The sequence below is a fragment of the Crinia signifera genome, chromosome 5, assembly GCF_055691185.1.
Source record: "Crinia signifera chromosome 5, ASM5569118v1, whole genome shotgun sequence".
NCBI lineage: Eukaryota > Metazoa > Chordata > Amphibia > Anura > Myobatrachidae > Crinia > Crinia signifera.
The window spans coordinates 256,451,140-256,595,318 of record NC_139221.1 but is presented as its reverse complement, the minus strand read 5'-3'; the positions used below and the strand labels follow the sequence as shown (position 1 = coordinate 256,595,318).

The following is a 144,179-nucleotide window of genomic DNA, read 5'->3' as shown; positions in this document are numbered from 1 at the left end:
GTCCCCATTTCCCCTTGGAGATATCCTGTGGCTGAGAGTGCTCCCTTGTCTCCTCCTTTCACCAAGCCCAAGATGAAGGCTTCTGTATACCATATTTTACAAGCTATTGCCTCCTCTGCTGACAGGCTTTTAGCTAAACTTACTGATCTGCAGCAGGATATAACTTTTTCTTCTTGCATCGATGCCGCACATGCTGCAGTGCCTGATGGCACTACATATAGGTGTACTGTCTCCGCAACTTACATGGTCTCTGCCTCTCCGGATATCCGGGACAATTACCCACAGAGTCCTATCTCAATACTTGAAAATATGCCTATTGCCCGGCCTTGGGGTCTCATTTATGCTGCCACATGCTACATTCAGCCTCATATACATAGAATGCATTCTACCTATACTTGGATCTGGTCATATCCGTATTATGGAACTCATCCTGCCTTTCCCTTTGATGAAGACGGAAAACCTGGCCTTTTCTCCTTCTATTTTCCTCGGTTTGAAAAGTGGCCGGACTAACACTACACATCATATTGTGGTTTGGATATTCCCCTATGTCTAACCCATTCTTTGTTTCTAATTTTGTCTCCTAGAAAGATGTTTCGTTTTTTCTTTTTCTTTTTTTTCAGCTTATTGTTTTACATGCAGCAGCTCAGAATTTCATGTGTGCCCCATGACAATAGTCCTTGGTACTTATGTAATATCTGGATTCCCGTTTTTCTTATGAGACCGCGTCCCCTCGCCACGCTTCGGGCACGGTGGCTCGCTGCGCTCGCCACACTATATAAAATCAACTCCATGCGTAGTTGGATAGTAGGGGTATGAAAAAATGGGGTGCATTTAACATGGGAGTCCAGATAATACATAAGTACCTAGTCCTTATATATCCTGTTGAACATGTATAGTATATTGTACTTGCATAGGCGAATCTAAGCGGTGGTCCGGGGGTGCACCATTAGCCCATTTTGTAGCTGAGGGATGGGGCTTTCCAACGAGCCCAGCCCCGTGTCTCTAGCCCCCTGGGAACCAGAGATAATGCCAGGCAAAGCTGGAAAGTTTTCCCTATAGGATAACATGGGACCCGTTAATTCCGACCCCCACCCAGTTCAACGGCTGCCAGTTCCCCCTTCGGCATCACTGAAGCTCGGGGTTGATCTCAGTCGAACCCAAATCCCTGGGCCTTCAATCTGATACCAGGCTGGATCCATATGGGTTAATTGGTTCCAGGGATATTGAGGTTAAACCGTTTTTTTTTTTTCATTTCTTAAATGTAATTTCATGACTATTTATAAACAAAAAATGAAAAATACACTTCAGCGCTATCCAACAATAAGGTGAAATCCTTTTTTTGATATTGATTGTAGTCGCAATGGACCTGATATTTTCACGGTGGAACGTAAGGACTCCTACTGACTTCTATAGGGGTCCCTATGTTCACATAAAGGTATCTTTATGTATATCACCCGGGAAAATTCTTACTCACTACACAAGTTCCTGAGGTATGGAATCACTCTGCTACTGACCTATATATAAGGCCCTATTTGCACATAAAGGTATCTTTATGGTGGAGTCCCCAACTTCTGTATCACTCGGTAATCAATTTCCATAAACCATATGCACACCAGAAGCCACGTGGATCAACACTCACCCCAATAAGAGGCCCTATTTTCACCAAAAGGTTTCTTTGGTCTTTTTTTCTTTCTCCAGTAATAGAGGATGTCATCAACCAAGATGCTCCGTACAAAAGATATTTTATTCTAAATATGTACCTGGAATAAAATATCTTTTGTACAGAGCACCTTTATGTGAACATAGGGACCCCTATAGAGGTCAGTAGGAGTCCTTACGTTCCACCATGAAAATATCAGGTCCATTGCGACTACAATCAATATCAAAAAAAGGATTTCACCTTATTGTTGGATAGCGCTGAAGTGTATTTGTCATTTTTTGTTTGTATATGGTATTGGTGGGAGTGTAGTAACCCACAGAGATATACATATAGCAGCAATCCAGGGCGCTTTAAGCTTTCTGTTGAAAACTGTTTTTCATGACTATTTATGTTCTTTGAGGGCAGATTTCTCTGGAACCAAACAGCCCAGTTTCACGGGACCAAAATCATTTGAAACCAACTCAAAAGTTCTTCAATATGATACTGGTCTCATGTAAATGGGTCAGTTGGTTCCGAAGATATAGCTGGTTGGTTAAAGGGGTAGTGTTTGTCTCTCCCCCTCACACCAGAAAATGCAGAAACGTAGGCTGGTGTATAAGGGGTCATCCTGGGAATGTCCCTGCATGATCCTGGGACCATATTCCTGGGTACATCCCTACATTTTCTGTTGTTAAAGGGGTATTATTTCAAATAGCCATGACCTGCAGTGCTCTGAATACAGCCGGGCAGCCCCCTGCTCTGTCCAGCTGTCAATGACTGTCACCCCTGCAGCTTCCGCTCCAATTCTTCGCCCCATTTTCACCTCAGCCCCCCCCCCCTTTAATCATGTGGTGCTGGCCCCCGGTGTACTCCCCCAACGTCATGCACAACAACAGCGCGCACAATATTTCACATGTCCACTCGGCTAGAGGGGACACCAGGAGGGGAGTGGGAGCATGCTCTGCGCTGCCCTGCGCTCCTCTCCCCATAGAAACAGCTGCACCGCTCTCCATCTCTCCCTGCAGCAGCAGCAGCGAAGGCTCATATAAAAATTTACACTTTTGGGGGCATTGCTTAAGGGACGCTACAAGTGGCGGTATGTGGGTGCATTACGCATAATGTGTGGCTTAATGTGTAAGGGGCATTATGGTGTGCAGCATCATGTGTAAGGGGCATTATGTGTGCTGCATCATGTGTAAGGGGCATTATGTGTGCGGCATCATGTGTAAGGGACATTATGTGTGTAGCATCATGTGTAATGGGTACTATGGTGCACGGCATCATGTGTAATGGGTACTATGGTGTGCGGCATCATGTGTAATGGGTACTATGGTGTGCGGCATCATGTGTAATGGGTACTTTGGTGCCATCAAGCAAGAACCCCCTAGTAATGAGCACGTAGGTAAGCAGCACTTATGTGGCAAATATGTAATGGTCATTACGGTTTGTTATACAGTATGTAATAGGCATCATGATGTGTGGCACAATGTGTAATAGGCATTATGGTGTGTGGCCTTATGTGTAATTGGCATTACGACGTGTGGCTTTATGTGTAATGCGTATTACGGCGTTTGCTAAAATGTGTAATGGGCATTACTGTGTATGGTCTAAAGCAGTGTTTTTCAACCACTGTGCCGTGGCACAATAGTGTGCCTTGAGCTGTTCTCCAGTGTGCCTCCAGATCTAGAGATGCCCAAACCAGTTTACAGCCACCACCAGTTCAACTGTTATTTACTGGTCTCTTCTTTTCATTTAAAGGGCCAATGTATTTTATTTGTGTTACCTGTGGGGACCAGTGTGATTGTTTTTTATATGGGGGGCAATCAGGGCCGGATTTGTCACTAGGCCAGTGAGGCACTGGCCTAGGGGCGGCACCTATTATGGGCGGCAGGCCGGCAGCTGTCAGATGGGACAGATCCCATGCAGTACACTCCTGCAGCTGCTTAGCGGATGGTGCTGGAGAGTGGCAGCCTCAGGCAGCAGGGAGCACAGGATGATCTGCTCTCATTTATTAGAAGTCGCAGCGATCAGCCTGACATTAGTGCTGCACTGCCCTCCCCATCTGCTGCGGCTGCCCCAGTCTGACAGTCAGCAGCGTGATGCGACTCCAGCTCCGGCTCGTGAGGCAATCAGAGCTCTCAGTCCTGCAGCAGTGGTGATTGGCTGCCAGGACGTAAGCTCTGATTCGCCTATGAGATGGTACTACATTTGAAATTACAGAGGGCCACCTGTATTACGCCAGCTGACTCGCGGTAGCTACTGGGGGAGAACGACTCAGGTGGAGTGTGAACTCCAGAAGCCATGAAGATTAGATAGGCGCGCTACTGGCCTCCTCAATTGTCTGTCCAATGGCGGGCTGGGCTGGCAGGGAGGCAGGCCTGAGGTGCTCTAATCGCCCGTCAGGCAGCTGCACTGTCCGCTCGTATTCTGAAGTTGCTGCTTTGTGCGCACCCCTGTTGTGTTTGGAGACAGCGCTGCTGTACCGGACAGGTAGGAGGTGGGCACTGGTCGGGGACACGTAATTCCCGGGAGCCTATGGAGTGAGCGCGCAGATGAGGGATCCGCCTGGTCAGGCAGACGTGACGCGCCGGCCCGGGGCTGCTGAGGATGGGGAGACCTGTTCTGCTTGATGCTGCAGCATAGCGCATTTTCAGTGACGCCGTCCCCGACCTTCCACAGGTAACTAGCTGCACTACCTCCCACCATTGCCTCCTGCCCACTGCTTGCAGGGAGGAGTGGAATAACACTTAGAACAGCCACAATCAGCACAAAAAGTAATTAAAACAGTGTGGATTGAAATACATAGTGGGTGATAGGTATAATGTATATACCGGGGGGGGGGGGGCGGCAAAAAGTATTGTGCCTAGGTGCGGCCTGACCCTTAAATCCGCCCCTGGGGGCAATAGGTTTGTTTTTTTTTCCTGTGGAGGCCAATGTGTTTTGCCCTGTGGGGATCTCATGGTGTGCCTTGGCAATTTTAAAATCTTATTTAGTGTGCCGCAAGGTAAAAAGGTTGAAAATCACTGGTCTAAAGTGTAATACCACACCCCTTTTTGTGATGCCACGCCTCCTTCCCATGAGACCACGCCCCCTTTTGCTGCACGGCATAGCCGCGCAAAGGTCCCCCTGCTATTATGTCTGGATCTGGGACCATCCATTACCATAATTCTAGATTTGCCTATGTGTACTTGGGCATCCGGGAGGGGGAAATGCACACATTTCACCTGATTCAGGGTCCTAAGTGTAAAGCCCTCTACATATTTACTTCTTAATATCCTGCGCTCTCTTTACTTATTGGGGGGTTGGGGGAGGGGGGTTTATATGTTTAGTTTAGTGTAGGGTAGGTTTAGTGGGATACCCTAGGGTGGGTATAGGATTGTTACTGGGATCCAGGTACGCCTTAGTTGGGGTTGGGTTGTACAGGGTGGGGGGTTATCTGGGAGGTTTGCTTGGGGTTTTAGGGGAGGTTTATTTTATTTTAATAGAAATAGTAGGGTAGGATAGAGTCTCCGACAGATAAATATTCTCCGTTATTTTTCTTCTATATGGGACTGAGGTATCATTCAAATATTTGCCCTGTGATTGTGTTCTATTATCTCCTGCTATATATGCCCGGATGGTGCATTCGGTTTGCATGATTCAACTACAGTGGTAAAAAGTGTCAGTGTTGCCTTAATCCTAATTATGTACACATTCTCCTTTGTATACCCAAGATATTGCCTACGTCCACACGCTACTTGCCTATTTTGCTTCTGTCGGAGTACGCGGTTTCAAAAATATAATAAAAATTACTGAATATAGATATTTGTAGGCCGCATAGCAAAAGTTTGTAAGGGCCCCCTATTTATCAACTGATGATGATAAATGTATGTAAAACAAATTACTTAGACGGTAAAGATGGGCCCCCTTCAGCTTTGGGCCCCATAGCAGCTGCACCCCTTGCACCTATGGTAGTTACACCCTTGCATAGATTGTTATCTTTATAAGTGACTAATAAAAGATGACACATGTTTAAAATATAAACAAATACTGCTGCAATCGCAGGTATATTACGCTATATTATAAATATCCATAAAAATGATATCAATAGTAACAAGCAGAAGTATAAAGTTTTATGATAATTGTTTAAAAACTGTGGCTTTTTTGTTGTTGAATTCAGTAATGAAATACATTAAGTATAATGTAATAATCCAAGTATTTTACGAACACAGACATGTAGAAAAGCAGATGTGTCCGGTATGTAGCGCAGTATAACATTTCTCTTTTTCTTGGCTTAATTGTTCATGTTTGAGTATTAGATTTTTCTTCCAGATTTGGAGATGATAAACTGTATTGTCTGTCGAACAAGGCAAAGATGGCCAACATTTTTCTTAGTTAAAAAAAGAAGTGATGTTACTATTTGGCAAAGTGTCTTCTCAGCATTTCCATCTGTGTACAAGATTATCCTTTTTTAGTTATTCCACCGAAAATAAAATCTTTACATGTGTCCGTCCATCAGCAATTATAATGTACAATACAGTGCTAACCCCAGCTGTGGCGTGATACTTTTGTAATAATTTATTTTACAGACGTTGATGACTGAGGATTCTAACGCATGCTCTCCGATACCACTCTTTGTATTTCTCTCTGCAGCCCCCACGCTCATCATCTGTACATGGTTCAAGTCTTTTCACAGATGGGTTTATGTTTTATGTTGTGTTGGTGCACTGTTTAGCTACAATAATGACAATAGGGCCGTATCATATCTTATCGGTCTGAATTCGGCCCCATGTCCGATGGTAGGGGGTTTGCGTATCCGAGTTTATGTGCATGTGCAAGCCCCAGGAGGGAACCGCTTCAGCTTCAGCTGGGCCATTAGCTCCAGAGGGGTGGGCGGAGCAGATGGGGCTAGAGCAGAGGAACACCCAGATATTTATGGGCATCCCCATAAAAACTTTGGACGTTCCCCTGGGAATGCAGACGTGGCGTTGCCTGCTCGGGGTATATGCAGCCTAACTAACAGGTCTGATTTTGACCCCATGTTGTATACTGTATAGTTGCACTCTTTTAATATTTTGCAGACTGGATTATTCCACTGCTGACTTTATTTTTGAGGGTTTCACATTTTGACGAAATGGCAACAATGTATTTTTGCAGAAAACTGCTCCACTATACACAGTACCTCACACTTGTATGCAGATACTATGGCAGCTGTTAAGGTGCCGCTATTCACAGAACTGCCACTAGGAATTTTGGGTCCGGGACTGATTTCCAGCCTGGGTCCCCCCTCCTCATCTCCCCTCCCTTCACTTACCACCCGACTCCTGCTCCGAGTCCCTCATCCCCTCCTGCTGAACACAGTAGATCCCGATACACAGGCTTCTTCAATGCAAGACACCGGCGGCCAATTAAAATGCAGCATCGGCTGATGAGCCAATCATAGCTTGTGTAACGGCAGCCGCTCTGATTGGCTAACAGTACACAAGCTCTAATTGGCTCAAAAGCTGGTGCAGCATTTTAATTGTCTGCAGGTGCCCTGCATTGAAGAGGCCTGTGCTTCGGGACCTGTACCGAGCGCAGCGCAGGCAGCATAGTGGAGGCAGTCTGTGGGGGAGTTGCGGTGGGCAAACTGAGCTGCCCAGGCCCTACCAGAGGCCGTAACCGCGACAGCTGTACCCATAGCACCCCCCTATCGACGGCCCTGGCTATTCGCAATGTTGATGGCAGAAGGTTGACATTAATAATGTTGACATGGTTAAAATTATATTGGAAATGTCAACATTTTCAGGAGGATGATGGTTAAGGTTGCCTTTAGAGTTAGAATTAGGTTTAGAGTTAGGCTTAGAGACAGAGGGACACATGTATTGAGCCTTAACAAGCGATAAAGTGGATGGTGATAAAGTACCAGGTAATCAGCTCCTATTTGTCATTTATCAAACCCAGCCTGTAAGATGACAGCTAGGAGCTTTTTGGCTGGTCCTTTATCACTCTGTATTACACTCCACATTTGGTTAGGCTTCATACATCTGGCCCAGAATGATAAGACAACCTGCATGTTGACATAACATAATTTGCAATGTGGATATTTATGAACATGTTGGAATGATGAATATACTGAACCCCTCACAGAGACTATAGGGTGGTGGCAAAAATAACTGGGTGCAATCTAATTTGCCTAATTCATTGCACAATTTATTTTATTTTTTTAATAATTGAATGGGGAGTTACAAACTGCATAATTGCTGGTAAAAGGCATTCCTCTTTATATCGCAGTCAGCAAGACCGACCTAGAGGTGGGATCCTGGTCATTTGGGCTTGCCTATACATAGGGAACATACTGGTAATTTGGGCTTGTCTACACATAGGGAGTTGTCCTGGTAATTTGGGTTTGTCTATACAGAGGGACCATCCTGGTAATTTGGGTTTGTCTATACAGAGGGACCATCCTGGTAATTTTTGGCTTGTCTATACATAGTGAACATCCTGGTAGTTCGGGCTTGTCTATGCATAGGAAGTTATCCTGGTAATTTGGAAATGTCTAGGCAGAAGGAGCAAATAAGTCTTTTTACTGAAGAAAAAACATTAACGTTTATGATTTCATTTGCACTGGCCAGTTACAATTAAAGTATTAAACTACTTCATAATGAACCTGAATTAGCTTTCTACAGTTTTCACCTGTGCAACACATTAATAAGATTTGTTTGTAATAAAATACAATCTTCTCATGGCAATGTTGATATTCAGTTCTATCTCCAAGAGGATATGATTTACTACTACTACTACTGATTCAGTTTTACCCAGTAGCTGTTAAACAATGGCTCTCAATAAGGGAATAAAAGTGGGCACCTAGATTCCAAGGTAAATGCACCGTTATTAACATCTGTCAAGTGCAGGGATTCCATCATTTTGCTACTTTCTCAAAAATTACTAGAAAAATACCAATTTCTGCTGGTTACAATAAAATAATTACAACTGTCCTCAATTTATATCTTGGTACGGTGAGAATTCCTAAACGCGCTCCAAAAGGGACATTGGCCTAAGGTACAATATCTTTACAGGTTAGCCCTTAAAACCGTGTGGAAAGTTTATGGATAAAGAGAGGCGGTATGTACATATGGTGCTGTCCTTATGGATGATAAGAAAAATAGGTACTTGTGTATTATCAGGGCGCCCATTATGTAGTTTACGTAGTGGTGTATTGAGAATACCAATACAGCACTATGCTGGCTATGTAAACTATGTAAGTGGATCTAGAGCCCTAAAAATACACAATGCTTAATATCCCCACTATCCATGTCATACCCACAGTATCCACGTCGGCGTGGAGTTGATTTTATAAAGTGTGGCGAGTGCCATTGGGGGGTGGCTGGTACACACAGGAGACAGGAAGGGGGGTTGTGCAGACTGTCACCTGCAAGAGGGGATTACAGGCACAAGCATTTCATGAGGTGGGGGGGAAGAAGGATATGTACCTAAGTCCAGTGCCCATGATCCCCCATAAAAGCAGTTATCTGCTATTATCTGGGCCATCCAGCAATGCTCCAGGTGTGCGCAGTGATGCCTCAGCTGCTCGGCCATCCCACTATGTTGTGTTGCTGCTTCTCCATCCATGGATGGTAGTAGGGAGGAACTCTATTGCTCGCCCTCCCTCTGACATACCACTCACAGGGAGCTGCTCCTCATGTAAAGGATCCGCCCGGCAAATTCAGAAATAAGCTGCAGCACCCTCTACTGTGGCGCTCTACGCAGCTGGCCCTGCCTGCATGCCGGCTCCTGCTTTCCTTACATTAAAGAAGTTGAAAGGCCACTCCTCTTTGTACAGAACTACTAATTAAAAAATAAATTAGAAGGGTGCAGGGCAATGGCATAATTATACAGGGTGCAAGTGAATAGAAACTGCAAACAGTGGGTGGAACTAGAAGGGGAATGTATGCAACAATATCCCAACATTTTTCCCTGGCTCCCCTTAATCCACCCAACTATTTCCCCAAAACTCTTTGACTTTTGGCCCCTTGACCTCATTCCTTGGCAATCCTGACTTTCTCCCGGGAATGGTCCTTGCACACTACAGACAATGGGGCTCTGGACGGTCTTTTTAGGGTAGGTCAGTTAGTTCAACCCTCTGGTGTCAAACAATTTTCCAATATTCATTTGCGACACTTCTTGAATTCGAAAGGCAGGGCCAAATTAGCTGCTAGGGAACCCATCATTCGAAATGCTACAGTATGTGTAGCCCCTATTGACCCTAGTCATATGATCTCCTCTCTATACAAACTACTCCAACTCCCTGATAGCCAGAGCCTCCCTCCTTTCACCCAGATGTGAGAATGAGACTTGGGCCTATCCTTAACCCCAAAAGATTGGGAGACGATTTTTCTTAAATCCCATAGAAGCACTATATGCACTCAAGTAAGTGAAACACAATATAAAGTGTTAATGAGATGGTATATGTGCCCTTCTGTGCTCCATGCTATTCTGCCCTCTATATCCCCCTCTTGTTGGAGATGCAGAAAGGCTACAGGCTCTATGCTCCACATCTGGTGGCACTGCCCATGATTAAAATTTATTGGGCAGAAATAATAACAACCCCACAAGAGATTCTCAATGCCCCAGTACTTACTGACCCAGCCTTTTGGTTGATCAACTATTCGACTATGTCAGTGTCGACCTATAAGACCTCGTTGATAAGACACTTAGCTAATGCAGCTCGGGCATTGATCCCCACTTTGTGGAAGTCCACCAGCCTACACCCAAGGAGATTGTGGTTCTCTAGAATAGACTATTACCAGAATATGGAAGATATACTCCTCTCTTCAAAAGATAAAATACCAGAATTTATGATGGTCTGGCTTCACTGGCTGGAGTATAAATCCTCTGAGGTCTACAAAAACTATATGCACACAGATAATGGGGTTGTCGTAGTCTCATCATAAAGGCACTGCCACTCTTAGTTATCTTGCTCTCGGATGCTGGTCAGCCCTCCCCACCTTTCTCTCTCTCCTATCCTTTCTTACCTCTCATACTCCCTCTTTACTTTTCTCACTACCTTTTAGTTTTACATATTGATACTTATTTGTATGCTCAGTAATTGTTTATGCATTTATCCAGTCCTCCAAGACCATTTGTACTTTAATCTAAACCAGACTGGTTTTTTATTTTAATAATGTACACTCTTTACTGTTCGGACATTTTGCAATGTTTTATTTGATTTCATTTAATAAAAACAGAATACACAAAAAAAACTATGCAGGGTGCAGGGCTTGCCTGCTGGATCTTTGGGCCCCCCAAACGCCAGTGCCCAATGGTTACACCACTAGTCACTGGCACTGTGATCAAAAGTTAGACTGCAGGGCGGCCGAGGGTGATTGCCCATGCGGCCGGGAGTCCCTGGTTCATTTCCCGCCGTAAGTTCGGGTGTTGCGGTTGCCGCCAAAGATAGATGAAAATCATGGAAACTGATGGTATTTTAGCTGGAAAAACAGCTGGTATCTGGAGGTCTATCTTTTTAGATGTCATTGAATAGCGGCCATCTTGCTTGAGTCTTTATTTGCTATGGGGCAAATAGGTAGTTAGTGTTCCACCAGGAAAATATAGAGACTATAGTTGAATATAAAAATATATACATATATCGACATAAAAGCAGTTTTTATGGATATATGCTAAATAAAGAGAAAATAAATAAAAAGCATAAAAATAAAAGTAAATCTTAAAATAAAAATGAATATAGATGCTTCCATGTGTGTTTCTATTTGTCACAACTCTAGTGTTTGATGGAATCGGTGGTGTAGCATGAGTAATGGAGATTGATGACTTAGGGTTAAAGCTTTTAGGTTTTGTGTCATTCTGGTTCATAAAAATTACAAGCCCACTTAGAAAATACAAAACAAGACCTCTTTGAAAATAATAACAGTCTCTATAACGTCGGGACTGAGAATAATGATAAACACAATCTTCTTAGACTTCAAATAATATAAACTAAGACATCTTTGAAGAATAATGACAACAACAATAACTTCTAAGAAACATGAGCAACGACTTCTTAGACTTTGAATAATATAGTGTTCTGCAAAATACTTAGAACTACAACCATGATTGCTTGGACTTAAACAAAATAATGTCAGCCTCTGAAATACTTGAACTTTGAAACAACAATGATATCTTGGACTTCGCTGAATCCTGATGGCTTGAAGAATGACACAGGGTGAGAAGCCAAAAAGGACAGAGGTAGCACTGCGTTGTCTACTTGGGCAGATGGTACTAACACCGACAGGAGTCAAGATGTCATCAGCAGGTTTGCCAGAATTGGACCTCAGGAAAGAAACTGTAGCAGGCTGAGCAGAGTGATCAGCATAGGCCCAGGAAAATCTGCAGGCTCCAGGTAGTGCACAGATGAAGAGACACTTTGGACTGACAGCTCTCTGGTCAGAAAAGCCAGGCTATATACCTAGCACTAACCTTCCATAGGCTGAGAGTCAGGAAGCACAGGAAAGGAGTGCAGACTGGCCAATGGCACTTTTGCCCATATCCGGCACCAACCAGAAACCAAACTACAAAACTCCTGCAGGCCGGTGCAACTGCACCTCTGCTGAGACCACCAACCTCCAGCATGCTGTCAGATCCATCCAGTGCAAGGAGAGATGCCTCTGAGCGGGTGAGTAGTGCACCTGTCGGCAGCAGTGTCAAGTGACCATGACACTATTATGTTCTTAATTTCTGTTTTTCTTAAATGTTTTCAACATTCCTATATTTCCAGTTTGCAGTTATATTTTTAATGACTATGACATTTTTGATGTGTGAAATGGTGTATGAATGTTTTTCCTTGAAGTGCTGAGATAGATTATGAGTGTGTAATTATGAGTGTGTAATCCTTTTTAATATTTCAGAGGTGTTCTGATATTTGGGTCTTTAAAGGATGTGAAGTTCTGCGGATGTAACATAGTCCACATGAGCATTCTATCAAAAAGATTACATTTGCTGTGTTGCATGTGATGAAATCTTTTATTCTTAGTAAGATGATGTTGACTTCCACAGTTGTTGTTTTGGATATCCCAGTTTGAATATTTCTGCAGCCAATAGACTCCACAGCGATGGAAGCCTTGAGTCTTTGTAATAAAATGCCTTTCTTCGGGTAATGCACTGCGAACAAGGTGATTTTTTGCCAATTCTCTGTAGATGAATCTTGGGTGTTTCGATATGAGATATTTTAGGATTGGATCTCTTTGTAAGAGATGCCAAGATTTTCTTGAAGATTTTTTCTACTTCTCCATGATTTTGATCAAATTTGCTGATGAATGCGAATTGGAATTCGGTGTATTTTCTCATTGATGTTATATTGGATGGATCACCGCATTCTATCAGAAGTTCTGCTCGATCTTTTGTTTCCACTTCTTCTATCGTTCTCGTCAGAGATGTGTTGCCGTAGCCTCTCTCTAGAAAATTTATTTTCATTGTATTTTGATGTTTATTTTTTGCTACAATTTCTTTTAACTCTGAGAAATGGACCTTTCGGTATCCCTTTGGATTGTTTGTGATGTTGGCTACATCAGGGGGAATGTATGTGTTGACATCTGTTGGTTTATGGAATATTTTTATATGTACGTAGTTTTCCTCAATATAGATCATCAAGTCCAGGAAATTGATTTCCTTATTGCTGGTATGAAGAGTTTGAAAGATATTTCTTTCGTTAGCGTTGAGGTAAGTCATGAACTCGTTTAATGATCATTTGTCCCCTTTCCATATTAATAGGCCATCGTCAATCTATATTTTCCATTTAATTAGATTGATGTTCCATCTGTAGTTGGAATATATACATTGCTCTTCCCAGTACACCATGAATAAATTCGTGTAGCATGGGGTGAATTTTGTCCCCATTGCTGTCCCTTTGATTTGTAAAAAATATTTTCCATCAATAACCAATAACTTTTTTTATTTTTCAAGTAAGATGGCGCTAATCAAGGACATCTAAAAATATTTTCAGACATCAGCCGTTTTTCCTTTTCTGGCTAAAACTCCATCAGTCTCCCTGATTGTATTCTTTTTTGGTGGCAACCGCAACACTCAAACTTCTGGTGGGAGATGGACCAGAGACTTCCGGCACCATGGACAATCACCCTCAGCTGCCCCACAGTCTAACTTTCTATCACGATGCCAGAGGCCTCCGGCAGCAGCCACGAGACCTAAACTGCCGGTAGGAGATGAACCAGAGACTTCTGGCTGCATGGACAGACACTCCCGGCCACCCACAGTCCAACTTCCTGTCATGATGCCGGCGACTTCCAGCCACGCTCCACGCAGCACTCAATCATGGGATTATACAGTTCATTTCAGTTAATTTTCGTGAATGGGGGATATAACATATACTAGATAAGCCACCACCTATTTAAATTATAAATCATTATAAAAAATCAGGAGCCAATCATTGGAAACAGGAAGTGACATCAGAAGTTATCTGCATAATTATTCCTACCAAGTCACCAGCCACTCCATACAAACCCTGAGGAAGGAAATCTATACCCGAAACATGTTGGTTTTATGAGGGGGGCTTTTTGACCAAGACAAACACTGAGGAAGTATAAGGCAAGGTCCATGAGCTATGTTTCAACATTGACCTGACCCGGAAGGATCCTCACTTGTTATTTGGCCAAAGTGTGCCTCCTTACCTCCCAGTGTTGTATTCTTGGATCACCCCATTTTTATTGTTGATAAAATACATAATCTTTTATTCTCCAATTTGAGTGGCTACATTTAAAGATACCCTGAAAGGAGTTGCCGAAAACCTTACATCGTGAGTACAGGGACGCCCCATTGAGTCTACAAAGATATGCAAAGATAACATGATGTGTTTATCATTTATGATCTAGATGCATGTGAGTTGGGTACGCAGCCATCATTACCTTTTGACCGAGCGACACCACCCACAGATTGTTTCTCAAAATACAGACCTACTCAATTCCTTATTCTTTATTTTTCTTCTTCTCTCCACTTCGATATATGTACCCTTATTGCTGGAATATCTGGAGGAAACACCATTAAAACAAACCAAACAGACTACCATTCCAAAAAGGAAGTAACACCCTTTTTATTATTTATTATGTTTTAATAATTTTTTTATTATTTATTTTTTACTCATTCTTTATTTTTTAATTTATTTTAATGTTTTTTTTTGGTACTGTTTCCTAGCACGGTGCCACAGATTTTAATTGTATGCAATCGGGTTTCAAAAATCGGGCCAATCGCATCGTATGCAACCAAATCACATGCGATGGACCCGATTTTTTACATTGGCCCCAATGTTAAATGCTCCCCAGACCCCATTTTTCATTGTATGCCCCCCCCCCCCCATTGTTAACGCCACGCCACGATCAACGCGATGGACCCGGTTTTACATTTGTCGGGAAACCTAAAAAAAAAAGCCCGAAATCGGGTCGGTCGTGTCCCATCGCATACCTTAAGTTAAGGTATGCGATGGGACCTGATGGGACCCGTGCTAGGAAACAAGTACCGTTTTTTTTATTATATACAGTGTGTATATTTATAATCATCCATAAGGATAGTGCCATATGTACATACCACCTTTCTTTATGCATAGACTGTCCTCAATTTATATCTTTAATTTAATAGGTATGATTAAATGTAATTTCAGAATCACTAAAGAGAGAACAACAAAAATAGTTTGAGCGCTCCTTAACCAGCAATTACAAAACATTTATAGGTAGGAGAGGCCAGTTAAAACTGCAAACTTTGAGAAGAATGTCAGGGAAACTCCTTAAATAGGGGGTTATTTCCCAGACTTCCAGGAGAGTCCATCAATCCATCTGAGGCTGGGCCAGGTGATCCTAACACTATGATAATATCCAGGGTTGGATTAACAAAGGAGAGGATGGGACTACATCACATGTACTGTAAATAGGCCCTTCATTATAAATACCCCTTTCATACCAGAAAATGCAGGGACATTCCCGGGAATATTGGGGCAGATGTACGAAGCAGCGTTAAGTGCTTAAGTAGCACTTAACGCCACAAAATGGACTTTTTAACGTTTTGGGGAAATGTATGAAAGGGGCTTTTAACGTCCCCCTGAGGCAGCCCTGAACTTAACGTTCAGGTGCTGTCCTCCTGCCTTAAGTTATGAGCTTTAACGTTGCAGGCAATGTATTATTGCCTTCCCCGACGTTAAGCCCACTGTTTCTCTTCGCCAGCCTCAGGCGTTAGGTGGTTTTTTTACCCCCCCCCCCCCCCGCTATAGCTTCCGGAGCTCTCCGGCCACCGCCGCTGCTGCATCTCCTCCCATGCCGCCAGCATGCCGACAACACCAGTAGACAGCATGTTGCTGCTGCCGGCTTCCCTGCACCTCTCCCCCCTTCCATTTGTTTAGTTTTTCTGTTTTTTTTTTTGTTGCTTCTCTCCCCCCCTTCGATCCGCCAGCATGCCGACAATTGTCTCCTGTCAGCATGCTGGCACCGGCGGCTGTCCCGTTCCAGTCCCCCCCCCACGGCTCTCCGATCGCGCACTGTAGGGACCCCGCTGTTTTAATATACTGTGCCGCAGGGTCCCCAAGAGAGCGGGGACGCGGTGGGAGGGTTGTTAGAAATAATATTTAAAAGACCGGGCGGGCAGATGCTGTCTCTACTTGGTAGCGGAGAGCCGGAGACGCGGCGGGAGAGCTGTGAGAAATCACATTCAAAAGACCGGGTGGCCGATGATTGGCTGAGCTCTCAGCCAATCATCGGCCGCCCGGTCTTTTGAATGTGATTTACTAGTTATTTCCAATGCAGTGCAGGGACCCCGCCGAGTTAATCCACATCACCACAGGGACCCCTCTCTGATCGTGGCTTCCACATTGCCGCACGGATTCCCTGCCAGCTTCAATAGCTGGTGGGGTGATTTTTACCTTTAAGTTTTTTTCTTTTTAATTAAAGATTAATACACCTGCCCCTATATGCTGCCTACCAGGGGGACAGGGGAAGCTGCTGCGGGCAGGAGGGGGAGATGCGGCCAGAGAGAGGCGTTATCTTGGAGACGAAAAAAAAACCTGACAGAAAAAAAGGTGAGTTAACGATAAGCGTTACTCACTAACTTAAAGATAATACATTAGGTTGAAAACTGTCCCTTCTCCTGAGCGTTATGCCAGGAGAAGTGGGAAACGTTGGATTACAGACGTTAAGGGGAGATTGATACATCTGCCCCATGGTCCCTGGATGTTGCAGGGACATTCCCGGGTTGGCCCCTTTCCCACCGGGCTAGTCCCTGCATTTTCTGGTGTGTGGGAGCAGCGAGTGGTGGGGTCTGGGGTCCAGACTGCAGGATTCTGTCAGCGGCAGCTGAGCGCTTATAGCGCTATTTGCTGGGAAGCGGGGCCAGAGAATTTGAAAGCATTTTGAAAAGACTGGCCGGACGCTGTTTGGCTGAGAGTGTCTGGCCAGTCTTTTCAAGTCCAGCAGCGCTTCCTGCCCCACTGCCTGGCAAATAGCACTACAAGCGCACAACCGCCTCTGCCGGATCCCCGCACTGGCCGGACTCAGACAGCGTGGCCAGCACAACAAAGCCCCTTGCGGGCTCGCTGCTCTTGCCATGCTGCGGGGTCACGATGGCTCGCTGTGCTCGCCACCTATTCTATTCTCCGAAGGCCGATGGGAACCTGTCCGTAGGTGTTTTTGAACAGTCGGGTTAATGACTGTCGAGATCCTGACTGTCGCGACCCCGTCCGGCACCCACTGTGGCCCAGATCCCTGGACCCCGGACTCCACCGCCTGGACCCTGGAACCCGCTTTACAGATGGAAGCAAGCCGGGATGCCGGGTAAGTACCTTTCACACTGGCCTGTTTCCCAGGCTGGTCCCGGGAGCAACCCTGCTATCTAGCAGGGTTGAATTCCCAGGAATTTAGCCTGGGAACCTTACACACCAGCGCTAGTCGTGGGTATTTCCCTGGGCCAACCCGGGAATTCAGGCTGGTGTGAAAGGGGTAATAACATGATTATGACCATTCATCCAGGTGACCACACAGCTTACTGTCAAGGCAAAGATTTCTGCATCCTACAAGGCACAGCTTGCTGGTTTGGCCATAGTGATTGACCTGCACAATTTGCTGCATGCGTGTTCTCATACACAGGGAGTATTCATCCATTGTGTTTGCAGGGGTACAGAGTACAGTACAGATGTAGCCACACCATGTGCAACTCTCGTGGCGATTGGAGCTATCCCATCTAATTCACTCCCGTGGTTCATAGAAAAAGCATTTAGTAGCAATATTGCAGCATAGCAATCCCACACCATGCGTGCAAATTTGCCAAGCAAGTACAAGCGGCCGGATCGCCGCAAAGATCACAGTGGCTCATCTGTATGTGCATGGGGGTGGGCAGGACAAAGTAAGAGTTTGGGAAGCTTACAGATGAGAGAGCAGGGGGAGTGGATTCAAGAACATGTGACAGCTACCTCTGATCATAAAGGAACTCTTGGTGGTGACCTGCTTCCTGAGTGTCGGTGATCTTTGCCATAGATAAAAATTGGGTATTTGTTTTTTAAGTTACATATTTTTTTAGCAACTTATTTATTTTTCAATACTGCAGCGGAGCACCAACAGTTCCTTTATCAGTAGTGCCCAGCAGTCCCTCTGCTCTGCTGTAGGTGAGGAGTGGCAGCAGAGACACAAAGGAGGAGGCACTACACAAAGGATGAGGCGCTGCAGAAGATATATTACATACCTCCCAACATGACGCATTCCAGGAGGGACAAATGCTCCGTTCCTAGACTTTTCCCTTAATATATGATTGCAGGTACTGTATAAGATGTATAAGATGTATATGGAGACACAAACACAAGAGCATCAGTGATTTAAGACATTCATTTATACCCTGGTTGAAATATTATTAGCATTCAGTAGTTTTATTGCAAAGATTACAAGATAAATATGAAAAACATTTGCATATGAAAATGTAACACCGAGTTGCTAAGAAACATCCTTTAAAAGGACTTAGTTAAACTAATTATTTTGTTGATTAAACCCCTTATTTTGCTGTCTGGCTAAGATCTCTTGCAATTTAAACTCCCACATACACTCCTACATTGAGTTTGTGCAATTCAAAGCTGTTATGAAAATCCAAGATGAAAATACTTTATAATAGTTCAATGCCAAAAGCAGAAACACAGTCCAAAACCAACTTGTTTACAAACATATACACAGAGGCGCAGTGTGGAGCAATGAAACCTGGAGCAAGGTCATGTTACGCCCCCCCCCCCCCCCCCCCCCCCCATCCCCTTCCCGTATACATACAAACACACACGTATTATTCCCAAAAGGGGGAAAAAAACACAATAGCCCTTACAGAAGACTGACCTCACCTGCTGGTCTATCAGAGGCGACCAGCCTCCACTTGTTCCAGAAAGTCCAGACCAATGAATGCTTTTTTCCTGAGAGTCCAGACCAGGCCATTGGGTTGAGATTTGGTCCCATGCCCTCCACTGAGCCCTCAGCATCTCATCACCTTCCTCACCCTGTCATCACCATCCTTAGTCCTTCATCACTGCACCTTCTTCAGCCAGAGCCACCATCACTATGCTCAGCCACATCACCTTCCTCAGCCACATCAACTTTCTCATCCATATCACCTTCCTCAGCCACAGCCCCATCACCTTCCTCAGCCACAGCCCCATCACCTTTCACATCCACATCACCTTCCCCAGCCAAAGTGCCATCACCCTCCTAATCCACAGTCTCATTACCTTCCTCAGCCACAGCCCCCATTCACTATGCTCAGCCACTTCACATTCCTCAGCCACATCATCTTCCTCAGCGAAAGCTCCCATGATCTTGCTCAGCCACAGCCCCCAACACCTTCCTCATCCAAAGCCCCATAACCTTCATAATCCACAGTCCCCTCAAATCCCACAGCCCTATCACAGCTCCCAGGGACACCGACTTCCTCAGCCACAGCTCCCATGTTTTCCTCAGCCACAGCCATCACCACCTTCCTCAGAACTAAGCCACATCACAATCCTCAGCCACTTCCCCCATGCCATCCCCTTCCTCAGCCCCCAGTCACATCACCTTCCACTACAGCCTGCCTCACTGCCAGATGTACAAAGCTTGAAAAGTGAAAAAATGGAGTGATAAACCACCTACCAATCACCTCCTACCTGTCATTTCTCAAACTCAGCCTGTGACATGGAAGCTAGGAGCTGATTAGCTGCCACTTAACACTCTCCATTGTATCACTTTTCAAGCTTAGTACATCTGGCCCTCAGAGGACAGGGACACTGTGTAGCAATGTGACTTATGATGTCACACCACTGTGCTGCCAACCTTAGGTATGCACCTAGCTTGGGTTTCATCTGGAAAGAGCCTAGCACTGGCTGGTACCAGCTGCAAATGAGCTGTGCCATGAATAAGGGTCCCGGCAGTAGCTCCAAGGGAACACTTTCCCTACACCCTTGCATATACAATACCAGTAGGTGTTTAATACTGACTAAGAATATGTCTATTGTTCGGCATAAACATTAATACATGTACACGTCCATGATTATAAACCTTCTTTTCTACTAATGCACACAGACACACCACCTGGCAGGCTGCTGGGTAACACCCTGCACAAACAGCTCTTCCATGGTAGAATAACTGATTCTGGCACCTGACACATGATACCTTCTTTATATGGTAATCACTGCAAAAGTCCCAGCATCATATGTTGGGTATTACAAATGCACCCTGCATTATGTGGATGTCACTGTGACATGCTCAAATAATATGGCAGGCATTGCAACGCTCTCTTCTACACCCATCAATGGGCTAGCCACACCTCTTCAGCTTTGCATACGCTGGCGCCCAGCTTCTATGAGGTGCTCCAGCAGCCCGTAAAAGCTAAATCCCGGTCCCAGCGCCTGTACACTGCAGATGACTGGCACCAGGACGGTGCATGCACATTATTGGTCTTGGTACTGTGCATGTGCAATCCCCAAATTCTATGGGCTGCAGATGAAGCAGCCCATAGAGGTATCCGGGAGGGAGGGAATACCTCCCAATGGGACTTCCTTGGTTGACTGGCAGGTAGCCGAGAAGCCAGGGCAGTCTCCCATACTGTATGTGGCTTCACTTAGCAGAGCACAGTTGAGGAATATACCTGGAGGTCTGCAGTCCCTGAGCTCATAGGTAAAAACTGACACTGGCAGAGAGCATTGCAAAGAGAGTTTGGCTTATTGAGACTCGATGTATGTAGGGCTGGCAACAGAAATTGATATCTCCGAGGGTCCCCACAAACACTATCACACCCCTTTGCTGGGGCATAAACTAGAAAAGCATGCCCATTACCAGTGTCCTGGGGAATCATTCCAGCCTCAGCTCGTCTTTTGTCTTCAAGTCCAGTCCAGTCTCCTGGTGAATCATTCTGGTCTCAGCTCATCTTATCGTCTTCTTCAAAGTCCCGTCCAGTCTCCTGGAGGATCGTCCAGTCCTCGTCCTGTTCTAGTCATTTAAATCATCTTTGATAATTCCCTGTCTTCATTAAGACTTGCACTAGTGTACCTGCATCCTGTGCTTTCCTAAGTCATCCTGAAACCTTCTCCCTTCTTATGCGAAAGACTTACATTTGAACTGTCTCCTTCCTGCCACCAACTGACCAACTGACCGGTCTGCTAGATCCCGGCTCACAGACGGACTCACAAAATACTCCAGGCCTGACATTTATTAGGTCCACTTTAGACTGAAAATACAGTACTTGCTTGTCCAGTGTTCTCTCAAATTTAAAATGAAAATCAATACTTGGGGCTAAATGTAATAGCCTCTGAGTCTGGGAGAAGCCTGGAGAGGCAACATGTCAGTGGGGGGCGCTTGGTCCTGCCGCAATCACTACTGTATCATTTTAGACCTTCCCCCTCTCTACGAACCCATGATTTTGCAGTAATGGACTCAGCATGGAACGGGGATGCTGGGTCTCGGTCCAGCATGTGGAAGACTTGTCCTACTTTCGAGGGGCCGGGAAGCAGACCCGATTTTCGGTAGCAGCAAGTGCTGGCGGCTAATTAAAATGCTGCACCGGCTTTTGAGCCAATCACAGCTTGTGTACCGTTAGCCAATCAGAGCGGCTGCTGGTACACAAGCTCTGATTGGCTCACCAGCCGGTTCTGTATTTGAATTGACTGCGGGCATCCTGCATTTTAAGAAGCCTGTGCTATGGGACCTGCTCATTAGTCCTGGGCCCCAAAATTCCTAGTGGCAGCCCTGATACGGTGTATAGTTTAAGTGTGGCTTATATTTATTAGCTCTATCACTGCTCACATACAGTCACCTATACCCAGCTTCATACACTGACATTTTTGCTTGCTGTGAATAATCACTGCGATATGCTATGACTAAGAACATAGTTGCCTACAGCTACTGTATAAAATAGCATATTAGATGTGCTCACACCTGCCTTTGTACAGAATGGCAACAGGACAAGTGTTTTGGAGACGGAGGTGGTCTGTGTAACATTTTCCGTTTATACCCATTGAAGCATAAAGAGAAAATCCTGATTGGCTCCTACAAGTGAAGAATTACACATGTATATTTAATGAAATTGCTGAACTTATTCACGCTGGAAATGCTTGAATTATAGCTAGGCTTTCTGATGTTCCCCCGCTGTGTCTCTTTGTCAGATAGAAATATGGCACATCTTTGAAGATGGAATTCAGGTTGCCAGCTATTTTGTGGGGGTGGATGATTCTTTTCCCCAAAGCCCCCACTAATGAGAGTCTCCCTTAAATTTGGTCTTTTTATTTGGAGACAGATTTACTACTCCTTAATTTGTTCTAAGAGAAAACAATAGCCTGCGGGCATGATTCCGTTCTCCTTAATTATTTTTTGATCCTGTGGTGAGCTGACATTCTGGCTATACCCTGGGGCCATAATTTCCTTTGAATCCAACATACTTATTCCATTCTCTTGAGTAAAAAAAAAAAAGCAATAATTAATACTGAGTACTCTCCAGAGCAATGTATATGACAAATTCATAACTGCATAATAAAATAGGCTACATTTAAAGCTACAGTGTCTATATCATAAAAAAAGTGTTATTATATTATTATTTTTTTTGGGGGGGGGGGGGGGGGGGTTCATTTGAATACATTTTTGTACACATGTATAAAGTAATGGTGCCCATATATCAGCAATTGGGCTGACTCCTAATTCTGCCTTTGACTATGTCGGGTGATCAGCAAAATCCAGCATGCTGCACAGTGTCGATTTGACGAACCCGACTTACAATGATCTCAATCAGCAAGTCCGGGAGTTTTTTTTATCATTTTGTACTTTATTTTGCTAATCATTAGAGTCCACAGATTAGCTAATTGGATTGCAAATAGGGGAATCAGATCAGCAATGTGGATTCGCCCAATAAATGTACAGTATGGCCCAGCATAGATGGATGACAAAACCACCCTGTAACATGAATTACTCTACAATCTGGGGTGTTTTATTTTTCTTAAAACAAGAAAAATAAATACGTGCTGTCTTATAAAAAAAAAAAAAAAAAAATGAGTTGGGGTAACCAGTGTTGCCCAGGTTTTCCGATGTCCTCACCTTTAACCTCCAACATGGCAAGTTTGGTGAGATAGGTACAAAAGGAAAAACAGAAATATACCAAATACGGTGTGTGTGTGTGTATTATGCATTTGAGCATGTGTATATAATATATGAATGTGTGTGTATTATATGAGTGTGACGGCATGTTTATATTATGTATGAAAGTATGACGGCATGTTTATATTATGGGCCCCATTTATCAATTATCACATTTACAATGCGAATTGGGCGGAATATTACTGCCCAGGATCGCAATGTAAAATGCGCTCATAACGGCGGCATATATCATCCTCTGCTGGCAGGAACAGGGCTCCAAAAGGAGCCCATCCCCCCCCCCCCCCCCCCCCCCCCCGCTGACCCCACTGTGCTGGTAGCAATGTGGTGTGTAGCTCATAGGCTACAATGGGCTACCACCATCTCACCATAGAAACCTATGAGGGTGGCGGTGCAGGAGGGATCACAGCAGGGATCGGAGATTCCTGCTGTGGTCCCTCCTGATACATTCGGGGATACTTAATATTTGCAGCTAACCCCTGAAAACACCCGTTTTTAGATTTAGCCGCAAATATTGATTGATATTTCGGCCCTTAATATGAAGGTGTGATGGTATTTGTATATTATGCATGAGCATGTAACTGTGTGTGTGTGTGTGTGTGTGTGTGTGGTATGCATGAACGTGTGGCAGTGTCTGTGTCTGTGTGTGTGTGTGGTATGCATGAACATATGGCAGTGTCTGTGTGTGTGTGTGTGTGGTATGCATGAATGTGTGGTTGTGTGTGTGTGTGTGTGTGGTATGCATGAACGTGTCGCAGTGTGTGTGTGGTATGCATGAACATATGGCAGTGTCTGTGTGTGTGTGTGGGGTATGTATGAATGTGTGGCAGTATGTGTGTGGATGTGTGGATGTCACATGTTTATGCATAGCATACATGAACAAATGATTTCTGCAGCCTCCGGTCAATACTTTTCAGATGGCTGCTGCATTCCGAATTCAGGGCTGGCGCAGACGTCAGCCACCCACCCCACTGAGGGGAAGCGACATGCCTGCATTCCCAGTGTTTTTATGGGGATGCCCATAAAATGTTGCGCGTTTCCCTACTGCCGCCCACGGATCTCCTACTGAGCAAACACTTCAGCGATTGTGATGTTGACGAAGGAGTTCGCACAGGGGGTTTGCAAATGAGCATATTCACGCATGCGCAGACCCCCACCAACAAAAATGGGTCAGAATCTGCACTGTATCCAACCCTCACCGTATCCCGCAATGTATCCAACCTGCTCTGTATCCTGCATTGTATCCAACCTGCACTGTATTCAACCTGCTCTATATCCCACACTGTATGCAACCTGCACTGTATTCCTAACTATATCTAATCTGCACTGTATCCAACCCTCACCGTATCCCGCAATGTATCCAACCTGCTCTGTATCCTGCATTGTATCCAACCCGCACTGTATTTAACCAATACTGTTTCTAGCCTGCACTATTTCCAAACTACACTATGGACCTTATTAAAGTCCATTCGCAAGGTCGCCTTGTTCGCACAGGGACCGATGTTTTTTTCATTGCGCATGCTTGTGTCAACCTTCGACCCCGTCGATCTTAACAATGTCGACCTATGTCATGTGTCAAACTAAGCTCTTATCATGTGTCAAACTAAGGCCTGTCGACATTTGGTGCTTGACCTAATGTATGTCGACCTTCAGACCTAACGACCGTGTCCACATAGTTCTGCAGGCCTTACAAACTGTTATTTTTATCTATAAAACATAAAACTAATTTACTCGGATTTTAAGCACAGCTTGTCTCCTCTTATCTGCTGTACATTATATCAGTGCACATTGCTGCCCACGACAGGCGATGCTCTGAGTACAGAGACTGCTATGATGACTCAGTTAACAAAAAAATAAGAGAAAAGTAGTAGACTCTATGGGAATTTTAATATAAAGGATTATATAAAATGGAGCGCTTGTGATATGAACTATGAATGTGTGGGAATATGTAATTGATGCTGAAAAACTCCTGCAAACTATAAAATTGTGCCCTTCCATACAGTACTTTACAAAGGGACGGCGCCCACCAAAAACGTGTGGTCTCACAAGTAAGGGGTATGGCCACACAATAGTACTCCCATTCCAAATTACACCACAGAGTAGCACAATATTATTCCCCTTATACAGCACCAGTACTGTAACAAGACGTTTTGGTGCCGTGTGACAGAAAGGGAATTGGTGACTGCCCCACTACAATAGTCAAAACAGGCAAAAATGTAGGAGGTGGCTTCATGGTGAAGGGCATGTCCATATAAAAGTACCAATAATACTGTATTGCCCATAACACATTATGCTGCACATCGTAATGCCCATTACAGATTATACCATACACAGTGATGCCCATTATACATTATGCTATATATCATGATGCCCAATACACAATATGCAGTACACCATAATGCCCATTACACATTATAACACACACAGTAATGCCCATTAGTACTCGTGCATATGCCCACAGTAGTAGCGCTGCTTACACATAACACTCACACCAGTTGCTGACAACAGTAGTGCTGCTTTTATACAGTTGTGCTCATAAATTTACATACCACTTCAGTCAGGCTTTCATCCCAACACTCCACTGAGACAGCACTGACTAAAGTGGTGAATGATCTGGTAAATGCTAAGTCTAAAGGCCATTACTCACTACTTATTCTTCTAGATCTTTCTGCTGCGTTTGACACTGTGGATCACACTCTTCTCTTACAAACGCTACACTCCCTAGGTCTTAATGATACAGCCCTTTCCTGGTTCTCATCTTACCTATCTGATTGCTCTTTCAGTGTTCTCTTCTCTGACTCTACTTCCTCTTCACTACCTCTGTCAGTTGGAGTTCCGCAAGGCTCAGTCTTAGGTCCTCTGCTTTTCTCAATTTATACTTCCTCTCTTGGCAAACTAATCAGCTCTTTCGGATTTCAGTATCACTTATATACGGATGATACTCAAATCTATCTATCAACCTGTCTGTCACTAGTGGTTTGAGCTGAGTGTCTGAGTGTCTCTCTTCCATCTCATCTTGGATGTCTTCTCACCGACTCAAACTCAATATTTCCTCCAAAACGGAATTACTTATAGCCCACAAACCAAGAACAGTTACCATCCTGATATCTCCATAACTGTTGACAACTCGACAATCTACCCCACCCCACAAGCTCCTTGCCTAGGGGGAACTGTCCTTTCTTGCCCACATTCAATCTGTCTCCAAATCATGTTACATGCATCTAAAAAACATATCCAAAATACGACCGTATCTCACACAAGACACTACTAAATCTCCTATCCATGCACTCATTATATGCCGCATTGATTATTGCAATAGTCTCCTAACTGGTCTTCCCAAGAACAGACTCTCGCCACTGTAATCCATTTTAAATGCTGCTGCTAGGCTGATCTTCCTTGCAAGATGCTCATCATCTGCTGATCCGCTCTGCCAATCCCTCCATTGGTTGCCTGTATCTTACGTCATTCAATATAAAAGACTTCTACTCGCATATAAAGCTATTAACCATACTGCACCAGCTTATATCTCTTTACTTATCACAAAATATCTCCCATCTCGACCACTCAGCTCTGCAAAAGATCTGCGTCTCTCTTCTGCACGGATCACTAGCTCCCATTCACTATTACTGGACTTTTCACCAGCTCCAACCCTATGGAATGCCCTATCACGCACAATAAGACTCTCCACTAGCCTCCAAACTTTCAAGCGTTCCCTGAAAACTCACTTCTTCAGGCAAGCCTATCATATTTTAGTTCCATACGCATAACCCTCTGAGGCACTTATGTATTAAATAGCTTCCCTTCTGGACCTACAAGCTATGCTATTTCTGGTGTCTGGTCCTTGTGTTTCCCACCTATATACCTATAGAGTGTAAGCATGCAGCAGGGCCCTCTTACCTCCAAGTCTGTCTGTTGTTACCCAGTTTGTTTTATCTCTGTTTACAGTTGTAAAGCGCAAGCGAATCTGCTGCACTATATAAGAAACTTTAAATAAAATAATAAATAACTAATTTATGTATTGATTTTTCTATTTCTATAATTTTTGTATGATTAATTTCTGAATTTTTATTCAGTTAGAATTAAAATGTATTTTCTATTTTAGCGCAGTCAATTGCTTATACATAATGCCCACACCAGTTAACGCCCACACCAATAACACCTAGGTTGAACTAGATGGACGCAAGTCTTTTTTCAGCCTTACCAACTATGTAGTAGCGCTGCTTATACATAATGCCCACACCAGTTGCCGACAGTAATAGTGCTGCCTATACATATGCCCACACCAGTTGCCAACAGTAGTATTAAACCAACAGTCTCAGGTTTAACCCTTTGAGTGGTGGGTTTTTCTGGGGCAGGACATACCTGTCAGGGCAGGTTAATACCCACCACATACAGGGCAGACCCCCCCCCCCCCTTTCCATCCCTCCTGTCACTGCTTTCCTCGCCCCTCCGCTCCAATGATCGTACGCCGGAGTTTCCCTGCCCCCACCAGCATTTACAGCAGTGACCAGGCTCAGGGATGTTAGGGGTGGTTCGGGGGGACTTGGGCGCCAGAACTCTCCAGCAGCCCCGAACTTTCCCGAGCAGAGCCTACCGCCAGTGCATGCTCAATACAGAAAATGGCGGTGGGGGCAGCGGTAGGGGAGCTCAGGCGTATGATCGCCGGAGCAGAGGGGCAACAGGAGGGGAGGGGGGGAGCGACCACTAGGGGTGGGGGCGGGGGTGCCTCGGGAGGTGATGCGCCAGTTGTGCACAGCTGGAGGCACCACTGGAGCACACATGCTTATTTGTAGTATGCCCAGAATTTTTCTGGGACAGCTCACTGTGGCAGCGCGGCTGAGCCTGGAAAATTTCCGGGCATTCCACTCAAAAGGTGAAAGTATTACTTTCTTTTATTACAATAGCAACACTTGTATCCGTAAAATTTCAGAAAAATAGCATTTAACACAATAATGAAATTAGCAACACTGTATCAACACAAGAGCCTCTATCAAGCACTAAATCCTTTTGAAAACTTGCATACTGTAAATGCAAAAGGGTTTAGTGTACTTGTATGTAATTAGAATGCAATAATTAGATCAGTTATATATACACAACATGAACATTTGGAGAAGCAATTCACTTTCTCCTAGTAATTTGCATTTTTGTTATAGCATGAAAAAATCCATGGTTACATATAGTCTGCAGACATAAATTGTGATTGATCTTTAAAAACTGTAAAGACATGAGGAAAATACATGAAAAACACAATAATTATTTTTTCCTTTTTCTCCATGAGTGGAGAGGCGCTCCATCTGTCTGAGACACTTGTGCGTCTCAGTAATTATTGCGGCAGGGTACGGCAACCCTGCCTGTGTCCGCACCAGGGAGACAGGGTTAGGGGTTCGGTAGCGCGTGCGTCTCCTGCACAAAGAGGTGCAGTGCACAAGTGTGTCTGATGCATAATGAAGGACAAATTTGCCAGTGCTCCATGTTACACACTGGCAAATGCCTCCATTTCGAATCCCCACTATCCACACCGGCCCGACCCGTCGGCGTGGAGTTTATTGTATAAAGTGTGGTGAGCCTGAAGCGTGGCGAGCCCTGCGAGGGGACACGGATTACTTGACGTGTATTCCGCATCCGCTCGCCACGCTTCGGGCTCGGTGGCTCACTGCGATTGCCACACTTTGTAAAATCAACTCCACGCTGACGTGTGTAGTGAGGGTATGAACAAGTCGAGAGGACGTGTACTCAGTACGCTCGCCACGCTTTGGGCTGGTGTGGATAGTGGGGGTGTTTCAGGAACACAGTCACACCTGTCATGTCAGGCAGGTTAAAATGGTCAATGGTTCCCACACAATGTAATAAGCGCTGACTGACTACGCCAACTGCGTAACGCTGACTGACTACGCTAACTACGTAAGCTCTGGCTAGCCGTGAATGGGCGGGAACACTATGCTGATTCTGACAGGGACTCTGACTACGCTGGCCAAAGGAACACTATGCTGACTACGTAACTGCCACCGTGAAACTACACAAGTACTGATTCTTGGTATTGATAATTATTTAATGACTGTCATGCAAAATCCTTCTGTAAAAAAATATATTCTTTACTGAATTCCAGCTGATTAAATAAATAAATAAATTCTGAAGTTTGGACCGAATGGACAAAGTGTTCTGAATGAGTCTAAATACTAAAATGCCCCATGCTTAAAGTCATATGTAGCATATTTACCAGCTTTAATCATAACCAACACTCTTCGCATTAAACCACAAACAAACCTAGTCTGTGTGTGGGAAAAAAAATATTTTCAACACTTAAAATCTGAAGGCTGAAATGATAATATGTTGGGAGCAAAGCAAATAAGCCTGTCACTTCGCACTTGGAACAAGACGTGTCTCAATGGCCCTTATTCTGGTTGGTGCGTATATTTCCGAATTATTTCGGAGCGGTCCGCACGCCACGCTGTGCGGACATCGTACGAAGAAACGCCCACCGGTCCTCCGCATTCGGACGGACTCACTCTTTAAGAAGAGGGCGTGTATACGGACGACATCCAAACCTTTGCGTGTGCGGTGGACACACACATATTCTACACGGTCTTACAGCGTATGCACGGTCTTACCGCGTCAGAACGGACGGGAACCTGCCCGTACGCACCGATGCGGTGTATTTACGCACAATTCAACACTATTATCTGAACACCGAAATCTGTTACATGACCCACTTATGCAATTAGGCAACCTCATTAAAAAGGGATTGTTTTTAATGGTCATCTATTATTTCTCTAATTGATAATTAAACACTTTACTACCACTTTAGATTAACCCTTACATCATGCTAAGTTCAAAACATTCTTTCTCACCCCTTTACGCCCATGTGTTATGTATGCATATTACATCATAAATTATTCTTCACATGCAAACACACACATACACATCAACACACTATGTATATCTTTACATTACCCTTCACTTTCAACCACTTGTATGCAATAAACCCATCTATATACTGTATATACCTTTTGCACCTTACATAAATAAACAGCACTATTTATACTTATACTGTAAAATAATACAATAACACACAGACCACTTCTAACTTTCAAGAATAAATTTATTTCAATACAAAAAAAAAAAGTGAAACAATTTACAGCAGCAGGTCGCAGAGGTCCTGCACATCTGCAGCCATGATCAACAGGTGCTGCCGCAGCCTTAGGAGGGCCCCTCTGACACCCTCGCCTTCTTCCCTCTGGTCATCTGTGGGCATGTTAAAGGGGGTTCAACATTAATTATGCTATTCAGGTAGACCTTGTACAGTACCTACAGCATGATAAATCATACATACAAACAATTACATAGGCAATAGTGTTTCTAATGGAAAAAAATATATGATGGTGCCACACACACACACACACACACACACACACACACACACACACACACACAGTGGCTTACACTACAGAATATGTGACTGATAAAATTGCCAATGTATGTATCAAAATCACAACAACACTTGAGCCTCACTCACACTTGTCCTGCCTTAACACTCACCAATCTACTAGAAAGCTACATCCACTAGAACATGCCACATTTTGCCATACATATATACCTGCATGTCACTGCTTAATAGCTAAACTGCATGATAGATAGATAGATAGATAGATAGATAGATACCACATTAAAAGGCTAGGCTAGTCCCTCTACCCCTTACTTCATGATTCCTTGTCACATTGCCAGATAGGTGAAAGTGCAGCACTAATCCGCTTCCATACACCAAACAATTTCTAAGGTAAATCCATCCTACATAATAGCTTTCAAAAATACATGGCAACAACACGGGCCCACTGGCTAGAGGGGGGCCCAGGGGAACTGCCCACTTGTGACTCCATTATAAATCACGCCTGGCCATACTCCATTGATGTTTTATTTGTGCTTCTATACAAAGACCCTCCATAAATAAACACTCATCACCTACATGAGCCTCCAGATTCCATGTTTGCAGCATGGCCCTATAACCCCAAAGTGTGTCTGTTGTTATCCATTTGTTTGGACTAGTCTTTACTATATTAAAGCAAAATGTAATCAGCTGTGCGACATAACAAACTGTACCTAAATAAGTCAGTAATGAGGCATTACGTCTACTTACCACTGCCTGCCAGCTCCACACCCATTTCCTGCTCCACGTTGCTGGGTGGTGGGTAGTTGGGTAGGGGTAGGGCTGGGTCATCCTGACCAGGGTAGCTGGGTGGGGAAGGAAGGGGGAATGAGGAGGTTGGTGAGTGGCTAGGGGGAGGGGTGTGTGTAGGGGGAGTGGAGGTGAAGTATTCCACCTCATGGCGGCCCTCATCCTCCTCCTCCTCCATCTCCACCTGTCCCGCCTCCTCCTCCTCTACCTCCACCTGGCCCTCCACTTCTACCTCCACCTCCGGGGCCACCTCCTGGCCCTCCTCACGGGCTTCCTCCTGGGCCTGTCTGGCTCTCTCCCGCTCTGTGGGTTAAACAAACAAAATGGTTGAGTGTCATTTGACATTCTAATTACTATAACAAGTACATATCATATCCACATTAATGCATGTGTTATATATCACACATATAGTATATGCCATTTCTATATCATCAACACCCAATTGACCTCATGTAATATAAATATTTAATAATGTGAAAATGCAAACATTCACTGTTAATTATGTGTATTTTGCGTCAATACTTACAGCGTTGAAGACGCCGCCTCAAACGCTGGAGTAAATCCGGCTGGCGCCGACGCAGGTCGGACCATCGCCTCTCCAGCTGGGCGATGGTCCTCCGCACATTCACTCCATATCCTATTTGTTATCTATGATCTGCATTGTGTTTTATTGTTCATAAGAGTGAACTATATTGTTTGTATTGTTTACAGTGTTAATACATCTTGCCGACTAAATGTCCGCTAAGCCCCTGATGAAGTCAATTCGTTGACGAAACGCGTTGGGCCTGCAACATCATCTGTACCAATAACAGACCTATTATGTTTTAAAGATTGAAGGCTTTTTGAAGACTACTTATTAAATGTTCAATTTTAAATTGTTGTGTTTTCCTTAGCGCACTCTAAACCATTTCTGTATCTCTATTTGTCATTTTGGACTCGGCTAACAGGGGTCCATTAGAGTTGCTGCTATTTTCTTACCTTGGGCGCGGTTTAGGTATTCCCCTGTGTGTTCATATATATATATATATATATATATATATATATATATATATATATATTTTTTTTTTTTTTTTTTATATAAATATTACATCTACAAATAAAATAATCACGAACACATACCACACATACATGGTGAAGAAAGTATGAAAATCAATCTACTGACCAGACATGGATGATAAGCTCAGCTACAATATTGGAAACATAAAAAACATTTTCAAATCTATGTACAAGGTATAAGTGTGACCTGCAATATTGGTCTTAAACCAATACACCTCAAACATAATACGTAGTGCTATTGATATTGGCATTAAGAGGCCATGCTGGCTAATTTTAAATTTGGAGGACACAAAATTAACATAATTTTCCACCTTGATGGGTGTAATTGATCAGAAATTGGGTTGGTCTGTGCAACATTCAAAAATGTACCTGAAGAATCTTTGGGCAACAGAGTCCCGCAGCTGGTATCCCCGACGGCTTTCCGGGGAGCGGGATGGGCGCAGGGGAGAATCTTGCTGCTCAGATGGAACCTCCCACTCATCAAAGGGTATCTCACGCCGCACAATTATGTTGTGAAAGAATGCACACAAGCCCACAATCCTCGACACCATTTCAGGCGCATACTGTAAGTCACCACCAGTCCGGTGGAGCACTCTAAATCGACCCTTTAACAGGCCAATTGAGCGCTCCACCACTTGCCTGGTGGCAACATGCGCCCTATTGAATGCCTCCTGTGGGCCCGGTGCTGGGGAGCTGTACGGCATAAGTAGCCAGGGCGTACATGGGTAACCGGAGTCACCCAGAACCCACGCATCACGGCCTTCAAGCTCTTGGAGTCTCTGCCAAATCCCAGTTTGTCGGATAACATGAGAGTCATGGGCACTTCCGGGAAACTTCGAGTTGAAGGCGAGAATTTCCATGGATTGGCCACATACCACCATCACGTTGAGTGAGTGGAACAATTTTCGGTTCCTATAGATCTTCTCACTTCGTGATGGAGGCACAAATGGTACATGGATGCCATCCACAGCCCCTATCAAATTAGGGAAGCCAGCAATTTGATGGAATGCCTGCTGGCTTCTGTGAAGGGTCTCTTGTGCAAAAGACATGGCCATGAAGTGCCCCTTGCGCCTAAACATGGCTGACGTCACACGCCTCAGGATTCTGCTGAAAGCCGGCTGAGATATTTCAGCAAGTACTGACACTACTTGTTGGAATGATCCTGAGGCGCAGAAATGCAAGACCGCCAGCAGCTGAGTGTGAGGCGGAATTGCCGTCGTGAGCCCATGAAGAGGTTCTAGATCACTCTCAATTAAAGAGAGTATATCTAGAATGACATGTGGGGGTAACCGGTACCTAGTAAGTACCTCATCATCGGGCATCCCAAAGAGTGTCACCCATGTGCGAAAGATTCTTGCACGTCCTGACCTCCTTGGGCGACAAGTGGGTTAAGCCGCAAGTGCCCTTAGCCCATTAGCCACAAAGTCCATCATTGCTTCAGCAACCTACAATAAAATGATCAAATAAAATGGAACACCTATGCAAAGAATGCTCATCCCAAAAAATTTGTCTAATTAGATGAATCCATACGTACAATAGACGGCCACCCAGTGAAGTCCCGAATATCCATAATGATCTACAATGATGTAACAATAATATTACCTCACCACACAACTTTGTAAACACAAATATCTCGAATACATTTAACACCTAAACACTAAATAAGTATTATATGTAAGAACAATTGATCATGAAATCATGTAGTCTGACACATGTATGACAAATTGAAAGAATATGTGGGGTGAAAATGCATGGGACATCAAAGTGTGCGCCTTCTGATGATGTGAAAGGGAATGTTGTAACATGAATAACCTCCATTGTGAACTGTAACAGTATTTCGCATTGAAGTATATGACACATTTCAACTATTGATGGGACATGTAGTTCACCAATATATGGTGGCACACAGGTTTAACACCTGTGTGTTAAATGGTGGCCAGATAACATGATTCATTAATGCTAACAAGCCTTTGCTGAACAAAAAATCTGTAATATGTGAACTAATGGTGCATACATTATTACCCTTACATTGTTAATGTATATCATCTCTACAATGACCATGGGAGAGCTTACCTTAGACCCGGGCACAATACAGATCTGGAGACAAATGAATCTAGCAGCAAACCACTATTTATAGGCCTATCACATGTGTTGTGCATGACATCAGTGATGACTATTGCATGACTTGTGGGGTGGATTTCCAAATGGATTGGGTTACTTACATTTTTGGTACATTCACAACAATAGCACAGTACTAATGAACATTCACAGATAGCATTTATGATTTTATAACGTTTGAGGTGGCCATTATAGTAAATCTTACAACATTTCACCGAAATTAGACTTTGAAGGTACGCCAGGTTTTGAAAATTCGAATTGCCGCTACTATGGGCGTGGCCTATGCGCCGCACAAACAGCACGGCGTACGCTGCCGTACGGAACGCTGCCGCAAAAAAAAAAAAAAAACCAGGGTGGGGCTGAAGTACGCCACTGACACAAATAAAGGTGAGCTAGAACCACACAATGGTGTTGCAAACATGGATGGCTCCCATTCTGAGGGAGAGCAAGAGATCCATAGCCTCATGGAACGCCTGGACTCCAGCACCTCCTATGTGCCCCTCCACCAACAGGCATTTGGAGGAGAGCAGGCAGCTGGCCCATCTTCTGCCTCAGCAGAATCATTGGGAACACAGCAGGTGGCTTCCCAAGATAGTAGCATGGCCAGCACTTCAGGTACAGCGACAGGTGGCCGTGGCCGTGGTCAAAAGAACAGAGGATCCAGACACCAGGAACATGGCATTCGAACCGCAAGAGCTTGCCATTCTGGTACCCCGTGCAAGGGATTGGATAGAGTGTCCACAGGAGAAGCTGACAAACACCAGGAAATTGAAGATTTGGGAGGACATTTGCTCCACAAGTTCGTGAGAGGGAGCATGTGAAGAAGAGGCAAGTTAAAGTGTGCTACATTTGTGCAGAAGTAGACCAGTAATGTTTGTATTATATGTTAGATGGAGTTGGTGAATGGTCGGTGACGTTGCTAGGAGCAACAGACATGATTGGCATGTCTATTCTTCTATATTTATTGGAGGCTGAGTGGGAATGTTTGTTCTAAGTGTTGTGTTGATAGTTTTACATAATGTAAGTTATGTAGAATGAAGCACACGTTGACATCGGTAGCAGATTACAATGCATGCTACATCAAACGTCAGGGGTGACATGTAGTAATATGAGAACTTTGCATGCAGGTGGCACGACTTCAAAACCAACCTGAAGAAGAAGCTGACCAAACGGCGGGAACACAGCCAAACCTCTGGGGCTGGCTCCATGCCAGCAAAATTGAAGCTCACCCCCCTGGAAGAGATGGCAGTTGGCTGCATAGCCATAGAGGAGATCCGGGGGGTGAGCAACATGGATAGCGAGGCCCCAGCGGAATTCTTTGCTGCTTTTGTTGAAGGTAATTATTTGGCATGGCATAAGTATACAGGGATGGGGTAGTAGTTGGTACTAATTTTCTTGGAATGTGTTGTAATTGTAATTTTCTCTTTCACCAGCATCCCCGCCGTTTGGTCAGGCAAGTCTTCAGGAGGTGGAGGAGTCTGTGCCACCTGCCACCACTGCCAGACATGTGCAGCAGCAGCAGCCACCGGCCACACAAGATGTGGACAGGTGGGAGGAGATGCTTGGGCAGATTCACCAGCAGGGAGAGATAGCATCAGAGCGGATGCGTAGGACGGAGGAGGTCATGATGGGTCTTGTCAGCACCCAGCAGTCCATAGCTGCCAGCCTGCGGGTGCTGGCAGATCAATCCTGCAGGATGAATGACCTCCTCCAAGACCTAGCTACCACCAATCGGGGCCTATTAGCAGCCGTCTCTGGTGCTTTCCCACCACCAACACTCCAACACTCCCTGCTGGCAGAAGGGGAAGAGCATCATCCCCTTCGCCATCATCTGCCCCACCATCCCAACGTGGCCGTGGACGAGGAGCTGCTGCTGCACGTGGCAAGGGCCCTTCCAAGGCGAAAAAGCCCCGCACATGAACTTGTGTCCACATTAATCTCCACCCTTATGTCTTCCCAAATATTTAATTTTGTTGTGTGTGTGTCAGCCTCCTGTGTGCAAACCAATTCCCTGCACAGGGTACCCACATTTGCCCTCGGTTCGAATGCTGTGTTTGGTTCCTCTGTTGGCCTCTTTTGGCTGCCATTACTGTCTGCTGTACTTGAAGTGTTGGTGCTATACTTTTGTTGTGAAGCCACCTGATGTGTTCCTAATGATTCTGCTGTGGCTATATATGTAAATAATACCTTATTTTATTTTTAGTTATTTTTGTACATTCCTGGTATGGTACCTTTAATTTGTTGCATGTGTCCTAAAACAGGCTTTTGCCATTTTGTGTTTGACGTTAGTGTAATAAATTAATATTTTGATCCCCAAATGTGTGGTTTTATTGGTAAATGTACAAGTGACATGTATATTTCTATTAGTGATAGGAAGTTCTGTCCATTGCTTGCAGTGTAAATGTGTGTAACAAATGCAGCCGTGCTTTGAGCATATATTTGTGTGTTTAGTAATAGTCCATTTAAGCTACAAGGTTTTCAATTGAAGCAATGAGAAGAGTGTAATTAATGAGTAATGAGTAAAGGAGTGGATTGTATTGTGTTCAGCTGAAATTGGTTGAGTTGCGCCCGTACTGATTGGGCGTTCCGAATGCCTAGCGCATGACCGAGTGGTGTCCGCAAAGCAATACTTGCTTATGAAGACCGCATGTTTCCTGCCTTTTTGTTCGCGTGCATTCGGCGTGCTGTCCGAATGTACGCGTACCATAATTAGTGCACTCCCTCGTGTACGCCCATGTTTACGCCCAGTTTAGCCCACTTTGAAACTACGCCCCTGTGTAGTTCCGAATGACGCCCATAATACGTCCATATTTCCCGAGTGAATGCAGTGCACATTTCTGTACGGTATTAGTGAGAACAAAAATGGAGACCTTGCGTGGCACATGCGCATAGCGTTGCCCACGCATGCGCAGACGGCTAAAAAACGCCATCCAAAAGAGTTCGGGAAAGTACGCATCGACCAGAATAAGGCCCCATGTTATACCCCTTTCACATTGCAGCTTTAACATGGTATATTGCCTGTTTTTTTTTTACCGTTTTAAAACGGGTACAGCTGCAGCGTGAAAGCTCTATTGTCAATTTACCTGTTACAGAATTCCGGTATTTTGAAACGTGTTAAAAGCAGGATCCTACACGTTTCTGAGCCGTTTTCCCTGCAGTCTGAACAGCTCAGAAACGGTTTTTGCTACAAATGATAACTACACAAGGGTGATAAAGGTTATCTCCCTGCATGTTACCGCCCACAAGCAGGAAATAAACAAAGGAGATTCATTGCAAAGAAGCACTGCTTGAACTTGTTGCTTGAAACGGGTTGAATCTAAAAGGTACAAAAACGGTATTGAAACTGCAATATACCATTTACAACATGCCATATGAAAGGGGTTTAAACTGGCTTTTGACCCGTTTTAAGACACGTTTACAAAAACGGGTTGAAAGCAGGTTTGCAATGTGAAACCAGTGGTGCCAATGCATTTATGATTTTTGCATGCAGGGTAACTGCTGTCAGCTTTTGCACGTAGCCTACAAATGCTGGACAGCTGTATTTTAATTACAGAATTTAGATTTGAGTTTGGACATACCTCCAAACTTTTTAAATCTGGGAGAGTAATGCTGCTTTCAGACCGCAAAACTGGCTTTGACCCTGTATTTGGAAACGTTTCCAAAAACGGGTCTGCCAGGTAAAACTCCTTTCACACCGCATCTCTTAAACGGTATATTACCGTTTAAGTGTGTTTTTTTTTACACTGGCAGACCCGTTTTTGGAAACTTTCCAAAAACAGGGTCAAAGCCAGTCTTCAGCGCGCCCGCCCCCGCCCCCCCTCCCCCGGGGGTTAACACCCCCAAATCCCCCCCCCCCCTGTGCAGCCGGTACCTCCGTTGCGTGATCCGGCACTGCAGTTGGTCGGGGAAGCACTTATGAAAAAAAGCGTCTTTCAGAAAATGGCTGTTCCGTAGGAAAATCAGTTTTAAAAAACTGTCTTTCGTATGGGGGCAGCCATTTTCCGAAAGTCACTTTTCTTATGAGAAAAGTGACTTTCGGAAAATGGCTGCCCCCATAAGTCACTTTTCTTATAAGAAAAGTGACTTTCGGAAAATGGTTGCCCCCATACGAAAGACAGTTTTTTAAAACAGGTTTTCCTATGGGGCAGCCATTTTCTGAAAGACGCTTTTTTTTCATAAGTGCTTCCCCGACCATACTTCACTGCCGGGATCCACAACGAAGGTACCGGCTGCGCGGCGGGTGTCGACACAGGCGCCGCGCGGGGGGGGGGGGGGGGGGGCGACACGCGTGGGGGGGGGGGGGCGGCGGGGGGCGGCTCCAGTGCTGCGAATATTTAATGAGTGCTCATTAAATATTCGCTGCTCTGAATTTAGGACCCAGCTCATTGGCTGGGTCCTAAATACCATTTCAGACCCGATTTTGATCCCAAAATACCGGGTCTGAAACGGGTAGGACCCTGCATTTTAACCGGTTTGAAAAAACTGTATTTTCAAACCGGTTAATTGGATCTGCACCTTTCAGACCGCACAGATTACCGTTTCAAAACGATAAAAAAACGGCAATATACCGTTTACAAAGTGCAGTCTGAAAGGGGCATAACTCCTGCACCTTGCCGCAGGCTCCCAAAAAAGGGTGTGGTTTCTGTAAAGGAGACATGGCTTCGCATCAGGGGCGTAACCAGCACCTTCTGGGCCCCATAGCAAAATCTTGAAAGCCCCCCCCCCCCCCCCCCCACCCCCCACAGTGCCAGAGAGGGAGACTGAGCAAAAAATATTAGAGAGGCAGTGGTTAACGGGAAAGAGAAAAAGATAGGAGAGAAGTTAGATGGAGGGGTTGGGGTGAGAGGCAAATGGAGAGATTGCAAGAGAGAGAGAAAGAGGCCAGATGAAGAGGGAGTAAGAGGTGGGGGTAAAGAGCGAGAGAGAAAAGGTTAAACGGAGCAGGAGGGGTAAAGGTTAGATGGAGGGGGAGAGGGTGCAGGAGAGAGAGAGATAAAGAGGAGGGGGTGAGAGAGAGGCAGGCAGGCTGGCAGAGAGAGAGAGGAGAGAGGTTAAATAGAGGCGGGAGAAACAGGGGTACAGTAGTGCACTTTATTCCTCCCAATCTCATCCTCTCCCCTCTACCACCTGAGTACATGCTGTGTTGTGTGTCTCCCCACCCCCTCACCCTTAAGCATGTTGCTGCTGTATACTGTATGTATACCTCCATCAGGGTGTCCTGGTCGGCAACGGGTCTTTCTCTGGTCAGTGCTGGGTCTCAGCTGATGCAGCCCGTCCGTCCCAGCTGTGCCATCTCTCCTGCAGGCTACCACACAGCCCTGGGCTGGCAGCAGCACGCCGCACGGGTCCTGCGTGCGATATTCACGCTGGGGTTGGTCACTAGATAGTGACATCGAGCCCCGGCCGGCAGCATCTGAGAGGGGAAGGGGGGGGGAGGACGGGTGTGGTATGGGGCTCCGAGTATGGGCAGTCGGGATCCTGACGTTGGGCTAATGACTGTCGGGATCCCGACTGCCCATACTCAGACAGCATGGTGAGCGCAAAAAGCCCCTTGCGGGCTCGCTGCGCTCGCCATGCTGCGGGCACGGTGGTTTGCGAGCCATCTATTCTATTCTCCCTCTATAGGGGCATGGACCCCCAGAGGGAAAATAGCAGGTGACAGTCGGGATCCCGACGTCGGGTAAATGACTGTCGGGATCCCGACTGTCGGGAACGCGTCCGGCACCTGGGGAGGACAGGCAAGGAGGCTGGATCAGCCGGATCACTCACTAATGCAAGATGAAACACTGCCACGCTGACAGGGAAGGGGGAGGCGGAACATCGCCGCCGACAATGCTGCCCATGCAGCATCATTTCAATAGATTCAAAGGGTGCAGGGGATTGCATGCAGGGCCATGGGGCCCCCCAAAGACCCGGGCCCCATAGCAGTTGCATTCCCTGCACCCTCCATAGTTATGCCACTGCTTTGCAGCATTGCTGAGCCAAAGCCCTATTTTCATCACTGTGAGGAGCATGGCCGGTGCTCAGTGAGCTGCTGGCCATGCACACAGACCCTCTACACAGCCTCTACTCACTGCAGCGAGCTACAAGGGTCTCCAAATCCTTCCCTTCTCACAACGCAGGACACTGCTGTGGGTGGAACATGGGACAGTCAGGTGCCCTTCTTAAAGACACATGAATATAGCAACTGAGGGGCAATGGGACTCTCAAGACTTGCAGAAGTGCAGTGTGCTAAGCAAGTTTCTACTGTACACGTGAAAAGCAATACTATCCATTGTAGTATTACCATACACGCGTACAGTAGAAATTGATACGATCTATTGCTATTCATGTATTCATGTGCACAGTGGGCATTTGTTTAGCACACCCTGTGTGAAATGTACTAGGATAAGAGATTCAGAAAGTGAGAGATTTGGTAAGAAATCCCCAATTTTATAAAGCGCCAATCATTTATACTGGAAAAAAAAAAAAACCTGAAGATTTCTTAACAAATCCTTCACTTTCTGATTCAGGCACCCTATTACTGCTGCTAAATCAATTGCTGTGTGTGTGTGTGTGTGTATATATATATTATATATATATATATATATATATACACACATACACATATATACACACACACTGTATATGTGTATAAAATATAATTGAAGTCAGCACCTGAGTGCCCTCCTGAGCAATGCCCGGCCCAGACACTAGCACAGCAAGCAGCAGCCACTGTTACTAGTCCCACACGTACATAGGTCATGGGGTCAACCCTATGAAAGTCAACTTATATTAGTCAACCACTAAAGGTCAACAGGGCTTAAGTTGGCAAATGAAATAGGTTGAGGGGCCTGGGGTCGGAAGGTTGAAACAAACATTAGGTCGACAATGGGTAGGACGACAGACAAAAGGGTGACATGAGTTTTTAAAAAAATGTTGTCCTGAATTTCGATGAAAGTCGACATGGATACCGTGTCAGTGTACCGTGTTGGCTCGCCATGCTTCGGGCAAGGTTCCTCGCTGCGCTCAGAACACTATTATATTCTCCTGCTATATTCTCTAGTAGTTGGTAGGGTGAAAAATTCAGCGTTTTGGAAAAAAAAGTGAAAAACTCACCTTGACCTTTTGACTATCGACCTTCCCATTGTCAACCTAAAGCTTGTGTTGACCTTCCGACCATGTCGACATATTTCATGTGTCGACCTAAGCCTGGTTGACTTAATGTATGCCAACCTTCATAGTGTCAATCTAGAGATCGTGTCCCTCCCGCACTACACTGAAGAAAACTCCAAATGGAGCTGTAGTTTTAGTTTCTTCCCTGTAGTGCAGCGTGGTGGTGCCGGATGTTGGAAGCAGTAATAGTAGCTGCTGCCCGCCCAGGAGTGCACACAAGTACTGCTCTAATATGTGATTCTATCCCCATGGCCGCAGGTGGCACTAATGGGCAAGACCCCTGCTCGGCTGGTGCCCCTGGTGAGTGCCATCCTGGCCACGGAGAGAGAGAGAGAGAGAGAGAGAGAGAGAGAGATAGATCTGGTGTGTGTGGGTCATGTGATCTGCTGTGTGTGTGCATGTGAGCTGCTGTAAGTATTTCTAATATTGGACCCTGGTGACATGTGCCAGCTGACACCTGGCACTGAAGTTCCACAGGAGTGTATAATGATCTATTACTAATTAAATTACACAAACAGAGTAGCTTAGTATTATTAAACTGTCTCATGTATCTTTCTTGAATTGCTTATTTAACCCTTTGAGTTCCAACATCTTTGTGTGAGATGTGCAAAATATCTGCTAAAAATGCCAGCGTCACTCACATTTGTTATATGAATTCAAATATTTTTTTTTTTTTTTTAAAAAGGGTTATATTTCCTATAGGAGGTAAACATTACAGGTCATTATGATGAATAAAAATGTTTGCTTGAAAATTTTCACACCAATTTTGATAAATTCACTTGACACTCAATTAGATTGCCACTGTTTAGAGATGGGCAGCTCTGCTGAGTTAATCGTAGCTGGCTCCCTCTCCTCCGCCGCGCCTTCTCCTCACTCCACCCCCGGCTTTTCTATTGAAGCCTCCGGCACCGGCGCTACTGACACGCCGTGTTGCCAGGTGCAGGGCCGTGACGCTGGGGTGCAGGGCCGGGCAGCGGCTGGCATAGTGTTCAGGGGGACAGCGTGGTGTTTTTTTTTTAGGGAAGCGCTCCCCCTAAAAAACTCGTCCCGTGGGGAACGCTACCTTAAAACAAAACCACCACAAATATAAATCTCTCACTTTTTAAACTATTTAAAGAGAGAACTGATAAAAATCAACAGGGGTGGCCAACCAGTCAGAGGTAAAGAGCCGAAAAATATCTATAGTCAAGCTAAAGAGCCAACAACATGCGGGCCGAAGGCGCGCATGCCAAAAAAGTGGCGTGGTCTATTTGGACCCCTTGGGTGGTATGCTCGGAAATTTTCCAGGCTCAGCTGCGCTGCCGCAGTGGGCTGTCCCAGAAAATTTCCAGGATACCACTAATCTAGAGCAGGTGCGTGCCAGTGGTGTCCAGGTGTGCACCACTGGCGCAGCACCTCTAGAGCCCCCCTCTGTCGCATGAATGTGACAGGCGGATAAGGCAGAGGAAGCAGCGCCGGCAGGGAAGCTCCGGCGTACAATTGCCGGAGCGGAGATGAGTGGGGGGGACAGGGGGGCTTCCAACGTCCTGTGGTGGGTTTTGCTGGGGCAGGACAAACCGGTTTGTCCTGCCTCAGCAAAACCCACCATTCAAGAGTTTAATGCAGGAGCTGCACTTTAACAGGGGGAGAGCCGGGGGTTGGCCACCCCTGAAATACAATAACATTTGCAATGTACATCGAATGCAAGTCTCTCGGTTACATGAAACAAAGAAAGGATAACTTTTAAAGAAAGGGAAGCAAGACAAACACTTTTTGGTACTTGTGAGTTATCCGGGCGTCCGATTTTTTGATTGTATGCCTTAAGTTAAGGCATACAATCAGATGCGATGCGATATCGCATCGCATCGCATGCGACCATCGGATGCGATGACCCAATTTTTCCATAGGAATCAATGTTAAAATGATTCCTATGGAAAAAGGGGTCCTTTTCATACCCCTACTATCCAAGTGGGCATGGAGTTGGATATAAACCTGTGGCGAGCGTAGCGAGCCACCGAGCCCGAAGCGTGGCGAGCGAAGCGAGCCCCGCGAGGGGACGGTATTCTGTGTCCCCTCGCGGGGCTCGCTACGCTCGCCTCGCTACGCTCGCCACAGGTTTATATCCAACTCCATGCCCACTTGGATAGTAGGGGTATGAAAAGGACCCTTTTTCCCATTGAATTCCATGTTAAAATGGACTCAGTCCATTTTAACATTGATTCCTATGGAAAAATCGGGTCATCGAATCGCATCGCATCGCATCCGATGGTCGCATGCGATGCGATGTCCCGATCCGACCCGATTTAAAAATCGGACGCCCGGATAACTCACAAGTACCCACTTTTTAAATCTGCTCCACCTGCAGTGCAGCATGATTTATATAGGTGCTCCATTATTTGCTCATTTCTTCTAACGCAGAATTCCATACCTCCCAACTGTCACGATTCCGTCGGGACAGTCCCGATTTTCGGGTCCTGTCCCGATGTCCCACCCGCGGCAGGCATTGTCCCGCTGCGGGGGGTGGCAGTTGGGAGACCCCCCAATCTAGTAGAATAGACGCTGTGCGCATGCGCACAGCGTCTATTCTCGTATGAAAATGAGGTTGCGGCTAATTAGCATAAGCCGTGCCCTCATTTGCATACGCCCCCGCCCCCTTTCCGGACGCTCGCGCGCTATTTCCTCCAGACGGAAGTTGGGAGGTATGGAATTCTTTGCAGGATGTGAACCTCCAAAAGGGTAAAATATGCAAAGTTATTATGCTAATGTATGGCAATGCCAACACTTTTACTATTTAAGTGGATTGAACACATGCTGCTGCGGTGTTCAGATTTAACAGGGAGCATGAGGAAAAAAAGTTAATTAAAAGTAAATAGTCTGCACAGTGTCAGAAATAGTAACTAATTACAGCTTGTGCATGTGTCTGATCTCTGCTGTACAACTTATTGCCCTCATTATTTGTTTCTTTTTAGCAGAATACAATGAAAATCAACATTTACTTAGTGTCAACGCCCTGGAATATTTCCACACATTCCAATGCTGATAACTGCATTTATATAGCAAGTTGCTGCCATCTGCAGGAAAAAGGTGGTAAAACATGAAAGCCTTTCATAGCTATAGGAATATGAATTTTAATCCGGACAAGTCAGACCTGATTTCTCCAGCAACTACCCGGAAGGGCTCAAATACAATTAGGCACTTGATGGCAAATTTGCATGCCCCAGGCGGAGGGTGTTGGGACCCGGGCGCGCGCAAGGGGTTCAGGAAGAGCCGGGCAGGGGGAGCTGGGAGTCAGGCTGCAAAAAAAAAAAAAAAAACATACAAGTGAATGGGCAGCTGCTCATTGGCTGAGAGCTCTCAGCCAATCAGTGGCTGACCATTCATTTATATGGATTTTTTTTTAAATGATGTGCCGCTGATGGCTGCACATAAGATTTATCTTATGTGCAGCCCATCCGACCTCAGACTCTGATGCGCACGGGATCGGATCCGATGTCATACACATGCGATTTGGGCTGATATCATGGGCCGATCCATTGGAATTAGGTGAAATAGGGCACAAATCGCATAGTGTTTGGGGGCTTAAAGAAAAGTTTTAGGTTTATCTATTTTTTTATGTCAATTTAACACGAGAATGCAAATCCAGTTTTTCCTGAAAAGCCTGGCACATAAATTATACCTGATTATGTTTCCTTAGGCATACAGGACCACCATCAAGGAGGGACTGATAAGACTCCAGTCCCAGACCAAGAGCCTGGTTGGTAGCAGTGTTGATCGGGACTACCGGCAGACAACTACGGGTGGAGAGACAGAGGTGGGCTGATGGCGGTATTTTGAATTCAATGCCGGCTGCTAGAGAATGGGGAGACTGCCACTGGCTTGGTCTCTCCATCCATAGTCTGCGGTGGTCCTGAGCAATGCTGCTACCCCCTTGTCCCCTCAAAATGCATGGACTGCTGCAATCCAGCCCCCAGAATAATAAGCTATAAGGGCTGGAGCTGTAGGGTGTCGCTATGGGGACAGGTGGCAGTCGTGAAGGCATAGCTATAGAATGTGCACGAGATGAGGTTAATACAGGACCTGGGCTGCCACCAGGGCCTGGTACCCCTCCCCCTGCATCCTATTATGCTCACGTCCTGAACCTTACCAGCAACTTTTCCTTTCTTTGCAGTGTTCTAGAGCTGTATACACACACGGTGCAATATGACTGGCAATATGGTCGCTGAGCGACCATATTGCCAGCGATTTGTTTGTGTTGCAGCGATAAATCGCTGTATGCACGCTCCTGTGTTCAGCCCCTAATGGTCGCTGTTCGCAAAAGCATACTCCTGCGATTAGCTGTTTCCCTCTGCAGCTCCCCCCAGTAGAGTCTCCTGTTCATCACAGCCCATCTCTGGTCGCTATTGAAAAGGAGACCCTGAGCAATATATTGCACCGTGTGTACACAGATTAAGAAATCCAGCATCAGTGAGGAGAGACCAAGCCTGCCACAGCTAAGCAAGGAGATACTGCACACAGGATTTAGCAGACGGGCACCCAACCCCACACTGAGTAGTAGTGACTCAGTGTGGCTTGCAGAGTTCAAAAGGCTAGTCTCCGTAGGCAGCACAGAAGGAGGAGCCAGTGATATTGAATCAGTTAGAGGGAGGGGCAAGAGCACAGGGCCTCCATTTCTCATGGGGAGGGAGCTCATCATGATGGATGCACTGTATGACTGGTACAGTGGATAGAGTGGGAGGGGGGTAGGGTGCCTTTCTAAAAATAGTTCTATATATGCCTCTGGAAATCACTTCACTGCGCCAAGCTATGAACCAGCTGGTTTTCTGCAGAAACAGAGCATGTTGATCAGTAAGGTATATTGTAGCCTACACAGCAAGTGTGGACCAAATAATGCGCAAAGCAAGTGTCAGGATGACCTGAGCTGGATGACTGATAGTAAAATTGTTTTAATATAAATAACCATTTCTTTTGAAGTGCAAAGTGTTACTTATTCAATGTGAGCAGATGGAGTTCATGCTCAGGGCACCAAATCCAGCAAGCTGACCCTGGATCAACAAAGAAATAATAGTCTGGTGCTTTAACCACAATGCCCAAGTCCCCTGCAGCTGTTGTATTATGGGGTGCTCAATCCCAAAGAAAACAAAAAAACAAGATGAAAAAATATAATTGCACTGGGGATTTAGATTGAAAACTTGTGAGCAGGGCCCTCCTACAGTACCTCTATGTCAGTTTGTTACTACCCAGTTTTTTTTATTACTGTTTCCAATTGTAAAGCACAATGTAATATGATACACTACATAAGAAACTGTAAATAAATACATTTAGGTATAAAAATGTAATTCACCAATCTTTCCAGCCGATGCATATACAACAAACATCCACATATAATAAACAATTAGAAAAAAAAAATAGAAACAAAAAAAAACATTAACACTGTACAGTATCAATCAGCAATAAAATAGATTGATTTTTTAGCACATTTAGCTCATCGCCATATTAAATTTAAAAAAAAAATGGCCATATAGCTCTATGCTGTTTAGTAAGTGCCTCAGATATTTTTGGATATACCATTTTATTTCCAGTTTGTTAGTCTTTACTATTTGGTACTATCCTTTTGCGTTTAGTATTTGTAGTCCAAACTTAATATAGTTCTGTAGATTGTAATAGATGTCTGCTATCAATATATGCAGAACAAAACTCAGTCTGGTCAGACAAATGCAGGAACCTTGTTAAATTACACAGACCTTAAGAAGCATCAGCCGTCTCCCAGCTGCTGGTGCTTCGAACCTATGAGGCAGCTATTTCAAGAGTCCACAGAAGAAGGTGATGCGGTTCACTGAAAACTGGTCATAGAGGAGTAATCACGCTCCTAGATGCAAGTCTTGTTGTCTCTAACGCGTTTCTCTGCCTGCGGTCATCTCCAGGTGCTTCCTCAGAGAGAGCGTGAGTGTGGAGCTCATGCTTTAGCCATCGGTGTCGGTAGGTGACAATAGCTGTGACACATTATTAAACCTTCCACAGCTGTTAATGGGGGGTTCCCACTGATGTGCTTTTGTTTTCTGCTTGGAACAGTTAGAGGGAATGCATAGCTTGTTGTCTACTGCTATGCAGAAGCCACATGCAGCGATACTTGTTTCCATCATAAGTGCAGTTGGAAGCTCCGGGATGCATGCTACTCCTATGGACATGAGCTCCTCTTCCAATATGTATTCATTTATTGAACACCCAATGATGGCAGCTGGAGACTGACCAACTTTGTCCAGAGGTTGGGAGAGCCCACCAATTCAGGAGTCACCAGGACCTTATTGCAGTGTGTAAGTGGGGTATAGGTCTTCAGCCAAAACAGTAATTTGCAACACTGGCCTGAAAGGATTGATGATCCCAATAATCAATTTGGAGAGCTATCATTTTGTTTCCTTTCCCATGCACCAGTTTTCATAACAGTCCACAAATAATTTATGCCTCCAGGCTGAGAACACTGCTCCGAAGGGGGGAAAATCATACTCCGGTAACTTGTTCGTCCAATTGAATGTGCCTGACATCTGCATGGGCAGGATCTCACTCAAAAGTGGTCATTACCCCATAGGTTGGCGAACACATTTGAAGTTCACTCTATTAGGGTATTTTCCCCCTTTCCCTCTGCGTGTTGCTGCTATCTATCGCCCACCTGGGCTTCCCAAATCTCAATTTCTGGAAGATTTCTCTGCCTGGCTCCCCCATTTCTTATCCTCTGACATCTCCACTATAATCCTGGGTGACTTCAGTATTGCTATTGACAGTCCACCATCTGTGCATGCTTCCAAACTCCTCTCTCGGCCTCTCCCAGTGGTCCGACTCCTCTAATCATGAGGAAGGCCACTGCCTTGACTTTGTTTTCACCAGGCTGTGCTCAGTCTCTGATTTTACTAACACTCCCTTCCCTCTCTCTGATCACAATCTCATTACCCTTTCGCTTTCCTCCATTACACCAAGCTCACTGACACTGAAATCATGCAAGCCTACTCTAACCTGCAGAAGTACTAATGCTATTAATTTTCCACAACTTTCCACCACTCTGCAACAACAGCTCTCACTAATTTCTACATTTACCTCCCCTGACTCTGCTGTTTCCCACCTCTACCTGACTCTTGAAACAGCCCTTGATGAAGTGGCTCCAGCTTCCCATTATACCCCACTTACGCTTAGATGCCAACCATGGCACTCCAAAACATCAAGACAACTATGAAATCAGTCACGTAAAGTAGAACGCCAATGGCGTAAATCTTGTAATGTGACTGATTTCCTCACATATAAGACTAGCTACCACTCCTACTGCAATTCTTTGGACACTGCCAAACAAACATACTACCAATCGCTCATCTCTTCTCATGCCACCAACCCTAAGTGACTTTTTAACACATCATATGTACCCTCCCCTCCCTCACCGGCTACCATCAGTGCAAAAGAACTCGCCTCCTACTTTAAGGACAAGATTGATAACATCTGAGGTGAAATGGTATGCTCTTCCTCAACCTCTAACCTACTTTCATCCCCACCTGAACCCTCTGGCACTTTCTCTTCTTACCTTCCTACTCTACTACCTCTCCTCTTGATCCTATACCTGCACAAGTCATTAAAAATCTATCTCCTGTGCTTATTCCAACCTTAACTAAAATCTGCACTCTCTCTCTTGCTACTGGTACTTTTCCTTCTCTGCTCAAACAAGCAGTGATTACTCCCATTCTGAAAAAACACAATTCTGACGCTAACTCTCTAACTACCGTCCTATATCTCAGCTCCCATGCCTCTCCAAGCTACTGGAGAGACTTGTCTACTCTCGCTTCACACACTTTCTTAACTCTCACACCCTATTAGACCCACTTCAGTCAGGCTTTCGCTCTCAACACTCCACTGAGACAGCACTGACTAAAGTGGTGAATGATCTGGTAACTGCTAAATCTAAAGGCCATTACTCACTACTTATTCTTCTAGATCTTTCTGCTGCATTTGACACTGTGGATCACATTCTCCTCTTACAAACATTACACTCTCTAGGTCTTAATGATACAGCCCTTTCCTGGTTTTCATTTCTCCTATCTGATCACTCTGACTCCTCTTCACTACCTCTGTCAGTTGGAGTTCCGCAAGGCTCAGTCTTAGGTCCTCTGCTTTTCTAAATCTATACTTCCTCTCGGCAAACTAATCAGCTCTTTCGGATTTCAATATCACTTATATGTGGATCATACTCAAATCTATCAACCCCAGAGTTGTCACTAGTGGTTTTGGGCCTAGTCTCTGAATGTCTCTCTGCAATCTCATTTTCTCGCCAACTCAAACTCAATATTTCCAAAACGGAATTACTTATATTCCCACCAGCCAAGAACAGTTACCATCCTGATATCTCCATAACTGTTGACAACTTGATAATCTACCCTACCCCACAAGCTCGTTGCCTAGGGGTCATCCTCGACTCTGAACTGCCCTTTCTTCCCCACATTCAATATGTCTCAAAATCATGTTACATGCATCTAAAAAACATCCAAAATACGACCGTATCTTACACAACACACTACTAAATCTCTTATCCATGCACTCATTATATCCCGCATTGATTATTGCAATAGTCTCCTAACTGGTCTTCCCAAGAACAGACTCTCGCCACTGCAATCCATTTTAAATGCTGCTGCTAGGATGATCTTCCTAGCAAGACGCTCATCGTCTGCTGATCCACTCTGCCAGTCCCTCCATTTGTTGCCTGTATCTTACCGTATTCAATATAAAACACTTCTACTCGCATATAAAGCCATTAACCATACTGCACCAGCATATATCTCTTTACTTATCACAAAATATCTCCCATCTCGACCACTCCGCTCTGCACAAGATCTGCGTCTCTCTTCTGCACGGATCACTAGCTCCCATTCACTATTACAGGACTTTCATTGGGCTACTCCCATCCTATGGAATGCCTCCACTAGCCTCCAAATGATACAGCATTCCCTGAAAACTCACCTCTTCAGGCAAGCCTATCATAGTTAAGTTCTACACACATAACCCTCTGAGGTATTATATAGCTTTTCTTCTGGACTTGTAACTTGGTGGGACTGCTATGCTATTACTGGTGCCTGTCCTTGTGTTTCCATCCTAAATCCCTATAGATTGCAAGCTTGCAGCAGGGCCCTCCTACCACCAAGTCTGTCTGTTGTTACCCAGTTTGTTTTATCACTGTCTACTATTGTAAAGCGCAACGGAATCTGCTGCGCTATATAAGAAACTGTAAATAAATAAAAGGGGTGTGAATTGGTCAGGGATGTAATCCGCCCCCTTCGACCACAATTGTTTTCCCCCTCAGCTGGTCGCCTTTATTTAAAAACAAATGTAGTCTTGGAACTCCTGCTAAGATGCTAGTTTTGTTTGTTTTAAAACTCAAAGTGCAGCAAGGACATTAATAATAGCTTTTTTATATTTAAACAACATGTAAAAAGAAAAGACAACGGCCTGGTAGTCTGAGCCAGCTTTGTTATAAAACTTTCCCTGTACTATTCTGTTATGACTCACAAATTCTTAAATCTTCCAAAATACAGCTATTCTATCACACTAGTCACCAGCAGCTGAAGGGAAGTAGAAAAATGCCATGCTCATTTCCTGTCCTTGGAACTTGCAAATGGATGGGAGTGTATAGAAAACACTTGCTGTCTTACTGTATCTGTTCCATTACATACTAAAGTCATGATATCATCCCATATGTGTTCCAAAAAATTCCAAAACATGCAGATGTAGCCTTGGTTACTTCATAGCCCAATACATTGTTTGCATCTCGATGATCTTCACTTACAAATATAAATAATATAATAATTTTTGGGGGAAAGATTTTTTTTTTTTTTCAATTTCAGTGCATTTGAAGCATTTCTGCAAAAATTAAAGCTATAATTTCACCACTAAAATATATTGGAAATGCAATGAAACTAAGCTCAGAATAGTGATCCTGGAAACAAAGGGGGAAATTTACTAAGATGTGTATTCTACTTCACATGTGATGTTGCTATGGACAACCAATCAGATCCTGTCTACTATCTTCTAGAGCAGTGATTTTCAACCTTTTTACCTTGCGGCACACTAAATAAGATTTTAAAATTGCCAAGGCACACCATGAGATCCCCACAGGGCAAAACACATTGGCCCCCACAGGAAAAACCAAACATATTGCCCCCATATAAAAAACAATCACACTGGACCCCACAGGTAACACAAATAAAATACATTGGACCTTTAAATGAAAAGAAGAGACCAGTAAATAACACTTGAACTGGTGGTGGCTGTAAACTGGTTTGGGCATCTCTAGATCTGGGGCACACTTGAGAACAGCCAAGGCACACTAGTGTGCCACGGCACAGTGGTTGAAAAACACTGTTCTAGAGGGTGCTAAATAAATAAGAAAGAGATTCTGATTGAAGTAGAATACACATCTTAGTAAATTTCCACCAAAGTGTTTATTTCATGCAGGGTAACATTTAGAACATTTGCATATTAAGTACTAGTCCAGGGGTTCTCAAACTTTTTTGAAGCACGGCACCTCTGAGTATCTAAATTTACTTCGAGGCACCTGTAGACCAAAAGTTTGTCACTGAGAAAATAAATTTTATTTAAAAAAATTATAATATATATAAAAATGAAAAGGGTTACTTATGTTGTAATGAACAGGATTCACTTGTCCACAAATTGTCCAGGCTGAGGAGAAAATGGCCCAGTCAGTGGGTAATGGGGGGGGGCGCGGACGACTTTTTTTGGTATATAAGGGAAAGGAGAAAAACAAAAAGGAGTAATATGACTAAATACAGAGATTGGAAGTGTTCTTGAGGGAGACAATGTAATAGCAGATCATAGTAATTATTTCTGCTTAGTATTCACTGCTTAAGAGAGTGGAAGGGGCCATAGTTTAGTTTAGTTGCAAACATATTCAGAAAAATGAGGATGAAACAAGTACGTTTACAGAGGACAAAGTCCAAACAGAACTCTCAAAACTGAAAGGGGAGCTGGTAATACCATTAACATAATTATTCAACCAGTCACTAGCTACTGCAGTAGTAAACCCAGAGGACTGGAAAATTGTGAATGTAGTCCCACTGCACAAAAGTGGAAGCAAGGAAGAGGTAAGCAACTACTGACCAGTGAGCATCACATCACTAGTAGAGAAATCGATGGAAACACTCTTTAACAGAAATTTGTAAAATATCTCAAAACCAGCAATTTACAGGATCCTAAACACCATGGATTTACTGGGGGAGATCATGTCAAACAAATCGTATTGACTCTTTTGACTGGGTGACTAAAGTAATAGATCAATGGGAGGGGTGGCAGTAGATGTAGCTTATCGAGACTTTAGTAAGGCTTTTGACACAGTTCCACATTGCAGACTGTTAAATAAACTTGAAAGCTTGGGATTAGATTCTAAAATGGCAAATGGATAAGATCTTGGTTGCAGGATAGAAAACAGAGTTGTAGTAAATGGAGTGCAGTCACAGGAGGAAAAGGTTACCAGTGAAGTACCCCATGGATCTGTACTTGGAACAGTGCTTTTTAATATCTTTATTGGTGACATTGCAAATGGAATTGATGGTAAAATATGCCTTTTTGCAGATGACAGAAAGGTATGCAACAGGGTAGACACACCAGGAGGGTAAAACAAATTATTGATGATCCAGGTAGATTAGAGGAATGGTCAAGAGCATGAAAACTACAGTTTAATGCCGAAAAATGCTAAATCATGCACTTGGGTCTCAAAAATCCAAAGATTAAATAAAGTAGAAATGGCACTATAACCCTTTGCAGTCCAAATTTGTTAATTGCAATTCAAATATTCTGGTTTAAATGGTTACAATAATTGTCTTTTTTTTTATACAAAAAAATGGTCTACATTGAATGTTGAACAGTTAATTTTAATGTGGCTCACCAGTGGATCTGCTACTAGCGCTAGGGCCGTTGAGCCTGACTAGACGTTGGACCTGAAGGGTTAATGGAAACTACTGAGGAGGAGAGGGATCTAGGTGTCACTATTTCAGGCGAATTAAAGGCAGGTAGGCAATGTAGCAAAGCAATGAAGAAGGAATCAGCAGTAGAAAGAAATAAGTAATAATGCTACTGTTTAGGCCATTGTAAGACCTCATCTAGAGTGCGGTGTTCAGTTCTGGAGGCCATATCTCCAGAAGCGTATAAATACATTAGAGACTATACAAAGAAAGGTAACTAAAATGGTGCATGGTCTCCATCACAAAACTTACTTAGAAAGACAAAAATATCTTAATATGTATAGTTTAGAGCAGAGAAGAGAAGGGGGGGGGGGGGTGGCATGAAAGTTTGAAATATATTAAGGGTTTTAACAAGATACAGGAGGTAAACATTCTTAACAGAAAGAGGAGCAACAGAACACGAGGACATGCACTGAAACTAGAGGGAGGAAGATTCAGGGGAAATTTGTGGAAAAATGATTTCACAGAAAGGGAAGTGGATAAATGGAATAGCCTCCCATCAGATGTGGTAGAGGCAAATACAGTAGAGCAATTTAAACATGCTGGGGATAGGCATATCAATATCCTTACAAAGAAATAAGGATCAAATATGGTTCGAGGTAACATGTTTAAAAAAGGGGCAGACTAGATGGGCCAAGTGGTTCTTATCTGCCATCAAATTATATGTTTTTATGTTTACATTTGTTAAATCAAATGGCTTTAAATAATCTGTCTGAGCCATTTGGAAGCAAATGGTTGATTGTCCTTTGCTCCCATACTTTACCAAATTTGTGTTCCCACCAGACAGATTGGACAGATGAATCTTAGGGGTGTACACCAATTTCAATGTAGTTCAATTGATCTACAATAAAAGGATAGGAGTAAATTTACTTAGATAGTTCAATTGAAGATGGGATGTTGCCCCATCCTATTGATTGTAAGCTTGCCTATAGATTGTAAGCTTGCGAGCAGGGCCCTCCTACATTTTGACTGTCTGTAAATACCCTGTTTGTTGTATCACTATCGCCTTTGTAAAGCGCAACGGAATATGCTGTGCTATATAAGAAACTGTTAATAAATAAATAAATACAATCTTAGTAAATTTACCCCAGACAGTCAATAGGTCAATTCCAAATGGTTAGAGGTCAAAAGGTGAATATGGAAAAGGTAGACAGTTAAAAAAAAAAAAAAAAGTATTTTCACCATATCTAAAATAAATTAGTGGAAATGTTTACCCTCGGCAGGATTGTGTTACTTTCTTTCTTTCAGCAAGGTTATTATTCCAAGTTTTCAAAAGAAAAAAAAAAAAGAAAAAAAAAACTTGTCGACTAATTGTCATGTTGACATTTTGAACATGTCGACCTTAAGCATAGTCTAGCTTTGGTACTTGATTCCTAGCACGGCGGCCAAGATTTCCATCTTATGGCATCTTATGCCATTGCATGCCATATTGGCGCATGCGATGCGATTTTTAATTGTATAAGCACCCTAATGGGTGCTTACAATGTTAAATGCACCCACCATACGATTTTTAAATTGTATAAGTACCCTATTGGGTGCTTACAATGTTAAAGGCACCCCCACTATCAACGCATACCCGAAGCACGGCAAGCGCAGCGAGCCCGCGAGGGGCAGCGGTACGCGTCCTCCAACCTTTTCATACACCCACTATCCACGTCGGCATGGAGTTGATTTTAGATAGTGTGGCGAGCGCAGGGAGCCCCACGAGGGGACGCATATTACTTCACATGTATTCCGCATGCGCTCACCACGCTTCGGGTTCGGTGGCTCGCCACACTATCTAAAATCAACTCCACGCCGACATGGATAGTGGGGGTATGAAAAGGTCGGAGGACGCGTACGGCTGCGCTCGCCACACTTCAGGTTGGCGTTGATAGTGGGGGGGTAATCTTGCTTACCTGACCCTCTCCATGCGGGAGAAAATGCTCTGTTCCTGGACTTTCCTGATAATGTAGGATTGCCACCACCTGTGGTGAAACACCTTTCTTATCAATTAACTAGCTCACCACAGGTGATGCCAATCCTACATTACCAGGGAAGTCCAGGAACAGGGCATTTCTCCCCCATGAAGAGGGTCAGGTAGGCATTTATGACCAAACATTGATAGCTGTATACACAATGTTTGAGGTCTCTGTATAATGACAGAATTTTTCAACAACAGAATTGCAGGGGTGCAGTACCGCCTTGCTCAGCCAGACATTTGATGTGGTGTTTGTAACTATAAAAAAGGTATGTTCTTAGGTCTTCTTGTTTGTAGCCCAATGACAATTTCATTGTAAATTGAAACGTTGTGTCCCTTGGCTGTCTACGAGTAACTCTTGATGCGGGGCCGTACCACCGCATCTACTATTTGCCATTTTTCTGTGAAGGTGCCGGCAAAAGCTAACTACACTGCAGCTTGCTTTGGAACTTACCTACATCTTCGGGGTTACTTGCCATTTGAAACCAGCCAGGACATCGGACATTCTCCCACCTTGTGGTAGTTATGCTTATGATTTTATATCAATTGTGAGTGCATTTGTAAATACATTCTATGTATAAAAGGTAATGCACCAGCAAGTTTTGTCTGTGCTTCCTTTTCCAGGACCAATCAATTTATTTATTTATTTATTAACAGTTTCTTATATAGCGCAGCATATTCCGTTGCGCTTTACAATAGCAGACAGTGAAACAACAAAACAGGGTATTTACAGACAGTCAAAATGTAGGAGGGCCCTGCTCGCAAGCTTACAATCTATAGGGAAATAGGCATTGATACATAAGTATAGATACTGTATTCTTTATTGCATCTATTCCACCAGAACGCAAGGTTCTATGACTGGTTCTGGAATTTGATAAGCTTGCCTGAAGAGATGAGTCTTCAGGGAACGCTTATAGGTTTGGAGACTGGAGGAGAGTCTTATTGTGCTTGGGAGGGCATTCCACAGAGTGGGTGCAGCCCGAAGAAAGTCCTGCAGTCGGGAATGGGAGCGGGTAATGAGTGTGGATGAGAGACGCAGATCTTGGGAGGAGCGTAGAGGTCGTGTTGGATGATATTTTGAGATAAGAGAGGATATGTATGTTGGTGTAGTTTGGTTTATGGCTTTGTGTGTAAGTAAAAGAATTTTGTATTGAATACGGTAGGCTTTGTGTGTAAGTAAAAGAATTTTGTATTGAATACGGTAGAATACAGGGGTCCTTCACATGTGAAACTCTTTACATTTATTACTGCAAGAGTATGTTTATGAGCATTTTGATTTCTGGTCAATATATTATGATATTATGATACAGGTGCCTTATTGGTAAAGTAACTTGTTCTTTTATATGTAGTTCTTTGTGGTCTTGGCGAGACCACATCACTTTCCCTGAGTGCTGCCTGAATCATTGGATTTTGCATTTATACAGATCTATTTGTTATTATCTCTATTTACAGAAGACATTTTTCCCAATAGGACAGAAAGCACTTTGCATTAATGCAGAGGATAAGGCAACCATCCTGGGCACCCTCAGTTGCTGTGTAGACAATCCATCACATCAGTCCATCTACAATTGGAGCTGCAGTCTAAATATTTTACATAAACCACACAAATACACACAATGGCAATCATTCTACTGGTATGTTTTTGTCAATGCATACTGATACTTTTAGTGCCAGGATGCACTTATTTGCATTATTAGCATTGAAATGGTCATTTTTGGGGGGGCTGGGGTACATCTGTTTGAGTTTTCCCCTACAGGACAAGCTCTACTGCAGTGTAAGAGCAGAAAGATTCATTTATCATTATAGCTATTTTTTTGCAGTTCTGTTAAGAGAGCTCATACATAGCACCTCTGGGAGGAGTGTTACACTTACATAAGCATACACTACTGAACTGAGTTTATACCTTCTCACCCATGATGCAACACTCCAGGCATAGGTGTTTTATTTATATCGAACAAACTGTGCACGTGGTACAACTTGACATTCGGACTATATAGTCAAAATTGAATCGGGGATCGAACTCCAGATACGCTTCCCATATTTAGTGACCCAGTCAGAGAATACCTCTACTGTTGGTTTGCCAAAGGTAATGGAGGATGAGGTGTCCTCAGAGCAACCACTTACAATAGTGGAACTAGAAGGGGCACTATCAGCTACTTCGTCTGTAAAAAGCCCATGCCCTGATGTGAGTTAATACAAAAGTCTGATAAATTCGTATTTTCCCCTCAAACTCTCGCAGCACACATTACAATATACCCCAAAGATGGTAAACACCCTGCCCAATGTGCCAGCTATAGGCCTATTCCTCTATTGAATAACAATGTCAAATTATACGGCAAATTATCATCAAATCGCTTGGGCTCTCCTCTCAGAAGTCTGATACATGATGATCAAGTCGACTTTATTAAAGGCCGAAAAGCCAAGGATAATACATTCAAAATAATTGATTTTATCCATCATATCAGGGGAGGGAGACAACACGTGGTCTTCCTGTCCACAGATGCGGAGAAGGCCTTCGATAGAATCGATTGTTCTTCTCCACAGTATGGGTTTGGGATTCAATGGTCTATCACCACATAGTGGCTTTATATAGTTTCCAATCTGCCTAAGTTCAGATTAACAGGTCTCTCAGAATCACTTTATTGACCATGTATACTCTCGTATACAGGATTTTTTTGTGGATACAGTGCAGCTTCGAGCATGGTACAAAAGGGATGACAAGACATACAGTAGGAGCAAGTTTCATCTTTGCTCCTTTTTCCACGGCTATTCTATTGTTCTCAGCTGCAATACAATACGTATTGCAGCTGAGAACAATAGAATAGCCATGGCCAAAGAAGCAAAGGTGAAACTTGCTTCTACTGTATATACATTGCATCAGTTGCACATACAAATGACAATTCACATGTTATGATTTGCAAGGTTAGACAGAGCAGTTAGGTGTTTAGATTAGCAGTATCTTAGAGTATATTGTTCAATAGTTGAATAGCTATCGAGAAGAAGCTTTTTGCGGTTCTTGACAACTTGGCAGGGATGGACCGGAAGCATCTACCGGATGGGAGAGTATCAAACAAGTTATGGCCAGGGTGGAGTTTGTCTGCCATGATCTTCCCAGCATGCTTCTTGACCCGTATTGTTCCCATACAGGGGAGAATCTCGTCTCAATCTTCTCTTCTGTCCTCACCACTCTTTGCAAGCTTCCTTTGTCAGATTCACTGTCCGCTCCATACCAGACTGTAATAGAGGAGCATAGAACGTGTAGCAGTGTAAAGTAAGCCACAGCAGCTCCTGCAGAATGTTGAATTTTTCAGTTGCCCCAGGAAAAACAGCCACTATTTGGCCTTTTTGACAATGGGAGTTATGTTGGGCTCCCATCTGAGGTTGGCGAGAGATTTTCATACAAAGGAATATGAAGGTCTCTATCCATAATACCACTCTGTTGGAAATTACTAGTGGGACCTTGACATTGGTTTTTTTCCTGAAGTCTACTACCATCTCGACTGTTTTGATGGTGTTTAGATTCAGGTTATTTCTGCCGCACAACTGTGAAGGCCAGACATTAATGGCATGATAGCAGGAAACTATGAATATAAGTTGGCACTATTTGCCGATGATCTCCTCGCAACCATATCAGAACCTGTGACTACTCTTCCAGCTCTTACGCATGAGTTGCACAGGTTCAGCGATTTCAAATTGTAAAATTAATTATACAAAATCAGTGGCCCTTAATATTTCTTTTCCTGGTAACATCATAGAAGGTTTACAATTTATTTGGCATGCTTTCCACATCAAATACTTAGGGGTGCTCTTGTCCCCAAACATTAACAAATAATTCACACTTAATTTTTCCCCTCTTCTTACACGGTTCAAAGCGGAATTTCAGAAATTGTCACTTTTGAGACTTGTCTTTGGTTGGGAGGATCAACAAGATCAAAATGAATTTCTTCTACGATCCCCATGGCAGCCAAGACCTTGGGATTTCATCCCTCTCCTCCTAGTTAGACAGGCTGTTTTTTTCCTAGGACCTCCCCCTTCCAGTATAAATCCCGGCTCCTCCCTATCCACCTTGTCTTTATTTCCTGTCTCCTTTACTTAGTTAGAGATAGGCAGAGCAGGGTTTTTTTTTTTGTTTGTTTTTTCAAGGAGCTTACCTTAGGATACAGGGAGCACTCTGGGAGATAAGGTGACAAGGGAGCGTGGACCAAGAGGTTTTCTGCATATTTGAAACCCTGGAAGCGTGGTCACATATGAGTCCTGTCCAGGAGAAAGAAAGAGGTAAGGAGCTCCGTCATGGGTGAGTCTCCAGAGTCTCAGCACACCAGCAGTAAGCAGCGTTCAGCGTGGCCGGGACTTCCGGGTTGCGCCGGATGGACTACAGCTCCCGGAATGCATAGCGTTACAGCGCGGCTTCCAGGAGCAGGTTATAAGGATTAGGTTGGGTAAACTACAAAACCCATAAGTCCACACGCGTGACGCACTTCCGGTCTAGGCGCCGCGGGGAAAATCAGCGTGTAAGCTATTTAAACCCTGGAAGTGCAAACAGCAGCATGCAGGTAGCTGCTGTAAAGAGACTGCTGCACTTAGAGGTTGGATTCAGCTCTAAGATACCTTCTTTGCTATTGTTTTTTTTCTATGCTAGATTACAAAGTTTGGATTTTTAGTTTTTAATACGCTATATCCGTTTTAGGACTGCTTGATATTTACTACATTATGGATACGCCTTCCCCCCCTAGGACAGATAGTGTCCCTGTGAGGTAAGCTCCACTGTTTTTTTTCTGGTTAGGTAAAAAATAGGGATTTTTATTTTTAAGCTATTTTAGGGACAGGCTTTTATTATCTTATAGTGAGCCTGCCAATCCAGCACCAAAGAAGAAAATTGCAAAAAAGAAAAATATTGATAAGAATTGTCTCGTCTGTGATGCAGCCTTCTCTGGACCCCAGAATAAATCATTATGCGATGCATGTGATGTTCAGCCAGTCTCCACTCCTGGACAATCAAAAAAAGAATGAATGGGAGCACAAAGTAAAAGGTCCAGGGATCAGGCCGGTTTAAATGATGATGAAGGTTCCTCAGAGGAGAATCCAGATCCGGATTATGTTTCCTCTGAAGAATCAGGTGAAATTAAAGAGGAAGTTAGAAGTTTCAGTTTTGAGAAGGTGGAAAGTATTCTCAAGGCTATATACAAAAGTATGAACTTTAAAGAACCTGTTACTGCTGAAGCGGATGAGAACATTCTATTTGAAGATAGGTCCAAAAAAGGTAGGAATTTTCCAATCCATAAGGTGATGAAGGATCTTTTTACAAAAGAATGGTCTAATTTAGACAAAAGACAGGGAAAACTGTCTAGGATAGACCGCATGTATCCTATTAAGGATGATACCTTTCTTAATTGGTGCTCTCTGCCCAAGGTGGATGCGGCAGTGGCGGAGCTCACCTCTAGGACCACATTGCCACTTGAAGATGGAGCTTCCTTCAAAGATCCTATGGATAGGAGGATGGAGGGAGCTTTCAGAAAACTTCACTTTTCGTCAGCAGTATCTCTTAAAGCTTGAGTGGCAGTAGCATCCGTCTCTAGAGCCCTAAGACTGTGGGGAACAGAATTGCACTCAAGACATCGAGGAAAGAATCTCCAAGCAATATTTGTTAAAGAAGCTAGAGACTATGCAGAAGGCAACGGAATTTATCTGTGAGGCTTCACTAGATATAGTATCATTTGCAGCTAGATCTATGGCAGCAGGGGTGACCGCTAGAAGGGCCCTTTGGCTAAGATCTTGGGCAGCCGACGCAAACTCAAAGAATAGATTAGTGGCTCTTCCCTTTGAAGGTTCTCATTTGTTTGAATCTAAGTTAGATGCACTGATACAGTCTTACCGGGGGTAAATCGTTGAAGTTACCCCAAGATAAAAGAAATAAGTTCCCGTATCCGACTTCTTCCAGACAACAATATAGAGAAGCGAAATCATACAGACCAGGTAGACCCTATGGTCAGAGAGGTTCATTTCCCTTGTCAAGACAGTCCTTTCGGCAGTCAGCAAGAAGAGGTTCTCGTCAACGACAGCCATAGTGTCCTAGAGGTAGGGGCCAGTCTACTCCATTTCGCCAGCCTCTGGGAAAAGTTGATTCAAGACAGATGGGTGATGAACATTATCAGAGAAGTATACGGGATAGAATTTCTAAAGAGACCAACAAGAGATATCTTTTGGGAGTCAAGAAGACCCAAGAAGATTATGGAAAGGTTAGAGCTAAAGAAACTGATAGCCCATTTGAAGGAAATCAAGGCAATAGAATCAGTTCCAGTCAGCCAAGAAAAGAAAGGATTCTATGCAAACATTTTCTTGGTTAAGAAAAGCACGGGGAGCTATCGCACCATTCTCGATCTGAAGAGGCTGAACGGTTTTATAAATGTAAAAAAATTCAGGATGGAAACTCTAAAGACTATCCTGGCAGGAATAGAGAGGGGAGATCTCATGGTCTCATTGGACCTAAAAGATGCGTATTATCATGTGCCAGTCAAGATCCAGGACAGGAAGTATCTGAGATTCTTTGTACTAAAAGAACATTTCCAATTTACATGTCTGCCCTTTGGGCTAGCCACGTCTCCTCGAGTATTTACAAAAGTACTAGTCCCGATCATTGCTGTTCTAAGAAGAAAGAAGATCTGTATTTAGCCTTATCTAGACGACTTACTGATAGCGGCTTCATCAAGAGACACCTCTTGAAGGATCTGGAGATAGTGATGGACATGCTTCAGAATCTAGGTTGGGTAATAAACTTTCAGAAGAGCCAACTAAACCCAACAAAAGCAATACAGTTTCTAGGTGTCCTGATAGACTCAGGGAAATTCGAAATCCATCTGTCAGGAGAAAGATGCCAGAAAATCAGGTCTCTGGCAGAAGATGTTATGGAGATGGAAGCTATACAGTTAAGGATGTGCCTTTAACTTCTGCGGATGATGATGTCCGCCATCGGTACCATTCCGTGGGCCCATTGGAGACTAAGAAAATTTCAGTGGGTGTTGCTTCCCTTTATAAAAAGAAAATGTCCACTGACAAAAGTTATCAGACTAGAAGTATCGGTGAAGAATTCGCTGTTATGGTGGATAGACCAAGAGATGGAGAACAGAGCAGTATCCTTAGATCTCATCAGGTTTCTTGTAGTTACAACAGACGCAAGTGCTCTAGGATGGGGAGCCCACATGGAAGACCAAACTATCCAGGGGTCATGGACAAAAGTGGAAAGTTGAAGATCTTCAAACTGGAGAGAGGCGGAGGCAGTTTGGAGAACTATGATGGGTCTGAAACACAGAATCAGAAAGAAACATCTAAGAGTCTTCTCAGACAACATGACAGTGGTATCACACATCAATCACCAAGGCGGCACAAGGAGCAGGGCATTGATGTCAGTAATGTCAAACATACTGGCATGGGCAGAGGAGAATGTTCTATCTCACAGCAGTTCGTGTGCCAGGGAAAGAAAACGTGATAGCGGACTTCTTGAGCAGAAGCGAGATCCTTCCAGGAGAATGGGAGTTTAATGTGGAAGGATTCCAGCAGATAGTCGATCTATTCGGGGAACCAGACGTAGATTTGATGGCGACAAACATCAACAGGAAGGTGAAGAAATACTTTTCAAGGTAGTATCTGCCTCAAACTTCAGCAGTGGATGCCTTTTTAATACAATGGAACTGTGTCGACTGGGTTACATCTTCCCACCCTTTCCTCTGCGTCACAGAGTGTTAAAGAAAATAATACAGGAAGAGGTAACAGTCATAATGATACTTCCTTTCTGGCCGAGAAGGTCCTGGTTTGCAACAGTTCTGAAACTATCAATACAGGAGCCTTTTACTCTTCCAAACCTCCTTTTTCAAGGGCCGGTGAATCATGCAAATCCAGAGATATTATCTCTAAAGGCTTGGAAATTGAGAGGAAGCTGTTAAAAGAAGAAGGTCTTTCAGAGCAAGTTACATCTTTGCTGCTACAGGCCAGGAAAGAGGTGTCATCATTGGCATACTATCGAGTGTGGCTGGCGTTTATTCGCTGGAGGGGCTCAGAGGAGAAAATTGATCAGTCTTCTAATCCTGAGATACTGCAGTTTCTATTCAAAGGCTATTCGTCAGGTCTGGCCCTGTCTACTTTAAAGGTACAAATTTCTGCATTAAGTATCCTGCTTAACAAAGGGTTGGCGGAAGAAACTCTTATTAAAAAATTCTGCAATGCAGTCAAGAGAATGAGACCCACAGTGAGATCTCTGGTTGCTCAGTGGGATCTTAACTTAGTGCTGAACACTCTCATGAGAGAACCATTTGAACCTCTAGCAGAGACTTCCCTAAAATTCCTTACATGGAAAATAATTTTTTTTGTCGCAATTACCTCCGCTAGGAGAATAAGCGAGCTTCAAGCTCTTTACATAGAAGAACCTTATTGAAAATCTTCACTGATCGAGTGGTGTTGAGAACACATCCAGATTTCTCACCAAAGGTAATCAGTACGTTCCATCTCAATCAGGAGATTACGCTTCCAGCATTTCACTCAAACCCAAAAGATGGAAAGGAGGAAGAATGGCACACGTTAGACTTGGTGAGAGGTATCACCATTTATCTAGATCGTATTAAAGAAATCAGAAAATCTAATAACCTGTTTGTTATCCCAGAAGGGGTAAGAAAAGGATTACCGCCATCTAAACAGACTATGGCTAGATGGATCAGGGAGCTGATCGAATTTGCCTATAAGCAGGAAGACAAAGAGGTTCCAGGTATTATAAAGGGGATGCAGTTAATATCCCGGCGGTCGGGATCCCGGCGTTCAGAATCCCGACCGCCGAAATACCGACATATTCTCCCTCCGTGGGTGTCCACGACACCCCTGGAGGGAGAATAAATTAGTGTGCCGAGCGTAGCGAGGCACCGGGCCCGCTGCGTGGCGAGCACAGCGAGCCCGCAAGGGGGGGCGATCCACGTCCCCCCCTTGTCGGCATTTCGGCTGTCGGGATTCCGGCATCGGGATTCTGAACGCCGGGATCCCGACCGCCGGGATTCAGTACTGAATCCTTATAAAGGCTCACTCCACCAGGGCAATGGCGACTTCATGGGCCAGGAAGGCTCAAGCATCAGTCAAGGATATCTGCGGTGCAGCAACCTGGTCATCCATTCATACATTTACAAGGCATTATGCTCTTAATGTGTCAAAATCTTGCTTTGGAGATCAAGTGCTTCAAAGTGTCCTTGAAGATTAAATTTATTCTTGCATACTATTGGTGTCCCTCCCTCTTCTTGCTTTGGTATTATCCCAAGGTCTTGGCTGCCATGGGGATCGTAGAAGAAAACTGCGGATTCTACTCACCGATAATTCCGTTTCTTCCTAGAGATCCCATGGCAGCCATTAGTTTTTCCCCAACTTGTTGTGTTTTTTTCCAGGAATAAGAGAAGGAGACACGTAAAAAGACAAGGTGGATAGGGAGGAGCCAGGATTTATACTGGAAGGGGGAGGTCCTAGGAAAAAAACAGCCTGTCTAACTAGGAGGAGAGGGATGAAATCCCAAGGTCTTGGCTGCCATGGGATCTCTAGGAAGAAACGGAGGTACTTGTATACTATCACGGCTCCCACGATGGGCATCGCACAGGGAAAAATCGCATCGCATGTGATGCGATTCCATTTTCCTCAAAAATCATGGACGTGTTAAAATCATGTTAAAAGCACCCCAAATGTCATTTTTCACACTGTAGCACCCCCACTATCAACGGCAACCCGAAGCGTGGCGAGCGCAGCGAGCCCGCGAGGGGCGGTGGTACGCGTCCTACGACCTTTTCATACCCCCACTATCCACGTTGGCGTGGAGTTGAGAATAGAAAGTGTGGTGAGCGCAGCGAGCCACCGAGCCCAAAGCGTGGCGAGCGCAGCGAGGGGACGCGGACACCTTCACAGGTATCCGTGTCCCCTCGCCACGCTTCGGGCTCGCCACACTTTCTATTCTCAACTACACGCCGACGTAGATAGTGGGGGTATGAAAAGGTCGTAGGACGCGTACCGCCGCCCCTCGCCACGCTTCGGGTTGGCGTTGATAGTGGGGGTGGTACAGTGTGAAATATGAAATTTGGGGTGCATTTAACATGTTTAGTACTAATTTAAAAGCATTTGGATGCATTTGTGAACCAAATCGCATGCCATGCGATTTTTTTCACAAATTCGTTAAAAACCCAGTAAAATCGCATCGCATGCCACTACATATGGCATGCGATGGGAGCTGTGATCGTATACAAGTACGAAAACGGAATTATCGGTAAGTATTATCCGCAGTTATTTTGCCCAAGGTTTTGTACTTTCTGCAAACTCTCCTTATTTTGATACCAATGTATTACTTTAAGACACTATAGGGCTTGATTTGACGTTTTGTTTGAGGAACCCGTAAAGCCAATATCTCTCAATACACTTTAATCCAGAAGCCTACTGCATCCCCACCTCTTAAGTTATCACACTGTACATACCTCCCGAATAGTTAAGATGTCCACAGTTCCTGCCACTAAACAATCAATACATATTTTAAGTCATGCCACTAAACTCTCCCTCTCCATTCTCCCTTACTACCCCACATTTCTCATCCTACACTAGAACCTGCTATTAAATGCTGGCAGAAATGAAAACATCATGCTTTATTCAGTCATGGAATTTCGCTTCCCACGCTCATTTTTGGCAATCCAGACTTCCCTCCTGGCCTATCAAACTCCGGGCCGCACAAGCGTCTCCTACGCAAGCGTCTCAGTAATTTGTGCGGCAGGGTACGTCACCACTGCCCGTGTCCGCTTCAGGGAAACGGTTAGGGGTTTGGTTGTGCGTGCGTCTCTTGCACAAAGGGGTGTGCGGGCACAAATGCATCTCATGAACAATAAAAGGACACATTTTTGTGCGTCCCATGCACAATAAAGGACGCATTTGCCAGTGCTCCACATTACATACTGGCAAATGCCTCCATTTCAAACCCCCACTGTCCACATCAGCCTGAAGCGTGAGGAGCGCCGCGAGGGGACACGGTACACGTCCTCCTGACATGTTCATACCCCTACTATCAGTGTGGAGTTGATTTTATAAAGTGTGGCGAGCGCAGCGTGCCACTGAGCCCAAAGCGCCGTGAGGAGACGTGGAAAACGAGCCGGAAGTGTGGCGAGCACACGTGTTAACTGTCAAATGGATTTTACAGTCTCTGCTAGTAAGTGATGCTGCTGAAAAAATAGAAAAATAAAACCGACTCCGCCTCGGTCTGTGGCAGGTTAAAAATGGTCAATGGTTCGGCAGCCATAACCCACAAAATGTAATAAGGAGCTTGTGTGCTAAAAACTTTGTCACAGTCACTTCAGCTCGCGGTGACAGTACACTGATTGACCACGCTGCTCGCAGTGACACAACGCTAACTACACTAACTGCGGAACGCTGACTGACTATGCTAACTGCCTAAGCTCCGGTTCGCCACGGACATGCACACAGTCGCAAACACAAGCGGACTACATTGGCTGCGGAAACACAACACTGATGCCGACAGGGACACTACACTGACTACGTAAGTGGCGCAGTGAAACTACACAAGTACCTAGCTTTCTATGAAGATGGCTTCAAATTTCAAAAGGAGGCAGGTTACTAGAAGTCAGCACAGTTGTCCAAAAGTCTTTGTTGCAGGTTTGGATATAACTGGACCTCCTACATTAATCACCTTTGAAAAGTAGATTTTCGCTTTTTCATATGGCATGTATAAAGGTAGTGCAGGAAAAGAAGGCCAAAACCAGAAATCTTTTTAAAACGTGGTAAGGTTTTATTGAGACTCGCTCAACAGCAATCTGAATATGAAACTCCCTATGTAATACTTACTGGTGTCTTCTGCGGATGGTTGAGTTTGACACCCCAAATATAGTGTAATCATAGGTGGGAGGAGGGAGCGATCAAGATTTATTATGTTATTTGATTTAATTGTAACTTTTGTACTTTTCTATTGGGACGAATTATGTGTGTTTTTTTCATTTGGCTAAGAAACTATCAATATATCACTCTTGCTAACATGGTTTGTTTGTTACTAGCCATGTGGAGCATTCTTAGCCATGCATAATATGTTGCATTAGGATTATTGTGCCGTGAACATATCCTGCATTGATTATTGCAATAATCTTTTGGTCTTCCCAAAAACAGACCCTCACCAATACAATCCATTGTTAATGCCGCCATGAGGTTAATCATCATGATCAGATTATAGAAACGACCACATTACCATCTCAATTTAATTACATCCCCTCTATAAAGTTCACATATAGACAAACGATGTGAGGATTTCTTCACTTTCACACCATCCGGACCCTTGGCCAACATTGCTGGGAGACCATATCATACAACCAATTATCCATTATGCAATAAGTAGCACCTGTAAATTGTAAGCTTGAGAGCAGGGCCTTCCTACCTCTAGGTCTGTATGAAACTACAGTTTGATATTTTACAATAGAATATGCTGTGCTATGTAAGAAACTTAATGAAACTAGAAAGTCATAACTAATTATACAGAACACAAATATGCTTGATTTGATTTTTTTTTATTTTAAACACAAATACATTTACAGCATGCAGAAAGTTTGACTTGAATGGCATTTTAACCGTCCCAATGTTGAGGTGTATAAATGTATTGGAATTCATCCGCTGACACTTCTTACTGGTATACCGCATTAGTGACAGACGATGTGCAGTAATAGTCAATAGTTTTTAAATAATGCAAATAATTTAGTTGATCGCTATGAATAAATAGATTTTAACATATCGGATGTACTGTTTTACCAATCCCATTCAAAATGTGCCAGGAAAATACATGAAAATAAAAAGACAAACTAGAGGTTTTCATGTAGAAAAAGTTTTCCAAAAAAATGATATTCTAACAAAGACTAAAAGCAGTTCTCAATTAATGCTTGTTGCAGGGGGGAAATAAAAACAAATTATGTTATTCCATCATGTAAGTTTAAGGATGTTTATTTCAACCATTCAGTGTCATGACAGAGCAAAAAAGTAATCCTGATATCATGACGTTTTGTTTAAATATTGAACATACAAATGTAGAAGACAGCAACAGAGGCACAAAGGAAAATATTCTGCTTCCTGTTAGTGTGATGTGCACTGGAAGGTCCCTGCATTAGAGTGCACCTGCCGCCCTACACACTGTAGCAACACAGCGCATCAATGCACTTGGAACCGGGGACAACCGCCACTGAGGCACTTGCTCCTATTACATTGACAGATGCTCATTTTCAGGCTATTAGTTTAAGTTCTGCTCCTGTATGTATACTTTATAGCTAAGTCATCATTTTGTTCTCTGTCTGAGACAAGCAGCTGGACAGAGGCCAATATAAAAAAAAAAAAAAACTAATAAAGGGATTAGTGTTAAGTGTGTTACACAGCAGGTCAGCATTGCCACTAAAGTGTTTACTGTGTCATCCTTGTGGCTCAAGCTACAGTTATGTAGTAAAATGCAGCTATGGAGTGTATCATGTGAATAAGAGGCATCCTACTATAATTTAGCAAATAACTGGTGGAACGCCAAATACTTGACTGAGGCAACCATTCTAAAACACTTAGAAGCGCATTGAAAGCAGATGCAGGCTAATACGTTTTATTTAAATGAATTTACTGCAATAGAGACTAGTTCATGCAATTACTTAAATAAAAGGGGCCATCTAAGGCTTACATTACAAGTTGGAGACTGACTCCTGTTGTCTTTCATGTGTGCACCACAATTAAAGGTCATTATCGCAATCTAAATAAGCCCCATTTAAAGTGTACCCAGTGCCATCACACGGCTGAGGCGGCCATATTGTGGGTTGAGCTAACATTCAAGAGACGGCAGTCGACCAATTCACTGGCAATCATTGAGGTACATGCCCATAAATATGGCTATGGCCCACAATATGTAAGCAATGGGCAAACTTTAGCAAGAGCGAGTGGTTACAGGAACGTTTCAGTTCTAAGTTTTAGTATATACTTTAGAGTTTTGTGCATTTAAAAAAAAAAAAAAAATGTACATGAATAGAAAATCCATCACAAATCAAAGTATACAGGATTATTTAAATAATAAATGCAGGAGAATGCCTAATCATTTAGGAGGTAGAGTGTAAAACGAATTACATTTTAAACAGCAAAGCCAATGCATACTGGCAAAGTGCCTCAATATATAATGGAAGCCAGTTCATGTTTACTTGCTGAATAATTCTAAGGTCTCACTTGTGAATTATGGAAAAGGCGGGAAGATTTTCAACAGACACACACTGCTTTCCAGTGCATAGAAATATAGCATTCCATTAAACCATCTTTTCAAGGAATGTATAATCTTTACTTGAACGGACATTTAAAAGTGGTATAATAATGACAACTGGAAACAAACAAAAAGAAAGAAAACACACAAACTATGCTACAGCCAGTGCAAGCTCAGTATTACAGTAAAATGATTAAATAGGCAATGACGATGCCATACACATTTATTAACAGAATGAAGCAGAATGTTTTCACAGCAGTAGACTTGTGATACATTAGTGCTTGTGAACAGGACAGTCTCGTTGTTTCTGAACAGAGATCCCATATCATATATAAAAGTTTTGCTCCTGTATTGTGTTACTATACATTATTTAAACAGATAGCCACTCAGTAGCAGATATAATAGAGTAGCCTCATCCGTACTGAAGTTTTCTGTTTGGTAAGAAAGACTCCAGGTCAGTGGCAGGTATTATAAAGCACACTTTATTAGCTAGACACTGTACAAACTACAGTGTTGTTGCTTAGCATTGACGTTAAATGAAGTCACTTCAGGGAGCAATTTTCTGCTCTGGTATAATGAAGCAGTAGTCTTACCGCATTTCCAAAGATTAACCTGGAAGTGTATTAAAACTGTTAAAGTTTGTTCCATGTCACCAAAACAAAAGATTTACATAGGTGTAACTAGGTTCTACTTGACCAGTAGCGTACATTCAAACTTGGCACAGAGCAGACTAAATTTAAGACATGGATAACAAACTGTGCAATAGATGGAGCTAGATCTTAAATTACATTTCATATGCAAATACATCAGAAGTGAAGTCTAAGTTTTGCGCAAATAAGAAATCGCCAAAATAAAAAAAAAAAAAAAAATTGAAGGGCATAATGAAGAGCTGTACAGGCCAGATATAAATTACAATTTGAAAAACAATCCTACAATCCCCGAAAATTAAGTGAATAATCCCAATAACGACCACCACTTGACTCGTCTCATTCTGAGTGGTACTTCAATGATACTTCAGCAGCTGAAACACAGGAATAAAATAAATATATCACACAGTATACACTAAGCTGCTGACAAGGATTACACCAAAATAATTTAAACCTTTGCTGTGCCTTATATGATGTTAGGAAAGAGCACCTTTTCCATTTAAAGATCTTTAAAAGGAGCATGCAATTACAGTGGGAGCAAGGCAAAAAATGCAAGTAGCTGTGTTCCTGGACAAACCACTGCGCTGTAAGATTGATACTGGAGACTACTCTGAATGTAGCTAACATATTGCTGGACACAGTTAGGCTTCCACTGTAGATTACATCTGAGCTAGGACATTCCTATTTTAATTATAAATCTCTGCATATTTTACATCTGCCCCACCTGGAGCCTAGCATGGGATTTCCAAGGCGTCACTTGTTTTTATTTTACTGTGCTCCCAATTAAGAATCAGCCCCCATTCTTCTATGATGCTTTTGTTACTATAAAACCTTCTGGAGGACAGGTTTAGCATGTAATTGATAAATGATTGCTAGAAGTGACTGATTGCTTTGCACAACTAATGGATTTAGCTACTTTAGATCAGGGGTCCTCAAACTACTTTGCTCTGGGACCCCATCTTACATTAAAAATAATTACAGGATCCCAGCAAGTTATTGTCAGCACATACATGGCAGCACTTTGGAGAAATGATGGGAGGAGTCTGAAATAACAGACAATTCAACAGATTATTCAGACTTTTTGAATCACTGACTGAGGTTAGAAAAGTCATCAGCCTGATGGTCAGCAACATGGAGTAGTGACACCATACTGAGAGGGTCGGGACCCACAGTTTGAGAACTGCTGCTTTAGAAGATCTAATACATAAACTTTCATAGTCAAAATGCATGTGATAGGCTGAATGGGATCAGTTATATCAGGTGCTTACATCATTTAGATGATTTAGACTACTAAAAGTGGTTATTCTCTACCTCTTAGGTTGGATACGCATCAGGATGTAGAGATATCGCACAGCTGTACACACTGCATGATGTGATGTACGGCCATGTGATATAGCAGTACATCTCACATTCACCTGTATAGGGTGGTCAACATGTGTCCTTAACAGCATTTATAATTACCTGAGATATACAGAAAGAGAATATATATATATATATATATATATATATATATATATATATATATTTGCCTAGAATCAAGCATTGATGCGATAGCTATGTGTACTGTAGCCATTTTCAGCGATAGTGTTAGGACCTGCAGAAAAGTGGGGTCCCGTGAAGGGGGCTGCAGGATTAAATGCATTGATCAATTCATGAACCAAATCTCCACTATTAATTTTCAGTTAATTTAGTGTGCGCAGAGCCCCTACAATGTCTGTTTAAACAATGTGGTCACAAGCCATAGGGCACCCCAAAACTAGGAAAGGTGAGTGCCGATATTTACTGTATATATATTTACTAATAGTTGATTTTTGAATAGGTAATGTGTTTTGGCTCCTGTAACACATAAATCAGATGCAGTTATTAAACTGGTGCCCTGCATACCCTCCAAGATACAGCTGTTCCCCCCCCCCCCCCCCCCCCCAATACAGATAAGAGACTAATTGCCTTTATGTTCCAATGTTCTGAGAAACCAATTAAAGAAAAAAAAGCTTTACAAATTAGATATGTTTTGAAAGCATAAACTCCAATTATAAAATACTATTCAAAATAAACATTTAAAATTCACAAGCAATAAATCAATGTAAAAGTATTCCATATTTAGGGAGCAAAAAAAAAAAAAAAAAAAAAAAAAAAAAACCCCAACTTACATCTTGTCTGGTTTACCACTTCCGCCACGAACAGCTACTGGCTGACTATTTTGAGGGAACACAGTCCCCCCACGGATTGCATTTGGGTGTGTCGGTGAGGCAGCTGGGTGCTGACCAGGACGGATAGGTTTAGCTATTACATAGAAGGGAAGAAAACAAATTAATTATTAAACAGATTGTCACAAATGTCAAGTTAGATCTCACAACACATCATAGGTATGTACATGTTTGTCACAACTGAACTCTCCCCTGGGCCCCACAGCTTTTGGGTGCAGCAAGGAACCCCCCCTCTTTTGCATGCCATCTCCTTGATCCCCAGTGATCGGATTACAAATAAAGGACTCTGGTAACCTCCCTCATCGCCGAAGGACTTAGGTAATTCAGGGAAGGAACCTACATGTGCCAGTGACCATACAGGACATTCCAAGCCCCTACTTGAGAGGTGGATGGTAACTATATTACTTCTTGAGCCAGTCCCTATGAATTATTCCAGGTGTATATATAGGAACTGATGGTGCCCGTCAGTGCTGCCCATGCCAAACAATTATTTTTATAAATTTAGTGTGGTGATTCTTTTATATACCCAATGTTTTATATACATGCTGTCTAGTAATTAAAATTGTAATATTTATGGTTTATACATAAAACGGATGTAAAGTCAATCCAATCGTATATTCTATTATTTATTATTTTTTCTGACTTTTAGGCACTGCATCCTTTCTTTTATCATGTTTGTCACAACATTCTACTTTCCTATTTACATACCCATATTAGAGGACATATGTGAAATCTGTACAAGGCCCATACAGCCAGAGCTGTGTTATGGGACGGACACTCATACACCCCTCACTTCTATTGCTGCTCCACCCCAGCTCTGGCATTGCTGTTCAGGGAGGGTTTTGCTAATCTCCAGCCTCTGCCACCAGCAGCAACAGTGGCTATACTAATACTGGGAGAGCTGCTGCTGGCAGCATCAACTGACATTTGCAGTACCAGTTTACACACTGCCCATGAGGAGGCTGCAGGAGTGCAGGTAGGGCCTGCACTCCTGCCACATGGTGATACAGGGTATGGGGTGGGGAGTTATGGATTTATACAGAGTGGGTACAGGCAGCTCTGATAAAGAAAAGAAAAAAGAAAGAAAGAAAGAAAAGAAGAAGAAAGATTTTATCCAGCCCTGCATATATGTCAGCAAACTGTGTCAAGTCTGACTATACCTGGGCCATGTGATTAAGCCATGGAAAGTTTAACACTGAGTGAATTGTTAAAATCTAAAACGTTCCTTCTCGTTAATTACCATGCAGAACGGAAAAACCTCTTTCTCTATCATCCGGCAGGGGACACTGGCGTTCACGCTGGGTAATAGAGGTGGATGGCTGGGAACTGGCACACTGTAACTTTAAACAGCTGGCTCCTTCCCTCTAGTACCCACAATCCCCAGTTAGAAAAATTGTGCTCGGGAGCTGGCCACGCAGGAGTTCTCTCCTGTATTTGCATCTCTTTTGGGCATTTTTTTCTGACATTCCCTGCTAGGGAAGTTATCTCAGTTTCTGAGTGGTTTTGTGTTCCCTGTAAGGGAGCTTGGCGCGCTGGTTCAACCAGCACTGACTGTCAGGGTCTCTGCTAAAAGACGCCTGCCAGCCTACCTGTGTTCCTGCGGTCCCCCACCAAAGGGACCGTCAGACACCTTTTCTGCCTGCCTGTGACGCCGGGAGCCCCAGGACAGAGTCACTAACAGTGAGTACCCTTTCAGCGGGGCGGGCTGTTTGTGCTTCACACAGCGCGCCGCGTGTTAACCCGCTGTCGCGTCTCCCAGCAGGTGCAGAGGGATTAAAACCTTGCTGGCTGGGAGGCTCAGCGTAGCGGGGAGATAGCGGTATATCGCTGTGTGAGGCTGCTCAGACGCGGTACCGCACGCGGCGGGCGCCATTTTAAATGTAATGCCGCGGTGAGGGGGACTTGGCAGTGCTTAGTTTTACAAATGTGGGAATATTGCTGTGTTTAGCTATATTCTGAGGCATTGTTCTGCTTGTCACCTCTCTCCTGCTTAGGTGTACAAGTCAGTGGGACGTTAACCCTTATATCCCCTCTGGTGGCTTTATAGCTTTGTGTAGGGGGGAAGGTTTGGGTTGCTATCAAGGGGGGCTTAGTCTTCCCTCTGGTACCTACAGTCCCTGGGTCCTTACACCCATCCTGTCTTTTGTGTGTGTGAGGTGTGTGTAAGTGCTTTGAAAACATGACTGGCAAGGCATCCACTAAGGCTGCGCAGAAAGCCTTCATATGCATCGTTTGTGGTGTAAAGTTTTCACAGTCCTCTGCTGAGGGAAAGGCTACTACTTGTGAAACTTGCAGGGGTATATCACAGGGTCCTTCTGAGGTCCCTGTTGCTCCTCCTGCATGGGCTTCCACATTAGTGGGGGCCATGTCTCAGCTTTCCTCTGAACTGGCTGAATCTAGAGTGGCTCAGCCAGCCTGGGTCTCTTCTCTAACTAGATCCATGGATTCATTTGTGTCTTCTATGTCTGTTCCTTCTCTACAGCAGAGGCGGCCAAAACGGCCGTTGCTTCTGCAGGACTCGGATGATTCCGCGGAGGAACAGGAGTTCCTAGCAGACAACATGGATCCGGACCAGGATGATGATCAGGTCCAGCCTGCAGCTGAGCCAGAACAAGCCCCGGCAGGGGTGGAGGCGCTTATAGTTGCTGTCAAGCGGGTCCTTAACTTCCCGGAGGAGCCGGAACCCGTGTCCCAGGATTTAGAGCTCTTTGAGGTACGTCCTAAGCAGCTGGTGGTTTTTCCTTTTCCTAAACAGGAACAACTTAATTCACCATGGCAGAACCCGGATAAACGTTTCCAGGTTCCGAAGAAATTTCTTTCCTTATACCCGTTTCAACCGTCTGCGCTCACGCAGTGGGTGACTCCTCCTCCTGTGGGTTTCGAGGTTGTCCAAGAAGACTACCCTGCCGGTTCCGGGGGCTACGTCCTTAAAGGACCCTGCAGATAGGAAGCTGGAGAACACGCTGAAGGCCATCTATGTGGCAGCAGGAACCCAGTTGCGACCAGCGGTGGTGTCAGCCTGGGTAAGTAAGGCCATTTCTAAATGGGCTGACCAGCTAGTCCAGGGTCTGGATGCGGGCGTTCCTCGCCAGGAGCTGAAGGTACTGGCGGAACATATCCGCGAGTCGGCAGATTTTCTTACAGACGCATCCAAGGACATCACTACGGTTGCTACCAGGGTATCGGCCAACTCTATCGCCGCCAGAAGAGCCTTGTGGTTGCGGTCCTGGCAAGCGGATATGGAGTCGAAGAAGGCGGTAGAAGCCTTGCCTTTTACTGGGGACATGCTGTTCGGCCCTGAGTTGGACAAATGGATCTCCCAGGCCACGGGAGGTAAGTCGGCTTTTCTGCCATCTGCCCCTCCTCCGGCGAGACGTCAGTACGCGGGGCCCTCGTTCAATTCCTTTCGACCGCAGCAGTCCTTTCGCGGAAGGGGAAGAGGTTCGTCCTCTTCCTTTCGTGAGTCCCGTGGAAAGACAAGAGGCCAGCCTGCGGCCAGGGCCCAGTTGCCCAAGCCCCAGGAGAAGCCTGCAGCGTGACTATCCTCCAGCCATGCTGGGGGATTCCCAGGTTGGGGCCCGTCTTTTGGAATTTCGACAACAGTGGCTTGCCACCACGTCGGATCCTTGGGTCCGTCTGCTCATTTCGGACGGATACAGGATTCAGTTTGCGGGTCCCCCACCTTCAAGATTTTTCACGACTGCTCTGCCACGCGAGCAGGAGAAAAGAATACAGTTGCAGGGGGCTATGGAGAAGCTCCTGAAATCCAGAGTGATTATGCCGGTGCCGTTCGAGGAGAGGGAAAGAGGATTTTACTCGAATCTATTCACGGTTCCCAAGCCAGATGGATCCGCGAGACCCATCTTAAACCTCAAGGCACTCAATTTGTACGTCCAGTACCATCCTTTCAAGATGGAGTCAGTACACTCTGTCATAGCCTCTCTGGAGCCTCAGGAGTTCTTACTTTCCTTGGACATAAAGGATGCGTACCTCCACGTCCCTATATGGAGGCACCATCAATCTTTTCTCAGGTTCGCTGTTGGTCTGGAACATTTCCAGTTCCGCGCCCTTCCGTTCGGGCTGTCCTCAGCCCCTCGAGTTTTTACGAAACTATTGTCAGTCCTGCTAGCCTGTCTGAGGCTTCAGGGCATCAATATTGTGCCGTACCTGGACGACCTACTGATAAAGGCAACATCTCCGTCTCTTCTGCAGGAGCATGCTCACAAGACAATTCTGTTCCTGACGCAGCATGGGTGGATAATGAACTATCCAAAGTCATCGTTAGTGCCGTCCCAACGCCTACAATTCCTGGGCCTGTTGCTGGATACCAGAGCACAGAGAATATTCCTACCAGAGGACAAGATTGCTTCCATCCGGTTGTTGGTGCGTCAGATTCTACTCCACAAGAGAGTTCAGATCCTGCTTTGCATTCGGCTGATAGGGAAGATGGTGGCAGCCTTTCCGGCGCTTCAGTTCGGGAGATTCCACTCTCGAACCCTTCAGTTGGACTTGCTTCGTCAATGGTCAGGTTCTCACCTGTTCATACATCGGAGGGTACAACTATCCAGTCGAGCAAGGTCTTCACTGCTGTGGTGGCTACACAGACAGAATTTGACTCAGGGCCGGCGGTTCGCCATATGGGACTGGGTAGTTCTGACAACAGACGCAAGCCTCACAGGCTGGGGCGCAGTCATCCTGGATCGTCGACTGCAAGGCCTCTGGAATCAGTGGGAGACAAGTCTGCCCATAAACATCCTGGAGCTCAGAGCGATTCACAATGCTCTACTGGCTGTTCCAGACATTGTTCAGGGCAAGACGGTCAAGGTCCAGTCAGACAACGCGACGGCTGTCGCGTACCTAAACAGACAAGGAGGCACCAAGAGCAGGGGCGCCATGAAGGAGGCCGCAAGGATCCTAGACTGGGCGGAGAGACACGAGGTGATTCTGTCGGCAGTATACCTTCCGGGAGTCGACAATTGGGAGGCCGACTTTCTGAGCAGGCAGAAGTTCCATCCGGGAGAGTGGTCTCTGCATCCCGACGTGTTTCAGGAGCTAGTCAGGAGATGGGGTCTGCCTCAGATAGACCTCATGGCCTCCAGGCACAACCATCAACTTCCTCGTTATGTCTCACGAACAAGGGACGAGGGAGCTTGGGCAGTGGACGCTCTGGAGGTTCGGTGGCCCTTCAACTTCGTCTACCTGTTTCCTCCGATTCCGCTTCTAGGAAGGATCCTCAAAAAGATAAGAAGGGAAGGGGTCCGAGCCGTGTTGATTGCCCCCTTCTGGCCCAGACGCACTTGGTTCGCCGAGATTCAGTCGCTGCTCATAGACCAGCCTTGGACACTCCCGGACAGGCCGGATCTCCTTCTGCAGGGACCTTTTCTGCACCCAGCGCTGAAGCCTCTCCGTTTAACGGCGTGGCTATTGAAGAAGACATCTTAAGAAAAAAGGGGATACCGGCGTCGGTAATTCCTACGATGATGGCGGCCCGTAAGCCGGTGTCTGCTAAGCATTATCACCGGATATGGCGTGCATATTCCACTTGGTGTTCCGCTCGGGGTTACCCGTTCAGGAGTTTCCATCTGCCTAGGATACTTCGATTTCTGCAGTCGGGGTTAGATTCAGGACTTCGTCTAGCCTCCCTGAAGGTGCAAGTTTCTTCGTTGTCCATCCTGTTCCAGAAGAAGCTGGCCTCATTGGCAGAAATCAAGACGTTTTTACAAGGGGTGGCCAGAGTCCAGCCTCCCTTTGTCCCTCCTACACCACCGTGGGATTTGCCTTTAGTTCTGCGTTTTCTACAGTCCGATGCTTTTGAGCCCTTGGAACAGGTAGACTTAAAATTCTTAACATGGAAGACAGTTACGCTATTGGCTCTGGCCTCGGCAAGGAGGGTCTCAGAGTTGGGTGCCCTGTCTTGTCGGGCGCCTTTTCTTGTTTTTCATTCAGACAGGGCGGAGCTTCGTACAAGAGCATCTTTTCTGCCTAAGGTGGTTACTACATTTCATGTGAATCAACCGATTGTCATCCCTGCTTTTACGGATTCCGACCCGCAATCGGTTTCCCTTGATGTGGTTCGAGCCTTGCGAGTTTATGTGTCTAGAACAGCGTCATTGAGGAAATCAGACGGCCTATTTGTCTTGTACGACGCCCTTAAACGGGGTTGGCCGGCCTCTAAGCAGACTATAGCTCGATGGATCAAGCTCACTATTAGGCAGGCCTATTTGGCTGAGGGTAGGGCGCCGCCTCCCTCTATCACAGCTCATTCCACCCGTTCGGTGGGTACTTCGTGGGCGGCGCGTCGAGGCGCATCTTCAGTTCAACTATGTAGAGCGGCTACATGGTCGAACTCTCACACCTTCATTAAGTTTTATAGGTTCGACACGTTCGCCTCTTCAGCGGCGGATTTTGGTCGGTTGGTCTTGCAGGCTCCTCCGAGTTCTCCCGCCCAAGGGGGAATCTTTGGAACCTCCCCAGCGTGAACGCCAGTGTCCCCTGCCGGATGATAGAGAAAAGAGGAATTTGGTACCTACCGGTAATTCCGTTTCTCTGAATCCGCAGGGGACACTGGCCTCCCTCCCTACTCTAGTCGCCTGCTGGTCATGTTCTCTTGTGTGTACAGTTCTTGTGGTCTGTATATATGTATATGTATTGTATATATATGTTGTGAACAGTTTAATGGTAAGCCTGGTGTCCTTCCTCTCGTTCCAATTTTCCTAACTGGGGATTGTGGGTACTAGAGGGGAGGAGCCAGCTGTTTAAAGTTACAGTGTGCCAGTTCCCAGCCATCCACCTCTGTTACCCAGCGTGAACGCCAGTGTCCCCTGCGGATTCAGAGAAACGGAATTACCGGTAGGTACCAAATTCCTCTTATTGTAACTACAATTCTGGACCAACTATACAGTACAGTTGTGTCCAGTTATATTGATGATAAAATGCTTATGCATGGGCACATGCAACTATTTCCCAAACGCACGCCCTCAGGATCCTAGAAATGCATGCCGCAACAATATAACTGGACAAAACTGTATAACAAAGACTAAACAAAAAAAGTGGCAATGGAGGGAAAATGTACAAATAAAAATGATCTGACTTGTGCACCACAGACTACCCACATGGCTGGCCAGAAATCAGACGTGTCCGTTGCTTGTACGAGCAAAGAACAGTAACTCATTGTTGTTTCATTAAAATGTGTTACTTCATACCTGGTGGCTGTTCTATAGACAAGCGCACTAAAACAGAGGGGAGTTCTGCAGCGCCGCTGTTCATGACATCATTCAGAAATAAACCCAACCACCACTTTCATGGTGTAGCAGCTTTAAAATGACTGGAAATTTAAAAATGTCAACTTTGCACAGTGTTCAGCCAAAGCCAGCCCTCATTCTTATGCTGTTGCAGCGTATAAAGTGGTGCCAACATTCTATGTAAACAAAATGAGGTAAATCGTTGCGATCTACAATGGATTTACCAATCTGCGCAGAGTGTCCCCTCCTAGCCATGTTCTTGGATCTCACAGCTTCTTTAATGCGATCAACCTCCTGCTGATAGCGTTTCCTATCACGAGATGCGTTTTCTTTGGCTTCTTTGAGAGCAGACTCCAAGGCTTTAACTCGCTCAGCTGTAGCCCTTAGTCGTTTTTCCAGTTTTGGAAGCTCACACCGCAGATCTGCATTATCACGTACCAACTACGGAGGAAACATCATGTTCATTTCTGTACGGTCTTCAACTTAGATATAACAATTGATAACATGTAAAGGTCTCTCTACACACCTGCTTATGGACCTTAGTGAGCTGCTCAAGGTTATTCTCGAGAAAGTTGATCTTCTGCTTCTGAGCCGCACTGCCCCCAGTGTCATCAGAGTCCATTTCTGCACTCTAGAAAACATATCATGCTCAGTCGAAGGAACGGTCAAAAGATAAAAGACTGAGATATACAAAACGGAGATGGATTACCTTTTTAACTCTAGTAGTCAAATCTTGAACAAATAGCTTCCTGAGATTGTGCAAGGTCTGGAGCTCCTTCGCCTATAATTAAATGTGGTTTTAAATGAATAAGAGGAAAAATTGTGCTGTAAAAGAATGCAATACATCAGCAATGCTATGCTTACCACTGTCTCTTCCAGGCCCTTCAGATCCTGCCGTGCTTGTTCTCTTCTATCCTGCATTACCCTGGAGAAATATTGCAAAACATTGGGAATGTGACAATCACAAAACAAATCTGAATGCAGGCCGTGCTTAAGGCCCATACACTTATGCGATTTGGGCCGTTTAAGCCCGATTCCGACAGATCGGGCCGAGAAAAAAGTCCCAAATCATGTGTGTTGACACCTCACCCAAACTGATGCGCATTGGGTCAGATCCTACAGATTGAACCTGCAGCAGGTTCAATCTGTTGGATCGGACCCATCAGCAGCATATCGCTGCTTTTTAGAACCCGAAACGTATCCGGTCCGCGCCAGAGGTACCACACAGTAAGTGCAACCGTCACCCCATAGATCAGTTTTTACAAAGGGACTAACAACCCCTTTTCCCAGGATGCAGCTTGACAAAAAGCAATACAATTTGGCGCTTGGTGTATATATATGAAACAATAACATATGTTAAAAACCTTTTTAATAAACACTAAATCAAATACACATACATAAAAATAAAATATAATATAAAAAATTAATAATAATAATAAATAAGATGACAATAACAATGGAATTAATATGTGCAAATATTTATCCAATATCTAAACTAATTTCTCAGTGAATGGGCGCACTCCCAATGCGGTGCAGACTAAAATAGTCTATGCTCGAAATTCAGTTCCACATTATTATATGGTTGACTCCATCATCTGAAATACAGACAGCCACTGGGCACCTTTTTAGTGGGTGAGTGGTGGTTACTCACTTGCATAGGTTTAGTACAAATACTCCTTTTCAATAGGATTTTGGTGGCCACCAGATAAAGGAAAAGGTGCAGGTTTGAAGGTCATTAACCGTATAAGTTCTATTACTCACTTATGCACACAGCTAGATGTAGTCGAAAGCTGCGGCTATTAACTGTGCTTTATCATGGCTCACAGCCTGACAAGGCAACTTATACATAGGTGCCCCTACAGATACACAAGTATCGGTTTCTCTCGTGTGCCAGAGGTAGCCCACCACTTGCACACACCTTTCTGCATGCTGGTGCTGAGCGGCAGGCAGAGGGTGGTAAGGAGCAGTGGGGTGGGTGCTGAGCGGCAGCAGGTGGTATGGGGGCCTTTACACTACACTGTACAGACCAATAGCAGTTCTTCCTGAGAGTAGATGCATAGTCTATATTCTATTCGAGGTTTTCAGCACACGCTGGATCAACAGTATTTCCCAAACAAAACCTCATCATTTCCCTTGGCACATCATGTACTTACGTAAGGTCATGCAGTTTTTTGCTCTTTTCTTGATCGGCGTATTTTAGCTTTTCATGTTCTACTCTCAGTCGCTCCTGCTCAAGCATCATCTTCTGACTTTGGCTGCAAGAAGCAAAAACACATAAATCACCCCTCCATTGTCTTTATATACTGTAATTACCCAGCCAATAACTTAATACAAACCAGGTAAGAATAACTATGCTATATGTGGTGTCACCACACAGCAAAGTTAATGGTCTACAGTTTAATTAAGGGATAGATTTTATTCTGATAGCAGACAAATGGACAGGACTCATGCCATATAAAGAAGTAGTAAGCACGCTTGAAGCAAAAGCTTCGAAAGCTAGTCTGCTACCTTGTGATTGCCTGTGTTTGTGCATGTGTGAGGGAATGATGTAGCTTCACTCGCTGCCAACAGATGGCAGTGTTTGGGAGACACACAGACACTAGACATATATAGATGATTGGTTAGGTTACACTGATGTGAATGACTTATCAGCCCAGCTTAGCAATCAGCTGCCAAACAACGTAACTATCTCAGACACAGAGGGGAGGAAATACAGTTAATTAACTCACTCTTGAAGCTCTGTGATCAGCTTCTCCTTCGCATCAACCTCATCCCGCAGGCTGCTCAGCTGCTTCTGGTGAGTCTCCCGATGACTCTGAATCTGCTGTTCAACAGCATGCTACATAACAAAAGCATTTCACTCTTATTTACTTATATAGATTACGGTTACAGCATGTTAAAAATATATAGGTCCATTATATTATATTATAGACACAAATATATACATACACACATTTATATACATACAGTTAGATCCATATATATATTTGGGCACTGAACCTTATTTTAGGGACTTACTACAATATGTTAGAGCCATATAATGATTGTGGTTGTAATGGGCAGATTATGAGCTTTAATGAAAGGGTATTCCCATATAAATAAGATAGGTTTAGAAACCAAGAGCTTACTACATAGCTCCTCTTTTTTAGAGGGGCCAAAAGTAATTGGGCCAACTGACTCAGAAGCTGCTACATGGACCTGTCTGGGCTACTCCTTTATTCTTGATCAACTAAGTAGGAAAAATTGCATTAAGAATCTGTTGCAATATATGGTAGGAGCAAGTAAAACAGGCCATAAATGGGATGCTTAAACTATGAAAATATGGGACTGAATAAAAAATGGTTTCAATTCCCAAACAGCTCATACATTATTATTTGTTTAAGCCTCTGATGTAAAGCTGGATTTTAAACTGCATCTCCATTGTATAAATTTCACATTCATTTTGTTGGCATACAAAGCCAAAATTAACGGTGTCGTGTACAAATATATATGGACCTAACTCTACATACACCACCGTAACCATTACATTAAATGATGTTCTAAACATAGCCAAGGAGGTGGGTCGTGACATTGCCTGGCTATAGGGGAAAAATAATGCAAGACATCTTGCTGTAACACCCCTTTCACTCCATTAACTTATGGAGTTATGCCTAGATGGACCTTTACTGGTTAATACAAATGCTTTTTTGGTAAAAAAACAACAGGTGTTAAAAGACTGTGTGATAGCATTATGTAGGAACTGAAAGTTACTAAGATATTATTTGTATTTTAAGAAAATATTCCGATGACAATATTAATATGACAATATAAAACAAACAACCCGTACGAGCACATACCTTAACTTCATTAGCAGTTTGCACTTTATTTAAATGTTCCTTTTCCATTTCGTGTACTTTTTCTGTGGGAAAAAAAAAAAGTTAGGTTTGCCAATACCTTACAATGTCACATTATAATAGCAGAGTGACTTGCCAAAAGCAATACAATATAAAAAAGTCCAATAGAAAAAACACAAAGTGTAAATCACTTCTATTGACCATCTCAGATGAAGCCTTTTACAAGATGCACACAGAGTGGGGACCAGAAACTTCTAATAACGGTTTCACCGTAAAGACAGCGGTGTCCAACAGCAACTATTGTAGGTTTTGGTGTAAAAGCAAATGTCTGATTTCCAAAAACTTTAGACTTTCCTGCAAGGCTCCTGTTAGAATAGTTCTTAAAGGTCTATGGCACAGGTTCTCAAACTCAGTCCTCATGACCCTATACAATGCATGTTTTGCAGGTCTTCTCACAGAAGAATCACAAGTGAAATAATTAGCTCCACCTGTGGATCTTTTAAAATGTGACAATGAGTAATGAATGCACCTGCCGGGTGACCTGGAAAACCAACTGCATTAAGAGTTTGAGAACCCCATGTCTATTGTTTTAACCACTCATATCCTTCAGTATAATCATCTATAAAAGATAGTACACTGCTGGAGATACATAGCGAGAAAACACAGGGGCAGATGTACTAAGCCTTGAAGAGTGATCAAGTACCAGCCAATCAGCTCGTGTCATTCTTTCAAAAACTGCTCACAGTGGCCATGTTTTGTGATGGAATCTAGGTGGACAAGCTAAACCACAGACCACTTTAGCACAAAGGGACCTTTTAGATCTCTCTGCTGTAGCGCAGTATTAAAGTAAGGGGAAGCTTCTTTCCTTTGCTTGGCAAATTAAATTGGCACGCAAAGGGCTAAGGCAGTTCTTACAAGACCAGTGGGCACTTCATTTTAGACATGGGATGGAGTTTGGGCTGCTGCATCGGCAATGCATAGTTTACTAGGTTTTACAATATAAAAAAAAAAATTTTGTGTCCAATAATGATCGTTAAATGCTGTCAGAGAAAGCAGGATATTTACAATTGTTGGCTGAATGTTGTTTTCCACTCTACGGATTCGCTTCTATTTCTGTACAAAGAGTATAATACTGGGATGGGTTATACAAAGGTGACGAGTTTCATTTCTGAAAATGTAAATCTCCTGAATAGACATTTTATACTGCAACTTCACATTGTCATTAAATAGATTCATAGAAAAAGAGGGTGTGGGTCATATAGTCGACATGCTTAAAGGTCAACATGGGACAAGGTCGACACAAGCATTAGGTCTACATGGTCAGTTCAACAGTCAAAAGGTCAACAGGACCCTGATGTTGACATTGACACATGCACTGCGTCCCCTTGCATGGCTCGCTACGCTCGGCACACTGTTTTATTCTCCCACCATGCCCTAGTGGATGGTAGGGCGTGAAATACCGCCTGTCGGCACAAAAAACGGTGAAAAACCCCCATGTCGACCTAAGGACCTTTCAGCATGTCGACCTTGTGGCATCAACCTAATGACTGTCGACCTAATGTCCGCATTCTGTACTAAAACCTCATCTTCCCAAACTTAAGAACTTATTCCTCACAAGCCATCCCCACTGATTAACACTAGACAATTGGTGCTACTCAAAATGTAACTAGCTCTCCCAATTTTTTTTTTTAAGCAATCTGATATTTATAAAGCCCAGAGTAACTGTTATTCTGTATAATGTGGACAGATCATACAAGAGGAAATGAGTGAGAATGAGTCTGTTGTTGCCGGCTAGAAGAGTAGTGTGAGGTCATCGCTGCAGCCAGGCATTTATGTAAGTCGGCACCATTTGTAAAGGTCAGAATCAGGTTGAGTATCTTAGAAACCATAAGATTCTGAGTACAACCAGCCAATTAGTGCTGGTCACACAGGAGCACCACTATCACTGTTACACAATATGGTCACGTATCCTACAACGTGACAGCTGTAAAATAACCGCTAATTGGTGTTTACACTGCCAACAACATGGGGTCATAAAAGAGGGAAAGATCCTTTGGCCGATCTACAGTGAGCACAGAAAACACTGAAGTGCAAGTAGCCTCAAACATTAATTACATATCGACTGTTTAAATTTTGAATAGAACATTCAGACCTGTAGCAGAGATTATGCATCAGAGTAACTGGCCATTAGTCCTAAAAAGTCTGCCATCCATCAAGAATGAAAGCCAGGTGCCACTCCCTGTTTTCATAACACACAGAGCAGGTCCTCCAGACATTCTGCTCTGTAAAGATGGTGATGGCTTTCTCAATTAGAGGATACATTTATAACAGCATAAAACTCCACCTTGTGCCCGCAGCTTGACAAGCTCTTCATTCAGAGAGTCTGCAGACTCCTCCATCTGTCTCTTCTTCTGCTCCAGATTCTGAACATATTCTGTCAGCGACTTGATCTTTGCTTCATACTTTAAGAAAAAAGGTTTAGATGAAACATAAAATGTTTTGCATACATTAGAGTATTATAGTTGAACAATTATTCCGCTTGGCAAAATAAATAAAATGTGTTAATGATATGTTTGTGTGCAAATCAGATCCAGGGGTACGAATCTATGTGCCACCACAGCAGAACAAGACGTTGCAGCTGCCAAGACAGTCACTGACTGAAAGAGCACAGGGTCCAGCAACAGAGAAAGCCATTGTCCGTGTAAGCATTTATTCAGATAAAAGATTCCCCCAAATTGCTCTGCCTTTTCCTTATAGCATCCTATCATGTTCAAATCAGATTACATTAAAAACAAATATTATGTAAAAATGCAAAAGGCGGATGGGCCTAGCTGTCGCCGACCCCACACAAGCCTGGCTTGCGGATTTACCTGAGAGATACGAAGCTGGCAAGCAGCAAGTTCCTTCTCGTTCTCATCCATTTTCTTATTACTCTCTGTTTGGGTACCCTCCAGCTGCTTGCAGCGTTTCACCACGGACTTCACCTCGGATTTCATTTTACTGATATACAGTCGGGCAACTGTGAATTCCTCATCAATCATGCCACTCACTTCAGGTTGCTATCGGATGAGAAAATATGAATAGGTTTTATATAATTCGATCAATATGGACGATTAGAACACAATCTATCCTCTAGGAAAACACTGTATCATACCATTTAGGGGGGTATGCAATGTCCTGCTGCTATTTCCGATGGGGGAAATAGCGGCGGCTCCCTATTCAATTCTGTCTTTAGCGACAGCATTGAAGCGGGATCACGGCAGAATGGGCCCGACTTTAGAAGCTGTCGGGTCCGTTCTGCCGATAACGGCAGTGGATTGTCGCAATCCCGGCCACAGATCGACAATCCAAGGCCGTTTTTGGCCCCACACCCTTTTCGCTGATTGGCCGGCGGGACATTGAATCCCGTTTGCCTATCTGTTGTCGGTCAAACCGCTAACGGGCCAGGATCACGGCTGTCGGGTGGTCCTGCATTGCATACCCCCCTAAGTATGCAGAACCAGCCGCAGTCACACACAGAAAAGAGGCGTGCTGCATATTTTAATCAGCATAAGCTGTTTGTGCATCTTATTCTCATTTTAATGGAAGAAATGTCACGAAAACACACTCGTGCTACCGAATCACAACACAACACAGCATAGTGTGACTTGAAGGACTTTTTAACATGCAAGGAGGCTAGATGTAAGTGGACACATTTGCATATTATCTTGCACAACTCTCAATCAAATAAGAACATAATCACACTAGCAAAATTACTAATGCAAGACATACACTAGGGCAGTGATGGCTAACCGACACTCCAGCTGTTGGAGAACTTCACATCCCAGCATGCCCTGCTACAGTTTTTGTATTTGGTCATGCTAAAACTGTAGCAGGGCATGCTGGGATGTGTAGTTCAACAGCTGGAGTGTCAAGGTTAGCCATCACTGCCCTAGGGGATATTAAACAGATACAATTTTGTACAGACAGGCATACTGAAGGTCATGGAGATAAAGATATACCCAATTTCCCTATACACACACACACACACACACACACACACACATATGGGGAATGCATTCATTCATGTTTTCTGAATAAAAACATGTTTACACTTTGTGGTAAACTCATTTAATAAAAAGTAGTCTTGGATGAAAGCCTTTAACTTTGAAAGTAAAGGACTTTGTAAAGCGGAAATAAAAACTTGGTGAGCTTAATATATATCAGCGAGTGACTATTAAAATGACATTGGTGAAACATTTGCGAGCTCTTTATTAATAGATGAACCACAATGCAGCAGAGTGCCTATAACAGCAGATTTAAGGAGCAATTCCAGTACAAGCACGTTAGCAAAATGTGTCTGTCGTTACAGATCTTGCAGACAGGAGATGGAAAGTAGTCAGGCTTGCATTATTTATAAACACTAAAATATATAAAAAAAATGTAACCAACAAATGCAAAAAGACTAAATTTAAGAAGCAAACATTACCTTAGAATCGTTATTTCCTACTGCAATCCCAATCTCTGTGAGATCTTTCAATAATGAGGTCATCATCTCCGTGGTTCTTTTCCTTTGGTGGTTGTTAATTTCTTTCAGTTTCTGGAGTTCAGAGTCGATGCTGGATAAATAGGCCTAAAAAACAAATACCGGGAAATAAACAAAGCTTTCTCTGTGAACGGATTGGCAAACTCCTAATGATCCTTAACCACTGTAAAAGGGAATGAGCGGATAAGAATCTGTTTTAGGTAAAAGCTTAATACGATATAAACGTAAAATTAAAAATGGATTGCACTCTTAAGACAAATTAAAACAACTCATATTTAATCACTGATGTGTGTGTGTGCAACATTGTGCTGCACTTTAGCTTAGTACACAGTAACCACTTCTGAAGGTCAGAAGACACTGCATTCAATTTAAACTATTGGCCTTTAAAAAAAAAAAGTGTTGGTCTAATGCTGGCCACACATCAGACCAACTTTCCTCCAACCATCCAACTAGGTGGTTGGATAGAATAAAAACCTGGTAGTGGATAGGAGCAAATGTAATCTGTAATTAAGTCATTTGTTTCCCCAAATCGGAAAATGGACAACTGTCACTCAGACAATGTACTGTAGTTGGACCTATTTGATTTAAACAATTTCACTGAATGTTTTTGTCCATTCTCCTGAGTTTGTGAGCAAATTGCATTTTGGCATTTGCCCCATACAGTATCAAATTTGCAGTCCAACCAACTAGTTGGATGGTTGGAGAAAAGTTAGTCAGATGTGTAGCTAGCATTAGCCAGGTTGGCTGAATAGGGACAAGATGAAACGCAGACCTTTCACAATGACCATCTCCCATTTTATAGGACTTTGGGTTAAGGAGTACAATACAAAAGGCATTGCTCTCACCGATTTCTGGCTGAGCTCTTCACTCAGAATCTCATATTCTTTAGCTTTGTCTTCCACTTCCTGTGACTTCTGATCATAATTGACAGCCAGTTCCTCCAGAGCTTGCAGAACCTCTTTCACCTCCTCTTTTGAGGCGTCATTTTCAGCCTGCAGGCGGTTTAACTCAGCCTGCATGTTATCTTGATCCCGTCTCGTTGAAGCCAAAAGCTGGAAGTTTGAAAAATTAATTTATAACAACTTGACAATACCAGTTTAAGGGTCTATCGATAAACAATGGGTTTCAACCAAGATACGCAAATATTTCTCATACAACTTTGTTCTGTGACTTGGCGATGCCAGCCTAAGAATCAGACTATGGCTGGTCCACCAAAATATCCGCTAAAAATATCAGTGTCGCTCACATTTGTTATATATATTCAAATAAAAAATATTGTGTAACAAAAGACTATATTTCCTATATAAAAAAGGTAAACATTACACGTACTTATGTGAAATTTTCACACCTATCTTAACAAATTCACTTGGAATTCAGGGGTAGATTTATTAATCTTGGAGAAGAGATAAACTGGAGATAAAGCGGAGAAAAGGCACCAGCCAATCAACTCCCAACTGTCTTTTTCAAACACAGCTGATTGGCTAATGCTTTATCTCCTTTTACCTTTTCTCCGCTTTATCTCCAGTTTATCTCTTCTCCAAGCTTAATAAATCTGCCCCTCAAAGAGTTAAAAACACCCAGGTAAAGTTTTACAGCTTTGTTACAATGACAGTACTACGGAATCTAGAAGCTTGAACATTAACAGGTATCCTACAACCACTACTATAACCATCAGGAGTTTCACTGATTTTTTTATATTCGGCTATCCAATTGGATCACCTGATCCAATACCTGATAAGCAGTGGCGCACTTCTGCTGACCAATGCTAATTAGATAGCCCAAAGCGGTCTTATTACCTACAGACAGCAATTATGGGTAATAGGATATCGGCGTTATTGTTACAAACTCCGTATTTAAAACATGATTAATATCCAATTAGCAGATTTAAGAATAATGAAAGTTAGAAAGCGCCAGAGATGTCTATACAGAGACACTTACCTCTTCTTGATCCAACATTTGCTGCTTCAATTTTTCTACTAACTGACTCTGTTGATTGATCTCTTCATCCTGGCAAAAAAAATAAAAATGGATAATGTTGAGCTTTACAAACTCATGCATCTTTAAAAAAAAAAAACGTTTTGTTTAGGCCAAACCCGCACTCATCTGCCAGATGTCATCCGGCTTGGAAACGCATTACACTAGATACAGTATGCACGCGCTTACAAAGTTTTAAAACCAAGTGTTCTGGAAAGCCTTTCCATTTCTTAAAATATGGATGTGTGCCCATCACTAATTTATAGAAAGTGCGATTTCTAAAAGTGTTTAACCACTGGGCTCCATCCCACATCATATAACAAAACTGAACAGAAGGTCAGAAAACCGTAATCATCGGGTGTCCTACAAAATAAAAGCGAGAACTGGCAAGAGGCGCCTAACCTTGTCGTCCAGTTGTTTGTACAGTTTGGTAACTTCATCTTCACATTTCCTTCTCTCGGCATCCGTGAAGTTAGCAGCAAGAGTGACAGCTGGCTTGTCATTGGCGACCACATTATCAACAACAAATGCATCCAGGTTGGCCTTTTCTTTATCAAACTGCTCATCAACAGGCACGGTTTCCCCTGCAAAGCAAAGCGCACAGATAAGATGTACATCATCATTCTGCAGCCTTCTCTTTGGACTCCCTAATTGGGGTATAAGTGGTCAAATAATGTCCGGCAGAGGATAACCAGCAATTTGTTCTCAAACACCAGAAAACAAAAACCGTTCTTCAGCCAAGTTGTTCAGATAAAATGTGTTTTCTGGATTCTGAGAGAAAACCATTGATCATCATTTGCTCCCACAACATTATACGGTTCCCATTCCAACAAGCAAACTAGTTGAATAGCTGCCAGAAAGTTGGTCTGGTGTATAGCCATCTTAGATTCTATAAGATCCTACTACTCTTTAGACTTTGGTTTGATAATTTTCCTTAATATAGATATTTAAAAAAAAAAAAAGCAAAAAACACAATCTACCAGATAAGCCAATAGCGTGCCAACAGTTGTAACCAATCATGTTGTTGTAGATTACCCATGTGACAAACACAAATAAAATACATAACATGCACACTGCGTATGCAGAGATGAGACAGCAATATTGTGTGCTGCAGCTTAGCACTGCAATATGTAAGCACGTCATTAACCACCACGGTCAGGTCTGTCCGCATGCTCTCACCTTTGCGCCAGCGAGCAAGCTCATTTTCAAGCCATTGCACTGTACTCCGCAAAGTCTTTGTTTTCTCTTTTTCCTTCTCGTATTTCTTCTTCCACTGCTCAGCAGTGAGCTCCACATTGACACATACTGTATTCTTAATAGTCTTCGCCCTGACAACAGTAGAAGAAAAAAGGGTATTCAACAACTCCGACTAAAATTCTGTTTACTGTTTTAAATGTGTTCCTTCTAGACAATGGGCAGGGTGCTGCTGCTGCACAGGGGCAGCATAAGGGGGGCGCGGCCAGCAGCCACTGTCGTGAAATGGGGCGGGCCTGGGAAAGTGCCGGGCATCGCCATCTACGGCGCCTCTGGGCTTCCCCGTGCACACCGGCGGGGACAAGCAGCAGGCTCTTTGGGCAGGGCGCCTTTTGCCCTTTAAAAATTGGGCAAGGCGCAGCACTAGCGGGAACACTACAATATTTAACTTGTGTGCATCAGATGCTGTTGAGCTAGATTTAAATTGAAAACCACAAACCTGATCACCTAGAACAGGGATATTCAACATGCAGCCCTCTACTTATTACGAGAGTACACATCCCAGTATTCCTGTCACAGTTTACCATGCACTAAAATCAAAGCTGTGGCAGGGCATGCTGGGATGCATAGTTGCAGAAACAGCAAAAGCTCTACATGTTGAATACCCCTGATCTAGAGCATGGTGATGCTTTCAGGATCCCGCCAGACACAAATTCATTTTACATGACTACTAAATATTCTGCATTTCAGAACACAGAAAGAGTCAGGTGTTTTTTCATTCAAGTGTATTATTTCTTTAAACTGATTACAAACCTTTGCCCAAACATTAGAGTAGACTTTGTTTCAGACTCATTATAAGATGATGGTGAACAGCAAATAACGATAGTGGTCCTGCAATTTCCTCCTAATGAGTCTTGGAGGATTCTTGTCATTTTACTATCACGATATGGAATATAGACCTGTATGAAGACATCAAATCAGCAAAGAGTTTCAATGTGACAGAATGGGAAAAACACCATAAAACTAGTATTTATTCGATATTACTAGTGTCCTAAGGCGTAACTTTTGAAAGTGAAGCAACACTATGCAATCATAACTTACATTATCCTCCACATAAAAGCAGGATAGTAGGTTAGTGGCGATGAGGAATATTTAAATGGTACCTGGCTCGCACTGTACATAAAAGGAAATAATACACTGGTGATAACTTACACTGGCTTCTGCCAGGGCAGAGATGACATTGCCAAGAGATGACAAAGACTTGTTAATGTTTTTTGCTTCATCCAGCACCGCACCTTCAGCTCCAGTTTTGCTAACCTGAAATGAACAGGAAAAGTGAAAGCAGTTATCGGACAAGCTCATTTGTGTCCTTAGACAAAGTGCTGCATTCAGAACAAAGGCAATCCTGTACCTAGCACAGCAGCTTCCCTTTATACAGAACAGATCCCAAGCTGTAGGCTCAACCAAGAAGCCTGGGTGCCGGACGGGGTCCTGACAGTTGGGATCCCGACAGTTATTTACCTGATGTCGGGATCCCGACTGTTTAAACGCCGACAGACAGGTTCCCGACGGCCACGGGCTATTCTCCCTCGTGGGGGTCCACAAACCCCATAGAGGGAGAATAAAATAGATGGCGAGCGTAGGGAGCCACCGTGCCCGCAGCATGGCAAGCGCAGCGAGCCCACAAGGGACATTGTTCCGCTCGCCATGCTGTCAGAGTCCAGGCCACTCGGGATCCCAACGTCGGGCTAATGACTGTTGGGATCCCGACTGCCAGAACCCTATACCACACCCAGAAGCCTTTAGATGAATCCTGTCCCTACTCCAGAAACCAATGACATAACACAAAGTGCCTCCTTACTGCCAATACTTACCTCAGCAGTGTCACTGGTTCTTAAGAGTGGAGAGACTACAAGCCCCAAATAACCATATTCACCCTGTGCAAGCTACATCTGTACTTGCAGACATTTGATGGCTGCTTATAGCCATGTACACACTGTGCAATTCTTGTAGCTATATATTCTATATAGTCAAAATCGAATAGAAAGTTAGTCAGAATCACACGGTATTCTGCCACCATCATTGCTGATGCGTTCTTTCCCTTTTAGTCAGTATCAAATAGGAAAAAATACGGTGCAGGCAAGTCCATCTTGACTTTCTCGCCTGTAGAACGTATTTGGCCTAGGGCCAAATTGCACCATTGTCTAAAGCTAAAGTGAATCTATAAGCGGTCCATACGCGGTGCGTATCTAGTTTAAAACGCATGCGATAGGCTAAAGCAGCGTGTGTTTTGAACTAGATGCAATCTAGTACAAAAAGTATGTGATGCACATACATCATATGGCAAGGTACATAAAGTAAGCAGGAGTACATTGTGTGGACACCTTAAAGTGCAGTTAGTCAAAATCTGCCATGAGACCTAAGGTGTGTACGGGATGCAGTTACAATCCCGGCGGTCGGGATCCCGGTGCTCAGAATCCCGACCGCCGAAATGCCGACACTTTCTCCCTCCGTGGACACGACACCCCTGGAGGGAGAATAAATTAGTGTGCCGAGCGTAGCGAGGCACCGGGCCCGCTGCGTGGCGAGCGCAGCGAGCCCGCAAGGGGGGGGTGATCCACGCGCCCCCCCCCCCCCTTGTCGGCATTTCGGCTGTCGGGATTCTGAACGCCGGGATCCCGACCGCCGGGATTCAATACTGAATCCGTGTGTACAGACGGTTTGATTCGGTCTTAAAGGAACATTTAACTGGAACAGTTCTATGCAGAGTATTTGATATTTGGCCACCTGCTATCACTTTAATAGCAGAATCCTTTAAAAACAAATAAATATTGGGAGTCGTCCCATTTGCCTGTATGTTATACTTAAGGTGCAAGACACCCCCCTGGAAATGCTGGGTCCATATGCTAGTGTACAATAATATTAAATATTAAATAGGTCTCACCTTTTCACTACCTGCCAAATCAACCAGGTATAGTTTACCACTTAGCTTCTGCTCAGTTTGAGTATTTTCTTGCTTGACATTGATTAGAAAGATGCTGTGACTTCTAGAGCTGTGTTCATTCATGTCTGCAAGACAGATATAATAACACCTTTGCTTTGTGCATGAGGACAGAAAACAATCTATTTTTTTTTTTAGGTGGTCTTCATTAGAAGGCGTAAACAAATAAAAATATTTTTTAGCCAATTGTGAGTAACATTTTGGGGGAAACTTAATATGGTGAGCGATTCAGAAAGTGAGAGATTTGGTAAGAAATCTGCAGGGTTTTTTTTTTTTTTTTTTTTTTTAACAGCGGCAATCATTTACACTTCAAAACCAGTTTGATTTGGAATTGTAAATGATTGCCGCTTTAAAAAATAAAATAAAAAAACCTGGAGATTTTTTACCAAATCTCTCATCCTATCACATTTCACCCTTTATTTTTAAGTGTAGCAAATACACTGGTTTTAAGATGTAAAATAAAAAAGGCGGGATGAGCAATTACAGCAGGTTATAGTGCATTTTTTAAATTACCGTGGAGGAGAACGTGTGTGTTTTTCCCAATCCGGGAACAGTTTGACTGAGGAGGTACAACTTCCAAACCATAAAGCAGGTGTCCCAAAGCAAGCTCAGGGTGTGTGTGTGTGTTTTTTCGTAGGGTACTGACTTGGCCAGTTTTAAATCTTTTCCGGTGTTCCGCAAATTGAAAAATGGTTGAAAATGACTGCTGTACACTAACATTATCACGGCTGTCGATCCCTGCCAACACCCATGATCCTGGCCCGTTTGTGGTCAGCCCGACAACTGGACAGGCGGGATTCAATGTCCCTCCTGCCGATCGGTGCAAATGGGGCGTGGCCGTGCAAAAGCTTCTGAAGTCAGGCTCGTTCTGCCGTGATCCCGCTTCAATGCTGTCGCTAAAGACAGCATTGAATAGGGAGCCACCGCTATCTCCCCAGTCAGAAATAGCGGCGGCACATTGAATACCCCACTAAGTGGCCTTGGCCTTTTAGGAAATAGCATCTGCTTTGCTTTTAAGCAAGCCTGGTCTATCTTGGTGCGATACTCCTAAAACAATTTAATCTTTCTAAAGATGTTTTATATCCAGGTAACACTGCATTAGTTTGGTGGCAGAACAAATCCTGGAACTACCTCCTAAATATTTCTGCCAGGGTTCCCAGCACCGAGCATGAAGGCGCTTCATACTTTCATATTCAGAACACTGCATTCACATTAACACAATTGGGTCAATTTACTAAGATGGGAATTCTATTGCAATGTTGCCCATAGCAACCAGATTCTACCAATTATCTTCTACAAGGTGCTAAATAAGTAGAATCTAATACATAGAAAAAACAGATTGGTTGCTATGGGAAATATCCCATCATCAATAGAACTCACACCTTAGTAAATATACCCCAATGTGATAGATATTTAATGGTCAAAAACTGAACTGAACATTAACGATCACTGACGGCTAAAACAGGTGATGAGGGGTGCACTGTTAAAGCAAGAAGTGGAAGTCAGACAAGGGACTATGTATAGACTAAGTGCAGAGTGAGGAGACGTAAAGGGTCACTCACTTTTATACATTACACTGCTTACATTGGATTGTGTGATTACATTATTATAAGCCAAATAGAGGCATTACTAAATGGCCCGACACAACCGCCTCATGTACAGCAACTACTAGCATTGGTAAGGTTCTAGTCCCTTTACATGCAGTGCCCCAACAGTACGCTACAACAGGATATACAACTTACTTGTCACAGCTACGTGTCGGTTAGATTTTCCTTCATCTATAGTATCCATTACTTCTTCAGGACTACATACAAAACGCTCAGTGCAACCCTTTTAGAGAGAAAAATGATAGTAATATAATATACAGGCAACACAAAGCCAGTAGAACTAGAACACATTAACGGTAACACCCACCTTTACATACGGTACTCGGTTTTTGTCCTCATGAACAGAAAGGTTTGTTTTCGAGACTGAAATAAAGGAGAATAAGGAAAGAACACTTGTCAGAGTACATCAGCTGCAATGCCAGTATGCAAGTATTAGACTAGGGCATGTACACTGCAGTCATAGTGGCAGGTCTCCTTGCGGCAAGAGGACGTCCATGTGACCGTTTCAGAGCAGATCATTGTACGGTCTTTAAAATACTTTCATTTTATTATAAACATTCAAGTAGAAATAGCAAAATCTCCCAGTGTGTAGACATTGATTTAACAAGAGAAAAATATTTTGGCATATCAAGAAACAATGATTAATCAATCTCCTGTACACTCAAGAGACTGACCAGCAGAATGTTTTGCCAATGTCAATTACGTTCTCAGCTCCCTGAAACACATTTTTCTTTTACACGATATCTGCCTTTTAGTGGCATATTCATTTGCTACAAGTATGGGTGGTATTCAATCCCGGGTTCCATCTGTTATAACGTCCCAACAGTCAGAATACTGGGCCATTTTTTGCCCAGCTCGATTGAAACTCGACAGATGGTATTCAATGTTCCAATTGTCGGAAAGTAGACGTATCAGGGAAAACGGCCGCTGATTTCAATAATCTGCTGTGATTTTGGTTTACAACATTCCGCGGCAGTTTCCGACAAAACAGATCCAACTTGCTTTAAAGTCAGGCTATAGGCTAACATAGGTGGCTTGTAGTTAACATTCCTTTGCTAGTTCTAATAATTTTTTTGTCCTTTCTGTATAAATCCATATCCCCAATAATGTCAAGCTCTGGTCCCAGATATGTCACATACCACACAATGTACAATAATTATCAAATCAATAAGATGAACAAGAAACCTCTAGGAAGAACTAGATTTTAGAGAATAGAAGTCAAATAGCTGCAACTCTACTGAATGCGGAGCTCTGCCAGAAGCCCCATTATGTACACATTGATTCCACTGCACAGTCGCTTGGGCATTTGGAACACTACATTAGACCGAAAACAACATTACTTTAGAATAAATAATTGGCCTCGCTGAGCAACAACAGAAAAAAACAGCTCTCAATGAAACTGGACAGGAAACAATTATCTGCAATGAAATGAGAAGTCTGACTTTCCCCAGTACCCAAATGAGAAATAATGAAATAGGCAACACAGAACGGTGATTGAAATATAACGGGAATATAAAATGGTTATTGTTGTTAGGTCATGAATTTGGCGAGGTAGAGGTACTGGCAGAGGAGGGCACGGTGATGAATCAGAATGACCGAACTCAGTTGGCAGTCACCATGCTAATGGGTTCTTTGAAAATGTATGAGGGGGGAAGTGTATTCTCACAATGAGATTGACCAATGAGGATAACTGAATAAGGGTCACATGGTGTCAGATGTAAATTGACTAAACTAACGGTCGGATGGATAGTTATGGGGCCTACACACAGGGAGATGTACTGAGCACTCTGAGTGATGCTAGCCTGCTCAGCACACAGTGATGTGTCAGCACTGTGTGCTGAGTGATCTGTCAGGGCCAGTGTTCTCTGCTGAGAACACTGTCCCTGACCAATTAATATCGATCATGCTGGATATTAATCGCTAGGCAATAGCGACATGCGGGGCCGCACATCACTATGGCCTCTACACGCAGAGCTATGCCCCGAAATCGGTACATGTATAGGCCCAATTAGTTAAATTAATCAGTCAATTCACAGCAGGGTTGCCTACCTGACCCTCTCCTTTAGGAAACACCTTTCTTATCATACATTACCAGGGAAGTCCAGGAACAGAGCAGGTTCTCCCTGATGGGAGGGTCAGGTAGGCAACCCTGATTCACAGCAACACAACTCTGGTAACCGGTCCATGGAACTTGCAAATAAACCAATCACTCACCATCCAGAAGATCCCTTATCTTGTCCAAATAGATTTCAAAATAGGACACCTAAACAAGAGAGAGATAACATTACAATTTACACAGTGCACCATAATAGCAAGTGCTGTAGAGACTCCACTGCAAAACAAATGTTCTCTAAAAATGCACATGTATTAAAAAGGAGGATACTGGGAGCTCTAGTATGCAAAATACCCTAACACAACTGTTAAATATGGTATGCAGTGGAGAACATTTAAGCCGCCTATAGACGATCCGTTCCCGGACCGTACGTTCTGTACTATGAGATGCGCGCTCTCGCGCATCTCATAGTACGGTACAAAAAGTATGTGCTGCACATACTTTTTGTACTAGCTGTTCATCATATCGCATTGCATGCACTATGCATGCACAAGGCATGCGATGCGATGTGTACTATATAAGTACACAACGGATCCGTTAAACGGACCGTGTATGGGCGGCTTTACACTGGTGCACAGGAACTGTAAATTGGGTAAGTTCTATATAACTCAAGCCAACAGCAAAACGGTTTAAAAGTACAAAATGAAAGCAAATGATTGGTTAGCAAGGCTTGCAATACCTTTTCACCCAGTTACCTGTGTATCAGCGATTAGCTATATGCCCACAGATTGTAAAGCTTGCAAGTGTGACCTCTTACCTCTTTTTTAAAATCAAGTCTAGTTTTATTACAGAGTCTGTTCCCGAATAGGCTGTGTAGTATGCCTACACCACAGTAATAAAATTTTAATCAAGAAAAAAAAAAGTGCTACAGCACTGCCAATGCCCCTCTCTCTCATTTATAGCGTGATACACCACCTATCTCTGGTAGCGAAAGTACTACATCGCCTTTAACATCATTAACATGCACACTGCAAGGCCCCTAGATGTAAGACCAGGTCCCAGCCTCTTGCAATATCTGCCTCAATTCTGCACAATACACCTAAATATACACACATTATGCATGCTTTGTGTAACTTTAGATAATTTACTGTTACTTAGTACATCTCTCGTGACATATACATTACAACATATGTTTATGAACACCTCGTATGTGGGTTAACTTGTACATTTCTTTAAATCAATAAATGGAAAAATTCATATTTTTACTGCATTCTTAAATTCTTAATATGCCGACACTATGTGGCCTATAAAAAAAATTGTGAGAGAGTATAAAGCACAGGTTCCATAACGTTGTCATCAAGCCACCACACTAAGCCAGGTTTTAAGTATACACATGTTTGGCTACCGATGATAAAATTAGTACCTCAATTGTTTTAACCATCTGTGCTGAGCCATGGATATATTTAACAACCTTGAACTATTTTTTATTTTGGGGGGGGGGGGGGGAAGAGATTACATTTTGCTGCATGCCTCCTGCTTACAGTCTATAGTGATATTGCTCAGCGTTTCCTTTTCATCAGCGACCAGAGATGGTTGCTGATGAAAAGGACATACTGCCAGGAGAAGAGGCAGGGGAAGTCTCCTCCGACCACCGACCATTAGTGGGCTGAAAACGGGAGCGTGCACTCCAATCACTGGCAATATGGTCACTCAGCGACCATATTGCCAGCGATTATAGCCCGTATGTAAGCACCTATAGGCATTGATTTGTTACTCCAGTCACATGCCCTTTCCCCACAGCATAAATTTCTCCTCTCAGCTTCCGGAGGTGCAATAAAATATAGGCGTGAAAAGTCTGTCGTTTAGGCTCCCAGACTTTTAGATGTGACACGACAAGCAGATTCAGCAGCTCCGCACGACTAAACCCGGTGCTTTCAACAGTGTTAAATGCTACAGAGAATGTTTTAACATCCACATCAGTCCCTACCCCAATGGAACTTACAACCTATATTCCCTATTACACACACACACACACTCTTTGGTTAATTTTGTTTGGAGCCAATTAACCTACCAGTATATTTTTGGAATGTGGGAGGAAACCAAAGTACCCGCAGGAAACCCACGCAAGTACAGGGAGAATATACAAACCCCACACAGTTAGGGCCACGGTGGGAATCAAACCCATGACCTCAGCGCTGTGAGGCAGTAATGATAACCATTACACCATCCGTGTTTCCCCAGGAGCGTACATGTGGCACAACTGAATGCCCTCCTTTGGGAGCATCCCAGTTATGTCAGGTAGATTTACATTTCATTTGTATTTCCCAAATGTTTTTACATTTTTTATTTGACTATTCAATTGACTGCATTGTGCCCTACGCTTAAGTCACAAGATGCAACTTACTATGACTAATGTCAGGGGCTTAGTCATGGTACAGAATATTTTTCAACTTGTGGAAGTGCAAAGTGTTGGATGAGACAGTAATACCACGACCAGACGGGCGGGAGGTGACGTCACCCGATTCTCCGGCTTCTGTTCGTGACTTGCGGCAGAGGCTTAGAGCAAGGAGGACATTTGCGACCCGCTCTAAGCCTCTGCCGCAAGTCACGAACAGAAGCCGGAGAATCGGGTGACGTCACCTCCCGCCCGCAGCACACGGAAGACGCTGCACAGCAGAAACGCTGCCGTCTTCTCCTGTATAACAGGTTAGATTGCTAGGGCAAGTTAGAACTACCTTGATAACTGGACTGTCGTTCCCTCAAACTCTACAAAAGAGTGTAAACATTTTATGCACGTTTTATTAATTTATTTTTATTTATTTATTTTTTTATTTTATTTTTATTTATTTTTTTAATCATTTTCATTATTCTTTGCATCTCTTTAAATTTATTTATATATTTTTTATTTATTTATTTTTTTTTATTTATTTTTTTTATTATTTTTTGCTTGTCTCATTTCTCTCATTTCTGAACTATTATTCTGATTCTACCTACCCCCCCCAACAAGCGCCTAAATACCCCTTTTGCTTATTAGCAAAAATATACCCTATATATTATAAATCCATTTGGGCTGCTCCAACACCAAGCGCAATATCGTTTGGGGAATCCCCTAAATTTGCACGTTCACGGTTTTACAGTACGGGCAATTGAATAGTAATTTGCTATTAACCTGGGAGCTATATGGTGCCAAGACAAGTAATTTTTTTCTACTTCAGAAACACAACTGATTATCAGGCTAATAGAAGTTAAGAGTAACACTTATAATATAACTCATTCTTTGGCCACTACCAGCATCCAGTAGTATCCCTTGTGATTCATTTATCATTTACAGGTCTCCCCCATTTCCCGTTATGGCCACTTCCTCTATAATTAATTTCTCCCCTAGTGATTGATTCTCACCCCTGTAATTTATCTAAAACCACATACTAACCCTGTAATTCATTAGCGTGTAGGCGATAAGGCCACATAAACAGCTAAGTGGTTAGAATTATTATAAACAACAATAACAAGGTTAGATCTCAAATGCAGCTCTCAGGATTACCTTTATATGAAACTCCAGATTCTCATCCATAGAGTAAATGTAGTTAAATATATCTTGCACTATTCTGGGAATAATGCCCATCCCATCTGGATCATGTAATTTCCCCTGGGAAAAAAAACAACACACACATTATATGCTTTTACCACAGTAGCAACAAAACATTAGTAATATACAGCCATATACAACACAAAGATTACCTCCATAGTATGGGTCTTTCCAGAGGAGGTCTGTCCATAGGCAAATATTGTACCATTGTATCCTTCAAGTACATCTAGAAGATAAAATGTCAACATTAGAGAAAACAGTTCTAGATTTAACACAGTGTTACCATACACACTACTATAGATAGCAGGGGTTAGGTGTTACTCAAGACTCCTCCTTATAATGACATCTTATTTTTATATAGGGCAGCAGTTTAAGTAGTGAAAAACTGAAGTGGTATTTAACCATCTCTACATCCTACACATCCGGTGCATGACATTTAGCAGTCAAAGACGCACTTAAATATTAGCGAGTCTCCATCAATGCAAGGATCAAAATATATTTATACTCCGATCATCTACTTTTAACCGCTTGATATTGAATATCGCGAAAAAAAAAAAAGACTAAAAATAACCTAGATGCAATAAACACACAAATAATGCTCTATATCAAGAACTTTCCTCGAGCAAATAGGCAAAACAATACTTTATTGTAAAAATAAGAACGCTCAAATGATGATCTGCTTTAAAAACTGTCATAATGAAAAATGTTAAACCGATATCATTACTTGACATTGCTATAATTTCTAATAATTTACCAGAATAAAATCTGTTCCAAAAATGATCAATAATGTAATGAGGTCTTACACGCTGATGTCACACTGGATAATAAGGCAATAACATGCAGCAAGCCACGCAGGACAACAGATGTTCCAGTAAATCCACCAAAATTAAAGATGGAGCAACCCTACATAACTTGTCCTATTGACAACAGGACGCCACAAACCATAGACCAACTACTTGCAAATTGCTTCTTTCTAACTTTATTATTAGCTTCATTTCTTATAATAAGCTGTGTGTGATACCACAATCTTCCTGCAATGTGCTGATAGGGAACACAAATCAGGCATGAGAAAAAAAGTGACCACACAAAAATCACAGTCTCCTCTTCCTGGTTGCACACAGTACCCGTCTGTCACCATCCATTGCCACTGCAATATGCAATCCTGTCCTCACCAATCACACAGATCACTAGGAGATCAGCCTGAAACACACTGTGCAGTTGGTAACACCCTAGTTTTCAGACCCTAGTCAAATGTACCATTAAAAACAAGTATTTCTATTAGCATAGTTTAAGAAAGAGATCAGTGGCTTCCAGTGACGTGCGGTGAGGTTAGTGTCAGGTGAGGCAGCCTCTTTTGGTGACAGTGGGGATAGTGACAGGAGGGGTGGGAAGGGACAGTGACAGCGGAGGGACCCGGGTACAGTGAAAGCGGGGGGACATGGGGACAATGACAGCAGGGGGGGGGGGGGGGGGCGCGAGGACAGTGACAGCAGGGGGACGTGACAATGAAAGTTTCTGTCTGCCATATGATATCAAGTACAAACCCCCCCCAGGCGCTCACCTGGTTCCTGAAGGGTGGAAAACACCTTTTGATTTTTGAGAGATGGAAGCTGCAAAAAGGAACAGCTCTTTTGTGGCTGGCTCCATACTGTGCAGCTGTTTAGACCAGGGGATCAGAGCAGCAGGGAGGAGCGTACTTGCGATGCCTCCCGACCGCAAGATACACAGCAAACCTATGGACCCAATTGGCAGCATTTTAACAGCCCCTAACATGCCCCCCCTCACTACCCCGCTGCAGAGGATGAACAAGAGCCAGAAAGACTCCACACTTATCCCCGCTGGCCTCCTACGCGCTGCCACATTCCACAGCACGGCACAAGGTGAGCAAATCCCCCTTGGTCTGCTCTGTGCTGCCGGACAGCCTCCACACTGGTCCCCGCTGGTCTCCATGCTTCCACGTCCCGACATGTAGCAGCGGCAGCACTGTTGTCTATCCCCTGGCTCCTGTAGCTCACGCTAACATTCTCTCTCCCCCTGCTCCTGGAGCTCTCGCTATATTGGAACCGCCCTCCCTATGCCCCTGGTCCTATCACATCTGCCTCAGTGATGTGGACTGATATCCCTGTCACTGAGGCAGATGTGCAGGTGCCGCTTCGCCATTATTTTTCAATGGGCTTTTCAGCCTATTTTCGTGCCTGCAATTAGCCCCGCCCCCACTGCTGACAGTTTTCCATTGTCAGCAGGAGGCACAGCTCCCGCTGCCTCCCAACCTCCCACACAGGTTACCCCATTCACTGTAAAAAAAAATACCAATAAGATATTTATAACACAGTATATGTGTTATAAATATCATCTTTGTATTTTTATTTTATGAACGACAGGGGAGGCACGGCCTCCCCTGCCTGCACGTCCCTGGTGGCTTCATGTACACAATCCATATTCACCTCATTCACTTATGTGCACTGGAAGTGTAACAGCAACAATACAGAACACACAAGACCACCATGAGAAACAATGGGCAAACTCCTAGTGTTGATTAGTATTTTCGGTACTTGTGTATTATCTGGACGCCCGATTTTTTAATCTTAGGGCATTGTACAAAAAAAGAGAAAAAAAACGGTCACATCGCATGCGATGGGACCCGATTTTTAATTGTACAGACACCCAGATGCCTGATTCCTATGTTAAATGCCCCCCCCCCCCCCCCCCGACCCGATTTTGGATTGTACACCCACCCTGATGGGTAATGACTTTGTTAAAAGGCCCCCCATTGTTAACGCCACCCCACTATCAACGCCAACCTGAAGCGTGGCGAGCGCAGCGTGCCTGCGAGGGCGTCGGTACGCATCCTCCGACCTTTTCATACCTCCACTATCCACGTCGGCGTGGAGTTGATTTTATATAGTGTGGCGAGCGCAGCGAGCCACCGAGCCCAAAGCATGGCGAACCCCGCGAGGGGACGCGGATGACTTCACATGTATTCCGCGTCCGCTCGCCACGCTTCGGGCTCGGTGCCTCGCTGCACTCGCCACACTATATAAAATCAACTCCACGCCGACGTGGATAGTGGGGGTATGAAAAGGTCGGAGGACGCGTACCGCTGCGCTCGCCACGCTTCGGGTTGGCGTTGATAGTGGGGTGCCGTTAACAATGGGGGGGCATTTAACATAGTCATTACCCATCAGTGTGGGTGTACAATCAAAAAACGGGTCTGAGGGGGCATTTAACATTGGAATAAGCCCAAATCGGGCATGATCGCATCGCATGCCATTATAATTTATATATTTGTACTGTCGGGTTTTAAAACCCCTGAAATCGGGTCCCATCGCATGCCTGAAGTACTGGCATGCGATGAAAAAAAATTGGGCGCCCAGATAATACACAAGTACCGTTTTTCCTTCTCTCTTTGTGTGATGGGTTTCTATGTGTTTTCCTTAGATGCAGAATGGTTATTGCAGAATGCAGGATAATTTATTGCTGCAGTTCTCTGCTTAATTAAGGAACATGGGGGGTTATTCTAGTTCATTCTTTCTGACAAAATCCTTCTTAGATGGACAAAACCATGTGCACTGCGGGTGGGGCAGATGTAACTTGTGCAGAGAGAATTAGATTTGGGTGGGGTTTTTCTTCAAAGTGAGATCTATATTGCAGTGTAAAATAAAGCAGTCAGTATTTTCCCTGCACAGAAACAAAATAACTCACCCAAATCTAATTCTATCTGCACATGTTACATCTGCCCCCCTGCAGTGCACATGGTTTTGTCCATCTAAGAAGGATTTTGTCAGAAAGAATGAACTAGAATAAGGCCCATGGTATCAACCCACTCTGCAGATACATAGGTACATATACACACACACAAACACACACACACACACACAGAAACTCTGCAAATGGTTTAGGCAGGTGTGGAAAATATGCTGCAACGAATGATTTCAAAATAGAAATGTTAATAGATTATTTTTATCAACTAAGAAAATTCATAGTGAGAGAACAGAAAATATATTTTAAAACAAAATTTAGAGTGACCACTCTGACATCAAACATCAATTCTTCTAGGTATACTTGCACAAAGGTCAGGGATGTGTAGGATTGTAGTCAGGTGTATGATTAATCAATCACACCACACACTTGATAATGATTATCATTTTGAAATGTAGGTTGAAATGGTCATTAACCAAAAAAGAAACAGCAGAGTCAAAATTTGGAGTATTTGGCTAGAACAGAAGGCAGTTTGATGAAGGACGGGAGAGCAGTACAATAAAGAGTGTCTGCAGGCAACAGTGAAGTTTATTCTGCAGCAGGATAACGACCCGGGAAACACGTGGATCGGTGGGAAAACTTGCTGGTCCACGTGTATGTCAAGGACGGACACAGATTCAACAATTTAGAAGTCATTTTCAACAATGCAGATTCAACTTTTAACAAAGTCGAACCTGCACGGGCGAGAATGCAGCCGAAACTAACAGGAATGTGCCGATATTTCCGACTGTTGGAAATAGAATACCCCTCTATGTTACAATGCATTTTATAGGAGTAACAATTATAGCCATAACCAATTTGGATCTGCCATGTCGACCTGTTAGTTGGTGGGAGTAGTATACAAAATATTGACATTTAGAAGTTTGACAGACATAACGTCAGCATGTGGGAATAACTTTTTTAAAGTATTTAATCCAAGGCCCTAACATGTACTGCTGACATTATGACTTCCAACACTCCCAATGCCGGCATAATGACCATGTCAACATAAAGTACGTTGATATATTCAGTCAACATTTCAGGTCGACAAGATTATTACATACCCTTGGTAGTGTGTATACCAATAGCAAAAAATGCCATTAATGCCCACTTCTCACTTTATTACAATACATAGAGACATTTGGGTCGGATTTATTGTTTTGCTATCATGGTCCAAAATTTTGGGTGCCGTATCTTTCCAGTACAAAGTAAAATGTACACATTACAATGCCTATCCTGTTTTTAAGATAGAGAAAAATACATGTGGGTACATTTGGAAATTTTACATTTAACATCATTCTAAAAATAAAAAAATTAAAGAAAATAATAATATAGTACCTTTAACAATTGCTTTTGCGCAGGCATTGTAAACTTGTTCTTGTGACGTGCTCGACTGGAACACACGGTCAAAGGCGTAAGGTTTGGACTGAAAAAGAAAAATCCAGCATATAAATTACAAAAATAGCATTAAAAGATGAAAAATGAATAGTTTGTTTCAATTTATGCTGTAAAAGAGTCGGATCAATGGGAACACAGAAGTTATACAAGATGAACTCATGAACTGCAGTGAAACATGCCACGTGTGCGAGATGCAGCCAGTTCCACCCATTTGTAGGACATGCATTTGGAGCATGATTAACCATTTGCCTGGCTTGGTTGCATCAGAGCCGAGTACAACAAGCTGGGCTTTCATGGCTACAGTTGGATATTATGCAACCAGAGTACCCTCCAGTGGGTGCTGGATGGCGGCCTGTCGGGATCCCGACGGTCAGTATACAGACAATGGAATCCCGACTGTATAAATGCCCAACAATTGGGATCCTAACTGACAGTTCTATTCTCCATCGTGGGGGTCTACAACCCCCATAGAGGGAGACTATGACTTGTGGCGAGCCTGCAAGGGGCTTCTTTGTCTCTCAACCCCGAGTCGGTGTACAGGCAATCAGGAATTTGCCTTTGTGAGTGAACCAGAATAAGGGCCTATGTCCACCTCCCCTCTCTTACACGCATTACACTGGCTGACTTTCAGAATACAATTTCAAGCTCCTCACACTCGCATACACAATCATCGATTTTACTCTCCCCTACATATCTGACCTTATCTCTTTCCACTTCCACCCGCTTCGCTCCACAAATGTACGCCCACTCTTCTGCCAACAGGTTACTTCCTCCCATTCCTGCCTCCAGGAGTTGGGCTGTAGTGCTCCGTATCTATGGAATTCTCTATCCCCCCCCCACCCCCCGGAATCTTCTATCCTTTCTGTGTAAACAGTCAGTCTACCCCTTCCCTTTAGAATGTAAGCTCTCCTGTGCAGAGCCCTCTATGATCATGTGCTTTTCTTATAATATATCTCTGCCACCCTGATAATTGCCTCAGTGTCCTGTCCACTGACGCAACGGTCTTTATTTACCATGTACTTGTCCTAAATTACATTGTACTGTAATTCATTATTTTCTGTTCATCTATGTACTGTCAGGCACTGGGGAACCCTTGTGGCACCATACAAAACAATAATTATAATAATAATAATAGATAAGTACTGGAAATGTTTAACACATTTAAAAAAAATGGTTTCCTTATAATGCTATGTAAGGTAATGTGCCCGGGTAGGCATTTTAAGTATAGAACATTGGCCCAGTTTAAAGAAATGCAAAAGGCCCAGAATGTACCCAAATTCTGCCTAAAGGTAACAGTAACACAATTACTACACAAAGCATGTGCCAGCCTACATTATTCACAGTGAAGAGACCAACAGCACGAAAATCTCACTATAAAATATGTAAAGTGCCTATTTTATCTGTCATGGAGACCTAGAAATTAAGGGAAGATCGATCTATTTTATTTCAGCATTCTAATGCACTCTAGCCCTTAGAATCTACTAGGATGGCACAATTTTCTTTTCCATAATGCGGTCAATGAACTAGTTTAAAGAGAAGAAAAAAACAGGTCAAACAGTGAGGAGGCTGTACAGTTTTCTCTAAGCGCAAACACCAGGAGATAGCATAATTGATTGCGAAAGGTCAAAAACAGGATATTAGACTGTTCTGTAATTTACACAAAGTGAGACCGGTGGTATGGAGGTTCATCCAATATTCATTATATATTATGCCAGGTTAAAAAGTACCTTACACATAAAGACATCACCCATACAAACCTCATACAGACTGAGGCAGCAAATATTGCCACAGTGCTCAGCTGCGCATATATCAGCCAGGTGTGACACCCCTGACACAGAACTCTTCTAGGGGGTGTAGAAGATCCGCTATGTGCAGTCTAGAAAAGCCAAAAGGTGACTTTTATACGTGCTACGTACAACCAAAGGCTGAATCAAAAGATCTCCAACAAAGACCAAGTCACTGATTTATCATATTCACACTGATATCCTATTGCTGGCGATCAGCCAACTGTGCCGCGGGATATTAGGGATATTGTTTCACATGTGGCCAAACACACACAGGTTTCACTGAGCATGTGAGTTTTTAGGAGAACTCAGGCTTTATATTGGATAGACCAATAAAAACCCATTGGTAAAATTAAATTTTTTTCCTTCAAATCCTATCTGATAATATATTGTATTTATTCACTGCAACCAACTGGAATTAAAATAAATAAATCAAATAATGATATGTTGCAGGGTATTTTTAGGAACACTATTAGAACACACAGCTTGTTTCCATCAAAGACAAATGGTGAGCTATAATTACACAATCACTCATTATATAAAGCACAGGCATATGACAAATGTTTAACAGCCACATACTGAAATGCTGAAGCAGTCTGATTACTTGGGCTAAAGCTGCCCACAACCAGTAAGATATTTTTTAAACAATATGGACGTTTCAGACCGCTCGGCGTGACGGATCACTTAAAAACTTTCCACATGTTGGCATGATCACGATCCAATGTGTGCACCCGCCAGTCATCCATCACTTCAACATGCAGAAAGATGACTATCCTGTCTTGCACAATTTGCCACGCCGTTCCATGTGTATGCATGATGATGTGGCAATGATGTGTTAGATAATTTGCAGTTGACCCATCTAACCCTCTGATCGTTCGGTGTGTGCGCAGGATATTGTTTGGCCAGTAGTATTCTGGATTTCAAAAGGAAATGATGAGAATAGATTTTTCATAAAATCTATCGGAGTGAGCAACTTTAGAGCGCTGTACAACCACAAATCTGAGAATCTCTGCAACACGAACCCTAGTCAACTGGAGCCCAACCAAACAGGGAAGTTGGTGTGGATCAGCTCACACACAAATGTCTAGGTCGACAGTCAATAAGTTGGGTTGCCAATATTGACACCTGAGCATGTGTGTGCCCCATACACTTGCCATACTAAGGGCTAGTTGTCTCACTGAGCATGACACACTTTACTGTTCACAATCTGAATCCACATGGATGGTAAAAAATAAAAAAGCCCACCCCTGCCCTGAAAAAAATATATATATATTTTCCTTAGCTCATTAGAAGAACTGCAATTTCATTAACTCCATTTTTCCACCATAATGTGCGACTGGAAAAAACGCAAAGTCACATAAAACGGATCACTTTACATACAGAGCTGCCAAGAGAAATTAATTGCTGAACATTACAATCTGCAGGATTCAGGAGGTACATCACTAATTACCATCGTAAATTTATATTTATTGCTAAATTTTACATCTAACCAATATAAACAGGTGGTTACAATGTTCCACAGCTGTCAGAACAGCTGGTATCTAAGTGCTGCCATATAAAAGGCCTGACATTCAGTAGTAATATACTTATCTATACTATTAAAGTATCAATAGTTTGTTTAAAAACACTTTATAAATTAACCCTGAGTGCCAAGTGAATTTGATAAAATTGGTGTGAAAATTGGCAAACATTTTTATTCATCATAATGACCTGTATTGTTTACCTTATATAGGAAACAATCTATTTTTACACAACATTTTTTAATTTATATAACAAATGTGAGTGACGCTACCATTTTTAGCCAATGTTTTGCGCATCTCACAGATGTTGGCACTCATTGGGTTAATGTTGATATTGACTTCTGAGAAAGGTCACCCAAACGAGGCTAGGTATAACACTGTGCGAGGCTAGGTATAACACTGTGCAATAATTGGAATAAGCAGACAATTTCCAGCCACTTGGTCTGAATATTGCAGTATGTAACCAGATGGAATTATTTAATCACCAGCTGAATCAACGAATGAGCCAATTTTGTGCACATTTTGTTGCATCCACAGGATTTGTCTGAAATGTCTGTTCATTTAATAGGTCACTTAATAATCTTTAGGGTATGTTCCTAGCATAAGATTAAAGGCCCCGCATACATCAGGGTGATTTACAGGCAATTTGGGCACTTTTCATGCGATTGCATGAAAAGTGCCCATATTGTACGTAATTGACAGCATCGCACCAGACACTGTCGCAGTGGCTGCAGAAGCAATCTTATAGACTGCTTCTGAGCTGGGCAGGCGTGGCTGGGATCACATGCAAAATGACTGCATGCGATATATTGTATGCGATACTGCCACCCAGGAAGGAATCTGGCAGCTTGTGGGTGACTTCTCTGAGGGGAGAAGTCTATTAGTGTATGCCCATCTAAGGACAATGCAAAGGTGGAATCAATTTACACCAAGACGACATATTCATGCTGCAATATATACAGGATAACCTGGGGAATTTCCAGTTCGCATTACTGTACTAGTAGCCGTGCAAACCAAAGTACCAGTTTAAATAGTCATGTTTAAAATTAAGCATCCCTATAGTGTAAGCAGCACTCAAATAACAGCTGTGCTCTCTTCACATAATGCCAGCTAATCTGCTTTGGCCAGGCAAACTAGGTGCGCCATTCCTGGAATGCAGAATTACTGGCCAGCTCGTCATTAGAAAGTGCAGCTCATTCAACACTATCAACTGTTCTCCAATTGTAAGCAATGCATTACGCCTGCACTTCCATTGATGTTACTCCTGCACTGGGAGGGGGAGGAGAGGGATATAAAATCTATTTCAGGATCTCATCAGTTAATTTAGTACACTGATATTTAGGATACTAGCTAAACAAAAGCATTTGAGGTCCGCTGATTCAAGATAACTGATCCAGTGTGTCAGACTGGTATGTGATAGGTAGAACGCTATTTAAAAATGGGATTCTCATACTCATGGCTGAATCCCAGTACAGAGCCTTGACCCATATGTGGTCAAGATGGTGGCTGTGGCACTAAAAAGGTTTTTAGCCTGATGTCTTGGCACCATTTTTAAATATTTGACCTAAAACCTGGAACTGTTTGTTTTCGAATATATAGATTTCCGTGCTGCTGCTGCTCCAGGACAGCAGAATAAAACACCTGATCATTGTATAAGAACCAATCCAGGCAGAAGTGATTTAGAGCAGTGGTTCTCAACCTCGGTCCTCAAGGACCCCCAATAGTGCACGTTTTCCAGGTCACCTAACAGGTGCACTTATTAGTCACTGACAAATTTTAAAAGATCACAGGTGGAGCTAATTATTTCACCTATGATTGTGTGTGGAGATCTGGAAAACGTGCACTATTGGGGGTCCTTGAGGACTGAAGTTAAGAACCACTGATTTAGAGGATAAGAAATCACTGCAGCATGGAAAAATTGTCCCAGGCTGTAGAGCAGTGAGTGGGAGCAGAGCCGCCTGCTTGGGGACCAAGACATCTGGCTCCTGCGTAGGATCGTGACAATTCACAGCCGTAATCGACAAAACAAGACCGATGGCTTTCAAAGTCAGGCCCATTCTTTTGATCTGCCTCTTCAATGCTGTCAGGCAAGACAGCATTGAATAGGCGCCCGCAGCTATTTCCCCCGTCGGAAATAGTGTCTGGGATTGAATACCCCATATTGCCTTTAAGATGATTATCTGTATCCTGTGACCAATAGACTACCACAAATGCTATTCTGTTCTTTGGCTGTTCTGGACTGAGCCAAGTGTCTCAAAGTTCAAGCCCTCTGTAAATTGGGAAAACCTGGAGCTACCATGCAAAGATTGAGATCAGTGGGAATTAGCAATCAAAAGCCAGTAGGTAACAAAGCATTGTGTTAACACATACCCAAAAGTAGGTGGTTTCAGGTGCCAATGGTAGAAGTCTGAGTGGAAGCAGTTCCAAATGCCAATGTAGGAGCTAGTGTGTTGGCAGCATTCCCCGCTTACCATGCAGTTTGAGGAGTCCTTAACAGGTAGTTACTGATGGTAAAAGGGAATCCCTAATGTCATCATATCTGTGATCACCTGATGGAGGTGCAAACTGACTGTCACGCTAGCAGTGGCACCAGCTGGAGTGTAACGGAGGCTAGGTGCCTTAAAGTAAGGTTTTTGCATAAACGACAGAAGGGAGTGATGCAATTGGATAAAAGAAAACCAGTTTTAATAAAGATACTGTAATACAGGAGATGAATAGTGGCACAAAGGTAATACTGAAGATATGCAATAACCAAAGTCAATGATATATAAAAGTTATTGTAAAGTTCGTAGTGGGTGGAGCACGAGGTTGATATCTGAAGATGGCTTGAAGTGTAGATTGGATAATAAACGTAAACTTGAATAATCGAACTGAAGAATAAACTTGGAAAGATGATTGGATTGATGATTGAAGAACTAAAGGCCCCCATACACTAGCCGATTTTGGTCCGATTTAGGCCAGATCAGTCGGATCTGGGCGAAATCGGACCAAAATCGGCTACTTTTGATGTCCCCTCAGATCCGATGCGCGGTCCCGTGCGCATCGGATCTGCGTCGGGTGGTCGGACCTGCTGCACGTCCGACCACCCGACTTGGGACCTTTAGCTGGCGGTGAGTGCTGACCTGGGGGCGGTGTGGTCAGCAGCAGGGCTCATCAGGGGGACGCCGGAGCGGGGAGCGTGTCCTGACGCTGTAACTAGCCGGCGGCGCCTGTGTGTGATGATCTGGCCGGGCGGCGGGCGCTGTGATCATTCACATATATCATTCATTCAGCAGCGCTGCGGGACGGACGGGGCCGGGCAGTGGCGGGTATTATATTTTTAAAACACCTGTCAAATGACTAGCTGTTCTCTGATTGGCTGAGAGCTCTCAGCCAACGGTCAGTCATTGGCTGAGAGCTCTCAGCCAATCAGAGAACGGCTAGTCATTTGACAGGTGTTTTAAAAATATAATACCCGCCACTGCCCGGCCCCGTCCGTCCCGCAGCGCTGCTGAATGATATATGTGAATGATCACAGCGCCCGGCCAGATCATCCCACACAGGCGCCGCCGGCTAGTTACAGCGTCAGGACACGCTCCCCGCTCCGGCGTCCCCCTGATGAGCCCTGCTGCTGACCACACCGCCCCCAGGTCAGCACTCAGTACCCCCGCTGCCCACCCCACTGCTGCCCCTGATCACTACCGGCCCCCATGCCCCTCACCGCCCGCCCCCTGCCCCTCACCGCCCGCTGCAGCTCCCCGTACATGTGATAAATCGCAAGCGATTTATCACATGTAAAATTTGGCTCATCAAGTGCCAAATTGTATGTGAGCCTCCCGGGGAGCTGCCGGGCGGCTCACAGGAGTATTGGGTCCGACTTGTCCTAAGGACAAGTCGGCCTAATGTATGGGGGCCTTTAATGAAAGATTGGACGATTGGAATCCGGAAAGAATAATAGCAGGCCTGAATGGCTGTGACCAGGAGGGTTGCAGGTGAAGTGACCGTCAGGTGAGGAAAAGGGTGATCCCCTTTGCGGGGGCTAACCTTGTCCGGACTGTAGAGGCGGCAGCAGGGTCCTGCAGGTGGATGGTCGAGTACAGCAGGCAAGCAGAAGGATCCCTCTTGGAGATACCTGGCAGGCAGCAGCGCTGTCAGCAGGAGGGAGTCAGATGTCTAGGGAAGGACATCATTGTACTGACTGACTCCTAGACCTAGTCAGTCAGTATTTATCAGGAGGGCTGCACTGCAATTGGTTGGAGCTGATTGGCAGTGCAGTCCCATTGGAGAAACCAGATGGCCGCCGCCTAGGGGCGGCGACAGTTCCCAGCCTGCAGGAAGCATGTGCAGCATACTCTAGGCTGTGTGTCCAGCAAGGCCCAAACAGGCACAGAGCATCATGGAGCCTCAGGCCCCACGCCGAGCAGTACCCGCATGTCACCAGCGCGCACGTCACCACTGTCACCAGCAGGTGACAGCGAGGCCACATAGCAAAACTAATGCAAAGCATCCTGGGATGTGTAGTTCATTAACATCTGGAGGGCCGGTGTTGCCCAGCCCTGCACTAGGGCGTGGTGTGAGAATAAAATAGTGTGCCGAGCTGACATGTCTGACACATAGTGAGCGAGGGGATGCAGTGCACTTTAAACTGTGTCCATGTTGACTGTGTTGCCATTCAGGTAAAAAAACTGTAAAAAAACCCATGTCGACTTTTTGACTGTCGACCTAGACATTGTCGAACTAACGACCTTTCGACCTAGACCCATGTTGACATAATGACTGCCGACCATCATGCTGTAGACCAAATGATCCCAACCCGTCCAAAAAATACTCCAACCCAATAATATATTACATTGTATAAGATAGTAACTGCACAGTTTTGATTAGCCAATCTTTGTGGTTGAGTAGTGGGCGCCTGCAAGCTAAACCTATGTTTTGTGGTACCCAAAATAAAGCACTGCTCCTCTCGCTGTAACAAAGCAGTGTTTCATTATACTGCTCATTATTACATGTGTTAAAATAGTTTCCACAAGGTCATAAATAACTATTCCAAATACGTAAGAACGCTGAACTGTAAGGAGGCTATTCAATTGGTTTTACATGCTCAATTTCACATCTGAAGTTGTGGATGATCGGGGGACAAAATGCAATAGTCTCTATTCTGCACTGATTGCACAGACAAGGCCAGGTTTGGTCACATAATCCAGCCTTGAAAGGTGGTAAAAGGTTTTGGAATATTTGTATTGAAAGCTGGGCGCACATTAGACACAACAAATAATATGATGTCATCATGATTTCTCCTGGATTCCCTGACAAATGATAGCTTTTGTGGAACCATGAAAGATTTGACAAGGAAAATATATCTTTAAAGATCTCATCAGTAACCATACCCAGGAGTATAGCCGTTGACGATTTAGTCAGGATTGAGCTGCATGTAGAAACATGGGTGTCGCCAACAGTTGTGCGCATCATTAACTATATAGTGCGAACATACTAGATAATATGCACAAATATATAGATGGTCGTTCTAGTGCATATCGTTTTATATATCATCTAATATATCGTCTATTAAGCCATCGAAAAAGATTTTATACATTGTTTTTATTACAAAACCGCATGTTGCATATTTAGTTTTACCATACAAATTTTGTTAGCTGAACCCATAACTTTGTTCTATTGCCCTGGGCTTTGTTGCGGTAATCTAGTTCCCCGTCGTTAAGTGTAGGACACAATGCAGTTACCACACAGTACACCAGGGAGGGGTGACCTTTGGCCCTCCAGATGTTGTTACACTACACATCCCAGAATGCGCTGCAATGGTTTTAGCATGGCCAAATAGCAAAACTGTAGCAGGGCATGCTAGGTGTTGTAGTTCAACAACAGCTGGAGGGCCGAATGTTCCCCATCACTGCAGTACACCAAAAACTAATCAACGTGGATTTCAGAAATCAGAATTATTGGGGTTACATCGTGAGTGAGTGAATAGTTCTGGGCAGTTAACCTGGGAGCTATATTCTCGCAGTGGCAACTGAATTGTTGCAATAGAGTTTGGTAAACTACTGCCTCAATTGTTTATCTTGCCAATTGCGCACCTAATCCTGAGTTGCAAGTGACTGTAGATCGCAGGGCATAATTGTTTTAAAAATGATGCACTTTTTGCATAAAACCCAACCAAAGTGTAGAGGACAATGAGTAAAGTGCTGTTTGGGTGCCGTCGGGTCACTTTTCCCTCATTTCAGCTCACCTCTGTCGGCACCGGTAGCTGGTGTATTGCTCTATCAGGCACCTTATAGTGGCTACCAGCACAATCAACAATTGAATTCCCCCTTACAGGGTCTCTAAACTGAACTTTACAAAAATAGCATTTAGCCCCACATTTATCAGAAAGGATGACATTGAAGGTTGCCAACCACCAATCAATAACTAAAGCCTAACTGTCATGATCCAGCCAGGATGAAGAGAATACCATCTGTTTATCATATAGCCCTCTTTGCTAGCTGACATGGGATGTCAGGATTCTAGTACAGACCTTGACCAGTGGTTCCTGAAGTCTGTCCTCTGCGCGCCCTTTCAGTCCAGGTTTCAATATTGATGCTTGGGTTCAGTTGACTGTGTAAGCAATATGAATGTGCTAGTAATTATCGGTGCTTGAGCAACAGTGACTTAAGAATGGATTTCCTTCAAATCTTGACTGTTCTTGTGTTTTAAGTCAAGTTTGGGAACCACTGCCTCCATGTACAGGTAGATAAGACATACCTTGGTGGCCCAGAACATCTTCACATTGGACATGTGAGATTATTCTGAAGGCTATGTATGTATGTATGTATGTATGTATGTATGTATGTATGTATGTATGTATGTATGTATGTGTATATATATATATATATATATATATATATATATATATATATATATATATATATATATATATATATATATATATATATACATATACATATACACACACACATACACCACACACGTAAAAAAATCAATATTATTTATTTTTGCTGTAGATGACCCACTTCTATTCCTTTCAAACAGGTGAGAGCTTGACACTAGTAGTCATTTATTCATGACCTAATATGTTTAACTACCTTAATGTTGTTGACTATCATTTGTCTCACTTGGGATAAATAAATGCAAACCTTAGCGAAGATTCTTCACTTTAATATTAAGCAAGTCAATCTAATGTAAAAATTCTACATTTTTCTAAACCACTGCAAACAGGACAGCTTCACATAGGTAACTCAGAAAGTTAACGTAGCAAATTCTTAGCTTTCTATGGGGCACTGTTGACATCAGGCTTAGGTGAAAGGTCCGTACTTTCAAATGAAATGCCAGGCCATCAAAGTACTTTTGACCTTGAAACTTGGCCCACTTAATTGTATGAACTATAATATGAACTATAATTAGGAAGGGAAAGGACTATTATCCTCAATTATATGGGGTACACTGCAGACCTGTTGGAAGTACTTGAAAATAAATATTGGTAATGGCAGAAGGAGGAAAAAGTCTCCTGATGTTGGAAGAAGTCTCCAGTTGCATCAATTCCGGTTCGATCTGCAGCGTCAGTGTTACCGGACCAGCAATCCACTGGGAGCTACCCACGCTGCCCTCAGACATCAGCAATCGTGTGTATGTATTTTTTTTTATTTTATTTTTGCTATGTAATGCTCCAAACAATCAGCAATTACAAAAAGGAAAACAAATGCTGACTAGGTGACCACGTCATATGTGTTTCAGTTGTATTACACAGACTCGCTTAGTCAGGATTTAGTAGACAAAATCACATTCTAACTTAGACACACCCTCACACTAACTAAGAGACACACCCTTACCTTAGCAGAAATACCATAATCAAAAAGGTATTATAGACATACTATCCTGTCCTTCCATACACACGCTAATAATTGCCATTAGTAGAAAACCTTGCCCCTTAAAATAGCACCAAGCAATTCTACGGCTGAGTCACTTACAGATATATCTAGTAGACCTGGAGCATGTAGAAAATAAAGAGATGTGGAGCCAATATACAATTAGGCTACATAAAGGACAGAGGAAAAGTGATCAGATATGAAAGATAACAAGACATCACTGAAAAATATCAGCAAAGTCTATACTTCATAGCTTCTAAAACCTGTCCGTGGTAGCATTTCTGCTTAATAAAAAGGAATTCCAACATATTTACAAAATATCTGCCACAGTATGCAGTTGAAAATGGATAGGCAGGAGGTTATGTACATATAAATATAGTGAACAAAGAATATACGGTTCTTCCTGTAATGAGCGGCTTCTACAGAACTCACGACAATCACAGAGTACTACAAGTAGAGAACTAAAGCTGGGTACGCTGCATGACATTACCGATTATGCAGAGTCTCGATGGGTTGGAACAATAAAATCAGAACGTTGCCCAGTGTATATGCACTGTCGCTTGGGCAATCTGCTTTAGCCATGTTTTCTCTTGTGTATCACATGTAGGGAAGCCAATCCCGGAGCATTTTTTCAATCCGGGATCCCGGGATTGGCTTCCTAAATTTAAAAACCCACCGCGGCCGCCCCACATATTTACTTACATGTGGGGTGGGGTGCGGCCGGGTATGTGGGTGGGCAGCCGGCCGGGTGTCTGTGGAGCCGGGCGTGTTGGCGGGCGTCAGGGGATCCGGTGGGTGGATGGGCAGGGAGCCGGCCTGGAGGGTGGGCAGGGAGCCGGCCTGGAGGGTGGGCAGGGAGCCGGCCTGGAGGGTGGGTGGGTAGCGGCTAGGGGGGCGGGCAGCGAGCCGGGGGGTGTGGGGGCGGGCTTCTGGGGACCCAGCCGGGTTGGTGGGCGGGGGCGAACGCATGCTGCACAGAGCCACACTGGCTCTGTGCAGCTGCTTGGCCTGCGCAGCGTGACCTCTGTACTCGTCACGCTGTGCAGGGATGCACTGCCGAAAAAGGGAGAAGCTGGGCAGCGCCTGAGCACACGCTCAGACGCTGGCCGGCATTAGACTGCGCATGCGCAGTCTAATCCCGAAATCCCGGGATTGGAAACTCCAATCCCGGGATTGAAATCCTGGCGTTTTAGGGGCCAAATCCCGGGATCCCGCCGATCCCGGGATTGGCCACCCTAATCACATGTCATTTTACCATCCATCCAGGCTTGTTTTATTGGGACGGTATTCTTTTTTACTCCATTCTGCAGACATGTTACCGCTTTAAACACTGACTATTAATATAGGATTCAGTTGTGTATTGGAATAGCTTTTAGGCATTTTCTTTTCTTCAGTTGTCTGCTTGTTTCACAAATACTACAAGCCACTAGCAAAGGACAGACATATTTCAGTGGTTCTTAAGATGGGTGTTGTGGCACCCTGTGATGCCTGGGGGAACTAATTGGGTGTGACCTGGGTGGATTGTCCAGGACCAATTCAGATAATTATTGTCAATGCAAGAGGATATTTTGGTCGCTTCTAGTCATAAAATGTGTGGACAAACAGAAGCAAATCTGTTCCCTCACCATATAACACTAAGGATGACATAATAAGCACAAACTTATTTTGTTTCTCTCTCTTGCAATTTTTCTGTAACAAACTCTTAGCCCAGGAGTATTGTGAAAAAAAATTCTGATACTTGAGGGTTCCATCTTTCAAAAGCATTTGAGAACAACTGGTATACTCCACAGTACGTACTCTTGAGAAACAGGTGCATGGTCATATCTTTTTCAGACGCCATTGAAGAAACAATTACATGGGGAAAAAAAACCAAGCAATTAACAGAGGCAGCCTTAATAAGACACAGGGGTGTTTATTGTTGATTGTGGGTCAGTAACTGAATATAGATCAGATATTTTACCAGAACAGACCACGCATGCAACTTCACCACCACCATATAGAATTTCAGCAATTATAGCATGTCACTTTCTGGCAGAAAGGAGCCTGAATGATCTCGGAAATCACCCATACATTTTCTGTGCACCCCTATGTGGCTGCTGGGAAAAATGCACAATATAGGGGTAAATTATGGTACCACTGCCAGCATACACACGCTGCATCCAGGATATATTGCTTGCATCACCATTATGTTGCATTTAATTAAATCGCCCAAAAAATTGCCATTATATTAATTTCCTCTTCAAACATATAGCAAGAACTGTATGTGGTAGACATTAAAGTGATTATTTTCTATTAAGGACCTGGACTTTGTAAACTATGGAATCATGAGATAAAGATTCTGTTATACCCCTTTCACATTGCCAAAGTAACCCAGGTAATTGCAGATTTGCTGAAATACGGTGTGAAAGCACCACACCTAGTAACCCGGGTTGACCAACCCAAGCAATCCAACTGGTTATAAGAAGGGTTAAACCCTTATACATAGGGCAATGTAGGTTTAATGTGAAGGCACCGGGATAAAGATACCGGGTGTGACCCGGTATAGCGATGTGAAAGAGGTATTCTTCATCTGACAGGTAGAAAATTTTAAATGATACCAACTCTTTTATGCTCAGGAAATTGTAATATTAAACAGCCCAAAGACAACAAATGTAGCACAAGCACTTTGCCATATTTGGTTAAGTAAAAATCTGTGTATAGAACACTGGTTACCTACTCCAATCCACAGAGGTCCCTAAAACCACATGTTTCCCAGATCTAGCAGCAGCTATTGCAGGTGCACTCCTTATGCTGGCCACACATCAGACCAACTTTCCTCCAACTAGTTGCTAAGATGGAATAAAAAATATGGTACCGTACGGGAACAAAGGACAATCAGAAATGTGCTCACAAACACAGGAAAATGGACAAAAACTTTTAGTCAAATTGTTTAAATACATTGTCTGAGCGACAGTTTTTGTCCTTTTCCAGATTTTGGGAGCAAATTTCTGAAGTAAATATTATATTTGCTCCCATCCAGTGCCATATTTTCATTCCATCCAAGCAACTAGTTGGAAGAAAGTCAGTCTGATGTGTGGTCAAAGTTAGTAGTGGCCGACACGTTTAGAAGAGCGATACTGTGAAGTCCTGTAAACTACTGTATGCATTGTTGGCGATCCCTGAGAATGACGTTGGGCAAGCATTGGTTCCAATTCTGGTACTAAGCAGATTTCTGCTGTAGGTGGATACAAAATTGATGTTCAGCAAGTTCACAGAGGGACTTGCAGACCAAATGCACAATGTAGGTAGCCAACAGCTTTCACAGGGACCTACTGTACATATTCTGTATCTAGTAGTTCTGTGCTTATAGCTAGCCCAAAGCAGGTATAGCTTGATGGCATCACCTTACGCCATTACAAGTAGCTCTTTCCCATATAAAACAGATGCATTTTTTCATCTATGAAATATTTCATTTCACTCCATATTTGACACAAGTTACTTACTTGAACAAAGCAAAAAGTGTTTAACAAGACATAACAATTAAATAAGCATAGTAGCAACAAGGTTACATGCATCTTGTTTATAAAACTCTTCATTATAAAATGGACCTATAAAGCTGCATGACAAATCCGCATAAAAACCCCTTAATATGCTATGAGCTATGCCATATCAAAGCACATCACACCTAAACATCAAAAACAGAATGCTTGAAAACAGTTATGCTGCTTTCCCACTGCAGACCAGTTTTAAGTTACAGGTAATCTTAAACGGTATTTAGCATTCCCACTGCAGCAGATTACAGTTTTAAATGCCATTTAAGTACCATTCCCATTGCAGGTAAAAAATTTTAGCTCTTCAAAACATTTTTACAGCACAAATGAGTGCCTGTGACCTTAATGGGCTTTTTAGGGTTGTGGGGAGTGTCACAACACAGGCAACAACCAATCGCTTGAATTGTAGCCTGTTTACATTAAGGGGGGTATTCAATGTCTGTCGAGCTCCTTATTTTTGTCGAGCTTTGTTGTTTTCTCGACAAGAGGTTGGTTATTTATGAGGTCGCCTATTCATTGTCTAGTTTTCTCGACTTGTCGAGCAGAGCTCGCCTGATTTGGTTTTCGGGTTTGCTCGACTGTCGAGTTGAACATAACTCGACTTGTCGAGTTATTTTGGGTAAAATCTGTCGAGATAATTCCTGCAGCCTATTCAATGTCAAAGAATTCACCTGACCTCGACTGTTTGAAATCACTCTTCCCTCAAATTTAACTCGACAATTATTTCTGTCGTGACAAGGGAGTTTCTCTTGTTGCATGTTCATAAATTGTGTTAAATGTATATGCATTATTGTACTAATGTTTGTAGTGCTTATCTTGACTTCTGTCTTTGTGATATTTTGCTAAATATTCCTCTTTTGATTAACTTTACATTTGCTGCATGTTTATATGGTATGCTTTAACCCATTATTCCATTGTCAGCATCAGTTTTCAGCTTGTATTATTACACATTTGTTTAAATGATTCCATTTGGCATATTAGAAGTATTATTTATTTCTGCTCAACTTTCATGTTCACTGTTCTGCATTTTGCCCATTGAAAGTCTTCTGTATACATGTCTATTTATGTCTACTTCTGGTTTAATCAAACACCTATGTTTAGGTCCCTTGTATCCATGCTGGGGCAGAATTACTCAGGATACAATGTTTGTTTGTTGCCATTCTTTTGTTTACTTCTACAATGCAATGCATTGCAATTTACCTCAGAGCTCTCATTCCTGTACTGAGACTTCAGGGAGATACCAGCATTGTGCAGTCTGCTGATTTGGAAATGGTTTTTATTTTTTTTTTATTTTTAACAAGATATCTACTTTTATATAATTGACTATAAAAATGAAGCCTATCTCAATTGCCATTTTCCTCTTTAGGGGAGAACTCGACTTGTCGAGCAGATGAGAACTCGACTTGTCGAGCTAAATTTTCAGTTAGCAAAATGAGAAAAACAAATGCTCGACAATTCGGACTGTTACTGGTGGGATTGAAATTACAATTTGAATAGGCGAGAACTCGACTTGTCGAGCTAAATATTCATGTCGAGCAAAACGAGAAAAACAAATGCTCGACAATTCGGACTGTCACTGGTGGGATTGAATACCCCCCTAAGAATACCGTTTAAGATGCATTCCCATTGCCTCTTAAACGGTAGATTACCGTTTAAAACACTGCTTTGAAAACGGGTTGAAATACCGTTTAACTTTAAACGGTATTTCAACTCTGGCGCTTTCCCACTGCTTAAACAGTATTTTGCCCTAAAAAATCTGCAATATACCGTTTTAAGGCTGCAGTGGGAAAGGGGCATTACTTGTTCCCATAGGTTACAGGCAAACCTTTATGAGCTCATAATTTCCCCAGCTGGTTCAGGGTGAAATAAACTATTTTACCCCAAAGGAACCAAAGCCCCATCTTGTAATATTACTCCTCAACTTGAAGGGATATGGACTGGAGAACTCTTTAGGGAGGAGAAGGAAAATATTCTCCAATGTCCCAGTAAAGCTGGGGTAGCCAACTCCAGTCCAGAGCTACCATCTGTGGATCTTTTAAAATGTGTCAGTGAGTAATGAGTGCACCTTTGCTGCAGCTAGGTTGTCTGGAAAATGTGAACTATTGGTAGCTCTCAAGAACTGGAGTTGGCTACCACTGCAGTAAAGGAATGGGATAAAATTATAGTGCTTGGGAAAAACCTGTCTGGAACTGATATCGAATTTAAAAAAAAAAAACATCAGCATGTACTGACTGGACCCTTTAAATCTGGGGTAGCCAACTTCAGTCCTCGAGCGCTACCAACAGTGCATGTTCAGGTCTCCTCACAGAATCACAAGTGAAGTAATTAGTTCCACCTGTGGATCTTTTAAAATGTGTCAGTCAGTAATGAGTGCACCTGTGTATCTGTGAGGTGAGATAGAAACTGAACTGTTGGTAGCTCTCGAGGATAGGAGTTGGCTACCACTGCTTTAAATCAATCAGATCTATTCAAGCATGGCATGGCACAGGAGGTAAACATAAGTGGTAGGCATATACCCATGCAGTGCACATACCACATATCAAACACAATGTAACATTACAGTAAATATCAGTATAAAATAATCAGTGAGAAAGGGGGGGGGGGGGGGCACACACATACACGCGGTCATAGTCAGGCATCAAAATAAAGTTTAGCTATATAAAAATACAGCTTTACATAGATAATGCTTGTTCTGAAGTAGCCAGAAGTGCCGAGTAACCACAAACATCCTCAGATGCAGTTCTTTAAGTTACAGCCACAGTCAGCTCTAGAATTACTTCCAGACGCTAAGCACAGTATAAAGCCTCTTAGAACACAGGCTACAAGAATAATCAAGATGAGAGAGATGACTAACAGAGAAACACACCCAGATATTATAGCTCACCAGCTTTCAGAACTGTGCAGTGGAAATAAAGAGGGATCATAAAATCCCATGGGTGACAGTTCCTATTCACTGAATTAACAATGAAGTAATGAAGACATGTAACAGGTTTGCCCGCACAACATGAAATTTTTCATTAATGTTAAAAGGATTGTATATTTACTGTGTAGTAAACAAGGTTATTAAGTTCCCACAACCAATGCTTCTGCATTCAACATTTAAGCTTTGGGAATCTACTTTACTCCATCTATCAATAACGCTCTCACACGTGATACCATACAATATGGTGTTCTGAATAAGAACACACAATTCATTAAAAGACTATTGTCTCCCTGCCTTTTCCAGATCAATCACTGGGTCTGATTCAGGTAAGGATGCAACGGATGATATTTATCATTTATCAAATAGAGCCATTGTTGTCCATTATGCAGCAATTAATTTGCAATGCCTCTCACACAATTTGAGTGATAGCCTGCATTTGGTAGAGGCAAGTCATACTTAGGTGGGTCAGGATCATTGAAACACTTTCATAAGCCTACATAAATGAGTCTACCAAGCAGCATTAGAGTTGTCCACGTGTTAAATGACCCAAAGAGTTTGAGACGGGTCAGACTTCAGCTGTGTACACAGTATACAATTTGCATTAACGATATGAGCAGTAACGATATCATTGTGCATGTCGTACAGTGTTTACCCACTATATGGTTTACGATAAACATCTGACAATATAGTCAGTGAATGCATGTTCGATGGTGCTTCTGGTGACATCGCTGAACCATATCATTGAGGTCCAGAAGTATCAAGCTTCAAAAAAGTGATAAAGTGGGGAGTGATAATCAATCAGTTCCTACCTGTCATTTGTCAAACCAAGCCTGTAACATGGTAGTTAGGAGCTGATTGGCTGGCTGTTTACCACTCTCCACTATATGACTTTCTGAAGTTGGTTACATCTAGCCCACATAATGTGATTTAGTGAGGTACCGCCAAGATCATTAATGATATTTGTGGTACAGCTCTACAGCTTCCTGATGTATGTTGATGTTACCGATGTCGATGTGTCAGCTACACAGGCATTACCATACCGTAGCAGTTGAAAAAAAAAAAGTAGAAAATGGACCTATTAAAGACGGTCAGTTAAACCTGAACATGGATTTCTTGTAGTCTGGATTGATGCATATAAAAAGGTCCATACACACAGGGCGATTTTGCAGAGCGTGTATGGACTGGGGGGGAGCCGCTCAGTGCCTACACACTTTCAGTCAGAGTATTTATTCTTAAAAGGTGGCCCATATTATTTACAATGAATTTGCTGTTGCAAATCATAGCAGCAGTTACGGTAGCCAGAATTCACACTAAAGTGCTTGTTTCCCCATAAGGCAGCGAGCAATTTTGACTGAAATTAGGCTGAAACCAGCCTGCCAAATGAGCAAAACCAGGTGCTGGTATTTAAACGCCATGGCAAAAGTACCTCAAACCCTTTACGATTAAAAGGATTGACCCCTTAATGTAAATTTCTTTGAAAACACGTAATGCTGCAAATTAATTCAAACTGACCCACAATATGGGTGGGGGCATCCAGTGGCAGCTATCATCAGCAGAGGTACCTTTCCCCCATATGAGACAATCACTGTCATTTAGTGGGGGGGGGGGCAATGTGGGGAGGGGACTGGGGTCAAAATAAATAAACAAAGTGGAAACAAGACATTGGAGGCATCTGAGGCACGTTCTAGTGATGTCACACTTCTTACAAAATAACCCATACAAACAGCAAAGCAAGGAAAGGGCAGCAATCACTCTGAGGCCTCCTCAGTACGGGTGGATGGGTGCACCAGAATTGTAGGGGCCACACTGACCCCTGTCCTGAAAGGGAGGGGGGCAGGGAGCCGCAGGGTGGGGGAGCGTAGCGCAGGCGCTGCCTGGGTACTGACCGTGATGATCACCGTGTCCTCCCCTTGGAACTTAGCCACGTACTTGTCTCCCCGCACAACCTCGGAGTCGTTGAGAGGCCTGAAGCGGCACATCACTTTGATGCTGCACTCCGCCGGGTCGGCCATCTTGTCGGCTTTCTCCCCCGCCTCAGGCCTGGGAGGAGGTGTGTGTATAAGGGGCTGGCGGCGGCCGGGTGCTGTGTGTTGCAGTCAGTGAACTGGATCCGCCACCAGACTCCAGCCCCCGTCTGTGCGCCGCCAAGCTCAGTGGGCGGAGGGTTGAGGTTCACTTCCCATTCAATATGGCAGCCATGGCGGAGGCCGGTGGTGACGATCCCGGCTCCGCCCACACTGCCGGGCCGGCCATGGAGTGGCGATGACATAATGCTCGCCCACGCAGGGATCGCCCATACGCGTTGCACGTAAGCGCGGCTCTGCCTAGCGGGGGCGGAGAGCGAGTGTGAGACAGTGAGATACTAGAGGAAAAACAGTCACTGTCTGATACATAAATCGAAGGTTCCAGTGTCAAGTATCAGCACCCGCAGCGGCCATCTTTCCGAAGACCAAATCTCTATACTAGCGGTACGCATAGATCTACGGCAACATGTCTCCTGTTAGAGGGAGGAAAGAGGTTATACCTTTATCGTGGCGTGAGAAGCGGTTTAAATAACCAATGAATAAAGGTGATTATTCTGATTCACTCGGAAAGGCACAATCACTATCTAATGGACAAATCCATATGCACTGCAGGTGGGGCTGATGTAACATGTGCAGAGAGAGTTATATTTATGTGTTTTATTGTTTCTGTGCAGGGTAAATACTGGCTGCTTTATTTTTACACTGCAATATAAATATCAGTTTGAAGTACACCCCCATACCTCCCAACTGTCACGATTCCGTCGGGACAGTCCCGATTTTCGGGTCCTGTCCCGACGTCCCACACGCGGCAGGCATTGTCCCGCTGCGGGGGGGTGGCAGTTGGGAGACCCCCCAATGTAGTAGAATAGACGCTGTGCGCTTGCGCACAGCGTCTATTCTCGTATGAAAATGAGGTCGCGGCTAATTAGCATAAGCCGCGCCCTCATTTGCATACGCCACGCCCCTTTTCGGGCGCGAAGCCGCGCGAGTGTCTCTATTTCTTAACATGAAAAGTTGGGAGGTATGCACCCCCACCCAAATCTAACTCTCTCTGCACTTGTTACATCAGCCCCACCTGCAGTGCACATGGTTTTGTCCATTAGAGAGTGATTGTGCCTTTCCGAGTGAATCAGAATAACCCCCAAAGGGTACACATGTAGCTCTCTCCTTGTATACCATACTTACCAACTTTTGAGCTGCCCTCCAGGAGAGGGCAGCCAGCTCTGTTTGAGAGGGGGGCGGGGCCATCCCTGGGAGTGAAAACGGTGGGGCGGGGCCACATACACGCTGTCCTGTTGGGGGGGCATGCCTACAGCGTCGCGTCATTTTAGCCCCGACCCCCGCCGTGCAATGACAGTATTTCAGGCATTGCACTGCGGGGGAGGGGGGGGCTAAAATGGTGCAATTGCGGCATTTTACCAGTGGACACCCCCCCGCCTAGGGACAGATAGCGGGAGATGGGGGGATATTCGGGAGGGTTGTCACCCTTTCCGGGGGGGGGGGGGGGGGGGGGGTAGGCAACCCTGTTTTATACAGAATGGAATTACAAAGCAGACAGGAGATTGGGGGCTAAACCAGGGTTGCCTACCTGACCCTCTCCTTCAGGGAGAAAATGCTCTGTTCCTGGACTTCTCTGGTAATGTATGATTGCCATCACCTGTGGTGAAACACCTTTACCTAGCTCCCCACAGGTGATGGCAATCATACATTACCAGGGAAGTCCAGGAAAAGAGCACTTTCTCCCGCATGGAGAGGGTCAGGTAGGAAACCCTGGGCTAAACCAAAGCAAGAGCTCAGAAACAGCACATTCCTCAGTGTCAATTTGCTAATCTAAAAGATAATGTGGTTATATTATGAAAGTGCTTTCGGTACTTGTGTATTATCACGGCGCCCGATTTCATCTAAATCGCATCCGATATCGCATCCGATTTATCGGCCGATTTTCTGCCGATTGTTTTTGGCCGATTTGATCTGCGATGCGATTTTGCGGCCTATTTTCGCCCGATTTTTTGCCGATTTTCGTCCATTTCCTGCTGATTTGCATGTTATTCCATCCTTGCACACCCCCAGGTACTATGCGATGGTATACGATGTGATTTTCGGGAAAATGCCCCTGATTGTACAATTAAATATCGCATAGCAACGCAAGTGGCATGCGAGGCGATGTGATTCGCAATGTTAAATGCACCCCCATTGTTAACGCCACCCCCACTATCAACGCCAACCCGAAGCGTGGCGAGCGGCGGCGGTACGCGTCCTCCGACCTTTTCATACCCCCACTATCCATGTCGGCGCGGAGTTGATTTTAGATAGTGTGGCGAGCGCAGCGAGCCACCGAGCCTGAAGCGTGGCAAGCCCCATGGATTACTTTACATGTATTCCGCGTCCCTTCGCGGGGCTCGCTGCGCTCGCCACACTTCGGGCTCGGTGGCTCGCTGCGCTCGCCACACTATCTAAAATCAACTCCACGCCGACGTGGATAGTGGGGGTATGAAAAAAAGGTCGGAGGACGCGTAACGCCGCCCCTCGCGGGCTCGCTACGCTCGCCACGCTTCAGGTTGGCGTTGATAGTGAGCGTGGCGTTTACAAAGGCGGTGCATTTAACATTGTAAGGGTGATTGTACAATAACAAATCGAATCGCTTCACATGCATCGCATGGCATGCATCATATGCCACTATATTGCATGTGATGCACTACGATGGAAATCGGGGGTGTGTAAGGTGTGCAATGATGGAACAGCATGCAAATCGTCCGGGAAAAAATTAAAAATCGGCCGCAAAATCGCATCCGATTTTTCCATGCGATTTGCAGTCGATTTTTGGCCGATTTCGTGGGCACCGTGATAATACACAAGTACCGTGCTTTCAATGCTTGTTCAATGCACCATTGGAGGGGCGTGTCCATCACCGCCTACTGGGCGTGTCCATCACCGCCTACTGGGCATAAATGCAAACTAAATAGAAGGTGACTTATTTATGTACAGTATATGCACTTCAGAATAAATCATCCCCCCCAACATACTAGAAACAGGGACAGTGCACACCAAAGGCGAGCTGCAAAAATCTAAACTGTAATGCCAAATTAAGCATAATGCCACACACTGTAATGCCCACCACAATCATTTACACTGCAAAACCAGTTTGATTTTGCTGTGTAAATGATTGCCGCTTTAAAAGAAAAACTGGAGATTTCTTACCAAATCTCTCACTTTCTGAATCTCTCATCCTATTAAATTTCACCCACAGTGTCCTTGTGTCTAGGAAACACTGCCATCTGTCGGCAGAAAGTGAAACTACATCTTTCTCTCACACACATGCACAAACACAGATGGCATACCCTCCAACTGTACCGTTTTAGCCGGTACAGTACCGTTTTTTAACGGTCTGTACCGGCTAAAATAAACTGTACCGATTGTACCGTTTTTTTTATATCAGCTCTGGCTGACTGGGGCACTCTGGGAGATGTAGTTGATTATACTGCCGACTGCTCGCCACACTTCGGGCTCGGTGGCTCGCTGCGCTCGCCACACTATCTAAAATCAACTCCACGCCGACGTGGATAGTGGGGGTATGAAAAGGTCGGAGGACGCGTACCGCCACCCCTCGCTGGCTCGCTACGCTCGCCACGCTTCAGGTTGGCGTTGATAGTGGGCGTGGCGTTAACAAAGGCGGTGCATTTAACATTGTAAGGGTGATTGTACAATAACAAATCGAATCGCTTCACATGCATCGCATGGCATGCATCATATGCCACTATATTGCATGTGATGCACTACGATGGAAATCGGGGGTGTGTAAGGTGTGCAATGATGGAACAGCATGCAAATCGGCCGGGAAAAAATTAAAAATCGGCCGCAAAATCGCATCCGATTTTTCCATGCGATTTGCAGCCGATTTTTGGCCGATTTCGTGGGCACCGTGATAATACACAAGTACCGTGCTTTCAATGCTTGTTCAATGCACCATTGGAGGGGCGTGTCCATCACCGCCTACTGGGCGTGTCCAGCACAGCCTACTGGGCATGTCCATCACCGCCTACTGGGCATAAATGCAAACTAAATAGAAGGTGACTTATTTATGTACAGTATATGCACTTCAGAATAAATCATCCCCCCCAACATACTAGAAACAGGGACAGTGCACACCAAAGGCGAGCTGCAAAAATCTAAACTGTAATGCCAAATTAAGCATAATGCCACACACTGTAATGCCCACCACAATCATTTACACTGCAAAACCAGTTTGATTTTGCTGTGTAAATGATTGCCGCTTTAAAAGAAAAACTGGAGATTTCTTACCAAATCTCTCACTTTCTGAATCTCTCATCCTATTAAATTTCACCCACAGTGTCCTTGTGTCTAGGAAACACTGCCATCTGTCGGCAGAAAGTGAAACTACATCTTTCTCTCACAAACATGCACAAACACAGATGGCATACCCTCCAACTGTACCGTTTTAGCCGGTACAGTACCGTTTTTTAACGGTCTGTACCGGCTAAAATAAACTGTACCGATTGTACCGTTTTTTTTATATTAGCTCTGGCTGACTGGGGCACTCTGGCAGATGTAGTTGATTATACTGCCGACTGCTCGCCACACTTCGGGCTCGGTGGCTCGCTGCGCTCGCCACACTATCTAAAATCAACTCCACGCCGACGTGGATAGTGGGGGTATGAAAAGGTCGGAGGACGCGTACCGCCGCCCCTCGCGGGCTCGCTACGCTCGCCACGCTTCAGGTTGGCGTTGATAGTGAGCGTGGCGTTTACAAAGGCGGTGCATTTAACATTGTAAGGGTGATTGTACAATAACAAATCGAATCGCTTCACATGCATCGCATGGCATGCATCATATGCCACTATATTGCATGTGATGCACTACGATGGAAATCGGGGGTGTGTAAGGTGTGCAATGATGGAACAGCATGCAAATCGGCCGGGAAAAAACTAAAAATTGGCCGCAAAATCGCATCCGATTTTTCCATGCGATTTGCAGCCGATTTTTGGCCGATTTCGTGGGCACCGTGATAATACACAAGTACCGTGCTTTCAATGCTTGTTCAATGCACCATTGGAGGGGCGTGTCCATCACCGCCTACTGGGCGTGTCCAGCACAGCCTACTGGGCATGTCCATCACCGCCTACTGGGCATAAATGCAAACTAAATAGAAGGTGACTTATTTATGTACAGTATATGCACTTCAGAATAAATCATCCCCCCCCAACATACTAGAAACAGGGACAGTGCACACCAAAGGCGAGCTGCAAAAATCTAAACTGTAATGCCAAATTAAGCATAATGCCACACACTGTAATGCCCACCACAATCATTTACACTGCAAAACCAGTTTGATTTTGCTGTGTAAATGATTGCCGCTTTAAAAGAAAAACTGGAGATTTCTTACCAAATCTCTCACTTTCTGAATCTCTCATCCTATTAAATTTCACCCACAGTGTCCTTGTGTCTAGGAAACACTGCCATCTGTCAGCAGAAAGTGAAACTACATCTTTCTCTCACACACATGCACAAACACAGATGGCATACCCTCCAACTGTACCGTTTTAGCCGGTACAGTACCGTTTTTTAACGGTCTGTACCGGCTAAAATAAACTGTACCGATTGTACCGTTTTTTTTATATCAGCTCTGGCTGACTGGGGCACTCTGGGAGATGTAGTTGATTATACTGCCGACTGCTCCCCAGTGAGCATGGAGGAGCAGCCAGCTGGGACTACATCTCCCAGGGTGCACGGCAGAGGGCTGTGTCAGGCTCAGCTCCCCCTGCTCAGGGAGAGACTGGGGATGTCTCGGCTGTGCAGAGACTACAAGTCCCGGCCGCTACAGCACAAGCCACCACCTCCACGTCACGAGGTAGGAACAGCCAACCCATTATTTATATTAAAATTGAACTCTTGATTAAATTGGCAATGTGGTTGAAAGTAAAATGGTCGAGGTCACGCCCCCTTTACCCATGGTCACGCCCCTCTATCAATGGCCACACCCCTGTACCGGTTTTTTAGTTGAGAATGTTGGAGGGTATGAGATGGTAGCGGACAAATAACCGGTATTTGCAAACGGGTAAAAAAAGCAGAGCCCTACACGGTTCAGAGCCGTTTTTTATGCAGTGTGAACGGTTCTGAACCAGTATATACTACTCAGGCAGTAGCTATGACAGCGCAGTGCATATGTAATGAGCCGCTCATTACATATGTGCATATGTAATGAGCGCAGTGCATATGTAATTAACCGCTCATAACATATGCACATATGTAATGAGCGGGTCATTCATATGCACTGCACTCATTACATATGTGCATATGTAATGAGAGGCTCATTACATATGCACTACGCTGCCTTATAGCTACTGTCTGTCCTGCTTTCACACTGCAATCCTACTTGAGACCTGGTATTTATGTGCACTGTGAAAAGTGTTTAAAATGGTAATATATCGTTTTAAATACCGTTTCAAAATACCCGGTGCCAAATGTAATAGGGTGAGAGTTTCAGAAAGTGAGAGATTTTGGGAGAGTTTTCCCATGTTTTTAAAAGCAGCAATCAATTACATGGCAAAATCAAACTGGTTTTGCAGTGTAATTGATTGCTGCTTTAAAAAACATGGGAAAACTCTCCTAAAATCTCTCACTTTCTGAAACTCTCACCCTATTACATTTGGCCCCCGGTCTCAAACATTTAGGCAATGTGAAAGCAGCATAATATTTGAATATGTTTATATGTCTGTATAAGCATTAAGATAAAGCTGTTTTTGTAGACATGATTGTTTTTAAAGTTAAATGTCATTTGCGTACTTTTTGTTTGCACAGGTCACCATGGCAACTATCTGCCCGGCCCGGGGACTGAGCTGGTGAGCGCTGGAGGCCTGATGACGTCATTAGTGAGGGACCCCGAACTGGACGGACGGGGAGCGTGGCGGCCTGGGAGCACGGTGATGGTGAGGTGATGGAGAAGTGATTTAAGTAAGTCAATGTTTGTATGTTTGCGTGAGCCTGATGAAAAGCTAGTACAGCTTGAAATGTTGCTACCTGATGACTTGTTATTCTGGTTTGCATCATTAGTGAATGGTGGTAAGCCAGCCCACCATTCGCAAGGCGCCTTCCTTCACACAGCATGCAAATGGCTGTTTCACATAGACATCCATTTGCATGCCACTGGGACCCTCCCACATCTTTCGATGGTCGCCGACCATCAAAAGCTGTGGAAGGTCATGTCCGTCACAGTCGCATTAGCACAAGAATGCCCAGTGTTCTCATGAGAATGCCCATGAAATGCTGGACGTTCCCATATGCAAATGGCCCAGCTCGCCACCTAAATCCCCCCCTGCCCTCCGCCCGCAAGGATTTTAATTAAGAAAATAAAAACACAACCTGTGATAAGATGGAATCAATATATCTCCCAGCTCACTACAATTGTTTAGGTTTTGCAGGTTTTCTGCTATCACTGACAACTAGCAAAGTTGCTTTTGGTTACCTCAGCCATTTACTGGGAGTGTCAGACTCATGTGCATGCCAAGGTTACTGTCACCAGTTACGGGATTGGAAGTTAATAGCTGGCAACTCCTTTAATGGCACCCACTTACATATTGTAATTGTGCAGCATGTCGGTATTGCAGCACAACTTTGCTGGTTGTTGGCCAACCTGGTTGAATCAGGGCTATGGGGTAGCTAGCAAAGTGCTGCCTCATGAATGACCAAAAACTGAGGACTGAGATAAATGGGGAGAAGCATTGTTGTAGGGGGAAGAGGTATCAGCACACATTATGTGCACTGATAACGTTTCCCCTCAGGTATTAATGCGGTGGTCGGTGCCTAGAGTCAGGGGTGCAAAAGCTAGCACGTCAATATGCAGGGCAATGTGTGAAAGGTCAGCGGTGCTGACCTGATAAAATGGTTAAAGTTTAAAAGTGTGCTTCCCGTGTTGCTGCCATGTAGTTAGTTAATTGATAAATAAGAGAAACCTCTATGCTGCATGGGTGTGCATTGCGTGCAGCTGAAAGTAACGTAGTTATTATGCATGTTGATTGTCCGACCGAATGTGGGAGGATATTATGCCAAGGATCCTTACAAAAGCCATGATGGGGACTGGGACAGATGAGGATATGTTAATCCAAATTCTCATCACCAGGGCAGAGGTAACAGGCTATAGTTTGAGAATGGACATTGTGCTGCTAGGAGGACGCAGAGTGTTTCTCACTGATAAGATCACAACATGTGCTGTAAGTGCACATGAGAGTAACCATTTGCTCCCAAACACAGACAATGGGCATTCACACAAATGAGGGCCCTTATTCAGATCTAATCGCAGTACAAATTTGTTCTCAAAATGGGCAAAACCATGTGCCCTACAGGTGGGGCAGATTTAACATGTGCAGAGAGAGTTAGATTTGGGTGAGTTATTTTGTTTCTGTTCAGGGTAAATACTGGCTGTATTATTTTTACACTGCAATTTAGATTTCAGTTTCAAAACACCCCACCCAAATGTAACTCTCTCTGCACATGTTACATCTGCTCCACCTGCAGTTCACATGGTTTTGTCCATTTTGAGAACAAATTTGTACTGCGATCAGTTCTGAATAAGGGCCTAGGTCAATCCATTTTATTTAACAACGTGATCAGAACAATTGTTTTTTTTGTTAGTTTATTTCACCATTTTTCCAATTTGCTGTATTATAATTTCTATCTTGTATAATTTCTGTTCTTGTCATTTGCTATAGATATGCCAGAGGAGGCAGCTAATACCCCTTTTACACCCCCTAAAAATCCGGGTCAACGGCGGGTCAGACCCAGATCGTCGTCGGTGTAAATGGGACACGCCGTGTCCCTTTACACACGGCACTTCTACCCAGGTCCCGTCCCCCCCAGCAACAGGTCTGCCCGCAACCCCAGGTTTTTATAGCGTAGACACACAACTTTTCATATAATCTCTTTTTTCGCTTACACATCCTCCTGACCCCAATATTGCTGTGTGACTCTATCATAGAGCCCACCAAAAGCCTTTGCAATGTGGTTCAACCAATTTGCAATATGTGGAAACCATGTGCATAAAGGATTGTAAGCCTGTGAGCAGGGCCCTCTGAGCTTGTACGTCGGATATTACCCAGTCTTTTTCTATTGCTGTTTGTTCCCAATTGTAAAGCGCAATGGAATGTACTAGTACTATATAAGTAAAATATAATAATTAATAATTTAATAATTGAGGATGTCAGGAATGTGCTATGAAGCCCCATCACCCATCTACTGGTAGTGTTCTAGCATAATTATTACAAGATCTATGCATCAGAATCAGAATCAACTTTATTGGCCATGTGTGCTTGCGCACACTTGGAATTTTTTGTGGATCATATTACATAACAAGTATACAATAAAACCACTAACATCACACATTATGTATAACTGACTGACGTACCTGGCATTGTCCTGGTTTAAGCCTTTAATTATCAATGAGTTGGATATAAAGGTTATCATTTATAAATAATTGGCAGCTCTTCCAACACACCCATGGGGTGGCTGCTGAGTGTCGTTTTTTTTTTGTTGGGGTTTCGCCAGTAGCCCTATTCCCCAGTTTTCCTTCAGGTGTAAAAGTGTCCATACACGTTACAATTATTGTATACAGTATTGTATATAATACTGTATACAATAATTGTAACGTGTATGGGCACCTTTACTGCCGACCCGATTGCTGTTCATGTGTGCAATGTGTAGTGACCAACCTTGAAAGGAGTGTACACCGTAAGATGCGGTGGCTTTGGTCTCGATTTGCGGTTGGGGATTGATTGCCGGACACAGGGTGGAAAATCATGCAGCGGCATTTTTCTTGTTGTCACTTGATAAATATTCCCAGACCTGGGCACGATCCCACAGCCAGGCTTCGGAGGATGAGGGACTTCCGGCAGCACTGTGATCCCTCTGACGCCCTCGGAAGTCTTATGAGGGACACAGACACGGTTTCTCTCCACTCGTGTCTTGATAAACTTGGCCTTGCTTCCGTAGGTCATTGTGCTGCGGGATTCTTCATAAGCACTATCCGCAGGGCTGATGTGCGTGATCATAACCAATCGGCTTTTCCCGCTCAGTGCTCCCTTTAGCAGCCAGGTCAGCTTGCTGTCCCGATAGTTTATATGGCTGCCTGGTCTGTCACGCAGCGCCATGATACACATCCTGAGGGCAAGAAGGGATCGGTTGATGTATCCTCCTTCTTTCATGGTCTGGCCGCTGTTCTCAGTCTGGCTTGCTCGTTCTGATCCCGCAAGGTCTACCATGTACAACTTGCCTGTGCTCACACCATCACTGGCTGTCTGCTTTATGGTGACCTGCAATACTGCATGTGAACGGGATGAGGTCTTATTAGCGGCTGTGCGAGCTTCTGTGCGCTGCTTGTTGCCCTTCTTCAGCAGGGCCATGGCTTCCTCTGGAGTGCTAAGGGAGAATGTAGAAATCCCTTCTATTTTGGTGTTGCCATTGGGATCCTCTCTGAGGACCAAAGACCTAGAGGAAGGTCTTAATAGGTCTCGGACGGTTTCATTATAGATCTCCGCGTATGATAATGATACGGAGCAATTCTTTTTTTTCCCAGTCTCCTCAATGGCTTTAAACAGGTCCTTCAGGGTGCGATACATTACTCCAGGGTTGCGGTCCTTACCCATCATGGTGAAGGTCTTTCCAGTGCCTGTCGGGCCGTAGGCAAATATGGCAGCATTGTACCCAGACAGGATGTCGCCCAATAAGGGCTTCACTGTGGAATCATACACAGTCTCCTGGGTAGCTGCCTGGTCAAACACCTGGTTAAATTGGAATGTTGTTTCTCTTGTCCTGGTGGAGCGCAGGACATCGTTAGGATCCTCACCGGGGTCCTGCAATAGCACTGTCTGCGGTCCGAGCTGGTGTGTGATGCATCGGGCGCGGTTCTTAGTCTCAGTCAAATTAACTGGACGGATGCGCAGAGCGACAGTCATTTGGTGGTCTATAGCTTTATTAGCTTTCGCCTTCTTCATTTTATATCAAACTTCAATCTTCAGAAAAGAGTGAAAAATTATGTGTTGGCACAAGTCCAGCAATATCAGATATGACTCAGGAAGCAGTCAGCTGCCAGTGTTCTACTCATCACAGCCCATTGTGACATCATCGGCCCATTGTGACATCACTAGCTGCCATGTGGCAGAAGGGCACTGCTATGTATCTCATCCAGGGCCTGCTGTTACAGAAGTGGTATCGTCTTCTGGTCCTCCTGGGATGTCTTACCTCTTACTTATTTACGTGATAAAAGTTAATAGGCACAAAGAACCTTTTATCTCTGCATGTTTGTAGCCATTCACAGCAGTGGGAGCAATTGTATTAGTTCTGAAAGAAAATATATGTTGCCCACAGGTGCCAGTGGAAGTGCTCCTCCAGTGGCCAAATTATGAATTACTTTAGTATAGTGTGAATACTGCTTCATCTCTCGCGGCAGTGTCATTTTTATAATCAGGAGAAATTTACTAACCTTGTACAGTTACCTTGTAATAAACCAGCTCATGTCCTCTCTTTCTGAAGTACAATGCATTAAGGACCGCCAAGCATAGGCGAATCTAGGGGGTGGTCCGGGGGTGCACCATTTTGTAGCTGAGGGATGGGGCTTTCCAACGAGCCCAGCCCCGTGTCCCTAGCCCCCTGGGAACCGGAGATACTGCCAGGCAAAGCTGGAAAGTTTTCCCTATAGGATAACATGGGACCCGCTAATTCTGACCCCCACCCAGTTCAACGGCTGCCAGTTCCACCTTCGGCATCACTGAAGCTCGGGGTTGATTTCAGTCGAACCCAAATCGCTGAGCCTTCAATCTGATACCAGGGTGGATCCATATGGGTTAATTGGTTCCAGGAATATTGAGGTTAAACCGTTTTTTTTTTTTTTTTTAATTTCTTAAATGTAATTTCCTGACTGTTTATGTTCTTTGAGGGCAGATTTCTCTGGAACCAAACAGCCCAGTTTCACGGGACCAAAATCATTCGAAACCAACTCAAAAGTTCTTCAATATGATATTGGTCTCATGTAAATGGGTCAGTTGGTTCCGAAGATATAGCTGGTTGGTTAAAGGGGGAGTGGTTGTCTCTCCCCCTCACACCAGAAAATGCAGGGACTAGGCTGGTGTATAAGGGGTCAGCCTGGGAATGTCCCTGCATGATCCTGGGACCATATTCCCGGGTAAATCCCTACATTTTCTGTTGTGAAAGGGGTATTATTTCTAATAGCCATGACCTGCAGTGCTCTGAATACAGCCGGGCAGCCCCCTGCTCTGTCCAGCTGTCAATGACTGTCACCCCTGCAGCTTCCGCTCCAATTCTTCTCCCCACTTTCACCTCAGCCCGCCACCCCTTTAATCATGTGGTGCTGGCCCCCGATGTGCTCCCCCAACATCACGCATCAACAACAGCGCACACAATATTTTAAATGTCCACTTGGCTAGAGGGGAGTGGGAGCATGCTCTGCGCTGCGCTCTGCTCCTCTCCCCATAGAAGCAGCTGCACCGCTCTCCATCTCTCCCTGCAGCAGCAGCGAAGGCTCATATAAAAATTTACACTTTTGGGGGCATTGCTTAAGGGACGCTACAAGTGGCGGTACGTGGGGGCATTACGCATAATGTGTGGCTTAATGTGTAAGGGGCATTATGGTGTGCAGCATCATGTGTAAGGGGCATTATCTGTGCTGCATCATGTTTAAGGGGCATTATGTGTGCAGCATCATGTGTAAGGGACATTATGTGTGTAGCATCATGTGTAATGGGTACTATGGGGCACGGCATCATGTGTAATGGGTACTATGGTGTGCGGCATCATGTGTAATGGGTACTATGGTGTGCGGCATCATGTGTAATGGGTGCTATGGTGTGCGGCATCATGTGTAATGGGTACTATGGTGCCATCAAGCAAGAACCCCCTAGTAATGAGCACGTAGGTAAGCAGCACTTATGTGGCAAATATGTAATGGGCATTACAGTTTGTTATATAGTATGTAATGGGCATCATGATGTGTGGCACAATGTGTAATGGGCATTATGGTGTGTGGCCTTATGTGTAATTGGCATTACGGCGTGTGGCTTTATGTGTAATGCGTATTACAGAGTTTGCTAAAAGGTGTAATGGGCATTACTGTGTATGGTCTAAAGTGTAATACCACACTCCTTTTTGTGATGACACGCCTCCTTCCCATGAAGCCATGCCCCCTTTTTGCTGCGCGGCATAGCCGCGCAAAGGTCCCCCTGTTATTATGTCTGGATCTGGGACCACGCATTACCATAATTCTAGATTCGCCTATGCCTCCAAGGATATTATGCCAAGGATCCTTACAAAAGCCATGATGGGGACTGGGACAGATGAGGATATGTTAATCCAAATTCTCATCACCAGGGCAGAGGTAACAGGCTATAGTTTGAGAATGGACATTGTGCTGCTAGGAGGACGCAGAGTGTTTCTCACTGATAAGATCACAACATGTGCTGTAAGTGCACATGAGAGTAACCATTTGCTCCCAAACACAGACAATGGGCATTCACACAAATGAGGGCCCTTATTCAGATCTAATCGCAGTACAAATTTGTTCTCACAATGGGCAAAACCATGTGCCCTACAGGTGGGGCAGATTTAACATGTGCAGAGAGAGTTAGATTTGGGTGAGTTATTTTGTTTCTGTTCAGGGTAAATACTGGCTGTATTATTTTTACACTGCAATTTAGATTTCAGTTTCAAAACACCCCACCCAAATGTAACTCTCTCTGCACATGTTACATCTGCCCCACCTGCAGTGCACATGGTTTTGTCCATTTTGAGAACAAATTTGTACTGCGATCAGTTCTGAATAAGGGCCTAGGTCAATCCATTTTATTTAACAACGTGATCAGAACAATTGTTTTTTTTGTAAGTTTATTTCACCATTTTTCCAATTTGCTGTATTATAATTTCTATCTTGTATAATTTTTGTTCTTGTCATTTGCTATAGATATGCCAGAGGAGGCAGCTAATACCCCTTTTACACCCCCTAAAAATCCGGGTCAACGGCGGGTCAGACCCAGATCGTCGTCGGTGTAAATGGGACACGCCGTGTCCCTTTACACACGGCACTTCTACCCAGGTCCCCCCCAGCAACGGGTCTGCCCGCAACCCCCCCCCCCCAGGACAGAAGACTATTCCACTTGTCTACTACCCTTTCTGTGAAGTAATTTTTCCTCAGATTTCCCCTGAACCTCTCCCCTGTATCAGTGCATTTCCTAGTGTTCTAATACTTCTCCTGATTTGAAGAATGTTTCCCTCTTGGACATAATCAAAACCATTGGTATATTTGCAGGTTTTTATATCGTAGACACACAGCTTTTCATATAATCTCTTTTTTCGCTTACACATCCTCCTGACCCCAATATTGCTGTGTGACTCTATCATAGAGCCCACCAAAAGCCTTTGCAATGTGGTTCAACCAATTTGCAATATGTGGAAACCATGTGCATAAAGGATTGTAAGCCTGTGAGCAGGGCCCTCTGAGCTTGTACGTCGGATATTACCCAGTCTTTTTCTATTGCTGTTTGTTCCCAATTGTAAAGCGCAATGGAATGTACTAGTACTATATAAGTAAAATATAATAATTAATAATTGAGGATGTCAGGAATGTGCTATGAAGCCCCATCACCCATCTACTGGTAGTGTCCTAGCATAATTATTACAAGATCTATGCATCAGAATCAGAATCAACTTTATTGGCCATGTGTGCTTGCGCACACTTGGAATTTTTTGTGGATCATATTACATAACAAGTATACAATAAAACCACTAACATCACACATTATGTATAACTGACTGACGTACCTGGCATTGTCCTGGTTTAAGCCTTTAATTATCAATGAGTTGGATATAAAGGTTATCATTTATAAATAATTGGCAGCTCTTCCAACACACCCATGGGGTGGCTGCTGAGTGTCGTTTTTTTTTTTGTTGGGGTTTCGCCAGTAGCCCTATTCCCCAGTTTTCCTTCAGGTGTAAAAGTGTCCATACACGTTACAATTATTGTATACAGTATTGTATATAATACTGTATACAATAATTGTAACGTGTATGGGCACCTTTACTGCCGACCCGATTGCTGTTCATGTGTGCAATGTGTAGTGACCAACCTTGAAAGGAGTGTACACCTTAAGATGCGGTGGCGTTGGTCTCGATTTGCGGTTGGGGATTGATTGCCGGACACAGGGTGGAAAATCATGCAGCGGCATTTTTCTTGTTGTCACTTGATAAATATTCCCAGACCTGGGCACGATCCCACAGCCAGGCTTCGGAGGATGAGGGACTTCCGGCAGCACTGTGATCCCTCTGACGCCCTCGGAAGTCTTATGAGGGACACAGACACGGTTTCTCTCCACTCGTGTCTTGATAAACTTGGCCTTGCTTCCGTAGGTCATTGTGCTGCGGGATTCTTCATAAGCACTATCCGCAGGGCTGATGTGCGTGATCATAACCAATCGGCTTTTCCCGCTCAGTGCTCCCTTTAGCAGCCAGGTCAGCTTGCTGTCCCGATAGTTTATATGGCTGCCTGGTCTGTCACGCAGCGCCATGATACACATCCTGAGGGCAAGAAGGGATCGGTTGATGTATCCTCCTTCTTTCATGGTCTGGCCGCTGTTCTCAGTCTGGCTTGCTCGTTCTGATCCCGCAAGGTCTACCATGTACAACTTGCCTGTGCTCACACCATCACTGGCTGTCTGCTTTATGGTGACCTGCAATACTGCATGTGAACGGGATGAGGTCTTATTAGCGGCTGTGCGAGCTTCTGTGCGCTGCTTGTTGCCCTTCTTCAGCAGGGCCATGGCTTCCTCTGGAGTGCTAAGGGAGAATGTAGAAATCCCTTCTATTTTGGTGTTGCCATTGGGATCCTCTCTGAGGACCAAAGACCTAGAGGAAGGTCTTAATAGGTCTCGGACGGTTTCATTATAGATCTCCGCGTATGATAATGATACGGAGCAATTCTTTTTTTCCCCAGTCTCCTCAATGGCTTTAAACAGGTCCTTCAGGGTGCGATACATTACTCCAGGGTTGCGGTCCTTACCCATCATGGTGAAGGTCTTTCCAGTGCCTGTCGGGCCATAGGCAAATATGGCAGCATTGTACCCAGACAGGATGTCGCCCAATAAGGGCTTCACTGTGGAATCATACACAGTCTCCTGGGTAGCTGCCTGGTCAAACACCTGGTTAAATTGGAATGTTGTTTCTCTTGTCCTGGTGGAGCGCAGGACATCGTTAGGATCCTCACCGGGGTCCTGCAATAGCACTGTCTGCGGTCCGAGCTGGTGTGTGATGCATCGGGCGCGGTTCTTAGTCTCCGTCAAATTAACTGGACGGATGCGCAGAGCGACAGTCATTTGGTGGTCTATAGCTTTATTAGCTTTCGCCTTCTTCATTTTATATCAAACTTCAATCTTCAGAAAAGAGTGAAAAATTATGTGTTGGCACAAGTCCAGCAATATCAGATATGACTCAGGAAGCAGTCAGCTGCCAGTGTTCTACTCATCACAGCCCATTGTGACATCATCGGCCCATTTTGACATCACTAGCTGCCATGTGGCAGAAGGGCACTGCTATGTATTTCATCCAGGGCCTGCTGTTACAGAAGTGGTATCATCTTCTGGTCCCCCTGGGATGTCTTACCTCTCACTTATTTACGTGATAAAAGTTAATAAGCACAAAGAACCTTTTATCTCTGCATGTTTGTAGCCATTCACAGCAGTGGGAGCAATTGTATTAGTTCTGAAAGAAAATATATGTTGTCCACAGGTGCCAGTGGAAGTGCTCCTCCAGTGGCCAAATTATGAATTACTTTAGTATAGTGTGAATACTGCTTCATCTCTCGCGGCAGTGTCATTTTTATAATCAGGAGAAATATACTAACCTTGTACAGTTACCTTGTAATAAACCAGCTCATGTCCTCTCTTTCTGAAGTACAATGCATTAAGGACCGCCAAGCATAGGCGAATCTAGGGGGTGGTCCGGGGGTGCACCGGGCCACCCATTAGCCCATTTTGTAGCTGAGGGATGGGGCTTTCCAACGAGCCCAGCCCCTGTCTCTAGCCCCCTGGGAACCGGAGATACTGCCAGGCAAAGCTGGAAAGTTTTCCCTATAGGATAACATGGGACCCGCTAATTCCAACCCCCACCCAGTTCAACGGCTGCCAGTTCCACCTTCGGCATCACTGAAGCTCGGGGTTGATTTCAGTCGAACCCAAATCGCTGGGCCTTCAATCTGATACCAGGCTGGATCCATATGGGTTAATTGGTTCCAGGAATATTGAGGTTAAACCGTTTTTTTTTTCTTTCATTTCTTAAATGTAATTTCCTGACTGTTTATGTTCTTTGAGGGCAGATTTCTCTGGAACCAAACAGCCCAGTTTCACAGGACCAAAATCATTCGAAACCAACTCAAAAGTTCTTCAATATGATATTGGTCTCATGTAAATGGGTCAGTTGGTTCCGAAGATATAGCTGGTTGGTTAAAGGGGGAGTGGTTGTCTCTCCCCCTCACACCAGAAAATGCAGGGACTAGGCTGGTGTATAAGGGGTCAGCCTGGGAATGTCCCTGCATGATCCTGGGACCA

At 43.9% G+C, this 144,179-nt stretch overlaps 1 protein-coding gene across 1 annotated transcript; it reads right to left on the bottom strand.

Annotated features, from left to right (window-relative positions):
- Positions 1–68,210: 68,210 nt before the first annotated feature.
- Positions 68,211–126,785, bottom strand: KIF5B (kinesin family member 5B). Its single transcript, XM_083188871.1, has 26 exons — positions 126,430–126,785; positions 106,874–106,961; positions 101,950–102,023; positions 101,753–101,857; positions 98,373–98,421; positions 96,466–96,521; positions 96,294–96,381; positions 94,495–94,619; positions 92,763–92,867; positions 92,364–92,509; positions 91,536–91,684; positions 90,759–90,940; positions 90,321–90,389; positions 89,228–89,434; positions 88,326–88,469; positions 86,728–86,916; positions 86,202–86,319; positions 83,861–83,922; positions 82,754–82,863; positions 82,178–82,279; positions 80,889–80,949; positions 80,734–80,805; positions 80,551–80,655; positions 80,249–80,465; positions 72,727–72,859; positions 68,211–70,950 (listed from the first exon to the last, which is right to left on the bottom strand). Exons 1-26 carry the CDS (start codon positions 126,553–126,555, stop codon positions 70,944–70,946), a joined length of 2,889 nt encoding a protein of 962 aa, XP_083044997.1. The 5' UTR covers positions 126,556–126,785; the 3' UTR covers positions 68,211–70,943.
- Positions 126,786–144,179: the final 17,394 nt, after the last annotated feature.

What these genes read in the sequence shown, in the direction of transcription:
- KIF5B (XM_083188871.1), bottom strand. Translation starts at nt 126,555, where the DNA reads ATGGCCGACCCGGCGGAGTGCAGCATCAAAGTGATGTGCCGCTTCAGG. An exon ending in GCCAGCTTCGTATCTCTCAG is followed by an intron (nt 86,320 to 86,727) that starts GTAAATCCGCAA and finishes TTTTTCTTAAAG; the next exon opens with TATGAAGCAAAGATCAAGTC. An exon ending in GGGACACTCTGCGCAGATTG is followed by an intron (nt 72,860 to 80,248) that starts GTAAATCCATTG and finishes TCTATGTAATAG; the next exon opens with CTAAACCTATCCGTCCTGGT.